Source organism: Telmatherina bonti (genome assembly GCF_933228915.1).
Source record: "Telmatherina bonti genome assembly, chromosome: 8".
NCBI lineage: Eukaryota > Metazoa > Chordata > Actinopteri > Atheriniformes > Telmatherinidae > Telmatherina > Telmatherina bonti.
The window spans coordinates 24,553,354-24,697,532 of NC_136626.1; the positions used below are offsets into that span (position 1 = coordinate 24,553,354).

At 40.5% G+C, this 144,179-nt stretch overlaps 2 protein-coding genes across 3 annotated transcripts; one reads left to right on the plus strand and one right to left on the minus strand.

Moving 5' to 3' along the window:
• Window positions 1-41,956: 41,956 nt before the first annotated feature.
• On the plus strand, window positions 41,957-117,895 carry tle2b (TLE family member 2, transcriptional corepressor b). Of its 2 annotated transcripts, none has more exons than XM_079244652.1 (21): window positions 41,957-42,337; window positions 42,422-42,684; window positions 54,294-54,391; window positions 55,701-55,764; window positions 75,924-75,968; window positions 95,043-95,105; window positions 96,490-96,564; window positions 98,768-98,948; window positions 100,306-100,322; window positions 101,747-101,887; window positions 105,321-105,374; window positions 108,266-108,433; window positions 108,573-108,732; window positions 109,818-109,987; window positions 110,380-110,456; window positions 111,636-111,885; window positions 112,139-112,386; window positions 112,762-112,909; window positions 114,198-114,348; window positions 114,455-114,531; window positions 117,407-117,895. In XM_079244652.1, exons 2-21 carry the CDS (start codon window positions 42,661-42,663, stop codon window positions 117,512-117,514), a joined length of 2,319 nt encoding a protein of 772 aa, XP_079100778.1. In that variant the 5' UTR covers window positions 41,957-42,337; window positions 42,422-42,660; the 3' UTR covers window positions 117,515-117,895. The 2 variants fall into 2 exon arrangements, with proteins under 2 accessions (XP_079100778.1, XP_079100779.1); XM_079244653.1 differs by having other exon boundaries at window positions 98,771-98,948.
• Window positions 117,896-123,054: 5,159 nt separating this feature from the next.
• Window positions 123,055-132,785, minus strand: tle2a (TLE family member 2, transcriptional corepressor a). The gene is made up of 14 exons (XM_079245547.1): window positions 132,714-132,785; window positions 132,051-132,258; window positions 130,837-131,003; window positions 130,315-130,359; window positions 128,778-128,939; window positions 128,357-128,483; window positions 127,376-127,575; window positions 126,938-127,014; window positions 126,101-126,350; window positions 125,731-125,978; window positions 124,030-124,177; window positions 123,779-123,929; window positions 123,548-123,624; window positions 123,055-123,392 (listed from the first exon to the last, which is right to left on the minus strand). The coding sequence occupies exons 1-14, from the start codon at window positions 132,768-132,770 to the stop codon at window positions 123,285-123,287; spliced, it is 2,025 nt and encodes a 674-aa protein (XP_079101673.1). The 5' UTR covers window positions 132,771-132,785; the 3' UTR covers window positions 123,055-123,284.
• Between the last annotated feature and the right edge of the window lie 11,394 nt (window positions 132,786-144,179).

A 144,179-nucleotide genomic window follows, 5' to 3' on the forward strand; every position in this document is an offset into this window, starting at 1 on the left:
AGCACACACTGCTCTGCACTGAACTGCATACACATCTCCGCTCACCTCCTGTTTGGGCTTTTTTTAACCTTTCATCTGGACCAGCTTCTGTTTATTGTTTTTGGTCACGATCCTTCTAAGTTTTTCAGGCAATCTACGTATGGAGTCTTGTGCCTGTTCTTCCTTTCTTCACTCTTAGGAACAGTGTTTTTCTCCGCTCACCTTCTAAAAGCCAAGCTCAGAAACAGAAACAAATAAAAAAGCAAGCAGAGGTAAAAAAAGTTTTTTGTCCAGTTTTCACGGACATCACAGCAGTTTCAACCTTTCATTCAGTATTTTCATGGCAGAATATACTAAATCTTTAACTTAAAAATAAATGCTTGTGTTTTTGTTTTACTTTTGTAAACCAATCATTTCAGTTATTCTCCCATTTTTGCAGTCTACTGGTTCCACTGGCAGCCAGACGGACCCATAGCATGATGCTAATGATATGCATCATTATTAAGAGTTCATACACATCACACTGCTACTGCTAAAATGAAGTCTAATTTTTAAAAAAAAGTAATGTCTACACTTATCTGTAAATAAATTGTGGTGATATTGAGTTCAACTGGATGAGTAACTACTTTATATACAGAGTGTGCAGCCTCTCTATGTGATTACATGTCAGAATCCTGGCTTTGCTGCATGTCAACCTTTTTTCTGTCTACTTATTGTACACTAAAGGCCACTAGAGCCAAGCTGGTCTTTGAAAATAATCATAATGATTCTCCCAACTGAGCTGCAGGTGCCAACAGATGAACCCGTTCATTTGAATGAGCTGAGATGGTGTTCGTGTTTTAGCCCCTGGATGGAGGCAAATAAATGATCTGAGGACTTGTATTTAAACATCTTAGTAAAATTAAAACAACCAACACCCTTTATAACAGATCAGCACATTAAGTGCTGAATTCATTCAGCAGATGAGAGCTGATTAGTTCATTTTATTCTGTGATCTGTGATGTTGTTAGAGCTAGTCCAGAGATGGACCAGATCTACCAACATTACCATTGCTGAGCTGACTGATATAAAATGCATTTTGTCTGCAAAAAACTGAAGTCTGAGTTTGCAGGTTTCTGTCATAAGGGAGCTGCTCTGAAGTGTTCTGGGAAACAGCTTAGAGAGCTCTGCATACAAATGAATAACCCATCTTGGATCTGTTTGGCCATCTCTTTAGGATTCAGCATCAAACTCCAAGTGATGTAAATGAGTTTTTCACCTTTAAAAAAGAGAAATAAAATAAAACCCCAAAAACATCCAGATACATACAGATTGATTGACCTGAGGGTGCCTGTAGTTCACAGCAGATCCACCAGGAGGAAGTGTTGATTTACGTTTCCTGTGGCCTGAAAGCAGCTGGTAATTACTGAGGGATGTGTGCCTCAGAGTTTGTGTGTCACACTGGACATGGAGCTTCCTGTTCTTTAAACTGCATTGATGAGGGTTTATCTATTCTGCTCTGCAAGTACTCAGAACTGATGTCACATCTCAGTGACACCAGACCATGACCTTTTCAGAACCTGCAAATAATCCCCATTTACTGGCTCAGCCTTCAGCTTTGAGTCTTAACTCAGTTTGTAGTACACACACACACACACACACACAGAGAAGCAGGTCAGTTTACATCTACCAGATTTTCGCTTGTGTGACAGACATCATTTCTCGCTTTTTGTCGTTATTTCCTTCTCTGTATTTTCTGCTCTCTCTGTTTGCTTCTCCACTGAGCCCATGTCGCCAGATGAGTATGTCTGTGTGTGTGCCTAAGTGCACAATTGCATGTGTGTTTTGAGAGATAGAGAAGACAGAGGAAGGCTTGTGAGCCCTGTGAGTTCCTGTGGTTGCAGCCCTTCCTCCTCTCTTCCTCCCTTCCTCTCTGTTTCTTTCTCCCTACAGACAGCACTGGATCTGACACTTAAATAAATATGAAAGTGCCCTATTTTTTTCCCCTCTTTCTGTCTGAGGATTCACACTCTCTTCACAAGCAGCAGCAGTGAAGAGGAGCTTTCTCTCCTCTGCTGGTTTGCTACAGAGCACATTGGGGTCTGATACTGAAAAAGAGCCACAGTCATGTACACAAAAGCAAATAGGATTTAATCCTAATGATTCCCCGCTGTAGTTTATTCCTCTGTGCCGTTTTTGTAGACAGCCAGAGAAAACACATTAGTGTTCTGACTTTGATCAGCTTGTTTGCGCGGTTAGATGTATGATGTTAGTCAAAATGCTAAAATATCGGGAGTGAATCTTTACAGTCCAAACGATTTGCTTCAGTTCTGTTTTGATCTTTTGGGGTCACGATTGGAGGTCTGATCTCAGAAGATTTCACACCCCTTTTTGTTTATAATGAATGTTGAGTTAACTTGAGGGCAAAATGTGGAAGTTTGTGGCTATTTTTTTCATATAAAATGATTTTTTTAGGTACAGATATCATTTAATTTAAACTGACATGATGGATTTACCTTTTTCATTTTGACCTTTCCTAAATTCCCAGGATTTTGCCGTTAACTGACCAGCAGTAAGACTTTTGACTTATTTCTGTTGGATAACAGATCGCTGACAGCACAATGCTGCATTTAAACAGAATATGTCAATTTTACTCGCCATGTTGCATGTTAGGACAGGACTCCTGTCCTAACATGTCACAGGAGTGTCTCTTTTAAGGAGTCCTCACCCCTGTTTAAGACTTTCGTTGCCGTTTATGTCTTCTATTGTTTAGTTAAAATAATAAAACGAACAACAGTAGTGAAATCTTTTAGGGAAGAGATGAAAAAGGTGACAGACCTTTGTGGGGCAAGATATACTCATTAACAAGTCAGTCTTAAAGATCAAGCATCCTTTTTCTCATTTATTAAAGTACATTTAGAAAGCTTTTTAATTAACTGCATTGATTAATATAGACCCTATTAACAGTGCAATTGTTTTTTTTGGAACAGATCAGTTTAATATTTGGGAATAATGATGATTTTATGATTTTCAGAAGTGGATCCCTCGGGCCATAATGCTATTCAGAAGTTATAATTCAGAGTATGTCTTACAGACAAAAACTTGGAGCAAGCAAAAAACAAAACAAAAGAAAAACAACAATATAGTGAGTGTCATCAGTTTCAGATTTTTACAGGAAAATTGTGCTTCTCATTTTAATTTTTAATTTATGAATTAATTTATTCGTTCATTATCCTAACTGCTTAATCCAATGAAGGGTCGCAGGGAAGCTGGAGCCTATCCCAGCAGTCTTTGGGCGAAAGGCAGGGTACACCCTGGACAGCTCGCCAGTCCATCACAGGGCCACACAACACCTCATGCTCACTCCTATGGGCAATTTAGAGTAACCAATTAAACTAACATGCATGTCTTTGGATGGTGGGAGGAATTCGGAGTACCTGGAGAGAACCCACGCATACACGGAGAGAACATGCAAACTCCATATAGAAAGGCCATCGTCCAAGCCTTGCCCCAGCCGAGGATTGAACCACCACCATGCTTCTTGCTGTGAGGCCACAGTGCCAGCCACTATGCCACTGTGCAGCCCCTGAACTGATTCATGATGTCAGAAAATAAAAATAAGGAAAATTCTGCACAGATTTATTTGTACAACTCTAATTCACAACAAAGAAATCTCAAGGCACTTCTGAAATCCAGTTAAATCCAATTAAATCAAATTGATCAGCTAATCCATATTAGTCCAGTTTATAATAACTGTGTTTACACAGGCCAATTCATTGACAACACAAAAGGCTAGGTGTGCTACTATAAGAGCTGCAGGGGGGGATATCCCTCTCTGCCCTATTTCCTCTTCATGTATATCTCTATTAAACTTGTATTTCTATTTTCCTTTTTTTTTTTTCTTTTTTTTTTTATTTAGCAGACATATCTGGGTTACTGACCCCTCCTTTCTGCTCAAGCCCCATTGATCAAGGCAGATGGCTGTCCTACCTGAGTCAGGTCCTGGTGGAAGTTTTTCCTCCAAACTGTACAATGGGAAGTGAGTTATTTGCTTGCATGTGGACCAGTAACACCAGTAAACAACCTTGCAGAGGAATATGTAAATGAAATGCTCAACACAACTCAGTCACAAAGCTTCACTAAACTGCCATCTTCATACAGATATTTACTGAACCGAAAGTCAGAACCTGCAAGAAATTCCACTCCCACATGACTTATGCTCTTATTGTTGCAAAAAGCACCCCCTTTTCATTATGGCTGTGTACATAGTGAAGTAAACACTCCTCAGGCTCTTTTCTTGCCACATACCTCACACCATTCAACAGACAACTAAACTACATACACCTTTCCTGCTGCGGCTCCTGTAGTGTTTAAAGAAGTTGATAATACTGCTTATTGCTACATGCTGTGCTCCAGTTGGTGGCATAAATGATAGTCAGAACTTCGCCTGCTTGAAGATGGTAGTGGGTCATTACTGTTCATATAGAGGAACAGCTTTTGCTTTTTCCATGTAGTGCTCAGCTCCAGGTCTTTGCTTTTCTGAACAACAAAGCAAGCAATCATGGATCTCAGGGGGGTGGCAGAGGCCTTGAGCTGAGGGATCTATGTCTGGGAACAATAGCTATGATTTGATTGTGTTCACAAAATTTATTTCATTGTTCTCTTTCTTTTCTTTTCCCTCTGGGTTTACAGAAAAGTCTCTAGATTATTTCCTCACAAAGGCTTCCACATCTTGTAATTTGGCCCAAATGTTCAAAGTTTTTAGCAAGACGTCTTTTACGTTGGCGGCCCACGCTTTGACCTTGGCCGCATGGTTCTTCACCTGTTCCATCCTGGTCTTGGTACCAACCCAGGTCTGGTTAAATTCTTCCTTCAAAATCTTCAGTTTTTTTTTTTCCTTGTTCTGCTTAATTGTTTTTCAGAAACAGCTTGATCACTTTTTCATATCCTTGTCTTGCTTTAATAAGAACACGGAACTTGCTAATGCTAATGCTAACACCATGCTGTCTGGATCTTCAGTCACAACTTTCAATTTTTTTCTGAATAATTTCTTTCAGTTTTGTATTCTGCTGTATAAAACGTGGTTTATGTGGTAAACTTTGTGAGTAGAGGGGAAACTAACAGATCTTACTGGAAACTTAATGTTTGCAGCCAAGTGTGTTTTGTGTGTAGTTCTAATGGGAATGCACAAGGCCTGCACTGGGATATATATATATATATATATATATATATATATATATATATATATATATATATATATATATATATATATATATATATATATATATATATATATGTGTGTGTGTGTGTGTGTGTGTGTGTATGATGATGAGTCTCAGCAAAAAGACAGAGGGAGAGAGACTGAGAGCAAGAAGCGTCTTGATTAATCATGATTGACTCATTCAGAACCCACTCACCCCCCCCCCCTCGCTCCAGCTCTCCTTTATGGCTTGATTACGGAGAGACAGTGTATCTCTCATTACATCCCCTCCTCCAGCTCTCACTCCTTTTTTTAATTTTTTCCTCTCAATCTCTCCATTCGACACCCCCTCATCCGATCCACCTCCACCCTCCTGCACCAGTTTATTCACCCATCCCCCAGAAAGGAGGCTGTCAATCTCCATCAATCATGTCTCCATCCATCCATCCATCGGCCTCTTTATCTTCTTTTATCTCTCTTTCTCACTCACTCCTTTCTACATTTTTCTTTCTTTAAGACAGCGTCCTCTATTTATGCTCATCTCTTTTTCTTCACTGCGTACAGAGTGATCTGTCACTCCTTGTGTGCATGTGTGTGCGTGTGTGTGTGTGTGTGTGTGTGTGTGTGTGTGTGTGTGTGTGTGTGTGTGTGTGTGTGTGTGTGTGTGTGTGTACACGCGCGTGTGCATGAGTCAACCTGGAGCTACCTCTATCAGCTGGAGCTATAGGAGCAGTCAGTGTTGAGTGTTGACACAGCTCACCCGAGATGCACCTTGGGAAACTGTCTGCCCCCCCCCCCCCCCCCCCCCCCCCACACACACACACACACACACACACACACACACACACACTTGCTTCTCAGTGTGTGCTAGTTGATGATTGCAGGGTAGACTTGTGGACGTGGTGTGAGATAATGAGTTTGCATTTGCATGTGTGGATATTTGTGTTTAGTCTGTCTGAACTATTGTGTGTGCATGCAGATGTGTGTAGATGCGTGCACGTGTGTGTAGTCGGCGATTTCCCCCAGCAGAGAGATAAATGAAAGACTATTCAAACTTTAATGAGCTCAAATGAGACACAAACAACCTTTCTGTTCCTTCTTCCCCCTCTGTCCTCTCCTCACTGACCTCTCAAAGCTCCATCCTACTCCTTCCCTCATCATTTCTCTGATATTTTTATCATTTTTCTAAAATTCCTCCTAACCTTCGTCTCTCATTTCCCATTCTCTTCATCACTTCATCGTCCCTCCCCATTTCTCTCGCTCCTCTTTTTGTCTTTCTCTGCTATCCCCGTCTTCACGTTTGACTCATAACTGCTCATGCCTTATCTCTATTACTCACTATCTATCTCTGTCTCTCCTCTTCCTCTGCCTGGCGGCGGCTTTCTTCAGCCAGCCCTTCATCGCCTTTCTTTTCTCTTTTGAACATGGTTTTTGAAGATCCTGGGTGATGAAATTGTCAAAACTCTTTTTATTTTATTTTTTTTACTTACAGTTCCTGAACCTTTTAGCAGAAAAATACAAAGACAGAAACTGAAATGTGAGTTAAATGAGGTGACTAAAGCCGCTCTTCATTTGCACTTTATAGGTCTGGATCTGAGGTCAGTAATAACTCAGCCAGTTCAGGGTTTTGTAAAAAAGAAATAAAGGACAAACTTTTGCTTGTATTTTTTAGTTACGATTTAGACAAACAATGGAAACGTTACTTCGTAGTGCAAGGTCAGACCCAGAAGTAAACTATAAACATATATGTTTATTTACTTTTGCTTTCACTGTAATTTTATTCTTCAAACACTCAAATCAAACACATCTGGAATTTAAAAGTGCTTCCTTGCTGCAAGTACACTTTAGTTATGATGTTCTGAGCATTTATTTCTAAGCAACATCTGGGTTTTCATGCAGCTGTTTTTAACGGTGTTGACTTTCTGTAAACCATTGGATGTTGTTGCCTCGAGTACATAGCGAGATAATTAGTTAAAAAGAATTGCAACTTTTAACAAAATTTAAAACTAATTAATAACTTTCTAAAACATTGAACGTTTTCAGAGGCAACGTTTTATGCAGTTTTGGGAGCGACATGGCAGCACATGAAATATCCTGGTTACTGTTTTTGCATTTAGTAGTCTTTGGATATGTGATGGCTGCACTGACAGCTACAAAGTTGGTAACAGTTTCAGTTGGACGTTTTACACAAAACATTATTGACACAATTTTTGTTTACCAAGATTAGATTGTTGTTGTTGTTGTTTTTTGGCAGTGAGTTGTTTGTTTTACATAGTTTTTAGTTTAGTTACTGGTAAATCACTGTCTAATTGGGTTTTGTTTCTTTTATTGTTAGATAATAACTACATTGTCAGTAGTCACACTATTGTCATAAGTGATAATACACATTTAACATGAATGCTACAATATAATCTAAATACTTTTTTGCTGCAATGTCTTCAGGCCGATTGTTGTAGCAGGGTCCATCATAAGTCAGCATGCAACATGCAGCTTTGTGGTTGGCACAGAACTGACAGAGGCAACTGGGTCCTTCTCTTTGTTGAAATTTTGAACAACTATATTTTGCTGTGACAATGTTCTTTTATTTGTTTGAATTGTTGACACTAAGGTTGGACACTCACCTTCAAGGTCTCTTTCATGTATTTTAGGTTTTCTATGCAGCTGAGTTGTAGATGTGTGTGAAGCACCGACGGTCTCCTTTCTACATTTACTGCAGCATTAAAACAAAAACAAAAAAACTCACTGGTGCTTATTTTAACTAGGCTGATTTCTGGAGCTACAAAACTACAGGAATTAAACTAGTTTAGCAAAATCTCAGTTTAATCTTAATCTTACTTTACAAAGGTTCTGTGTTGCCATTAACAACCACTAATCCTCTTTTGGGCTACTCAGTTAGTGTGACTACCAAGGACCCGTTTTGGGACCTCTTATTTTCCTAATACTGTTCATGCTTCCGCTGGGTCACATGACTAAAAAATGTGATGTGTTATATTGTGTTTCTCTGCTGACAACATGGAGCTGTCCATCACAGCTTCTGGAAGCCGTGTTCTCTTCATGACTGCGTTGCTGCTCAGACGGCAGAACGTTTTCATCAGCTGAACATTTTAGTCATGCAGTCGCAGCAGGTTGCTGGTTGAATCCTACTTAGTATCTGGTTTGACAACAATTTAAATTCTAAACAACATTTTCAATTAATTGCGTTATTAACCATTTCATTACTCCTTGTCCTTGTCCCTGCAGTGGACTGGCAGCCCGTCCAGGGTGCACCCTGCCTCTCACCTACTAAATGCTGGGATAAGGCCCAACTTCCCTGCAACCCTGAAGTAGACTGAGTGGTATATAAATTGATAGAATGAATGAATATGTATTATTCTTATTTCTTTTCATGATACTGCTTTTCCTGATTATTTTAGGCTCCCTCAGCCGCTGCAATGCCACTGAGTTTTTATTACAGTAAAGAGAAACAGATAAAATGAACTTACTTTTCTTTTCATTTCCACCTTTCCATTGAAGCTTTCTTGCGTGCAGCCCTTCCTCCTCAGCAGAATCTGTCCCCATTGGTAACGCTGTCCAGATTGGACCCCCCACCCCCCCTCCCGAGTGGTTAGTGGACTGTTACTCAGCTTCCTCTGAAACTTCCTGCTTGTCACTTTCGATCCTGTTGACGTTAAACCTAAAACACACACACACACACACTCACTTTAGAATAGTTTAGGACCATTTTTTGGTTGCCTCTTGTCAAGAAATGCATTATCCCAACTTTTAGTGTTTTCATGCCTTTCACACCAACCTGTAATGTATTAAAATACACATAGATGGACACAAACACACACACAGAAAAGCCCTTTAACACATGCTGGGAGTCATACTTGTTTATGTATTGTGGTATGAATTACAAGAACACACACACACATACACACAAGCACACACATACACACAAGCACACACATACACACATACACACATTACTGGCACAGTAGTGGTGTAGACTCCCTATTGCTGAAAGCTGAAATCCATTTAGCGAGTGCCTTCTCTGTCCTCTCCCCCATTCACAGCCCACCACAGTGCTCCTCCTCCTCATCTTCATCTACTCGTGGCTAGAGGAGAAACCCATCTTCTTTTACTTTTCCTGTTTTCTGACTTCTTTTTTTCACCCCATTCTTCTGTATATCTATTTGTTTTTCCTCACAAATTCAATAGAACTAGCACTCAGCATACAGGCTAAAAGCTCACACACTGCATGCATAGAAATGAATTCATTATGCTTTTCTAGCTGAAATTTTTACGACCAAAGACAGTTCTTTGTGGATTTTTATTTTTATTATTATTTAACTTTTCTTTATTTTTTCCCTTTCACAGCAAAAATTGTTAAAACAGTGGATTACATTGTAAGTCTGGTCTGATATTAAATATTTACTGCAAACAAACAGTTTTACAATAAACTAAACGCACATACAGGAAATCACTCTGTAAAATTAGAGTTTCTGTTCAAATATAAATTTTGTTGGAATTTATAAACGATTTAACGTTAGGGGCCAAGATAGAAAGTGGTATTTCCGCGGGTCACAGCAGGAATTCAGTGTGCTCATATATTTTAGCCAGACATCAGTATTGTTGCTGGGGCAGAGGTGCGAAGTTGGTTTCAGTCTGCAGCTTCTACTCTAGATGTGACTAAGGGCACCTTCACACTGCCGCTGTTTGCCGTTGTTTGGTCCGCTTTAAGCAGACCATCCTCTGTTTTGTTGGATAGTACAATTTGTTTGGTGCAGAGTAAACACCAACCATACTGATGCAGACCAAAGAAATGGACTCTGGTCCACTTAAAAGCCAGAACTCTCGGGTCACTTGCAAATGGACTACAGTGGACCAAACAGGCAGCGTTGTAAGCTTATGGCAATAAAGAATTGAAAAGAAGAAGAAAGTGATGCAGTTATGTTTGGTTAGAAGGAAAAACAAATTCAACAGTGTGTGTTCTGAAAAATCATATATGTTCTGCTCACCACCGCCAGAGTCATGCATGGGCCCAATTTTACCAATCTGCTCTCACCCCAACCCCTTAGGATGATTTCCAAACCCACCTCTCCTTGCAGATTTCTCTACGGTTATATAACCCGCGTCCCATCCCATATATTAACACATGAAGCCATGGTAAATACACCCCGTCCCTCCCTTCATTCCTTTCCTTTATTCATTCTTATATTCAATGCGATTGTTGTTTTTACATAGTTTTAATTTACAACCCCCCAAAAAAAATGATAAAGACAAAAACACAACAAATTTACTTAAAGGTTTATTTGAACAGAACTTTTCTTTTCATCTATTTTAACTTGCATAAGATGGCACTGAACCACTAAATTACCCTCCGATAGTCTGTCATTTTGCCACTAGAGGGCTTTATTCATTTGACAGGATGAATGCAACACAAACAAGCTATAATCCACTACTGTCTGCGCTGGACGCTGGGATGGCAAGAAAATTCCACTTAATAAGGACAAAGTTCATTAATATTCTCACCGGCTCCACTGTAAAGGTGACTCTAGCACCTGATAAGTAAAACTTTTATCATGTCCATTAAAAAAAAAAAAAAAGATATATCCTCCTGTGACCAACCTTCTTAAATAAATACCCACCCACACGCTTTAAACTTGAATCAATGTCATTTGTACCTGAAAAGCATAGTTTTTGCAGGATAACCCATCAGGTACCTGCAGGACTCTGTCCAGACCAGAATCATGTGGCTCAACTGGTTAAACTTTACTTGCAATGAATGAGCTGGTGGAAGTGGAAAATTTCTTCTTTCAGTCCTGGCCAATCAAAAAGCCAAGTTTTCTTCTTCTTCCTGCTTCTTGAGAGAGGATGCAAAAAAAAAAGTCCTGTTGATATCCAGTTGCTTGCTTGTAAAGCAGAACACAGCTGTCACATGATGCTCCGGTTGATGTTGTATAATGTATAATGTATAACATATGTCATTTTACATTGAGCTTGCACAATGTGTTGAATTATTCTATAAATTAAACTGCCTTCTTATCATTAAAACCTCCACAAATTTATCTGATTTAATAGGAGCACCATTAGCTCATATATAAATAGAATAATACATTTTCTCTGCAGATGCTTGTTGCCTTGTTAGGGAACACCTCCAGATCCTGTTGCAGCTAAGACCCAAGGTACTGGTAGGATTTCCAGCAGTAATTAGCTTTTTAATTTATTCTTTTTGATGGATTTTCTCAGATTCAGTCAAAAATCAAGTTGAAGAACTTGAGCTAAATTTGTTCTCTGAGTATGTGGAAACAATAGACTGCAAACGTGGACCAATCTGCCAACATCCAGCCGGGGTTTTTCCTTTTGGAGAAAGAAAAACTGGGAAACCACAAAAGGCGTAGAAATGGGCTAACATTCTCTCTGACAGGTCCACAGATTGCATTGAGGTGTTGCTGGCGTGTATGACGTGCGTTGACAGTTCATGGGTTCATGGCCAGCCTGTCCCGTCTATCACTCCAGCCTCACAACGGGGCCTCACCTGTCCCATGTGCCCCACTCCGTCTGGTCGGCTCTGTTGTTTCTAGAAAGCACTTTCATCCTGATCCTCATCACTAATTCATCCGCTTACAACCTTCATCCATCAGCGCTAGATCAAGAATGAAAACACCTCCGGCTAACTCAGCACAACAGTGGTTTGGCTTCCTCCTCGCATCATGAAATCTGCTCAGATTCCTTTCTGGACTTTTTTTTTTTTTTCCCCTCCTCAACATATTCTTTGTTCCTCTGCATCTTCAACTTTCTGTATTTTCTGCCTTTTTAATTCTCTGTTTATAGTCTTCTTTTACCTTTTTTTTCTGTCCCTTTCTCTCTTTTTCTCATTTCTAAGTGCATTTATCCAAGCTGCTCTGTAAAAGCGAGCATCACAGTGAGTGCCGGTGACAAGATAATGGCCTCCTCGTAGTTCGTCTCCTAAACACAGTAATGCTAATGTTAGATCCTCTCAGCTGCTTTGTGTGCTTCACAAATATATTCCCGCTAACATGTACTTCAGAATTCTAATTTTGTTGGTTGTCTTTTTTTTCCTTTGTTGTTCATATTAAAAATTTATATGAGTCTTCTGCGGAGCTGCTGCCCAGAGATCAAGGCTGCAAACAGTCTGAACTGCTGCTCATGCAGTGGAAGATATTTAGACTTTTTCCACATCAGGAGAATTTAATTTAATGTTTGCTGAAAGAGTTTCTTTTTCTCCAGCTGCGGTCCGTAGCTGCCATGAAGAGTCCTTTGCATCAGAAATAACATGGATTTCAGGCTGAAAAGTCTTTGTTGAGGAGCTGGGATGCTGCTTCCTCACTGATACATCTGTTTTCATATGACATCTGTGAAACTGCTAACCAGTGGTAGTTTGCCATCCCACATCCCAACAATTAGAAGCCCACACATTTTTTATCCAAACTGGCCAAGAGGATGCATAGAGACGAGGTCTGTTCAGTCAAAACGTTGGCTCAAACTAATGGATCTCATCAGCTGTTCCAGGGATACAATTTACAATCATAGGCAATTATTTTCTATATTTCTAACATCGGCAGTTTCCAGGAAAAACTCTTGAATCCATCGTACATGGATAATAACTTATGATCTGTGATCATGGTTGTTTTTTCTGTTGTCTTCCATGCTGTCTTATCCACACAAAACCCTCGTCCTTGTTCATTCCTGCTGGTTGTGCGCTGTGTGTTTCTGGTTTAAGTTTTCTGTTAGCATTTGCCAAAAATGTTGTTTTCGCTTTGTATTTTTAAGTTTTTGGACTTCATGTCAGCGTTGGAAACTACCTCATAATGATGAGAGTAGAATGCAATGGATGATTTTTGTATTTAATTAAATTTTGCACTAATCTGTGTACATAAATGAGACGTCCAAATTGTAAATTTGCATGTTGCATTTTCAAACAATTTAAAAGAACATGGAAATGTGTTGGTATGTGTGCACTGCGGCTGCAAGGCAAGTTTATTTATATAGGACAATTCAACAACAGTGTGATTCAAAGTGCTTTCCAGAGACAATAAAACACTAGAAAATAAGATGCATAATTTGAAATTAAAACATGATCGCAAGGAAAAAGAAATAACGTTAAATAAAGAAACGTGACCAGCTGGCCAATCAGAAGGCTGCAGTGTTGGAAGCCACTGCAGGGTGTCATCGTACCAAAACATAGGTATCACTTAGTATCATCTATCTATGATAGGATGGCCTTTTCTGAACCACAGGAGAGATAAGGACAAGTTGCTGCTTATTACAAAGACATTAAGTTAGTTACCTGCTATCATTTCACAACAGCCAGTGTGATGCCAAGAGATCAGAATCCTTCCAGAAGGTCGTGGGGTGCAGTAAGAGCTGGACAAATAGGTGAATTCTCCTCACACGTAAAATCTAAAGAGGTGGCTTCGTTAAAAGATTAGCAGCCATTGCCTCAAAATAATGAAGTTTTTGTTAACTTAAGTGCAGTACAATCAGATGAAATGATTTGACCCAGTAAAACTTAATGAACTTTATAAATCTTAGTATGCTGGCAGAGCATGAGGTTGTGGAAGAAACATGATGTGATTAATTTCACTTAAATAAGAACTGCACAAAACTTTGGTTTCATTTTCAACACATGATGATTCTGAGTTCCACTGACACAGAAATTCATAAACTCAACAGAGTTGTTGTTTTGTCGCAGGTACTGTGGGTGTGTTTTTTCTAATGTTACACACAACGTCACAGCACAGCATATGCACACACAGGGATGCCAAGTAACTTGAAAGTACTCACATGATACCACAAGCCATCCACTTTCATCATCAGATAACTTTAACCAGTAATGTTCATTTGAAACATAGCTGGGAATTGTAAAACAGCAACAAGTAACAAGTAACTGAAAGACTAATAGTCCAATATGTCTGGTAAATAGGACTCAAGCCTTAGCCTGCCACAGAGCTCTTCTACCTATGAAATATGTCACGTTGGCGAGTCTGGGAAGGGAATATGGTGGACAACAGCATCCAGCTACTGAGCCATCTGTGACCGCCATCTTGCCCAGTCTCCTCTCCTTACAGCTGCTTAGCTGAAAGGACAAAACGCCTAAAGTCAGGGTACATCAGCAGCCTCCTCAGGTAATAAACTGTTCATTACCTCTTCCTGTGATGTTAAATTCTTCTGTCTCAAGCACCTGTAGGTACTGACCATCTCCATGTTGACCCCTCAGGTAAAAGAACTTAAAGGTGCTACTATTCAACCTACATGATGTCCCAGAGTTCTCCACCAGGCTCCTCTATTCATCCTCATTCCACCTTGTTTCCACTTGAAACCACAGGTGAAAAGGATGAAATAAACAGGTGTGAGCGCCGCTGACACTGACCACAGTCTCAGTGGAGCTGTCCTTCAGCAGCCCTTCATACTGTGGTCACCAGGCGAGATAATCCATGATCAAGGTCACCAGATGGTACCCTCATCTCTGTCAGCTTAACTTTCAGTGGGAGGAGCTGGATGGACTTGAAGGCAATGGAAATATTTAGAAAAGAACATGATGACACAGAGAGAAAGCCCTTCCCAGTAACTAGATAATGGCATTGCTTACAGCCAACGTCTCGCAGTAAAGAGCAGCACCGGCTTGAGTAATAAAGCCAGTGTGTAAATAAAGCTTAAAGTGGAAGAAAGAATCCCTCTTTTCCATGCACGGCAACTGGCTGGACATGCATCTTATGGCCTGTGTTTGTGCACGTGTGCTTCAGAAACGACACATAAACATACCCAGAGATACTCTCTAAGGATGGTAACTTCTGACCTAAACCCCCCCCAGTTTCTCATTATCCGTCTCATTCAGGGTTTAGTTCATTGTTTTAAAACAGATCGGGTTTGCTCTTCTGATTTTAAGATAAATAAAAAAAAACTACCTGAAAAACATCCTCTGCAAGCTCCTCTTCTCTTTCAAACCATTCCTCCCCTGCATGCTTCCACTTGCATTTGACTCATTCCGTAAACAACACTGGTTTATTTTTTGAAAACCTCGTCTCTTCTACATGTAGCCCAAGAGTCAACTTCCCAACTTGCTTTTGAGCAATATTTGTTCCACAGCTGGATTCTCCGGAATCTGCATTATTACAAATGACAGGTTTTCTCCTCTGTACTTCTGGCTTTATATAACAACAGATACACAGGAGGAAGCAATGCTAAAAATGTACAAACATAATGCAACACCTATTTTTAAATGCAGGAAAAATTCATTTTAAACATGTCATTCTTCATTTTCCTTTTTAGCCTTTAATGACAGCTTCTTCATGGGAGGCAGGATCTAAAAGGTAATATGGGTGTCGCGGTGGCATGCCTGTGCAGCTGGATATCTCTGCTTACCTGTGCAGTATAATTTTATGGCTTGCATGCATGTTGCTGTTAAAATAAATGGTTTCTCTGCAGTGAATCTTATGCTGAATTACTTTGTTGTCAGCAGTAAATTTTGCACGCACGGAAAAAGATGGAAAGCTACATTTTCTTTAAATGCTTAAATCGGGCTCTTGCTCTAAGTCACTGTCTCCCCACCTACTTTTCTGCTCCTCTGCTTGTCTCTTCCTTTCTTTTCTTACCTCATGGGATTCATATCTCTTGGAAATGATTGCATTCCTTTATCCTCCTTGATTTTCACACTTTTACTTGAGTCCTTCCTCTTCCACTTTGCTTCCCTCAGCTGCTGCCTCTTGCCAGCATGTTTTCTGCTTGTCTTCAGCACTGCAGCCTCTTTCTCTCTCTTTATATATATATATATGGACTTTTTCTTTCCCTCCTACTCGTTCCTTGCAGACGACCATATGCAGCTCTGTAAATGGCAGGGTGCTGTGTGGTTGCAATGTGGTCTGACTGCGGTCTGTTTGCACTGCCGCTGTGGTTCATTCTGCTGGCCAGCCTGCTGCTTAACCCAGTCTGGACCCTACTGACTGCCTGGCATGTCGGCCGGATGGTTGACTGACTGCTGTGCAGTTCGGGTGGTAGAACAACTTCTGCCTGTTTGCCACTTGAGTTAACCACCCAGGAACGTCCGTCTTCAGAAAACATGCCAATAATAAAGCTGAGAATGGTTTGCATGATGACACTTTATGCGTTTGCTCATCTAACTGGGTTATGACAGGCGGTGTTGTGCTTTTTTAAAAACAGAATCTACGTGGAGTGAAACAGAAAGGCAGGTGTCACTCATCTGGAGGAGTTCACCTTCTCTTCAACCTGACCCTGGATGCTGAGAGGCTTAAACAAGCGGGTGTGAGATGTCTCTCCACAAAGCCTAGCTCCTTTGGTCCTTGTGACATTGGGCCTCACTCACCAAACATTCTTACAAGCCAACCTTTTGCAAAGATTGTGAGATTCGCGAAAGCCTTTTAAATTTTTGAGTGCCGATGTGTTTAAACAAAGTCAGCGTTTGTGCTGACCTCTGTTGGTCACTGCAGATTAGAATATTATCGTTTCAGTCAGGGGAAAATGTAACTATTTTTCATTCATTTCATTGCTTTGAGAACAAGTCGCCGTCAGGACAGGATTTGTTTCTGTTTTTTGGTTTTCCAAGCACCATTGGTGCAACAGTCTCTACGTATTTGCTCAGTAAAACATCCTCATCAAATCTGTTCCTTCAACTGCAAAAATCTCACTCACTATAAATCACCTGCAACTCCCAGATTTGCCAACCAAATGTAGTCTTTAAATAAACTAATTTACTACAACAGTGACTTCTTATAATAACAATTTGCTTTCTTTTAATGCCCGAAACCTCCTGGTTAATAACACTGGACTAAGCTTCAGACCCAGTTGGAGGTTTTATTTCAACAGATTCATCCTGTCACTCTTATGGTGACCCCCATTTTAAGGATACTGAATGTGTTTTGACTGAGAGGTGTTTTCTTTGCAAACTGTTGCAAACACACTTTCCCACTGGATTTAATGGGAATGTGTGTCCAAAGTTTTCCCTGGTGCAGTATGTAAAGAGAGATGAAAATGTACTGTATGATGCACCACTTTCCTCTTTAGCCTTGACACCATATGAATGTGCATCTTATTCATGGGACCAGACTGCAGACTTATTGTCCATGTTCAGGAGGAATTAGCTGCCTGTTTGTTCATAAAACTGCTTTTATTTATTCATTTTTTAGTACAAATTTTAGAAGATATTGGATAATGAGGCACATTGAGTTTAAATGAGTCTCCAGTAAGTGGTTTCACAAGATTTTTTACTGCCTGCTGGTGTCTGGGTTAAAGCAGTGGTATCCACCAGGTAAGCCACCAGGACGGTCATCTGCATGCATAAACAGCTTCATCGCTTCATCCTTGCATCAGACGCTAATGGTATAAACCTAGATGTACATGCACATAATTATTCTGGCCAAAAGTCTAAATAAACTTAATATGAATGTTGTAACAAATTCAGGCTTTCTGCCTCAAAGCATCAAAAGTTTAAAAAGGTCATTATAAGTTCAGAAAATACCTGACAGCAGTGACTTCATACAAACCTACAGCTATTAAATCTTCATAGCGTTGAGCTGCTGATCAGTCAAAAGAAAAGGGGGGATGAAAAAGAAAAAAAAAGAGAAAAATACATTTAATCGTTGTAAACTGAGTGAGAGTTGTTAGGTGCAGTCGTGAGTGAATGTATACTTAGATGTGTTTCCTTCTCCGTGAAGACGCAAGACAGAGACGGTGAGGCAGACAGAGAGGAAGAGGACGCAGGAGGAGGGCTGCTGCCAGAGGCTGAATGTTGGAACATCGAGCTTGCTGTGTTGATTTGATTAAATTCAGTTCTGTTCTATTTGCAGTAGGCCTAGTTACTAAGCTATATTTGTACAGTGCTGTCTGTGGAGTTTTAACAACACCGACACAGATCTGTGGAAAGCAGGAGGCCTGGGATTAAGCTGGAAAATGCACTTTTAAAAAGGATTCAACAACTTTTTGGAAAGATTAGCCCCGTTTGTCGTTTGTGTTGTTTATTTATTGGCACTAATGCTAAATAAATCCATGTGTTCTCTGTTTAGCCCTGCATTCAGTACAAATACTTTGACACAGACTGCTCAAAGAAAAAACGAGAATGTCATCACAAAAAATAAATACATAAATAAAAAAAAAACCTCATGTTTTTATTTTTTAAAAAAGAGAAACTTACAGCACTGGCACTCGTTTTTGTTTAAAATCAGATCTGCGTTTGTAAAACCAAGCAGATATGATAGTAGACAAATGTTACAGTAAGATGAAGACCTTTATTATTATTATTATTATTATTATCATTATTATCATCATTATTATCATTATTATTATTATTATTATTATTATTATTATTTTGAATGATTATTATTTTATTTTTCTTTTTATGGCAATGTTCCAAGAGGTTTCTCTCTATATTTTGGTTGTAAACCAGTCATTTTTTGTACTTATTGTTGCCTTTCTCTCATCTCTAACCATTCTCCACTAACCTCTGATGTGAACAAGGCATTTATGTCAACATCTGTAAACATAAGAGATGGGTGTGTGTGAAAATCCCAGTAGATCATTAGTTTCTGAAATACTGGCACCAATAACCACATGATGTCTGAAGTAACTTAAATCCTCTTTCTTCCCAATTTTGCTTTTTCAGGAAGTCCTTCTGACCATGTCTGCATGCCTAAAGCATTGAGTTGCTTCCATGTGATTGGCTGATCAGATATTGGTGTAAACAAGTTGAATGAATGAACCTTATAAAGAGACTGATATTGACATATTCTACTTACCAGTCAGTAAAAGTTCCAGAAGGACAAACAATGAATTTATAACTCTGCTATGTCTTCCACACATGAAAACTAAAAGTTTTTGTTGTGATTCTCCTGGAGAAAGTTCTCCTCTAAACAAGCATGTTTGGTTATCCCCTTCTTGTCCTCTCTATTATTTCTGAACTGGTGTTAGGCTTTTGGTTTTAGGCTTACGAGCTGTCATCACTCTCCGTCAGCGTGGTGAAGGCTGTTGGCCGTTTAATTTAGAAGATGTGGTTAAGAAACATTAAGAGTTCCTTGAAGGGATTTTAGCTTGTTTAATAAAAGATCTGAAGCAATTTTGTGATCTGTAAAGATTAACATGAAGAGACTAACCAGTTGTTTCCACCACAGGGCGTAACTTACAACCGATCCATGATACATTACACAAGACATTACCAGGATAAAAGTATTTCCTGATGAAGATCTCTCTCCTCTTTCGCTTCTTGGATGCCTGCAGTGTCTCCCCCCACTTTTTTTTTTTTTTTTTTCCCTTAGAAACAAAATTTAGAAATACCTGATGCCTTTTTTTGAAAGACTTTTCAAATATTCCTATAAACGCTAATTGTTACTGAGTGGAAACCCAAACATAGACAGACACACATCACGTTTAATTATCAGCTGGTACATTTGAAAACCAAAATATCCTCTTTTGCTCTCAGAAGTAAAGTCTGCTGGTAAAGACTGATGGGTTCTCCAACTGGACCACACGTGTGACGCAGGCTATTGTAAATAACAACTCCCTGGGCTAAAGAACCATTTCCAAACAAGACTGTCCTTAATTTGGACATCATGAATTACATGCATCTAAGGAACCTTGTGCAGCAATCCAACAGCTGTCCATCAGACACATCTAGAGTCCAAGTAAACATCTGTCTTCCTACACTGACTGGTTGTTCAAAGCATAAAATAAATGCACAAGTAAGTAGGTGCACCAGAACATAATTAGTGCATGCAGTTTTTCCGTAGTCATATCCTGGTTTTTTGGTTTGGAAGTCTGAAATTGTGTGGAAATACTACTTTACCTTATAAGGAAACTAATGTAAGTTTAGTTTTATCCTTGTTGAGGGGATCTTTGCATCATTCTATGTTTCTGACTCTAATCTGGTCCTATATAGGAAAGTCTGTTTCAAACATCACTGCTGTCATACTTATACAGACAACAGCAAACATGGCGACGTTGGAAGAGATTGTGATAATGTACGGCCATCTAATGCATCCTGTACTGCAGAACTATGCTGTCTTGCACTAGTGCCAAATTTATGTCCTGGGCAGCAGCTGGATGTCATCTTTGTGCTGTGTTTAAATGCTAGTTGTTTGCTCAGATACTGGGGAGAGTAGGGTCAGAGCTGGTTCTTCAGTGCTGGAGTATAGGAGGTCTCATAGAAGTAGTTTCACTCATAAACTGTCTCTAAATAAAAGCATCCTGTACATACATTCATCATCCTAACTGCTTAGTGCGATGAAGCTGGAGCCTGTCTCAGCAGTGTTTGGGCGAAATGTAGGGTACACCCTGGACAGCTCGCCAGTCCATCGCAGGGCCACACAGAGACAAACAACCACTCACACACACTCCGATGGGAAATGTAGAGTAACAAATCAACCTAACATGCACGTCTTTGGATGATGGGAAGAAGCCAGAGTACCCAGAGAGAACCCATGCATACACAGGGAGAACATGCAAACTCCACACAGAAAGGCCCAAACTTTGTCCCGGCTGAGGTTCAAACCTCCGACCTTCTTGCTGTGAGGCCACAGTGCTAACCACTATTCCACCGTTCAGTCTGTTTACATACAGTTACACAAAATTAGAAAATTAGAGAGAAAATAGAGTTTTCAACTTGTGGAACGTTCTTTGGACCTTCCTTTTAGTTTTGAGCTTGTTTCAAGCGTCTTTACGTTCACCGTCTCTGAAACCGTTTTGTTCCCATGACATTCAGTTGAGTTTCGCTTCCAGCTGTTCTCTCACACCTGGTTTCAATTTGCAGATTGTTTCAGTCAAAGCATCTGACCCATTTTAGCCACCAAACTGGGAGCTGCTGCTGCTGACACTCTTTCAAACTTTCTGAAATTGTCACTTCTGAGCAGGAAGGCTTTGAGGAAAAACTATCTATTACCCCAATTTCCAAGCTCTCCAGAGAGAACTGGAGGGCAGTTTGGTGCAACCAGAAAGAGGCTCTGCTTACCAGTCGTCAGGCAAAATGGAGAGCATGAAGAAGCACCTGGGACCAGCTGGTAATGGTGAATTAGCAGCTAATATGCAAAAAGCTGTCATTTAACAAACACAAACAGAAGCAGCAAAAGTGCAGCATCACTGTTGGTTGTTATTTGTTTGTATGGCTGCCGGTAAAATCTCTGTAGTCTTAATGGGACCAAACCAAATTTGTTCCTGAGAACAAATCAAATTCTAGGTGCACTGAGAGATCTGAAACATGCAACTTTCTAAGACACTGGAGCTGATGGGGGGGTGGAGTGAAGCCTGTTTTATTAAGCTCGGCGAAGGATTCAAAGTTTCTCCAAATGTGTCTTTGAATTGATGGATGGATGGAGTCAGTGTGTCCACGGTGAGTGTACAGCACTCTGAGTCGATGTCTGTTGACAGCTTGGGAACAGTCAGCCAGCCAGCTCCAGTCCCAGGACACACACTCACACACAGGACACACCAACACACACCAACACACACAAGTGCAGACAGGCTTGATGCTCGCTCAATGTCACTTTGACATTTTCTCTCCCGGGAACGCTGCTGTCACTGAGGATGACGTGTCATAAAATGGAGTCAAATTTCTCAGAGGGTTACTCTGTAGTGTACGTTTACAGTGGTGGAATAACACCAGGCGTTTTTTTTTTTCGTTTTTTTTTTTTTTTTTTCATTTATGGTGCTAATAATAATTTCAAGCCTGATTTGCTTTGTGTTTTTTTTTCTTTTTCCGTGGAATTTATGCCTCCGTAAAGACTTGTTAATAGTTTCCCCTTTCAAACAGATGGATGTGGAACAAAGTGCACCACAGCTTTTTATTAGGATGTTCCATTTCCCCAGCCAGAAACTCATCCGGCCAGACCCACAGCTTCACTTTGTCACATTGAAAAGCGCCCATTAACAGGGAACTTTAGTGTCTGCATAAACTCAAAACATCTCTCTTTTGAGAAGTAAGCCTCATTGTAAATGCAGACGCACAAGCCTGTACAACGGTCTTAATGAGAATTTAATTTATTTTTCCCCATGCAAACCCAAGACCCAAACATCCCTTAATGTCTCAAAACAAAACATTTATAAGATAGATAGAAATGAGCTCACAAACACACATTTATACGATCCCAGGGTTGTCCCAGCTTCCTGCCAGATGGTGCCATTTGGCCAAACAAGGTTGCTCTACCCCCGCTGAAACTGTCTATCCCAGCAAGTTATGTAAAAGGTCACTCAAATTATGTTTATGATGAGGATTTTCTCCCAATCAGTAATATCTACCAGTGTTTCTGAGCCTCCATTTAATTACAGAGCTTAACTGATTTCCTTTTCTTCTAACCTCTCAAAGCTTTTAGAAAATTTGAAAACCAAACAAATGCTTATGTTTCCATAAATGTCGTCTCTGTATAATCCAAAGAACTCATCCTCTCAACCTCCTGTGGAAAACTGAAAGAAAAAAAAAACCCCAGAAAACAGAAAATTCAGCTAGACAAGCCTGAGGGCTGAATGCAAGACTCATTGTTTCCTCTCAGTTCGCTGACCTCCTTTGACTCCTCCACTTCACCCTTCTTCCCTGCCTCCATGCATCCTTTTCTCCCCTCTCACCTCAGACAACCCAATTATTCTATCTCTCTTCATGTTCTTGTTCATTCATATCTGTCAGCTCCTCATCATACCATTTCCTCATTCGGCTGCACCCTGTTACGGTTGCCGCGGTGAGTGCAAGTGTTGGCCTTGAGATGAGTGTGAGATGGTGAGATGGGAGTTGGATGGTGCATTAGGTTGGTGGGTACGGGGTGGGAGGGGTGGTGAGGGTCTCATAGGAAACTAGGTTAATGTTTGGGGAGGGAAGTTGCAAGCTTGATGGCTGGCTTGACTCTGCTGGTTAACGTTACGGACTTTACCTTGCTGGCAGGTTGAACTGTGTGTGAAGGCATAAAAGTGTGCGTGTTTTGGGTCTCAGTTCAGGATAGGGTTAATACTGTGGAGTGGGGTGGAAATCCCTTGTGGAACGCTTTTAGAGTCTGAACTTAATTGGCGTGACATGGCCCAGGCAGTGTGCCAAGTTCTGTTTGAGTGTGTGTGTGTAATCTGCTCATGTGTTCATGTTTTATTATGTATGCACATTTGCCTGCAGTGACACAGATAGAGTTTAAGTTTCTATCATAGTGTGTGCATACAACTGTGTACCCATTTCTAAAAATATAATCCAATAATTTGAGTGGAATTAATCTGTGGACATATAAGTGTGTCTCAGCTTGTGCAGATATGCATCACATGATGTATGAAAGCTCTAAGCTGCAGAGTAGGAAACAATTTCCAGGATCTTTATCTCAGTTCTTCTGCAGATGGATGTTGATAGTGTGAATAACTGAAGCTGGATTGAGACTTTAAAGGAGACATGTGATGCTGTTTTTAAGCAGATAGTTAGCTGATGCTTTGGTCCGAAGCCAGCACAGCCTTTTTTTTTTGTTTGTTTTCTTCCATTATTTTGCCCCTCCATACAAATAGATCATTTGAGTGGAGAGAAACGACCATCGCATTGAGATTCCTCCATCATACAACAGCTGCATGAACTCTGGACTTCCTTGTCACTCAGTTTCACTGTTCTTTGTTGACATGACTTGTTTGATGACACAGTGATATCTATCATGTGCATTTTGCAGTGTGTTTCATCCTGAAGCTGAGAAATCGCACTGGGATGCAACGTGACATCGCGGTAGAGTTTTGCTTCATGGTGTAATAAAGTACTGGCTGTTCCAACGCAAAAAGATTAAAAAAGAGAAAGAGACAAAACAAGAGTCACCGTGGAGAAACAGGTTAGGTAGGATGCAAAATGGAAGCCGACTTAACAACCGATTGGGGGCGCTTGACGGGGGAAATGGCAAAAGTTCTGTAGTGTGTCTTTAAGAACTGCTGCACTACTGATGGTGCATTCACTGACCAATCATAAGTGTTGATGGTGGCTTATTAGCTCATTTTATGACCTTTTAAATTTATGTTAGATGCAAAGCAGAAAAGGACAAGTAAAGGGAATTCATTCATTCATTCATTCATTCATTCATTCATTCATTCATTCATTCATTCAATCAATCATTCATTCTCTAAACAGTTTAGTCCAGTTACAGCTTGTGGGGAAGCTGGAGCCTACCCCAGCAATCAGTGTGTGAGAGGCAGGGTGAAATGGAGTTCTAACTTCCTGTTTCTGAGGTACAGTGAATGCAGCACTATCTACAATCTGAACTGTACCCTGAACGTCACATTTTGGCTTTTAAGTCGAAGCAGGGTTGGGTTTCTTTTTAAGGTTTTTAATGAGAAGTGATTTCAGGCATCCAGATAAAACCTCCCATGTACAAAAAGGGATTTCACCTTATTAAATGCTTCTTTTAACCCTGCAGGAGAGAATAGTGTATGGAAGTCAATTATAACATATGATGTGTGTGACTGAATCTTTTAGAAGGACACTGAAACCGCTGTTGCATCAATGATTATGAAAAGCAGCCGTCTTAGTCTGACAAGGGAATCAGAGAGAGGGAGACTGATATGATTACAGTAGGCCTTTTTATTCGAGACAAACAATCAACAACTGCTCCAGCCTCTATTTGACAAAAAAAAAAAAAAAAAAAAAAATATCATCATCAACAGGCCTTTTAGCTTCATTACAGAAATAACACATTCTTGAAAGGCCCCCATTTAGAGAGCTGCAGAAAAACTTCCAACAATTAATATGAAAAAAACCCTCAGTATAATCTGTGCACCATGATTAATAAGTCAGGTGCAGAGAAAAGATCCGAAGGACACAACACTGAATTGGTTTGCATGAGACATCATTGAGCTGTTTTAAACTGCTCTTTGTAAACACAAAACAGCAGTGGCTGACCAAAAATAATGGAAATAAAGTAGAAAATGGGTTCACAATGAAGGCTCTGGCTCATTGTCAACTCTCTGTGGGTTTGTCATGCCGGTCGCTGCCAGTTTCCATTACCTAGTGCACAGTCCGAACCAGCTCCACTTGGGCTTGGAGTGCACTGTTTGCTCAAATGGTCTTGGCACGCTAATGTCTAGAACACCTCACTCTACAAACACTGCCGAGGGAGCGGCCATGGAGTTAGGTTTGTTACGGGGATTTAGGATGGCTCTCTTCATTCATGCAGCTCACTGTGTTTCTCTGTCCTACGTGCACATAAACATCACGAGACGGTAAAAACAACAGATGTGATTAGAGACAATAAAATGGAGAGAAACTGCAGCCGTAACACAAGCTAGGCCTTCTCTTCCTGTGGAACTTCCATGTTCATTAGCTGTTTTCTTTGTTATTGTCCTCAGTCCAGACTGAGGAACTGAAGACTGAGGAGGACGTGGCAATCTGAAAGTCTTATCTTTGCTTTATGTGGATGGTTTTAACATTCAGGCAGCATGGCAGGTACACCTTCAGCACTAACGCAAACGCTTCAGGACCAACAAAAACAAATATTTTAATTAGTAACTGCATATCTGAAGCATAATTTCCTTGTTTTACTTCTTCATCCTGACTGACAAGCATCTCCAAGTTTTGTTGAAGTTATAAAACAGGATTAGCATCGTGGGACCAGGATAGTGAGATTCTGTGTATAATGACAAAATCCAGCCAAACATTTATACGCATTTATCCCAGTGCAGCATTGCCTGAGGTCCACAACTATGATAACTAATGAAAGCCGGTAAAGTACACTTTTCTACACGTTAGCAGGTCTTACTCTCCAAGTTCAACTGAGAAATGCAGAAATTCAGGTATCCGATAAAGAAGAGCCAACCTCACTTTACTTTCTTGGTTATGACTCATGCACCGTAACATTCCTAAAAATGTGATTTGGATATGATAGCTTTCTGAAGGAGCTACCTGATGTTTCTGGACAAAGGGAAAGCTGGGTGTTGCTATGACACCCTGATCAGAACAACGGGTCTGGAGAACACTTGATTAAGCAAATACAAGACAAAATCTTTCTAAGCACCAAACATAGTCAAGTTTAGCTTGATAATTTAGGCCAGGCAGGTTTATCTGGATTCAAAGGGTTTTACATAAAAACACTAAAGCAAGATGCGGAGAGCGTTAAAAACAAAGATAAAAATGACAGTGTGAGGAATTAACAGGTAAATTGATAAGAGGCGGCAAATAAGAAAGTTTTTAATCTTAATTTGAAACGGCTGAGAGTTTCAGCAGATCTGCAGTTTTCTGGGAGTTGGTTCCACGAGGGAGGAGAATAAAAACTGAACACTGCCTCTCCATGTTTGGGTTTTGCTCTGGGAACAGAAACTAGACCTGTTCCTGATGACCTAAGAGATCCAACTGGTTCATAACAAACCAGAAGATCCTGAACGTATTGTGGTCGGAAACCGTTCAGTACTTTATAAACTAACAGCAGCATTTTGAAGTCAGTTCTCTGACAGACAGGAAGTCACTGTAAAGATCTGAGGACTGGAGCTATGTGATCCACTGTCTTGGTCTCAGTGAGGACTCGAGCAGCAGCGTTTTGGACAAACAGCAGCCGTCTGATGGACTTTTAGGGGGACCTGTAAGGACAGCATTACAGTTGTCTTCTCTGCTGAAGACAAATGCATGAACAAGCGTTTCTAAATCCTGTTGAGACATCAGTCCTTTCATCCTTGATATGACTTCACAAATGTCTTCATGTTACAGCTAAAATCCAGGTCTGAGTCCGTCACTACAGATTTCTGGCTTTGTCATGAATTACCTCCACCAAGGAGGTCATGTTTTACCGTGGCGTTTATCTGTTTTAGTGTCCAAGATAACTCAAAAGGTTATGGACAGATTTTCATAAAAGTTTCAGGAGTTGGAAAGGTGAAAAGGAAGAACTGATTTAATTCTTATGATTATCCGAATCACCGTTTGGTTTCAGGAATTCTTTAAAGGATTCTTTAACACTGTGAGGTAGGGCCATTGGCCATTGGCGCAGGTTTGCGCTCTCCGAGTGCTTTTCTAGTTTTTAATGTAAATAATTTTTATTTTTTCTTCTTTGGCTCTGAAGACTATTATTTCAGTTTTGTCTTCATTTAACGGAAGGAAGTTCTGGCACATTCAGTCCTTAATTTGATCAATGCATCTGATCAGAGTTTGGATCAGATGATAGTCTCCAGGTGAGATGGTTATGTAAAACCATCAGCATAACTATGTTAACACGTTTTGTTGTTGTTTTTTTTTAAATTTGAGGAAGTGGGAGCATGTAGATGTTGACCAGCAGTTAGGATAAAATAAGATTGTGAAAAATGTTCATTATATCCACAAGCACCAGCTCTATCAGAACTGACATATCATTTTTAAATTCTGCAAATAAATATGTAATAGAAAATAAGTCACCTGCTAAATAATGCTTAACAATGCATAACAATGCAGCTGCCTGAGTGCCATGAACCTGTAAAAGTAGAATTAAAACTTAAAAATGTGCAATTTTTCAGGGGAATTTACAGAATTCACATAATATTCATGTACAAAACACATCGCGCAACATTCTAAGAAAGTTTAAGTAACAAAAATATCTTCTATTTCTATGTTTGAATCGGGGTTTAGCATTTTCATACACACTGCACGGAGGATGAACAATCCTAGTGTGTGTTTTGTGTGTGCGTGTGTATGTGTGTGTGTGTGTGTGTGTGTGTGTGTGTGTGTGTGTGTGTGTGTGTGTGTGTGTGTGTGTGTAGGTTGGTGGGGAAAGGGGCGGGGAAATGGGGGGTGTTTGTGGAGTGCATGCATCCTCTGTAATGCCAGTTGAACAACAAGATATCCCTCAGGAACCTCCAAACATGGCATCATGAATTTTTCAACACTGACATCCGCCATCTGCACCTTGGCCAGTACACACACACACACACACACACACACACAGACACACATGCACACACACACACACAGACACACATGCACACACACACACACACACACATACACAAACACACAGACACACATGCACACACACACACACACACACACACACACATACACAAACACACAGACACACATGCACACACACACACACACACACACATACACAAACACACAGACACACATGCACACACACACACACACACACACACACACACACACATACACAAACACACAGACACACATGCACACACACACACACACACACACACACACACACATACACAAACACACAGACACACATGCACACACACACACACACACACACACACACACACATACACAAACACACAGACACACATGCACACACACACACACACACACACACACATACACAAACACACAGACACACATGCACACACACACACACACACACACACACACACATACACAAACACACAGACACACATGCACACAACAGACATACACAAGCAAACAAAATCTAGCATTCCCCACACATGCATGTATGCACTCTCTCAGTCCATCTCACCTCTCTGTGTGCTTTTGAACACTCGTGCATCCGGTCAGGAGAACCCCTGCCAGTATATTTTGCACTTACATAATGCAGTCTGCTGTCAAAACATTTAAGAACAAGACAAGAAAAAAATAAATAATATGACAGTCAGAAAAGAAGATATTCCTCTTTAAATAGTGTTACCGATAAGCAACAAACACTTTTTTCAGTCGGGGGAGGCACGATAAATTTGTGAAAAAGCAGACAGAAACATCAAGGGAATGCAGATGCAACATGCAGAGATGAAAGTGGAAATACAGCAGCTGCTATGCTTCACTGTGCTGCTGCAGCTGGATAAATGACCAGCTATCACATTTTCCACACACACATTCACTCCTGAGTGCATAAACACACCAAATGTGCTTTTAATATATACTGTAAATGTACAGTCATAGCCCATAGTGAAAGTAATGGAATCTCATTTGGCTGCAACCTGCAATGCCACAATACATGATTAGATGGGTCATTTTACTGCCATCATAAACTCTGGTTCATATTCATCTTTTTAATCATTTACAGTGTGCCTCAAATCTGCCTAAAGGGTTAAAAATGCAGCTGTTTGGAAGTGGAAATGTTCCTGTGAGTCCCTATGTCTTCTGTCCCTCCTGCTTGATGTAAGTGCAACACTCTACATGGAACTGTCATGAATCTTGTAAGAAAGACAATGAACAAATTATCTATGAGGTCATTTTGATTAAATACTTGTTTTGCAATGGTGGATGCCGGTGCTGCATTCTTCTGGTTGACCGGTGTGCTGACAGGAGGAGTCACATCCTGCAGCTGTTGTTAAACTGATTGATACGTTTCTCCAGTCAAGGAACAGGAAAACTTCTCAAATGTCTTAGTCTTTTTTTTTTTTTCAACACAGAGCTGAGAATGATGAGAAAACAATCATTTTAGGTTGTTCAGTTATTTCTTTGTCTATAAAAACCATATATTTCACAGTGCAACTGAGCTGTCTTTAGGTCGCAGCACCTCCCTGTCTTGGTAGCTATGAGCTTTTACACTTTTTTTTGCATTTATAAAACTTAATGTTTAACTGTTACTCTTCATGCATTTTGGCTATATATTTTTCAGAGTCTGCAGTCTTAAATACTGCTTCTTTAGAATGCAACATCTGCAGCCCATTACCAGCAATACACTCATTAATTCCCATCAATGTGTCAGATTTAGCTGAATGAAGTTACAGCAGGATGTGTCAGATCTGACGTTATCATCTTTGACACGTTGCACCAAGAAATGCGATCTTCAAACACACTTTCTAATATTGTCTGCTTAATTATATGGGTAGATATTAAACACTTTATGAAAGACTAGGTTAAAAATGGAAAGTTTACTAGATGTGAATCTTACACATCTATTCAACATGTATATATTACGGAAGGTGCAATGAGACGTATCGTGCCGTCTTTAAAACCGACCAATCATTTCACCCACTGAGCTACCTAAATGTTGCCTTTAATGGAAGCTTGTGATAATAATAAACAACACGTTCTTATATATTTCACAGCAAGGGGTTGTGGAATAACACATAATGCCTCCTACAGATATACAGTAAACAGCAGATGAGTAAACAAGTTTTTAATTTTGGAACAATAGCCCTGAGCAGTGCTGGTATTCGATGCGTGGAAATTAAATTACGTATATGTTAAATAACAATCATTTCCAACTGAATCATTAAAGATCAAATATTATTATTTAGACTCCTGGTTGATACCAGTTAAATCACTGAAATGAGTTTTTTTTATGGAATATTACACTGTAGTTTACCAGCCTGATCCCACTGCCCTTTCACTCTCGTTTCTTTCTTTCTTTCACTTTTTTTTTTTAACGTCAGTTTCATCTCCAAATTTTAAATAATAAAAATAACAAGTCAAAAGCACCGTCTCCTCTGTCAGAACTAAACAACTGCAGGACTGCATATTCTTTCTAAGGCAAAGAAACAACACCACGTGGCACCACAACATCAACAAAATATGAATTTATGTAATTTGCTGAAAGTGCATGTAAGACATTGTCTGCTACAGTCCTCTGACCACATGACAAAACCTCCTTACCAGCATGGCGGAGAGATGGTGTATATGTCTGCTGCTGTATGCATTCAGGGGAGATACAAGCAAAGAGAGGGAGTGATGATGACGGTGATGATGATGAAAGAGGAGGAGGACGTATATTTGCTGCAATCTGCCTCAGTCCCAATTAGTCACAGAATTGGCTTGTGCCAGGCAGACTGATCCCAGCACAGTCTACAGCCTGCAGGGACTGAACACATACATGCTTGTAAATTATGCACACACATACTCCATCAGTGTGTACATAGACACACTAATGAATGTAATTGGTCTAAGAAAAGGAAGATTTTAGACACACAACACATGCAGACTGTATGCAAGAACCTATGTGTTCATCAGGTCACATCAGGATCCGGTCCTTCTGTGAAAAAAAATCTTCATGAACTTTGAGAAGCTTTTGAAAAAGAAATCCTAGCATGGATAAATGAAGATACAGATTATGTTATGACCCCATACATACATCTCCACACATAAAATCCCACTGTATGTACAAAAACAAAATGCACTCTATCAGGTTTACACTGATAAAAGATCTTTCCCACATCAAACCTTATTACATCAGCTACAGAAACATTGCACATGCATAGTTCAGATGCGCTTTCACACACCGTACGTAGACGGTTGAAATGATTGACTGAGACATATGGAGAAAGTTTGCAGCCTGCAGCAGGTTGTGCCAGATAAACAGATGCTGACTTCATCATACTCTTTTGGACATTGGCCTCATTTCCTGCTGATCTGATCTTTAGGTGTTGTGCTTCATTAAACGCAACAGTTTTTCTTTTATTGCGCTTTGTGCTCATTTAAACTGCTGAAGACACAGCACAGGACCTGTAAATCCCCCCTGGTGCCCAAATGACTCTAAATCCTGTGTGCAGGTCATGCATCTCATTAATAGTTGGACTTTTCTTGTTGCAAACTTACAAAACTTTGTTTTAAAGCACTTCTAAAACCAATAAGACTATATGCAATGCTTTCATTTAAGATCCAATATGCGTGAATACAGAGGAAACATAATAATATGTTGCTGTCTTAACACCCACCCACCCACACACACACACACACACACACGCATACATATTTAAGTGACACAATTCTTTCTTGCAGCCAGGAGCAGGAAATAAGCTGGATGAAGCTAATTATGGCACAGAGTGTTACTGCACACAGCCCGCCAGGAAGTCAAACCGATCTTGCAAAAACATATACAATCACGCCCAGACACGTCAATGCACGCACAAGCAGACACACACAAAAAAGCAAAGGCACACAGGCAGCCACGCACATGTATCCACACGCAGTATAACCAAATGTTTGCACTACAAGGTCAGGAGACCACATGTGTTTGCAGGCACTCGGGGACCTTTAACACACCACAGGTACATACACTTGGCAGTTTTATTCTCCCCGCATGTGTGTCTGTTAGTCTGTATGCATGCGACCACATTCCTCTGTGTGTGTGCCAGAGTGTGAATAGGCGTCTATTTATCCAGCGTCAACCAGACTGGATTTTATCCAGACTCCCACATCAGAGGCGTAGGGTTTCTCCCTATGCCGGTTCTTATCACCGCATGGATTTGTCAGTCCAGATCTGCAGATCATCGTATTGACTGACACTGTTGTGTGTGTGTGTGTGTGTGTGTGTGTGTGTGAGAGAGAGAGAAGGTCAATTGATGATGGACAGCTGCCGAAATCTTTCAAAACATATCTTATTGCAAAACAAAGAAAAAAGCATCACACGAGAAAATCTTCAGCGAACTTCAGGTCCACTTCATGTGGTCCCACGATGTGGGATAAATCTGCAGCAGGATGCAGAAAGAGGCCTGTTTCTTCTTTAGCTTCTAACTGTGCAGGTAATGCAGCCACACATGGTTAAAGCATAAAGTAATTCATTCTTGGGTCAAAAGTTCTACCAACCCTGTCACAGCTGAAGAAAGTCAGTGGGTGAGGTGCTCTGAGGAAAAGCAGGTGTTGCCTGCAGAGTATTTCTACACTGAACAGTAAAGAGCTCACTGCTCTAAAGCAAACTTGTTTCCTACATGAAGTGGTTTACAGTCAGGACAACACATGAATATGACAGCATTGTCTTTGATGGGGGATTCAATTCAGTTTAGGTGCTTATGGACATTATGAACACAAAGACAATCTAACAACTTTAAGAACACACACCTGATCACAATCTCTCTCTCTCTCTTTCATATGAACTCATACACACAAACACACAACCTGCAGGACCACAGAGGTCGCCACCACTGGAAACTCCCCAGATCAGGGCAGGCCGACATCTACGTACCAACCACCAGGACAAGGGCAATCACTGCAGCAGCTACCCTGCAGACTGAGCAGGAAAAGTCCCCGACACGAAAGACCCTTATGAGGAAAACACAAAAGTTAAAGATGTTCGATAAGAAGACCTAAAGAAAGCAACAGGTAAAAATATAGGCAATGCAAGTTTATATATATATCTAGGTATATATATATATATATATATATATATATATATATATATATATATATATATATATATATATATATATATATATATATATATATATATATATATATATTATTAGTAAATAATATAAATAAAGGAGAGCACTGTGGCCTCAGAGCAAGAAGATCCCTGGTTTGATGCTTGGGGGAGACGCAAACAGTGGCCTTTCTGTGTGGAGTTCGCATGTTCTCCCCATATAAGTGTGGGTTCAATCCAAGTACTCCGGCCTCCTCCCACAGTCCAAAGATATACATGTTAGGTTAATTGGTTACTCTAAAATTGCCCATGGGAGTGAGTGTGGGGTGAATGGTTGTCTGTCTCACTGTGTGGCCCTGCGATGGACTGGCAACCTGTCCAGGGTGTACCCAGCCTCTCGCCCAATGACTGCTGGGATAGGCTCCAGGTTCCCTGCGATGCTTAATCAGACTAAGCGGTTCGGAAACTGAATAAATGAATAACTAAAGGACTTAAAAAACAAATTTAGTTGGATAAAACCAAACAACTAACTAACCCTACACAATTATGTGGTACTTAATTTCAGCAAAGAAATAATAAGAAATAAATCTATAAAACTATGGTAACATAAATGTGATCAAATAAGATAGACTAAAACAAAATCAAATGAAAATTCAGCTATAAGCTAACCTAAAATGTTTATTCTAACTTCTTTTATAAAAACATGAATGGTCTCTGCAGTTGTCAGGTTTTCTGCAGCTGAAGGCTGTAGTGATGCGACGAAGCCTCATCACAAGTTTCTGTTATGACGCTGAGAACAACTATAACCAGGATATCAGAGGACGCCAGGGTCCATGTGGGTTCATAATGTAAGAAAAGTACTGATGAATAAGAAGGCCAACACCACTAATACATTTATAAACAACTAAAAGAACCTTAAAATCAGTGCTGAAACTCACGGTGAGCCATTGCAGTGAATTTAAACCTTGTGTAATGTGTTCCTGCCCTCTAGTTCCCGTCAACGCACATGCAACTCAGTTCTGGGGAAATTGTAGGTTTAAAGTACTTTTTTTGGGAAAGACCAGAGAGCAGGGCTTTACAGTAAACAAATCTACTGGACTCTTGTGATGTTTTTAAGACCATAAAATCTTGTTTTGGAGACCTTTCTCATGTATAGGATAAAATCCAACACAGAGTTGAAAAAGATACCCAGATTTCTCACACAATGATGAGATTTAAAGTGAGATCATATCTCTCTTGTCTTCTGGACCAGTAATTAAAACTTAAATATTCTCCTGGTTAAGCTGTAGGAAAGTTAACTGGCTTCAGGTTATCAGAATAGACAAAGATATAAAGGTGTGTATTATCATCATAGCTGTGAAAATCAATGCTGTGCCTCCTCATGACGTCCCCAAGTGGCAGCATGTGCAGATCAAATGGGCCTAAAAACGATCCTTATGGAACCTCACACTGGATTTTATGGATTTTTTTTATCCATACTTACAAAAAATGGTCAATTACTCCTATAGGAGTAAAACCAGTTAATAACAGCACCCAAGAGAACACCTGTGTAATAAAATCTGATGGTCTAATGTTTAAAGGCGGCACTAAGATCCAGTAGCACCACAAAGTTTCTAGGAATGTTCTAAAACCAGAGTGATGTTTTTCTAAAAGGTGGGTGGTGAAAGCTTGTGGGTGGAGTTGGCTACGCCAGTAACAAGAACACCAGGCTGGCAGGATGTGTGGCACCTGTTGACATGGACATACCTGACCATGGAAGATCCCATGATGAGCATATCTCCATGCAGACCAGTGTCAGTCGCTGAGGTGAGGTACTCCAGGTCGACAGAAAAGGTGGTGCAGCAGCGGCCGCAGGGGGAAAACAGAGCGGCCCCTGCAGGAGCACACTCTCAGTATTAAACCACTCACCATGTCTCTCAGGAGCTGTCAACGCTTTGCTAAGGATGACCTCTGGGATGAGCGGCAGGGTTCTCGGTAGAAGCAGTGCTTGACCAAGTGTTTGGCACTGAGACCTCATTCTAGATGAGGGTCACAGCAAGGTGGGGAAGTGGTCAACCCTTCTTTGGTTGCAGATGCTGTCAGAACCTCAAAATGGTTGGCGAAAACGAGCACAGCACAGTCCAAGACCCTCTTGGTCGTCTGACCAAAGCAGGCGCTTCGATGTTGAGCTCAAGAGGGACCAAGGTGAGGAGTCTGAAGCGCAAGACATCATATGGAGTAGAACCATTATTGAGGCGATGCACATGGACTGTTAATGGGCCTAGTCCTGCAGACTTGTCAGCATCTTGTTCTTGGAGCTCTGTTTATTGCAGAGCTTATCTTTGAGGTTGGTTGTTTGCTTGTGTTGGAAACTCCAGATCAGCATCAACGCACACTTAGGTAGCCATTTCAGGTCCATCTAGGATTCAAACCATGTCAACTTTTCTATGTGTTAGGATCGCGATGAAAATAGCACAGGCTTAAAAGTTATCATAAGAAAGACTTAAATACTGGTAATACAGCTAATAGGTAAAAACTGTTTAGTTCTGTCAGAGCCGCTCGCCGGAATGAATGAAAACGCCACACCTGCATACCAGAAATACATATACTCTCTCCATAAGGCTTTACTGCAGCCGCTCACACATAAAGACAAGACAGTGAATGAAATGAGAGTCAGCAGCTTTTATTGCTTGTGGGCAGTTTTAGAATGTTTGAGAATTTACCAACATTTACAAATAAAGAGTAAAAGTCAAAGTAAAATAATTAAACAAATCAACCCAACAAGCACGAACAAACTGCAGTATTTCAGGGCAGAGGCAGACTGTGAGGGTTGTGTATGTCACAACTTCTCATACTCCTAGACATCATGATGTTTTCTGCTCTTTAGTGTTATTTTTATTTTTAGATGTGAAGGCTCCTCATTTACTTGTTTCACTTGTTTGTTTTACTGCTGTTTGAAACAATAAATCACTGGATTGTACTGGTCTCACTCACATTTAAAGTATTTACCCCGTGTGTGTATGTGTGTGTGAGTATGTGTTGTGTAACAGTATCCTGTGTGTGTGTGTGTGTGTGTGTGTGTGTGTGTGTGTGTGTGTGTGTGTGTATGTGTGGATGTATAGTAGAAATAGCGGTACTGAAATTAATGGCAGAATTTACTGAGTATTTATGTAGCGTGACTGACAGCGTGCGTTCTTGTGTGAGTGTGTGTGTGTGTGTGTGTGTGCGCGCGCGCACGCTGAATAATTGGAACTTCAATGCCCACAATCCCCATAGACATCCTCCGCTCCCCTCCGCCCCTCCTCGCCTACACCCATTTAACAAAACAGGTCGGCTAGCCATTGGCTCAGCCATTCCAATGACAACAGGACCCAACGTGGGTTCTCGAGAAGACAATTGGCTAGAACGGACCAGCACTTCCTCCAATCAGAGCGACCGAAGAGCCCTCAGTCAAAAGGAGATTTTAAGGTGGAACTGAGGAGTTCCTGATATCTTTCTTTACAGTGTAAATTGAGACGTGTTAGCATGAAACTTGAGTTACTCTCACCTTTAGGGCATGTTGTTGATATAACAGAAAAAAACTACAAGGCACGCGCAGTTACCCAACTGACAGGTGACCCGGGTAGAATGTAATTTTCTTCCTGGTTAGAAAAAGTTATGGTAAAGTTCATGTCAGACGTCGCAACTTTCTTTAGCTCTTGGCCTTTTGATAGCTTTGCTGTAAAATAAGACATTTTAGCTCCTTATATAATTATAGCCTGATGCGTGAGTGAGTGATATGTACACAACTGAAAATGCGGTGAGTGCTTTCATTTACATACATACATACATATGAGATTTCCGGATCAGACATGTTTTTTTGTTTTTTTTTAAAAACATCTATCTATCTATCTATCTATCTATCTATCTATCTATCTATCTATCTATCTATCTATCTATCTATCTATCTATCCAGATAGATAGATAATTGATCGATAAATAGATAGATTTAGAAATATAACATATATATGAAATCTCCAGACCTCCAGTGAACTTGTCCTTTTGTAATAAAGTGTTTTTAGTTGTGATGGGTTAATTTTTTTTAAAAAATAAAGTGTGTTTTGCTGTATTTTATTTCCCAGCTGATTCTGCTCCTCTGTTTTTCGGATGTCGATCAGTCTGACTGTCCTCGGTGGATCCTCTCAGGCTGTATCCTTGCTGTCCCTCACCCACAAGGTCAGTCAGTACACACTGCTTTCTCTTTAAATTATAGAGATAAACTAGAACTGAAAAAAGTAATCATTCACTTAAAGTATGTAGGATGAAAGTAATCGACTGATTTAAAGCCTCTGACCTGACAAATCGTGTCAGCATTATAAGCATTATAAGTGCTTCGGTAAATTTAACTGAGCTTTGAATCTGTGTCACCTAAGGACTGTGTTGATGTCTGCGCTTGTCTCTATGTTTGTGTGTTGCATTCTTGCCCATCTGTCTCTCTGAAACTCAGTGTAAGGAGTCAGGGGAATAATTACCTGCATAATCCATTCTAGGCAATTAGATAATGCTGATTAGTACAATGGGAAACATGGGGAATGGTGTTGTAGGTGGTTTTAGGGTATTATTGTATGAATGAGTGTGTGTGAAGGGAGAATGAGGAAATAAAAATGAAAGTTTGCAAAGAATTCTGGTGTATTAAAAAAAAAAAAGAAAGAAAGAAATGGAACAAATTCATCTTCTGTGAAGTATAAATTTGCTCACTAAGTTTTATGGCAACCTGCCAGGTGGTCGGTAGTGTTTCCTTTTAGTTATCACTGTTTCCTTACACCCTCACGTCCCCCAGTTTGAAAGCCGGACAGCTTGTTGCCTTTCTTCACGAGGTTTACTCTGCTGACTTGTTAGTGTCTAACCTCAAGCCCTGCACGAACCAAAAAAGGATACTTGGTTTGAGTGTGAGTTATTTGGATAGATGGATGTTTACACATGGGAATTTTAGTGAGAAGATGGTGCTGTATCGTGCATAATATTTGGGCTGCTGCTGTCTTCTGATTCCACACTTAATTTCTAAAGATGCTTATGTTAGTGTCTTGTGGGTTGTTTACCTTGCTTGTTTTTGTCTGTTGCACACTGGCTGTAAATCTTCCTCTGCACTCTTTACAGGTACAAAGTGGAACTTAAGTCATTGCTCTTTATGGTAATAACTCTAATCCTATTCAATCCAGTTTTATTTGTAAATCACCTTAAAATGACGAAGGTAAAACACAGCAAAGGTAAAAAAAAAAAAAAAAAAAATCATAATGAAAACATGAAAAAATTAAGAGGTAACAGTGACGGCCAGCATCTCTGACTTACAAGGGAATGTAAAAATAAGAAAACCTAAAAACAAGAGGAGAATCGGCCTTTCAGTGGTGACTGAAAATGCACAGTCCCCTCTGAGCTTCCTCTTGGTCACAGAGACAACTAACAATAATTAAATGGCTGATCTAAGAGGAAGTGAGGGGGTGTACAGCTGAAGTAGGTTGGACTGAAACTGTGGATTTTAAAATCAATTGTAAAACTAACTGGAAGCCAAAGGAGTGAAGCTAAAGTCAGGCTAATGTGCCTTTGTTCCTTGGTAGCAACTAAAAGCCTCGCAGCAACGTCCAAAACTAGCTGGAGTTGAACAACTAATGTCAATTGGAAATAACACGATGCTACAACGAATGAGACTATTTCCCACGAACCTGCCAAGGTAGCTGCTTATAGGTAGGGTAGGAGGGTGGGAGAAATTGCAACATACTGGGACCTTTCCTTCTTCTATAGCAAGCTCCTCCTACTCTTAGCTACATGTTCCAAGTGAGAAAGTGGCGTGTTGCATGCTTTTTCAATGACATAAACCAACAAGTGGATTCTTGTTTGATTCTTGACATCATGATCAGGACAGAGCCGGTTGGGCTCAGAGCGACGAGCTGGTTGCTGGTTGAAGCTAGTTTGAAAATGAAATTGATGAATGATGATGGCAGCTAAAGGGGTTTTCTTTAACTCAGTAGTTACTCAACTCAGCCGTATTTAGCTAGTTCTGTTTGTGCGATACAAATATTGACCGTACACTGCTAATTCCTGTCCAGTCTGAGATTATAGTCGGAGTGTCCAGCAGTCAGTGAATGCAGAACAGAAAGGACCAACAAGGTAGTTAGTCAAAGAGCAAAGTGATAAATCTGATAAACAAAACTAAATTTACTGCTTTAAACACACCAGCTACATGCAAACATATTCACATCAATGCACACTCTGTGAGATTTATATGAAGCTCCTCATCCTCCTTACTGAACTGGAATCAGTATTCATCCATTTTCAAGTAATTATGGTCAAAAACATGAGGTGTTAAATGTTTGTTTTTTGTTTTTTTTTACTTTTATAGCACTATTTGGAGTAAGGAGTGCCGAGATAATTAAAATATATGGATTGGAATATGATTTTACCGCCTTCTTTATTAACATAAATTGAATATCACTGCAAAATTACATGCATTAATCAACTCAGTTCTCCACCCATCTGACCCACTTCAATTTTAGATAGTTTAAATATGTTTCTAATATCAAAACTGTTTTACACAAATCTTTTTTTTTTTTTTTTAACTAAAATGACATGCAGAAAAACAACACTTACACTGTTGTCTCGGCTTAGCATGTTAAACATATAAGCAAACCTGACTGTGACTTTCAGGGAAGATTAACATAAAAAGAATCTGGCTTTCCCAATAGGATATGTAGTGTTCGGTATAATAGGATGTCTGTGTCCTTAATTGAGGCTTTGGAGTTGCCCTCTGGCTAACCCAGTACTTATCAAATGCAGTTTCTATCTTAGTGGAAATCCTCCATGGATGCCAGGACTGCTTGTGTCTGATTCTACCGTGTCAGATTAATGGCTGTTTGATCAAGTTCAAAGGTAGGGCTATCCTGGATAAACTCATTATAAACGACTCCAAAAGACGTCTGGGCCAGCCCGGTGTACTGTACTAGGAACGTCTTTAAATAACAGATCTTCATAGGTCTAGGTCCATTCTTGTTACTCCTGTAAATAACATTTGCTCTTGAGCCAGCACTTAAAAGTAGACAGGCCAGCATTTATATCCTGCTGCGACGGAGATATTTCTGGGGTGTTACAGTGGTAATCCTCCAGATACTCCACTTGCTGATTTTGATTACATTCTTGGCGGTAAGTGTATGTTCTTCTTGAGCACTTCCTGCCACTTTAACAAACAGCCCTTTACAATGCATGGCTCCAAATGTTATTTATATGATCTTTTTTGTCTCTAATAATCAATCTAAGAAGGGTTATAACGGCAGCTCAAAATGATTTTGCGTCATTCTTCAGTGAGAAAAAGGATTCAAAAGTAGAAATACTCAATACAGTTCCAAGTTTTCCCATGGACATCCCAGCATGTTCGCACCAAGGTTAGACCATGCAATGTTTACAGGAACTTCAAAACAAAATCTTAGACTGCAAGTCCTCAATTTGCATGCCAAATGTTGAAGTTTGTTACGGCCAGGGCCAGATTAAAAGTGCACAGGCCCCTGGGCCCAGAGTGTGCAGGGGCCCCCTCCCCCACAGCAACATTGTGAAATTGTGAATGATACACTGTGAAAGGACATTTCTAACATCTCTCAGCCAGTAGTACCAATAGCAACACACCAAGTGGGCGTGGGCCCCTGGGCCTGTACCCACAATGCCCAATGGATAATCTATCCTTGGTTACGGGGTATGTCTGGAAGGGTTGCAGAAGAGAAGAACATCAGAACAAACTTCAGGTTTCTGGAACAAAGTCTTTTGGACAGATGGGACCAAAATGTTAATATGTAACCATAAAAATACAGAAACAGAACTAAAGGAAAGGAAACTCTGTTGCAATGTCAAGCACAGAGGTGGAGTGGTGAAAATCCAGAAAGGAGGCACTTTACAGCCACAACGTACTGGCCACATTCTGGTGGCTTGAATGCGAAGAATATAAATCTTGAAACTTCAAATCATTCAGATGATTATTTGCAGTATAAATATGTAGAGAATCCTTGAAACAAGCCATAATCTCCAACTGAATGTATTAATAAAAGCAAAAACTCTCAGTTAAAAGGAGGAAATGAGCTGAATCAACTTTGCTCGGTCTTTTTGAGGTGTGGACAAGAGCTGCTGAATTTTCCAGATCGGGTTTTGGTTTTGGTTTACTTTGCTTTCATGAACTTTGGGTTCATTTGAGAAGAGCTGGGAGTGGATGTATGTGCTCTGACATGATGTATTACACTTCCCAAACATCCGGATGCCTCTCAGACTGTCTCTGCTGGTGGTTTGAGGACTCAGAAGAGTCGTTTTGCAACCCAGAACCATTTCAACCTGGATTTGTATCCAGTCAAGCTTCATTGAATCATTATTAAGACATCTAAGATGTATTTTAAAGCAAGCCGTAAACTGGCTGATAAACTTATCACTCGGAGTGACTAATATGTGTGTGTGCAGCTAGTTGCTTGTGGATTTGTGGTGACTTTTGTGTGTCTCCACATAGCTGTCATGAATTTGCTTATGAGCGTCTGGGTGTTTGTGTGTTTGCATCTCGATTCATATCAGCTTGAGCCTGAGCCTTTGTGCATGACTGATTGCTTTGTGTGTCTGACCACAATTGAAAATGGATCCATCTCTTGCCTTTCTCTCTCCCTCTGTGTGTGAGTGGCTGTCTATCTACTCAGTTCCACCTTAAGAGGAGCTTTAGCAGCCTGTCGTGTTTGTGTTGAAGCCAACAGGCACAATATATTACAGTCTAGGGCTTGCTGCTGAAAAGCCCGCTGGATCCTCCACTGACCTGCTGTTCTTTCCTGCTTTCCTCTTGCGTTTTTTTTTTTTTCCACATTTAGATTAAAAACAAAGCTCCCACTCTCTCCTCTCCCCTCCCTCCATCCTTCTTCTTCCTCTCCTTCTTTTTTCCTGCTGCAGCAGTCAAGGCTTCAGTGTGTCAGAGGAGGAAAAAGCAGAGAAGAGGACTATTTGGTTGAGCTGAGTGAGTGTTTATGTTTGTATGTTTCGCCATTGGACCGCCGGGTGAAGGGGCGCGAGGGAAAGAGGGGAGAAGAGTAGGAAGAGGAGGAGGAGGAGAAGAAGTAGAAGAGGGGAGTGTGCCTGGATGAAATTCTCTGTCATGTCACTGTGTGTGGACCTCTACTGATCAAGCTGGGGGAAAAGGAGGACAGATACTCTGAGGAACGACGAGGAGAAACTGGGACTTGGGTTTCAGTTGGGAGAGACGAAGGAGGTAAAGTGTGGTGCTCCGTTGTATCATGACATTGCTGGATAAACAAGTCGACATCCTGAGTGTTCCTCGGTTGTGTGTCAACAGGAATTTGTGTTAAAAGACAAACACGGAGAAAAGCGGAGAGAAGAGTGAAAACTGCTGTGCTCAACCCACCTAAGCAGCTGGGACTGGACTTACAGAGTGTGAGAGATTCTGCGTGTGCGCGTGGGTTTGTGTGTGCAGGAGTGTGTGTGGCAGTGTAACCAGTGGAGGGCAGAGGAGTGGAGGGCCAGGGGACTAACCTGGCCATCAAACGGACTGGAAGCCTCTCCTCTCCTGGGATCATGTACCCTCAGGGCAGGCATCCGGTAAGTTCCTCGTCTCTCACGCTTTCTCTGTCTCCTCATTGTTGCTTCTCACTGTACTTCAACTCCAGTGTGTGTCCTGCTTCTTTTTCTCTCATTCTTTTTGTTGCTTCTGTACTTGTGTCCTTTTAGATCCCCATTTCTGAAACGTCTCTTTCTGCTTCACCATGTCTCAGTTTGTTCCAGCCTGTCTCACCTGTCCCTCTCTCGTTTAGTTAAATGAACTATGCTGTAATATGAGTAGGGAGACATGATAGGAGGGGACTCGGGTGTTTGGGCTAAGAGACTCTCTGTTATGTACATGTACACACACACACACGCACGCGCACACACACACATCTCCTTCAGTCAGTTGCAGCCAGGTGCCATTGAGATGTTGTTGAAGATTGGCTGTGTAGGTGGCATATAACTGAATCCGCTCTTCTCAGCCAGCATGTGTGCATATAAGCACGTGTGTATTATTGTTTAGTAGGCTACTTGTTAGTGTGCCTGGCGGTATGTGTGTGAACAGATCTGACTGCATTAATGTGTGTGTACATGTGAAGAGTCGATGTGGCCGTTAGCTATCCATTTACTCATTTCTGTTGCTGAGCAAAAACTCACACACACACACACACACACACACACACACACACACACACACACACACACACACACCGTTTAATTGATGGCTGAGTTCTACTTAATTCATTTCCATTACCACTAAGGAAGGCCATGAGTGCACAAGTACTTCCCCTTTAATACCTCTTTAAAGTCCCTTACCTCCTTCAGTTTCACCCTCCATCAGCAGTGAGAATTTGCAGTTAATTTACATGGCAGGGTAAAATAAAGGTTACACAGACTAAAGAGCACAGAGGGATGAATAACAGCTAAGGCCGAGTCTAGCTCGTGCCACTCACTTCACAAGGTCCATGATCTGGTTGTTATGATCAGATTTGGTTGTCAGTCTCTTTGTATTTGCTACAAATGGGTCAGTGGCCACTTTGCCTCCCAGTCAGCCATCTAAACCAGCCAGCTCAACACTCACCAGTCAGCCAGCAAGCCAGCCAGCCAGCTATCACATAGAATTATGAATGACATTTTCACAAGAGGAAGGCATGAGGAATCAATTATATGAACAGAGAGAATGCTAATAAGCCACTGGAAAAGATGCAGGGGAACAGGGAGAGGTGGAAAACAAAGGGAGAGAGTATGAGATGTAAGAACCTGTAAAGAAATAAAAGACTTGGAGAAAAATTCCTTAAAAACGCTGCTGCTGGTGGTGGTGGTGGAAGGAGGAATGGAAATGAATGAGAGATGTGAATGAAGTGTAGAGTGAGAACATTCCTCTGTTCTCTCCTTTAGAGGCGTATCAGAGAGCTTCCTGCTGCGATGCTCTGCTTTTGCGATAAAGTTCAGTGCCAGATTGAGCCAACTCCAACAGATCGATATCCCCTATCTCGCTCTTTCTGTCTCTCTTCTGTTTTTCTTCCCTCTCCCTTTTCCTCTGCAGCCGTCCTCTGCCAGCGGAACTTTATTTCTGGTGTTGCTATGAAATGTGATCTGCAGAGAGGTGTGAAGGTGGAGAGAACGCGTGTGTGTGCCTGCATGTGTGTTTGCTTTTCCCTACTTCAGAGTGCATGTGGTTACACACTGGGTAAATGTTGGAATATGTCGTTGCTGCAATAGGATTTTTTTTTTGTCTTTCTGTACCACTTCATTGCTCGGATCGTTTAAAATGTATATATGTAGGAAGGTTTGCCTCACAGCCGTCCGCTGGCGCCGCATGCTAACAAACTCTGTACCTTTTCTGGGTGGTTACCAAGTTGAACTTGCTCTAACCTGCTAAAAAAAGGAGCCACAATTTGCTCTCAAGGATGCAGCGAAGTGAAAATAAAACCTGGTGCTGGACATGAGTGTGTGCAATCCTGCAAGTTGTATCAACACACCCAATTCAAATGAAGAAATTACTGAGCAGAGCTGGATATTCTGCTGCATCCATCTAATTTGAACTAGGCGTGTTTGAGCAGGGAAACAGCTAAAACAAGACTGCGGCACTTTGGGACAGAACTTGCCTACCTCTGGCCTGGCAGAGTTGCTTCAGGACACCTTGCATGGAGCGTGTGTCAGAGTCCCCGTACTCTGGATGTAAACAGTACCTGACACCCTAGAAATTAGTTAAAATGATCAAGTTGTGTTTCTACACTAACATTTGGTGACTTTTTGTCCTAGAGACTTTTCCCCCGGTAGATAAAATGTTGGTTGACATTGTTTTTGGTAGATCAGTCAGCTGTTATGCTAAAAGAAAAAGTCAGGGTTTCTGCTCTGTGGTTTGGTGGTTCTGAGTTACAGAACAGTGAAGTTATTTACGTTTTGATAAGTAACATGAACTTACATCTGTTGCTGTAGTTTAGTCTGAGAAATGATTTTCATTTGTTGCCAAAGTCTGTAGGAACCATGTATGTTTAGTCAGTACGTATAGTCCTGTACAACCTTGTATGGGATGGTCCTACATGGTGCCTTGACCACCGAGCCGTCCTTCCTTCCCTTCTGTGTTCCTTTCTAGGTGACAACCATGTCTTTAGTATGAATGGCTAAAAAGTTCACCTAAAGCTAGAATTGCCTTATTTTGTGTTATTATTATGATGACATTTATCAGAGAACCGGGACTTTGTTCTTCTCGCTCTGTGGTGGGAAAGGGTTAAAGCTAAGGGCTGATTTGCCAGGCGAGTGGAGCTGTAATTGGTTCCACTGGATTTTTTTGTGGCGAGCCTTATCAGAACTGTGTGTGCATGTGAATTTGCAAGGGTTGTGTGTGGTGTGTTTGTCTTTAATGTGTGTGTGTTCCTGTCCCCTTACTGCTTTGTGAGTGGATACATATTTGTATTTACAATGTGTGTCGACTTAAATAGGTGTGAATGTGTGTTTTTCAGTGTGTGCTTCTTCATTGTGAGGTTCAGTTCGGCTTTGTTTGTGCAGTTTGTTTGCATTTTGAAGTGCCTGTGTGTAACTGTATTATTCCCTTGTGTGTGTGCTTGTGTAAAACCTTATTGGAAAAGTTGATTATAAAAAGTCGTGCCATTATTAACTAATGTTTATCAGTCAGCGTTCTCCAAACACAAGAAAACTAAAACAAATCCGCACGGCTCTTTGAGGTTTTAATGCTACTTGGCAGGTCACTTATTTTAAACATCAAAGAGGACTTAAATCTCATTTTCTGTGGATTCAGTTCAACTTTGTCTTGTCATGTAATCCCACACATGATGGTGAAATCAGGACTGTTTTGGGGCCGTGCCATCTGTTTGAGGACTCTCTAACGCATCACATTATCATTGCAAGGTGGATAAGAATGGAAACATGTGAGATCCCAAAACTTTTGCTTTATTTCTGTATTCTTGTGTCTCCGTTAAAGAGTTTGGGTGTGCGCTTGCAGCTGATTAGATATGTGTCGGTGTGTAGCGGAAAGAGGGTAAGGTTGGTTTGTGTGTATGTGTGTTCACTGTTTTCTGACAATAATAATAATAAATTCTGATGTACCAGTTAGATCTTAACTTTTGCTGTGAGTGTACAAGTTCTTTACTGGCGGCTACATCCCAGTTACAGGTGTGTGAGTGTGAGTGTGTGTGTGTGTGTGTGTGGATGGATTCTAAGTCAGACTTCAAGTACATGCAAAAAAAAAAGCATGGGTTTTAGATTTCAACATTATCTATCTATCCATCTATCCATCTATCTATCTGCTTTAAAAACAAGCACAGCAGGCTTCTGTTCTTTTATCTGCACATTCATGTAAAGCTGTAAAAGGTTTTGCGGTGTGTGTGTGTGTGATGTACGTTGTTGCTCGGTACTTTCTTATGTATACCACAAGTTTTTGTCCAGTCCGAGAGGTCGTAGTCGCTGTTGTCAGCAGGATGCAGATGAAGACAGGGATTATTTTGCAGAACACAAAATAATCTGCTGCACAGAAAATAAAGCGACTAAAGAATTGAAAGAGAGAAATTTGGACCTCGACCATCGGCGTAGTTGCAGAAGGTGTTGGTACTCCACAGCTGCAGCTGTCATTGAATTAAAAACTTCCCCGTTGACAGCTTACCTAACCTGCTGTAGGGTTTATTATCACATTGTCCTTGTCCGTCACTCAGTCACTTACTGCTTTTGTAATGTAAGCAATGACAATAAAACGCCTTAGCTGAATAAAAGTAAAAGCGATAAGGAGGAAAAAAAAGGTGAGTAAATATCAAAGTAGCAAGCATGTCAGTCTGTGTGAGGGTAAAACTAATTTAACTGCTGGAAAACGGTTGCAAATGAAATATGTAATTATCTTTGAGTGTGCAAGGGGAGAGGTTCTCTCTCCTTTGACCATGATAAGGGTAACAATTCTAAATATGTGGTCACAGAAATCCTTGAATAAAATATGGTTTTTATGTGTGTACCTTGAAGACATTTTTTTATATAAGGTGTTACTTTGTTGTTACAGTGACAGCACTTTACTAATGACTTGACTATATTTATAATGGCTGGCTGATGCATTTATAGTTCTTTTTCAGACATGTAGATCTGTAGTGCTCGCTTTCACACTCATTAGACTTGTCTGTTTTTTGCATACCGCTGTGTCAAGCAGTTTGTTTTTCCCCGGCATTTGTGGCTATAATGAAAGCCATGAATGGTAAACAGCACAACAGATCACTGTCACCTCCCACAGATGACTTTCTCCTATCCTTTCCATTGCCCTTGTCTTGTTTACATTCAATTTCACCAAGCATTTCAAAGGCTGCATTTAAAAAAAACAAAACCAAAAAGCAAAAAAAGCCAAGTAAAAACAATAAAGCAATAAAACAACGCACACACAGAAGGAGCAAAAGTCATACAAGCAACCCAGAACTCCTGATCAGACACCAGCAGCCACCAGATTAACTCTGCTCTCTGATTAAAAGCAGGCCATTTTCTATCCTCAAATCCTGCCTTTCGTGTTCTTTTCTTTGCCATTAAAAGAAATGATCAGAGCCAAGCTTGGACGGAGTCCAGGCACTCATGTGGCTGCCAATCTTTCCCTGATTTGTAATCCACCGCTGGCTTAGTGGCTAACTGGGGAGCTGCAGTGTTAACTGGCTAGCTCTGTGACTGACTGACTGCTGACTGGTAAACTGGTAAACTGGCAGGCTTATTAAACAACTGTGATTTTTGGTTCATATGGTTGTTGACTATTTTACAGTCTGAATGATTGGTTGGGAAAAAACAAGCAAGTGGGGAAGATGTTTGCTGGTTTTCCGCACAATGAACCCACCATCAACTGGAAATGAGATAACATTATTTGGAAACTGACAAGGTGGCTTTCTCTTCGTTATCAAGACCCTTTCACCGGTTTGTGGAAATACAGGAAAAGCTGTACGGAGGCGTTATGAAATGACGGCTGATATCTAAGATGCATTTCCCTCAACCTTTATTCAGTCTACCACAGTCTGAACCAATGGAGTGTTGCTCGTGCTTATTGCTGCACACTTCAGCAGACTCGAACACACATGGGGCACTGACACTCTTCTTCCACACTTGGCATTTCTCATCTATTCATGTGCCTTTTTTCCCTAAATATTTCACCAGCCACTTATTATTTAATGCGCTGAATCTGAATGTGTCTCTGCTTGTCTCGGAGAAATGCAGGAAGAACAAAGGGAGTAAGAAGGAGTAAAGTGTGAAAGAAGAGAAAAAGGAGGTGGAGCCGTAATAGTTGGGGCACTAGATAGAGAAAATGTTTGGGTGTTTTGTTCGAATTAATGCATTCATGCATAGACATGCCTGCTTATACCGTGTGAATGGTCAAAAGTGTGCCAGGAGCTAAACAGATAGACGGAGAACACAAACAACTCATGTCTTTCCCAATAACTCCCAGATGTGCATCTGTCTCACAGTTGCTGCCTCTCTCGTGCAACAACTGCCAGTGGTGGAAAAACAGGCTGCAGCTTGAACAGAAAGCTTCTATGTGACAGTCAGACTGACACAGAGACAGATACAAGTGGACTGACCTTCAGAAAGAAGGCGACAAAAGCACAGAGTGTGACTACAAATAAGTGTGGCAATGAGCTAGAATACAACGCTGAAATAAGGTAAATGACTTCATTTGTGAGCGTTTTGATAAAGGTTTGTTGTCTTTAAGATGATTTAAACAATAACTTAATCATTAAAACAGTGGGTATTTAAGCACAGCAACACTAATTTGTTGAATCTGGGCAACATGTTATAATGGGATGTAATTTCACATGTTTCAATAGGTATATAATACTCCCTTTATGGATTTAAAGGCACACTGTAAAAATAAATAACTATATAGTAATTGTTAGATATATTACGGATAGAAGGCATGGAAAGTAGAGCACAAAAGCTTCACATAAGCTTTTTCTCAAAAAAGTAGTGCAGGAGTCGCCAAGCTTTTGTCTGTCGTGATTTATGTGTCTTGCAGTTGGGTTCACACTTTTCTTCTGATCATCAATCATGAGTAAATTTTCCTTTTGTGGTGGCTAAATCAGAGGAGGACAACTTTACTTTGCAACATCCATATATTTTTTTTTCTTCGTGCCACTGACCGTAGCGATCATTGTGTCAAAACTGTTTCGTTTTGTCACGTGTGCTCACATGTCATCATGTCACATATATGGCTAGTTAACGAAGTCTTGTTATTAGAGCCATAAGTGGTCAGTCACACGGACAAACAGACACACACACCCAAATGTAGGTGATCGTTAAGGCAACTAAGCCTCACCTCTGACCTGGTATACGATACATTAGAGGCTTCAACCACCTCTCCTCCCCCCATAGATAATCTTTCCTAATTCTCTGCTTGCTCATTCAAAATGTGATGTAGAGTGAAGCTTTCTGTATTTGCGTGTTCATGCACAACTGAGCCTTCTTTACTCCCTTTCTCCCCTCTACTCCTCTTGGTGGACTCTGACAACCAGACCCCCATGCTGGATGATAGGCTCCTCACATGTATGTAAAAACATATGAAAATGCAGGAAGCTGTAGGATTTATTTTCTGCCCTTTGTGCCGTGCTTACTGCACCCCTAACAGTCTGGACTGCCATCTGCCACAATACAGGAGCTATGAAACACACAAAAACTCCAACAACAAATGTTTGTTGTGGTGTACATATGGCATGACTTGCTAATGCCTCCATCTTTGTAAACACTGCAGAACTGCACATATATAGCCAATGTAGCTTCAAGCACAGTTTTGCACTTGTTGGTTTAAGTGTCCTTGAGAAGACTTATTTTTTATTTTTTTAATTTTTTTAATTACTTTAAAGTATGAACTAATTTGATCCTTGCATCCTTAAATGTTTTTACTCTATCCTGACAGACAAAGCTGAGCACAAGCAGGAAATATTTTTTCCGTCTGCCTGAGGTCCTTTTTACTTGTCTTTTTGTGTTTTTCATTTCCTTTTAAGAAGCTTTATCTCTCCAGGGTCTATGAAACTCATTTAGAAAGGTGTGGCTGGCAAATCAAAAGTGAGGCATTTTTGGAGTTTTTGTCCAAGAGATGAAAGAAATTAAAATCTCATTCATTAATGGACAGCAAAGGGTGTAATGTTGACACCAATGGTTGGAACTTACAGATCTCTTGTGCACTACGTTTCTGGCATTTTGCTTTCTATAATATAATGGTAGGTGAAACACTGATCCTGATCTGTGACTATGGGCTTTGTTATGTGACTTAGTGCTGCTGATGTAACCTGCCAGCAGCACTTTGAGTGCAGTGTGCTCATGTGTGGATTGCAGCAGATGGTGGGAGCGTATTACCACAGGCCAATGGACAGTGCACGAGGTAGAGCGACCAGGCTGTGTTGACTACAGCAAAGGCAGTCTTTGTCTCTCTTTTGCACTCTCCATCTCCATCCCCTCATCCTCATCCCTTCCCCTCTGTGTCAGACGGATGAATGGCTGGCTATCTCTCTCAGTCAGTGGCCACCCCACTCTTTCATCATCTGTCTCTCTGCTCATGCTTTCATTCCTCTGTAAGAATGTCAGACTAGTCTATCACTCCCTTCATCCATCCCTCCATCTGTCAGATGGATATTCATCTCTCCTCTGAGTTTTTTCTTCCTGCCAGTCCATCCTTCCATCCATCCATTCCTCCCAACCCTCCCTCTTTGGGTTTGTGTGTTCTGTATGTGCTGGTGTGTACTTAAAGTGTTGATGTGCATGCGCAGTAGCATGTGTTTGCTTGTTGATGTGTTTTTCAATGTGCTTATGGCCGTGTTTGTGTGTGTCTATGTGTGCCAGATCGCTATCTATTGCCCCCCACCCCCCACCCCCCCCCACCCCGCCCACACACATACACACACCTTCCCTACTGTTTATGTGTGTCTGTGTGTGTGTGTTTTTGTGTGTGTGTGTGGGTTGTGTAAATCAAGGTCAGTGGGGATCTGCTGGCAGACACCCCCTCCACCTCTCCCACAAACACTCACACAGACACACACATCCTCAGGGTTTGTGTGTATTGTGTCCATCCAGCCATCGAGATGTCCCCACTATGCCTGCCTCAGCTCAGTTTAGCTCGGGCTCAGCTCGGCTCTGCAGATTAATTACTGGGGAACCCACCGCTTCTCTGACCTCCGCCGTCGGACTAATTGAAATCTAATTGAATTGTGCTTGTCTAGACTAATGAAACCCCGCCACTGAAACCGGCAATCTTTTAGCCTTAGCTATGCACGGATTGCCACCTAGCTGCGATGTAGCGAAGAGTTTGGATCGATGGATGCGCCCATAGATAAGTGCAGGTGAAGAAAAAGTTAACCATGAACACATGACATGAATATAACAGCAGCAACCTTAAACACAGTTCACTTTTTAATAAGTTTTCTCAAAGTTATGGATGACTGTATATTTGGGTGGGGTAGGGTGGGGCGAGGGTAATGACACAGTGGTTCACATGCTGCAGGACTCTGGGTTCTGTCCATAGACTGTATATAAAGAGATGGACGACAAAGAGGTAGAACTGAGAGGGGGGCTGTTGGTGTCATGGTGGATGATTGACATCGAGCGAACTCCATGCTGCCTGTACCGAAGAGCTAACAGAGCTAATCCAGAGATAGCAGGAGCTAACCAGCTAACGGTGGTAAGCGGGCTAAAGCTAAGTCACGTTGTTACCCAGCTAAAAACCGTGGTTGTTCTACATTCTTCTGACTTGAAGCGAGAGATTGGTACCTGTCAATCAAAAGGACACGTCCCTAAATATGCCAAACTTCGAGATTAAATTACTTTAAAACGGGCGAGTTAGAAAAAAAATTCACTCCCCCCACAGTTGTCATGAAGGTGAACCTGACCTATAAACCGAAAATGGATTTTTGAACCAGGCTGCAAACATGCTTATATCTACTGTGAAGTTGGTCTTTTTAACATGGGAGTCTATGGGGATTCGCTCTTTTTTGGAGCCAGCCCCTAGCAGATGAAGGGGGAACGGCAGTTTTATGCACTTCCGCATAGGCATCACTTTTTTACCGCTGAAGCCTCCGTCCATCTTTCATATACGGTCTATGGTTCTGTCTCTTTCTTAGGGTGCATTAATGTCAGTATAATCCGCTAGACTCGGTCCAACTGGGGATTTGGCTCAGTTGTAGGGGGATGTATCCATGCGGACTGAGATTGTGTTCACCCTGCACTATAGTCAAACGAGCCAAACCATTAGAATAATTTATCCCCATTCTCACCAAAGGTGGCGCTGCACTAGTATGTAGCATAAGAGAAGACAAAACCTACATGAAGAAGAAAAATATTTTTCCTCTACTTAGCTACACAATCGCTGCTTTGGGTTTTTTTATTTTGTCTTATACAAGTATACTGCAGAAATATACTGCAACAATGAGCACAGTATGAACAACAGACAAGGCAGAGGACCCTTAACGCCATCACTACCCACAATGCAATACTATGTCAAATGCAGGAAGTGACTTTTTTTTTTTTTTTTGTAGCCCACTTCCTGTATTTGGTCCGCATAATACGGACCGAAACCTGTTTGTCGGCCGATGAAGTCCGCTTCTTTGATCCGAATCAGAATTCTTTTGACGCATTCACATTTCCCCAAACAAAGCGGACTTTCTGAGCAAACAGACAAGGATTCAAATCAAAAAGGCTGATGTGAAAGTGGCCTTATGCTCATGGCTTCATTGGATACTCAGAGATTTGCAAGGTGGAAACTGATTTGTTTGCATCGTCATGTGGTCATCAGTCAGCCTTTTTAGCTCCTGCTTAACTTAGTCCTCTTCCCACTTGTAAATAAAACTCACCTCGTGGGGAAGAATTCAACTGGCTTACAACCTAACTGCCAGTGATGGTAACATAACACCCTCTTTGGGCATACAAAATTTTACCTTACTGTGCTGAATTCTGTACTGTAAGAGTGATTACAGATCCAAAATAAGTTTTAAAACCACATATAACCCATTATAGCATCCCCAGTGTCAGTGCTGCAGCTTGCAACAGTCCTCTGTGCCAATCTGGCCAGCGATTTGCAGCTCACGTGGTCCAAACCAAAAAAATAAACCAAAATAATATATTAATCATATGATAGTTTCAGTGTTTACCATAAAATGTAGTTTCCACAGCAGTCTGTAGTAGCCCAAAGTATCATCCCATACTGTTGCAGTGGTTGGCAGGTTTGTCCATAGCAAAAGTCATTGAAATGTATATCTAACCTGGCTATCTGACTGGTTAATAAAAAAGAAACAAACAAAAAAACCTCACAATGCTAACATAGGAGTAAACTGGCTATATGAGATGATGCAAACTTATAGAGAAACCTGGTGGGTGGATTTTCTGAGTCCCATGGGGTGGAGAAAAAAAGGTAACCAGTTTAAATTGAGAGAAAAATGAGACAAATGCAAAGGGAAAAAAAGGTTTTCTACATAAAGATATCCTCTGAGAACTGACAACCTCTGTGTGTACTCCAGCCCCATCCCTAAAGAAAACAACCACAGCATCAAAAACATCAACAGTGCCCTTGTTTCTCCAACTTCATGGAGACTATGGAGGAGGCGGGCTGCTGTCGAAAGCGCTTTAGACAGACATGGAGGGCTGGCGGTGGTGGTGGACCCCCTGGGAGTTGCTTGTTTTGTTGGGCCTTTCTTTAGCTTTTAGCAGGTGAGAGACGGTGCCGTGATTCCCTATAAGTTATTCATTTGATGTTTCCTCCCTTCTCAGCTCTTTGTAGCCTAGAATACATTAGCAACCTGGCAGAGTGGAGAGGATGCTAATGTGGAAGAGAGGGAGAGGAGAATAGAGGAGAGGAAAAAAAGGGTGGAAGCAGTGGAGAGAAGGAGGCAGAGTCATTAGAGGAGGAGGAGAACAGAGAGGCAGAGGACAAGGCTTTATAATGTGTGGGAAGGGGAAGTGACCTTCCCTCTCACTTTCATCTTGGCTCACCCCCCCCCCACCTCCCTTCCCTTGCCTTTTTCCCTGACACACAAATACACAAGCACACACAATGACAACTGTGCTTACACATTCATGTGGTAGATGCTGGTTTCCATGCACCTGTGGGCACACAGCAATGGGACAGTTCCTGCTGTTCCTTCTTGATCAGGCACACACAGGCTCACCTCAGTCATATTTTCATCCATCCATTCTTTGTCTCTTGCACGGTGCAGGTCCCCTTGCAGCCTGGCCAGTCTTTCAAGTTCACAGTCCTGGAAACTCTGGACCGAATCAAGGAGGAATTCCAGTTCCTCCAGGCTCAATATCACAGGTAAAAGTCACACATATAAACACACATAAACATGCATAGATATAAACAAATCCTATTTTTTGCGAAAGTAAAAGTTTACCTAATAAATGTCAGTGTTTTTTTTGTCTTTTTGGGGTGCAAATGTTACCCGAACATCTTTTTTCACCATGAAAGAAAACCATTATAATTTAACTTCATGGAAGTAAATGATTTCCTGAATTTTGTATGTTGATGATTTTCTTTTTTTGGCAAACATGTTATCAAATTACAGATTTCCGCTGTGCTGCTGTGAAATTGTTGACAGTGCCTTTTCAGACCTGTCCAGCTGTCCAGTCAGCACAGACTTGGTCCTTTGAGAAAGCCTTTTTAAATTCTGGTTATACAAAAAAATATACGGAATATGTTAATGGCACTAGCTGTTTTAGCTGACCTTTACAGGATATATTTCTTTGTTGTATTATGGGTATACGCAGAAAACAGAAAAATCTGTGAATGACGGCGGCTTCTCTCAGTAGCTGCCTGCATGTGATTAATAAGAGTTCACTGATAATCATGTTAGCATGTAGCCTGCAGAAGGGATTCTGGCTTCCTCGCTGGTTAAAACATCCAGCATCTTGCTCACACCTCAGTGAGTAAGTTAACAGCTCGCTGTGGTACGGCATCACTCCTGTTTATCCAAACTGATTGGATTGGTGAATCTCAGTGCATGAGACACACATACAAATATAAAGAGTGTGACGCTGCGGTTTTTTATGACAGAAATCTGCCTGACATTTCTGAATGTTTGCTATAAACTCTGAAACTCTAAAAAAAAAACAAAAAAAAAACTATTTAAACAGTCATGAACAGATTCATATTAATGCAACAAAGACCCAGCAGACACACTCACACACACAGGCACAGCAACACACCCACACCCACTTGAATAAGAGAGCAATTTGTGAAGCTTCATCTGCATAATTTTTACTTTATTTAATCCATTACTAACTTATGCAGCAAATTTGAAACACTTTTGAAAGTAAACCTGGTAATTCTTTTGATTCTGAAATGCATAAGCCTCACACACACACTCACACACACATGCATGCATACACACGTGTACAGGATGCATGATGAATTGCAGTGCAGAAAAACACATGCACTACTGGTTATTTCTCCCATAAAGAGAAGCGTTTCTGAGTGTCCCTCTAAACCATGTGCACAGAACTCATTTTGGTAGCTTTACACAAGCTTCTACTACAGGGGAGCAGTACAATATCCGACTGACGTGTACTACTTAATTTTTTCATGAATGCAAATTGTATTTTTATTTGTTTTTACCTTTATGCAGCCTGAAACTGGAATGTGAGAAACTGGCCAGTGAGAAGACAGAGATGCAGAGACACTACATCATGGTAAGTCTAAGCACCTTTCACAGTGCTGCACTCTGTTAGGTTGTCTGACAACAGTCTGATGATTCCTCTAGAAGAATTACAGTTCAGGCCTTTTTCTTTTTTCTTGCTGGATTGTTGTTTAATATTTATATTAGTGGAAGTTATCTGTGTCAAACAGAGATGTATTTTGCTTCGTCTCTTTTGTGAGGTTGTTGGGGAAATTACATCTCGCTTGTCGTAGATTAGAAAGCAATAAAACTGGAGTAAATCTCCTGAGCTCGCAAAAAGTTGACACATTAAAATCCTATTGAAATGATGACACGCGTTTGGTTAATATCCAGTAATTATTTACTCTAAAAAAACATCTTGTATGCAGATGGAAGGCTCTTAAATATGAATGATAATAGCAGAAAGTTACAAATTCCCTCTCTGGAGTTGTGGATGGCTTTGTAATTGTTTTTGGAGTTTTTCTTGCACGCTGTTTATCTTGCTCTCTTAATTTCTCTCTCTATAACATTCATTTCCTATTCTTCACAATATATGTGACATATATGTATTCTATATATTTTTTAGTATGTTACTTTGGTGCTTATTTTTTAAAAAAAAGAAAAAGTCCTTTTCGTGCGCTAACAGCCTGAGCTCCCTGTGTCAGTGCGTCTGTGTGACTAAAGGCTCACATGTATTGTAAGCCTTCGTCTGTGGTACAAAACCAACACAGAGCCAACCAGAATACGATATGCACCATCTGCTAAGCTGCTCGCATTTCATGAACCTGGGAGAGCAGGCGGGATCAGGGCTGTAAGCTAGAAAGACACATAGATGGACAGACAGAAAGAGGGAGAAGCAGACAGGCAGATAGACAAACAGAGAGAATGAGAGAAAAGCAAGCAGACAGGTGAGCTGGCAGTGAGACGAATCAAAGCACGCAGACAAGCAGGAAATCAACATATAACACACACACACACACACACACATCATATTAATTCATTCTTATGCACTGGGCATTCTGTGCATATAAGGGCCGTGACCGTGTCTAAAGGATCAAACCTGGAGAGAAAATTTTGTGTTCATGTTTAACTGCAATGAACTGATGACATAATGAAAACACTGGACGTGCTGCTGTTTTCAGTCTTGTGACCAACAGCAAGTCAAACACCTTTTTTTCCCTCTTAGTTAAATATGAAAAGATTTGTTTCTAAGATTTGTACTTTCATCCTGCTTTGCTTCTGTACCCTCAGGGTCAACTCACTTCATGTGATGCGGCTCTGCAACTGGCATTACTCAGTCACTCTGCTGACTTTAGTATTCTTTTCTCACAGGCAAATACTTGAGTCATATAGGTTTTTTTTTTTTTTTTTTTTTTTTTAAAAACCATTTAAATATAGAAATTTAACACGCCACGAGCCTTAAGTTTTCACTTGTGATCAAAGCAGTGACTGATTAGTGGAAGAGACACAAGTTGGCTGGAAAGCCATTACTTATTCAGTTATTTAAATCTACAACTGAGTCGCAACATAATTTCAGCATGTATTAAAATATACTTTGATGAACCTCCGCATTCGGAAGTTTTTGCATGTTCCTAAAACTTTAAATAAATGAAATACTACAAAGCAAACTTGAGGGTTTGTCGACCGACTTTTGCTTCTCATAACACTTCAAATGATATGAAACATATGCTGTTTTTTCCAGATGGAAAGGGTCATTTGAAGATGGAACTTCTCATATGTCCTCACAGTTAATCTGATTGAAGGAAGAAATAATGTCACAAAACACACAAATTAAAAAAAAAAAAAAGAAAACCACACTTTTAAAAACACCCACTTCCCTGACCTCTGGCACTCCCCATTTTGGCTGCGGTTTGACAGAATTACTGTGTGGAACAAGTAGCCCAAACAAACATCCACCTTTTCTGCTGCAGTGCTCCTCCATCCTTTCTTATCCAGCAGGAGAGGCAGATTGATGCACTTCTCCGTCTTTCCATCGATGGGGGCAATAGGTGGCATTTAATTGAACTTTGTGCATATTAAATGTCACAACCTTTGTTATCACTGCAGCGGTGGTAAACTAGAGATGTGGGAGAGATGGGGGAGTATCTTTGCTGTATGTTTAGGTTCAACACTGGGCTTTAACAGTTCCCTGTGGCATGAGGTCAGGGAACTGCAGATGCTGATGACACATCCATGTAGGTTAGCATGGCAGACATTTAGCACCTCCGGCTGTATTATTTGAACAAGGGCTCGCTGTGCTGTAGTAGATGGCTAACACGCTGCTCTGCTGCTTCATAGGCATGGCTCAGATATGAGAGGGAGGGAAAGAGGGACAGAAATTTAGAGAGAGGGGAGAGAAACAGAGGCTCAAAGGGAAAGATAGCTAGAGAGAGAGAAAAAAAGGCTCAGACAGTGTCAGAAAAAAAGAGGGAGCTGTTGAGGGAGGGATACAAAGGGAAGCAGAGATAAAGAGAATGAAAGAGGGGTGGGAGAGACTGATGGAGAGAGGAGAGATATGCAGAGGGAAAGGAGGAGAGCGGGGAAGAAAAAAAAGCAGAATAGGAATGAGAGAGAGGAAATGACAAAAGGATGCCAGGGGATGGAGCGAAGAGATGGAGGGAGGGGAAAAGATGCTATGAAGGGATGAAATAGAGAAAAAAATGAGTATGCAACACAGAGAGCAAGAGATAGTGATGTGTTTGTGTGGGGGGGGCGTGAAATGAAAGAGAGAGAGAGAGAGGCTGCACGCACAGACACGTAAATAATGTGAAGCAACAACGGACTCGCTGCGCCCACAGAGGAGATAACCCAGAAGGCTATATTTAGCTCGTTAGGCCTGTCATCCACACTGAGGCCTGTTTCCACACACTGGGGCTCTGCTCACCACACTGCACTGCTCCTGCCTTTACTGTTCATCAGCGTTAAGCTCTTATACTGTATATACAGCGTAGAAAAGTAGGAAGGTGGTTACAGAGTTATGTGCTCCTGAAAAGCATTGATTATTTTAGTTTTTTTTTAGCTGCAAAGATAGCATACGGTCCGTCTTGGATTTGATGTTTGCATTACAGGAGTGTGTTAAAAACACACAGGAGGTCTGGGTGGGTCAGCAGAACAGTCTGTTTAATTGTTATTTTAGGGACACCTGTAGGTTTTGATCAGTAGCCTCTCTCTAATTGTGCATCTTGCAGAGTTCTTGCATTACAAATATAGTGTGGTGTTACTGTTAAGTAAAAAAACTGCTTCAGGGTTTGTCAGAATGAAAAATCTCCAACTATGCTATGTAATCAGGTACATTAGAAACTACAAAATAAATAAGTAGTATGATTAGGTCGTCACAGTGCTGCTTGGTTGCACATCATCCATGTAAACACAAGAAAAGATGCACAACAAAACATAACAAAAGATGCTCAGGGCTCGAGGAGGGCTGTAAAGTACCCAGTTTGTTGACCCAAACTTCTAAATCCTTTGAGGCTGCACCAGAACAAGTTTTTCATAGTGGCTGCATGATGTCACACAATGCCCCCACAGGCTTTCTCATTTACCATGATGACATTAACCTAAACGTTAACAGCAACATGGTTTTAATGTTGTGGTTGTTTGTGTGAAACTGAGACACAAGGAGAGTCTCTGTAAGACAGCTATGTTTGGAAATCTCACATAAAGGCTGTGTTTTTAAAGCAAACGACTAACAAAACTTCAGTACATATTTGGAAAATGTGACTTAAACTAATTTGTGTTTTTATTCAAAGATATTATTGTTCTTAAATGTGTTGAATTGGTTCATTCATTGCATAGCAAGATATCTGGGACACGTACGTTTTACACACCACATTTTGCACATTTGTGCTCAAGCTGGTGATTATAATTTAATGGAGATCAAATGGTTGAAAAAATACTAATGTCCTTCCAGTAATAGACTCAAAATGTAGCAACATTTTAATTAAAAGTGAGAATGTGGCACAAACACAACAACCAGGCGAGGGTCACATGAGAAATGCAGCGATATCATTTTCCTCAAAACTTCTCCAACAGACAGCAGATTTTTATTCACACACTAAAAACTTTTTCATGGTGTGTTAAGCTTCATTAAAGTCTCTTTCTATTTACATTTAATGCTTTATGTCTATATTTATTACCTTCATTTATTACCTTTACCTTCATTTTCAGAAGTGATTCAGATCGCGATCTGGATCCAGGAACTGTTTAAAGGATTCTTTATCATTGTGAGATGGGGCAATCTTTTCCGTATATATGCATATAACTCCAAAAAAAAAAAAATTAGTTAGGGCGCTTTGGAAAAGTTCCAAAAGGTTTTACAAGCTATCAAAGATCAATCTGGATACTTTGATCCAGAATGAGAATAATTATCGGATCTGCAAGAAAAACAATTGAAGATGTAAACATGCAACAAACACCACAATATGGCCAAGACACTGTGGATCCATGACCAGTGTATCTAGGAATCTAATAGTGTATCTATTTAAAATAAATGAAGGACTATATCATAGGGTGGAAATCTCAATATGGGTTGAAATCAGCTGCTTGGTGGAGGTCTGAGCTGAGTCTGAATGCTTTTTTTTTTAGTTGGTAATTGAGAAGTTGTCATTTATTTATCTATATAGGCTCTGTGTTGTTGCAGTTCGGCAGCATTTCCAGGGTTGGATGCAGTGAGTTTGTACATTTGGCAGACCAACTCTAACTATTTGGATGAAATAAACGTCTTATATTGGCAGCACCACTAGGCTGGCTCATGTCTTTGTATGTGAATAGAAACAATGACAATTTGCATTTTTACTGGTAGCAACAAACGCACAAACCTCAAGTTGCACACATAGATGAAGTGTCTGTGGGCGTCTCTCTCTTCTCTGGCTGTTGTATTTATAATTCATGGATCTCAGATTTCACTGCTCTCCTGGAATTCCACTGTGTATTTTTAAATAAGGTTGCATTGTAGCCCAGGCTAATGAGGGGAGTGTAGATGTGCTGGTCACATGGCTGCACCAAGTGGAGACAATACTCCTGCCTGGAGTGCTGTGTTCACCCCTGCTGGCCTGAGCTTTATTCTTACAGAAATAAGACAGTTAAACACAAAGTTCTGCACAAACAAAAAAGGGGAAGAATAAAAGTTGTATTAAGACATAAAACTCAGTCAAAATTGTAGTCTCTGCTTTCTGTTTTTCCTTCCACCTTGCGAGATGATGTGGAGTTTTTATTAGTTGTGTAAAATGTCTTCATCCTGGTCTTATGACTGAGACTGTGGACAAAAGAATTGCCATGCTGTGACTGATGCTATTAGTGATCATCAAACACAAAACTGAACCAGCACAGATAAAAAAAAAAAAACTGCAGAAAGCTACATACACACAGTCACAATGACAGGTTAAGGTGCTGTGATTAACAAAATCAGAAAAATGTAATATATAACTAACAACTGTGTTTCTATTGAAACATAATGCCTCAGCTAAATAAACTTGTGTTTTATTGTCTTTAGAATGAAACATTTATGTTGACTTGCTGTGGGTCCACAAACATAGGAGCTGCTATATTTGTGCTACCATTTTTCCATGACAGTGGGGATTAACTCCAACCCTCCCTCGACCAAATAAACAGAAACAGGTCTAAAAAAAAAAGTGCCCAAAATGCCCTCACCACGAGAACAAAATGAAGAAAAAAAAAACACAACCTGGACTTTTTTTTTAAGGTAAAAACTTTGTGCTGTTTCCCAAACACCATCATACACACTCAGCATTAAACATGTAGGGTTTATTTGTAGAAGCAAAAATAAGATAAATTGGATGTAAATAGTGTGTTATGCTGGTATTACTGTTTCCTTTGGGTGGATTACATGACATGTATTGGGGTTGCATCATTAAGTTTGTGGTCATTTGTAGGAAGATTGGGACAATGCATATGTTTATGGTGTCTGTCTGTGAGGCCCCTTCAGGAAGGATGAAGTGTGTGTGTGTGTGTGTGTGTGTGTGTGTGTGTGTGTGTGTGTGTGTGTGTGTGTGTGTGGATTAATGCAGGGCTCTCAGCCTCTTACTCCCCTCCCAGCTCATCTGTCTGATTCAGGCTGACACACTGTGTTCTCTTCAGTAATATTACAGTCACAGACTGCTTAGGGAAGGGGTGTGTGTGGGGGTGGGGGGTGGCTGGAGTGTAGAAACAGATGAACGACATATGAGATGGAGGGTGCAGAAGGGGAGCGAAACATACAGCAAAAATAAAAAGAGAGAAACTGAACGAATGCATTGGCAAAAGGATGCAGTGAAGAAAGACAAGAAACAGCAGTGATGAAAACGGTGCATTTTTCTACAGGAGTATGATGAAGCAAATGAGATGGAGGAGAAAGGAAAATGATGTAACATGGTAGGAATGACAAGGTCAGAATCTGAACAAGGATTGCTCCTTGCTAAGCTAAATGTTGCTCTGCCATCCGTTAGTGGGAGATGGCCAGGGGATTTAAGTGTGGCCAGATGTAGGGAAGGATTGAGTCTGTTTTAAGAGTCTTAAACTTGTCTGAACTGTCTGGTGGAGGAACAACAAAGTATTCATAAAGATTGACCAAATCTCCTGCAGAGAGCATGCTATGCGCGTATTTATAGATGCAAACCCTTAAAGTCTGAGTTCAGTTGTCCTGATCCTTTTCTAATGACAGCAGTTTTAAGAGAAACTGCAGATGCTGAACTTCTGCAGACTCTGTCACCGCCTGCTAACTTACAACATTCTAATATATTCTTTGTCATTGACCCTTTATTCTTTTTCCTTTTTGTTTAATACTTTTACACCATGCCACAATGTAGGGATTTATTTAGGAAAAGCAAAGTCTGAAATAATGAAGTAAGTATGTGTTAGAATTAATCCCTTTGAGTCAAAAGTTCAGGCTGCAAAAGTCTTTGAGTTCAGTTGCCTGAGGCATAACACACCCACAAAGTCAAACTGTGGACATTCTGGTCACTGCATGCACACATTCCTCTACCTCTACTGTATATCTCTACACTAAAGTGTATATATATGTATAATATATATATCTACATATGTATATATATATATATATATATATATATATAAATATATATATATATATATATATATATGTATATATATATATATATATATATATATATATGTATATATATATATATATATATATATATATATATGTATATATATATATATATATATATATATATATATATATGTATATATATATATATATATATATATATATATATATATGTGTATATATATATATATATATATGTATATATATATATATATGTGTATATATATATGTATATATATATATGTATATATATATGTATATATATATATATATGTATATATATATATGTATATATATATGTATATATATATATATATATATATATATATATATATATATGTATATATATATATATGTATATATATATATATGTATATATATATATATATATATATATATATATATATATATATATACATATATATATATATACATATATATATATATGTATATATATATATATATGTATATATATATATATATATATATATATATATATATATGATAGATAGAAATATCATGGGTGGGCAATTGAATTAAAAAAAATCAAATATCGGGATATTTCGCTTCACCTTTTGTCATTTTTATTGTTTTTATTGATCTTTTTAGTTCTCTTCTTGGGCATTTTAGCAGCAGAATGATGATCTGGCTACTGTGTTGTTTTTTGTAATGAAGAAAAAGTACTTGCAAAAAAATGTTGTTCTTTTGTTTTTAGCTTGCAAAAATAAGAAATATCAAAGAATCATGAGAATCGCAATTGAAATTGAATCGGCACCCAAAAAATTGGAATCGAATCAATATCACAACTTGTGATTTAGCACTTAGTACACAATTGCTTTAACATAACATGCAGGTAAATGGTAAAAATATATTAGCAAAGACGTTTTGCAGTAGTGTTTGTTGCCCTTTGTGTTTGTGCTAACAGCTAATATTCAACAACATACATATGTTAATGACTGTAAGTTGTTTGTAGGGTTTCCTCTTGGTGTCCACACACTCGCTGGAAGATTAGCTTTTTCTCTCAGTAGGCCTCCATAAAGCCTGCCATTCAGGGGAAAGAGGACTTTTAGGAAGGAAGTTACTAACCAACATGAGTCCCATCCCTGTTTAAGATTTATTTGTGGTTATGTCTGATTATCTTTTTTTTTTCTTCCTTTTTTAAGCCCTCTGGTTGAAAACAACAATAAGGAAAAATGTTTTCCTTGGCTTTGTTGCCTTCTGATTCTCTACAGGTTCTTTTCATTTCAGTTGTTAAAATAATCTGTAATGGCAGGAAATGGAAACGGCTAATAATGAACAAAAGGATAAGTCTTCCCTTATTTTCATCCAACAACTGATACAATGTGGTTGTGTCACAGTAACGCTGCAAATGTGCACATGTGCAATTTACATTGTATGATTAGCTCTGCTTTTAGCACAAGCATGGTAACCTGCACTTTACCTCTGTAATCTTTTCCACGTATGGGTTACCTTACCAGGTAAACAAAGATGTCCTGGCTTCCCCATTGCTGTTTCTCTTCAATAGACCAGCACATATCATACAGAGGATGTTCATTGCGTTTACATGCAGCAACACAACATCATAGATTCAACCTAACATATCCATGCTGTGCCTTTCAGGTATAAGTTTAGAACAAAATGTTTTCCAAAAAAAAAAAATCAAGAAGAAACTATCAACAATAATCCCGTTCATATACATTGTTAGTTATTTTCATATTCACCTTGGATGTTTTAACATTACCTGTAAAGACCATGCTGCTGGGTTGTTGCTAGATTGGATCAGTTTGAGAGACACTAATATTTGTTGATTTGTTATTTCACTGCCAGGCAGCTGATGCTGCTCTGGGCATTTGGAAATGTTGTGCAGCAGCCAAATGTATCAGTTCTGCGCTGAAGCTGCACTTCAACCAAACGCATCGAATACTAAATACTCTGAGACTATTTTCAAGTCAAGAAGCTTAAAGATGATTTCAGCTCTGGGTCTTTTACATTGAGGTCAGGGGATAGGTAGATTAGGCAAATGAAGGCAGCTGAGGAGAGGCAGTAATAGCTCTTGTTGCTGTTCGGGGGCTTCAGTTGAACAGACACAGGGTGGTGATGTGGAGAAGTAAGACTCATAGTCTGTTGATGTTTATTTGCTCCTTTAGATGATTTCTTCTGTGAAAAACAAGAAACACAAGATTTATGTTTTATTTCTTTACTGCATTGTTTTTACTAGAACCGCTTCCTTTCCTCAATAATTTTTGACACCACCACCACAGTTCGCAGTGCCTCTTTCCAGCTGATTGAAGTGGGCAGCGAGGTTCGAATGATGTGTTTACAAATGTAACATCTGTTCCTGCTGCACAACTTAAAGGATCTTTTAACAGCTTTTCGTGAGCTGGGGTGAAAATTTAATGTGAGACGACTGGAAGAAAAAAGGCAGAATTAAAATGCTGGCAATACTTCAGACCAATCAGAGAAGTCCAGCAGCAGCCTGAAGGCTCTTTGTGTACATTATTATCGTAGCACCTCCCTTCCACCGTATGGAAAAAGTTAAGTGACACCATCAAACAGCATACTTCGTCCAACTAACAACCCAAGTATAGAAACAACAAGGTTTTAAGTGCTTTTACCTTGTTTTCAGAAAGAACAGTTCTGATTAAAGATTTAATAGTAGATGTTGTGCCGGCCAGTTTTTGGTCACAAGGGGTTTAATGTCATAACCAGTCAGAGCGTGGCTCTCCCTTTTGCTTTATAACGTGTCAACGATTCACTGCAGATTCGTTGTGTAGCCGATTCAGTCACAAAATGAACATATAAAGTCTGAATTGAGCAAACACATCTATTTAAAAACAGGATTGTACAGTAAGTGTCTGAGAGTGTGTGGGTGGGTGGGCAGATGAAAGAGACAACTTCACCCGAGAGACATCGATGAACAATGCTTTTGTTAAGACCTAAACACACACCCATACCCACCCACATGCTGGTGTAAACACGTACCTGTAAACTGCACACACACACACAATCTGTACGAATATAAAACATGCTGTAAATCCTCACATACACATGAATGCCCCATTTAGATAAATCACCTTGGATTAGACCCACTTCCTCAAGCTTATTTTAAAGTCTGCCAGCATTATTTACAGAATGCATAGAGGAGAGAGAGAAAGACCAGTCTGGCACCATCGTCTTATACTCTCTCAACACCAGGGGGGTGGAGGCAGGGAGGGGGGAACGACAGAGCAAATCCTCCCAAAAGTGGATGAATGGAAAGGAGGAGGGAAGCAAGAGTGAGAGAAAGAGGGAGAGAGAGAGAGAGAGAGAACAGCTTGTTGAAAGAGATGCTGGAATGCTCTTTGTCTGTTTAACGCCGATGATGACGGTGCAGTGTGCACGTTATTAGTGGCAGACAGACGTTTGAGGTGAAGGATGCTCAGGACAGTGGAACGTTGCAGAACAATCAGACACACAGGAATTATACTGCATGCTCATCTATCTAAAGTAACCCATCAGCTGATCTGACGTAAGAAGGCAAAAAGTGAAAAGAAATAAATAATTGAAAAAAATGGAGCTGATAACGACGTTGAGCGAGATACAAGTTCACAATGTGTATCAAAAACAATTTAAAGCTTCAGAGATTATATTCCTTTCAGATTCTTGCGAATAGAATTGCATGCAGTAAACATATCAAACTAAATGAACAAAAAAGACAAAAGTATTTCTGGCTTTGCAATCATTTTTTTCACGTGACACAAAATATATATCTGGTTATAAAAATGAGCTGCTGAAGCCTAAAGACAGTGATAAATCTAAGTGGGATTTAAATAAGAGCTAAATTTACTCCAGTGAATTCAGTTTGTGAAGTTTTACTAATAAACTTCTGACAAAGTTTAAAATGTCTGACTTTTAAATCCTTTCTAGACCTTTAATATCATTTAGATGAGCTGCTAGTTTTCATGCTCGCTCAATAAAAATTCTGTTTGTCTTCATGTTTCCTGCTCTAACAGTTAACAGCTTTTTGCACAGCTAGATGGAAAAGACTGTAAAAAGGTGGCAGAATTGTTTATTGAACGAGTCTATGCAAGTAAAAGTGATGACTTTAGTGATTTATGATACATAACAAGGAACATAAATAACATGTTGACAAAACATTTCCTTCTAGAACAACAAGATTACATCATAATAACATTACTTGTTATTAGATTATTATTACCAAACTCTCCATCATGTAGACATCATCACTTTTTTGCTTGAGGTTTGACCAGTGCTTTCTCAACATTGTCATCTAGTTTTTTTTTTTGTTTTTTTAAAAAATTTATTTATTTAATTTTTTTTATTTATTAAATTATTATTTTATTATATAAAAAAAATAAATAAACCCCCCATCCCCCCCCCCCCAAAAAAAAACACAAAAACAAAAAGAAAAACATTGTCATCTAGTTGCAGTATCTTTTTCAATTTTACTTGCCAGAGAATTAGCACCATCACCACTTGTCCCAGTCGCCCCTTGAGAGATGGGAATGATAATGGGTGAAAGCAAACGTACACTTTAAAAGTCTTACGCTCTTAGGTAGCTCGGAAGTGACATTTGACAACAGTTTCATATTAGTACTATTTCATTAAGCTGCTCCAACCATTTGTCTATAATAATTAGAGTTTTAGTGACATTTTCACTGCATCATGCTTCGCTTAGTGCCATGCAGTGGACTGATACCATGAATTTCCAGGCACAGGAAAGTTTATCTTATTATCAAATTGAATGATGCCCTCCACATAGGGATATATAGTTTTCCTTTTTTTTTTTTTTTTTTTTTTTTATTAAATGGCACATGAATTTACACATATTTATACACACTGAGCATTAGTATGTTCTGTTCTTCCATTGTGTAGACAGCAGAAACAAGAGGATAAGTGACAAGTGTCATAATTAACTTAGTGAACAAGTATTAACAAATATAAGTATTATGCTCACACTGCCTAACGTAATGGAATTTTTTGTGAAAAATCATTAAAATCCGGCACTTACTTTGTGTTCTCCAAGATCACGTGAAAAACAAAAATACATACATGTAAAATAAGAGTACAGAAGAGCACACACACACACACACACACACATGCGTGTTCTCTTCCTTTGCTTTCTGGCAAGATGTTGACATCAGTCACTTGGCTTAATGCTCCTCTGCCAGACACACACTCTCTCTCACACACACACACACACACACACACACACACACACACACACACACATACACTAAGCCATCACCAGTACTTTGCTGTTTGCAGCACACACGCATGCAAAACTCCCATAAACCATAGATCTTTCCCAGAATGCTGAATGAGATTGTAGTGACACAACAGAGGCAGAATAGCAGGCACCTGGGGTATAATGGGAGGTTGGGTGAGCAGGAGAAGATGAACCTGTTAAAAATGACTACAGAGCTGTAATTTCAGCTGTGCACAGCAAACTGATATTAGTCATGGCACGCAGGTGTTAAAGTAGCTTTATGCAGTGAACTATGTAGTGCACCTGTTACTACCAGACTTGGGCAATTGCAATGTGACCTACTATAATTTTCTCTGTTTAGGTCAGTAGACTATTCAAACATGTTTGTAATGCTGTAAACCTCTATACTGTACTATGTTGGAATAAAAGCCTATTTTGAAAGTGCTTATAGGTTTTAGCTGTACGTAATTCATCTGAGCAGACTCACACAGTGTGTTGTTGTTGAAGTGCCATACAGATGGCACAAATAGTACAATAGTCACTTCACTGCTGTCTGGCAAACTCCCACAGGACAACTGCTACTACATCACACTCACTCAGTCTGTTCCTTCTGTATCCCCAGAGGAAACCATCACTGGACCAATTGCTTGTACACTTCCGAGTTTAGAGATGGGGCAAGCTACTGCTCAAAGTTTTAGGTCATTTTGAAACTGTGGCTCAGGGTCTATTTATGTTTTTCTTTTTGTTTTTTTTCTTTTCTAAGTCATTAAGTGGAGTTAAAATCTTGCAGCTTTTTAATTTGGGAACTTTAATTATTTTTCTTCTTTAAACGGACCGACTCACTTTCAAATGAGTTTAAGTGGAAGCTCAAAGGCCTGATGTGCTACTCAACATGACATGGTCTGTAATCTCCAGAGGTTTATCTATATATTGTGCAGAATGTTTAAAAATAAGCCAAAAAATTTGGTGTTTATGTTGCATGTTTATGTCGTAGCATCTGTCAAGGTTCAAAAGTGGAATGTGATTATTTTAACATTACTGCATGAGAAGTAGAAGTATTTTCTTGTGGATTTAACGATATTAAATAATTGTTTATTTAAGCTTTTAAAATATGTTATATCTGGAAATCCCTTTGAAGAAAGGAGCTGTAAGCCCTTAAAACATCATTTCTGTTTTACATTCGTCACATTGCCTTGGGGATTTGGCCTCTTTTGCATTTGTAAACTGACCGTCATGTCCAACATTGGGTGCACCATTACGCTTAATGGGATAGCAAGTCTGCATACTGGGAACGGTGACCACAATGCCCAAACGGAGTGCCAGCGCCCCCATCTCTTATTTATTTATTCTTTAGCTATATTTATGTGCATCCTTTACATTAGAATGATTTTTTTAGCCACTAAATGCGCTAGAGGACAGTCCAGAGTTTAGAGTTCACCTCTGAGTTCTGATGTCAGTTTCTGACCACAGTAAACATGGTGAGAGCGGATGAGACAACGATAATGGACATTCTCAGAAAGAGGTAAAATGACGCAGGGCAGTAGATGGCAGTGATCTGTGTGGCCATACATTGTGGCTTCTTCTTCTTTGTTTATTTTGCGAGTTGCACATCAGCTATGGTGCCACAGTTTCCGTTGGTACTGCTCTTATTTTGTGTCGTCCTTCAAGGTACTCATCCGCAAAGGTTCCGAAAATGGACCAAATTATGCACATAAATTAGCAGTAGGAGGACAAAATGCCCCCGATCCATCTTAAGCATAGAGCATGAATGGGAATACTAAACGAGGACAGAGTTAAAGTACGATCCTACATATTTTCCTTTCTGAAAAAGCAGCAGAAACACAAATGAACAAATGAGAAAGCACTAAAGAAAAATACCACGTAGTCTAAGACTGACAGAATTTCAGTGCCATTGACTGTAGTTTCCTTTTTTCTTCTTAAACCTTTGGAGGTACAAAGCTGAAGGAAACTGAAAGCAATGACATGAATGGACTTTTTATTTAACAGGGTCCTAACTGGACACCTTTCTGTTTAATTTCATAATGCAGATTTACTTCACCGTGGCCTTCTAGCTCTGCCTCTGGCTTCGCAGAGCGGCTGTCATCATATTTTCATCAAATATCTTTTCATAATGTTGTGCTACTTACTTAGAAAAGTTAGAATGCAACCGGCACATCTCTTTTTTGAAAACTTTTGAAGTGAAACTATTGATATTAAGGAGTGTGAGCGCTACTCCAAAAGCTACAGCTGGAGGTTCTCGAAGGAGTTTATTTATTTGTGGAGGAATGCTTTCATCATTTGGATCATCATTGCAACAGGAAGTTGCTGACCTATTTTTTGTCTTGTTTGTGCTGCTTTTTCTTTTTTTTTTTTTTTTTTTTTTTATTGCTGGACAACCACAAGTCCTGAAGGGAAAAATTTCCAGCAAAATGTGAAGTACTTAGGAAGGTGTTACTTTTATGAAACACTGTTTATATGATGGCAGAATTCATGGTACAGAATGACTCAGGATGATCCTGGTGTTGCTTGCATCTTTCAGCTGATGTTAATTTGTGATGAGGTTGCAGGTCCATATCTGTACTGATGTTCCTCTGCAGCACGTTTGTGGATCATTGCTGTACAGTGACATGATTCCAGTGGTCATCACCCTTTAGCTGCTCCTCTGCTTTGTCTTTGTGCAGTTATATCAGTATCCTGAAAATCTCCCTGAATTATCAAAGATTTTCTCACATTTTAAGTATATAAAATGTCTCAATAACTTGATATATAGTTTGTAAAGAGGTACCAAACATATACTTTCTACTGTACCACTTCAGTTTACTCCTGCGTGCAACATCCTTGCTTAGGACAGCTGCAAAAGTGAGTTATTTCACTCAGGGTTGTGTTCAAATACTGTGGCCTTTTTTTTTTTTTTTGCTGTACTCAGCTGTACTGAGGGGAAAAGTAAGCCACCACACGAGGAGGGGGCTGTAGGGGGTGGATGCAGAGTAATGATTGAGAGATGGAGAGGCTGATGGTGGAGACGGGGGGAGAATAAATAAGAAAAGACGTACAGGAACTGAGCTAAGGAGACGAGGAGGGCCAGGGAGAGGTGTAATGATGGAGAGGTGAGGAGAGAGGCTGATGAGAGATGGAGAGAGAGAAAAAGGGAGAACAAAAGAGATGTCACTTGTCTTTCATGTTGAGAGGGCAGGAAAGGCTAAGGTAGAAGCACAAAGGGCTCCTCAAGTCTATTTACTCTTGTGTGCTTTAATGTGTGTTTTCAGTTGCATGTCTGTGTGTGTGATGCAAATGTGCATTTGTATCACATGACAGAAATTCATAGATTGGATTTAGTTTTGTGTCCCCCCCCCCCTTCTTTCTTTTTTCTTTTTTTCCACTGTGTCCATGAGAGAATTGAAAAGAAAAGAGAACTAAATTCACTGCAGAGGTGAGCTCAATGAGGGGAAAGAAAAGAGAAAACACAGATAGAGCAATCGACAAGGACATGAGAGAAGTGAAGGAGCCAGGTAGAAAATGGCAGTGGAGTGAGAGAGGAGCATTAAACAGAGAGAACATAAAGGGGAACATGATTCATAGAAATGGCTAAAAGGGTAAAGCAAGAATGAGGAAGTGAAGTGCAAAAAAAAAAAAAAAAAAAAAAGATGTTGCAGATGGGTAAAAACAAGAGGGTGATAAAGAGATGGTGGGAATGGCAACATGAGAGAAAGCAAAAGAAATGCAAAAATGAGGATAATTGGCAAGAAAGACAAATTGTTGAAGGTAGAGTGAGAGAAATGCACATGAGGAAGACGGAGGCGAAGAATAGACGACACACCTTTTCCATAAGTAACATCTGCTCACAGCCAGACACAAAGTGAGCAGGGTTAAAGTTTGGTTTTATGGTTTAAAGGAACCAGAGTTTATATTCCAGGCACACTTCTCATCCAGCATCCCCTTGTTTCTAACTCATAATGTTACATTATATCTGTTATATATGCTTTATAACTGTTGTCTAGAACATTTTAAGTTACAGTTAAACACTGAAAAAGGACGCATTCATTTTTAATTAAAGCGTATTTATATCAATATTATAATTAGAATAAGATTTATAATTATAAAATATTATAATTAGAATAAAATTTATAATTATAAAATGTTATAATTAGAATATTGCAGCTGAACTTGGGCTTAAATGTACTCATGTGAGCAACAATAAATGAACTGAACATTTTTAATTCTCCTCCTGAGATGTTGACTGTGTTTTGGGTCATTGACCATCTGGACCATCTAATGTCCTTTGCTGCATTCAATAAAAACATTTTCTAAAAAACACTTCTAATATCATTCAACACCTTCGCTTTGTGTCATCATCAGTACACTCTCTGCCACTGGAGACCATGAGTGCTCCTGTTTCACAGATAATTTATCCCTAACATCATGACACTTTTATATCCCAGCAGAAACAATATATGGAGACATCAAACTATTCTAGTTGCTTTGAGAAGTTGCAGTTTCTCAGAAACAGCCTCACAATGTAAAGTACAAACTTTCTGCCTGGATGTTGAATGCAGAAATAGTGAAAGACAAACTTGCACCCGTCCAAGAACCGACCTTTGTGTGACTGGCTCTATTACTTGATCACCTAGCAAAGGACAGGGGTTCAATCCCAAGAAAGATCATTTACTTTTGGCTCGCTGAAAAAGCAAAAGATCTGGACTAGACCAATGCTGTGCTAGTCCCATAACCTTTGTCTATGTCCAAATATTTCTTAGAAAAGTCACGACAAATAGTCGTGTCTTGTTTAAGGGAGTTTTTATACATGCAGCTCATCAGAATCAACATTATTCTTCACAACTAAAAGTAAAACTAAAACTGTATGGTATAGTTTCCTCTGCATTGCACATCGGGAATTGCTGATAGATTCATAGATATGTAATTTTTTTTTCAAATGCCATTTTTCTACGGTAAAACTCATTACCAAGAATTCCAAACACATTGGCTAAATTAAAAATGTAAAAAACACACACAGGAGGGAAACTGGCATTGCTGAAACAGTAAAATATATCAGTATGTCACAGCCTTGGGGGGAAAAGCAGAAACAATGCATGGAAATGTATTTGCTTCCTTAAATTCTGCCTCAGTTTGATTTGACTTGCATTGGATTTATTTGGCTTGTTTTACCTTAACATAAATATCACATTTTACATATAATATGGTCGTCCAAGAACTTTTTTTTTTAACCTGTGAGCATACCCCGCAGAATACGATCTAACTATTTAATGCTTAAATGTGCTCATGACAGTAAAGTGAAGTTGAATTTAAAGGTACATACATAAATAAAAGAATTACTGAGAAGTGAGTAAAATGAGGCGGGAAAGGAGTGGGAAGGGTGGGCTGGGGGGCAGCCGCCTGACAGCTACTGAAAGATAGAGATTGAAATGTGAGGGAAGGACTGAATGAGGCAGGGAATAAATGGAGAGAAGAAAATGCTGGAGTGAAAATGAGCAGTAGAATACAGAGAGGGAGGGAGAGCCATGTCTCATTCTCATCAGTCAGAGCATTGCCACACTGTGGCAGAGGATGCCTTTGTCACCATGACAAATCCTTGCTGTCTGTATGTTGCTCGCCTGCCACAACATTACAGATGCATGCATAGAAACCCAGAGAGCAGCAGGTATTTAGAATGTGTGGTCTGGCAGTGGCGGCAACATGCAGCATTTAACAAGCAGGCACATGCTTTATTATGCATGTGTCTGATACACAATACACAGGTGACACTCTGGTAGCACAGCATGTGTAAATGGATGTGTGGTTTTACTGTCCTCCTTTTAACATATCTTTTTAATATGTGATCCGGATTAAAACAACAATTTCTGATTGTTTCTATTCTAATTAGTCTGTTATTTTTTATCAATATATGATATGCTGTGAGAAATGCAGTCAAAACTACCATCACAGTAGTTATCGTATCCATATAGGCTGTTTTTACTTGACCAAATGTAACTGTTGATTTCTCAGATTAGGTTTGACTTCAACTCATTTAGTTATTTTTGGATAGTGAAAAGGAAGCTGGCATCAAGCTTTGTTTTATTTGGATGCAGTACTGTATTCTTACTAACTTTACTTTTTGTTGTGCAAACCTTGAATTTGAATATCAGGATATTATTTCTACACTCAAACAGAAGGATCAGCTTTTAAAATCACAGCTCAGCCTATTTATATCCCTCATAACCACGTGTTAACCATTTCTGTCCCCTGCATGGTAGTTTCATAAGTTTTATAATTTAAAAACTAGATTTATGATTCATATTGTGACTCACAAGTTTACACAAGTTTCTACAGTTTTAGTTGAGTAAATCTGATAACCAAAAAACAACAAACAGTTAGAAACAGTGTCTTGGTCCATCTTTATCTTTCTTTCTCCAGATTTTTAAGTCGACACTAGATGTGACTTATTGACTTTAAGCAAACAAAACAAATTTATCCTGTAAAAACAATGAAAACGGTTAACTGGTGTAATGGTAGAGAATCCCCACCAGATTATGTTTCTGTCCCATGATGTAACTCTGCTTATTTCACCTTCACATTCTCCATTGGACCAGCTTCACTACTAAATATGACCTTTGTTTATATCCCGAAGGAAAAACAAATGTTTTTGAAAACCAGTAAAAGTTAGGTTTGGGAGGTTTTATTCTGTGTTATGTATTCATTTTACAGTTTGTTTTGATGAGAATTTGATGATTCAGCCACTCACATGGATATCAACATCTGGTCACATCTGGTTTTTTTCTCTTGTTTGGTGAGCTTTTGCTGTCAATTGGACTCCATGACAGTTTCGCTCAAAGCTTCAGACTTTTCTGTGACGTTTGTGGGCAGCTGCCTGTGGATATTTTGGGTTGGTGATTGTCTACCTTAATGCTTTTATCTCATCAGTTATATGAGCTTTGAAGCATAATGTAATTAATTGAAAGCTGAATAAAAAGCAAGGTTTTGTGCTTTTCTGCGCTGACAAAAAGGAAATTGTTCCTCCTTTTTGCTTCTATGCAAATTTGATTTCCCAATTTGCTGTTTTTTCTGTTTTGTTGATCTGATTGGTTGCTCTTTTCATAACAAATGAGAACACCATCCTCTAATATTCTGAATAGCCAATCCATCTGGCTTATATTTTTACCAACAAAGACCTTGTGAGTGGAATGTGGCCGACAACAGCATTAGGGCGAGATAACACCCTTGTTTTGTAATTTTCTTCTTGAAAATAATTGGCGAGAAAGACAAATGTGGTGACAGCACAAGCCCTCAGATGTGGTTTGGCCTGCATTCCAGTCACATTGTGTTTCGTGCAAATTTCCATCTTACATTACGTTACAAGGCTTTTGCTGAAAAGATCCTGGTATAGACTTCCTAATAATAGTGCAGGTGAGAACATTTTTTTGTAATCTTATAAGTATTATAGACAGAGAAACTGAGACATGGAAGATGATGTTACAGAAAGCATTCAGTCTCATTATTCTGATACCAGGCATCCAGTAGGCGTTTGCTGGCACACCTAAATCCACACCAACAGTGGGGAAAAGCAGGCAGCATGCAGAAAACATGCACACAGAAAGCCACGCTCATCTGACAGCCGTGCATAGATGAAAACAGTAAAAATAGTAAAGCCCCCTGACACTTTCGCCAACAATGCCAAGAGAGGAATGCCACATGAACTTCCTCCCAAGACATAAATACCTCATTATACTGTCTTGTGCTCCACACACACAAACACACTTTCTCTGACTTTCCCATCTTTTTTCTTTCTTCCATTAGAACACAGTAACGGCAACACATGCGGCTGCGCCGCAACAGATGTTCATTGTGAAATATTGTGTAAAACTGAATGTTAATGTGCGTCGTGAATAAAATGCCAACAATTGTTTTTTTTTCTTTGTCTTCACAGTACTATGAAATGTCCTACGGTCTCAACATTGAGATGCACAAGCAGGTAAGAAAAGGCTTTATTCAGTGTGTCCTGATGGTTCAGTTTTTGGTGGGTTTCTTTCTCTGTGTGTAGATGCTGCTGCCAGTAAGCAGAAGGCTGCAGCCGCTGCATGAATGGTATTTTGTGTTGTGTTTGCAATTACGGATAAACAATTTTGAAAAATTATTGAATACATTTTTTTCAGTAAACATTGCAATTGAAATTTTACAAGCAATTATCTATAAGTTCTTAATTTTTCTGTAGTTTTAAATAAAAGAATTAATAAATCATTCTATATATTCACTGACACAATTAAACTGTGAAACACAGACTGTTCATTCCTGCAAAACAAGCTCGTATTGGAGTTTGAAAAAAGTTTTGCATGAATAGACATGAATGACACATTTTACTTTCCTTTCCCTTTACTTCATCTTATTTAGCCACATTTTAAATTAAAGCCTTTTAATGCTGTATTGAGAATGTGAAAATGACATAGTAATGCTTAAATAAGCATCACTTAAACAAAAACTGCAGTTTGGTCATTGATGCATTGTCCACCTCATGTGGACATGAGAAGATCCCTGTAGACAATGTGACCATGTCCAGTAAAAGACCACCACAGAAGTCATTTTAAAAAGGTTATAAAATCAGACTTTTCAGAGACGATAGCAATATCAACTCAATCTGTTGGTTTCCTTTTATAGGCTATTATGAATTGGCTTTTATTATGTTTTTTTTTCCTGTCTGTAAAGTGTCTAGAGATGGCATTGCCGTGATTTGACGCTATTTAAATAAAGTTGAATTGAATTGAATTGAATTGATGCCAGTTTTTTTTTTTTTTTTATGATGTTGGTGGGTTTAAAACTCATTCTGATTTTAGCAGTAAGAAATGAATATTACACATGTTGGAAGCAGTTATTCCTCAACAATCTATCTGTCTCTGTCTGCTCAAAGAAAATGAAGGAATTAAAAAGAGCAGAGCAAAACCATAATAATTGGGAAAGTATATGTTTTACATAACTGGTAATGACAGATTGAAGTTAACTGACAGGGGTTAGTTATTATCTACTGGTTGTGGACTTTAGATCTGAAAAGACCCACTGGTTCCCCTACAGTCATGTTGTAAGCAGGACAGAAGGTCATTGTGAATTGTGTAACATTTCCACTTGTCCTTGCTGAGATCCTGTATTCTTGAAAGAAGACATTTTTCTGATGATCAGTATGGAGCTGGTGGCTGCTTGTCAGTCTCATTGTAATTTACTGTCTGGAGGATGGTGTGTGTGAGAGGAAGACAGCTGAACTGCACGCAGACAGACAGGCACAGGTTTGGATAAATGCTGAGGTAGACTGACTAAAATGCAGATATGAAACCTGTAGCAGTTGATAGACCTCCATGAAGAGGGACATAATCATTATCCTGCTGAGGCATTTCCTTTCCTGTCTCTCTCTCCTTTCCTATATCTATCTATCTATCTGTCTATCTGTCTGTCTGTCTGTCTGTCATGCTAACTGGTTCGCCGTTGTTGAGTCAGACACTGTCACAGAGGACATGGACAGGGTTTGTTTTTCACTTTTTACAATGAGCTCTTGGCATAGACCTTCAGAGAGCAGCTCATTGTTTGTAACAGTCTCTGAAATGCCTTCAAATGAAGGCGTCTGCACTCTGCACTTTAGCCTCGTAATCAATGTGTCATTTAACTATCAAGGTAATTATAGCGGGGAGACATCAAACAGTGGGTTTCTGTCCAAACATGGAGTGCAGAGTACAGAGAGCCTCAGATTCCTTTGCTGGCCCACGTTACCCAGTGATTGAAGTTGGAGAAGAGAAAAGATTAGTGATCCTTTTTTATTATGATTATTATTATTATTATTATTATTATCATTATTATCATTAATTATCCAGGTGAGGAAAAAAGCAAGGCATTACATTATGAGACAACACTGTGACATGCTTTATTAGAGAAATAGAAAAACAAAGGTATGCAATGCATTACGCCTGTAATTTCTCCACTTTGGCTCATCTCTTGTGTGTTTTTGACTTTAAAAAAAAAAAAGCCGGTTGCATTACAAAATCCCACGTTTTAAGGTGGCGAGAGCATACTGTCCATTTTACTTTAGTAGATCTTTACAGACATCAAACATGCATTACACAAAACAAGGCCTGAATCTTTATGTCACTTTGTTGGAATTATGTCATTTTGAAGCCCTGATCACTTTTAAAACATTATATAACATGTTCACGAGGTGCCTTTATGCCACCTTATATCTTAGGTGTCCAAGCTGTTTCAATTAAAATTCATAATTCTGCAACCTGGATTGATTTTGAAGTTGTAATTGACTTTTGTGCTTATAGAGAGTAGTCCAGACTTCAGATTGAGCTTTAAACTCACTGTATGAACTGCTGTCGGAGGGAACTTTGTGTTAGAATTCCTGCTTTGGCATTCAACAAAATGTTAGAGCAGTCCTTTAATCACAAAAATGAGAAAATGTGACTCCGCAGGAAGGGAGCAGATAAAGAGACACAGAGGGAGAGGAGGGAGATGGCTGGCAGCAAAGCCAGGCTGTGCTGGACTGTCAGCTCTTGTCGCCAAAAAGAAGAAAAGGACTGGGTGCTGGCTTCACCTCTGAGAGATGGAGAGAGTGGGAGGAGGAGGAAGAGCGGATGATAACAGAAAGAAGGAGGCCAAGTGGGGGTGAGTGGGGAAGAACAGGAAGAGTAGAAGGAGAGGAAGGAAAGATGGTGAGGATGACAGGAGGAGACCAAAGAGCTCTATGAAGGCAAATGTGAGTTTAAAATAAAGAGAGTGGGGGGGGGGGGAAGGAAGGAAAAGACGAAGGAGCAGACTGATGTGAGGAACTGTGATGAGCCAGGAGGAGGGACATGAGCGATGTTTAGAGAAAAAAACAAAAAAATGTTCAAAGAAAAAGGACAGTAAGTTTGATAAAGATGAGGCAAACATTTAAAAATCTGAAGACAGAAAGAGAAACAGAAGATTAAATCAAATGAAAAGAAATCAAGGAGTGTGTGATGGATATAATGCGAGGAAAGATGGGAAGCTACAAAACAAAAGAGGAACAACATGAAAGCTACACTGAAAGAGGTTGTAGAGGTGAAGATGTCGCAAATGGAGAGGGTCAGTTTAATGAAAAGAAGACTTTTATAACGGTGCAAGAAAAAGAGAAAGTGCAGCACAGAAACAGACCTAACGGAGAGAGAGATGGAGAAACTGAAAGAAGATGGGGATGAGAAGGAAAATGGGGTAAAGATTAATTGAATGGATGAAAGAAGACAGGGTAAACAGGAAGGATAGAGCCTTAGAAGAGACAAAGACCTCATAGAGGAGATAAGGGGAGGGAGGGGAGGGGGTGGGGGGGGTCTAGCAATGAAAATGTGAGCCAAGAAAAGAAAAGCAGTGGATGCAAAAGGAAAGATGAGGAGAAAGCAGAAAGAAGGGAGACACTTAGACAGAGAGAGACATCAAGGAGGGAGGGGAGCTTTGAGAGAAATAATGAATCATGAATAGATTTAACAGTATCTGCTCTTATTTCCTCTCCTCCTCCCCCGTCTGCCCCCTCCAGCTTCCTCCTAACATCCTGTCGAGATCACCGTATAGCCTCTCTCCCCTCTCTCCCTTTCTCCACTACGTACTCTGTCATTATCAGTGGCAGGGCCCTCTCATGTCCCAGCATTAATTGAGCGGTAACAGTCATCTCTTGCCTTCCTTTGAGCCGCTTTTGATTATTTTTTTCCCCCCTCCCCATCTCTTTCTCCTTCCCTCTTTTCCTCTTTAAATTTCCTTCTCTCTCTTTATCTTCAGCCTGACTTCTGTCTTTCACTTTTCCCCCCACTCCTCACACCTCTCTGTCTCTGATGATTATATCTGAACGGCAGAAGAGAGATACCATCTCCTCCCTTCTTTTCTGAGCTGGATGGATTCAGCGATCGGCATGCACACATCACATTATCTGACTTGCTTCGCTTCCGTTATCGTATTGTATATTCATATACTGTGGATCCCGCTGGAGTAGCGTTGGGAGCTATAAGAAGCTCACACTACTCTCTGTGGTTGTTCTGTATTCATTGATATAACACTTGAGGAGCTGAGCAGTTCTCCCCAGTGATGTACAGTACATAAACACAACATGTGCATTCACTGACTTTGTAAATCAGCCTCATACTGCGGGCAGCCCACGCCTTGGCACAGGAGACATTACAGATGTGATGATGTGTTGTGAGGTCTGTTGTGATTAGATTGAAGCTTTTTTTTCCCCCTGTTGAGTTAATTAACACAGCTGGGTGATGGCAGGAGATGAGGAGGAGTGTAATCTTTTTCAGGTCTGTGTCCAGCAGGAGCCATCCAAAACCTTCTGACTGTGAAAATCTCAAGCTAAGGAAGGCAGGAACACCAGTTGTAGTGATCACCACTTTTTTGCTTTATGGTTCCCAAACCTCATCTTTAGTGTTTATGATTACAATTTTCTAAAAAGAAATAATTATTAGACAGAGATGCTTCCTTTTGCAGCTCAGCTCCAGTTACCCTCAAGCTTTATGTTTACCAGTAAAACAGCTCTTTATTTTCCATCCATCCATCCTTCCCTCCCTCCATCCATCCATCCATTCATTTTCTTAACAGCTTGTTCCAGTTAAGGGTTGCTGGGAAGTTGGAGCCTAATCCCAGAAATCCTTGGGCGAGAGGCAGCATACACTCTGTCCAGAGTCGCCAGTCCATCACAGGCTCTTTATTTTACGTTTTAAAATTGGTGCTCTTGTTATTGCTGGTTGAAGATTTTGAAAACACTTATTTCATGTTTCTAGTGTCTTCACATAGCAACAAATACAGTTACTTGTAAAGTGTATTTGTAAACAAACTTTTAGGTTGCAGGCTGTGCAAATGGTTGAGCAGGTACTTCATGCATGGGAGCTGACACGGGTCATCACATTAAGGTTTGAATCCCACCCTGTGGCCCTTTTTTTTTTTTACATCTTCTCCCCTCTCTCTCATTGTCCACTTTCCTGTTATCTTTCCGTTGTAAAGGAAGACAACAAAATCATAACCAAGTGAAAAGTTTACAGAAGAGAAAAGGCTTTTTCATTTAAATGTTTTTAATCATCTGTGAGGAAACGGGAAAAAAAACCTTGTTCATACTGTAGTTATGGTTCAAATAAAAAATGCATGAACGGTTTAAAAGAAAATAACCGCAAACAACATCATATCAAAATGATCCAAAAAGGAACTTTTATTTCAGCTCACGCGTAGTTACTCTTCTGTTTCCGACCAGCTGCTAAGGTTGGACGATTTGCCTTTTTACACCAGGTTTTAATATTTTTTATGATAATTTCTAAAGTGTTCGGGACTTCAAATTATTTAAGACATAAAAAAAATGTGGTCAGTGTTTAAAGATGCAAGTTGTTGCCTTCGGTTTTGTTTGCAGCTGTCAAAAAGGGTGCACTCATTTTGATTAAGCTAGCATCATGCTATTGCTATATATTTTGGAACAAGGTGTGCACAGCAGACGTTACTGCAAGCCGGAGCAATCTTTAACTGTAATGGTTAAACAGCATGGAACATTAGAAATGGCTTTTCCTAAATACCAGTACAGTAAACCTAAATTAGAAATAACAAACTGTGTATGGCAAGAGTTTAGCGACATGTGATACATAATCCTGTACCTGTAGCCTTCAAATGAGTTGAACATCCCTGCGTATGTCTCGGTCAGTGTGGGCAGTGCAGGCACGTAACCTAATATTCTCCATAGTTTCTGAGTTAAATTACAATCTTAGCTTTAGACTCCATTGTTTCTTTGTATCAGTGTCCTGCTTGAAGACTCCTGGTGTAACACAGAGGGCATAAGCTTGTGTTGCCTTCGCATCTCATTAGATCCAGTCCCCCAGAATTTCATTGGAAATAAAAGAACATCCTACATGAAAATCTGACAACTTTGTTTTGTTTATTTGTAAATATTACTCCTATCATGTGTGTTTAATTTTCCATCTGGCCTGTTTAAAAAGGAATCTTTCATGTAAAAAGAGGTCTTTTCTTAACCCTGTGTGATTTGACTGTTTAACGTGTGCATTTAGTTTTAAATAATGAAGGTAGTTTGACTGGGAATTAAACTACAAGAACCTAAGGGCCTCTTGAATTGAAAGCCTTGTTACAGGTGAACTTTATGATATTAACATGAATTGACCAAACAAAAAAATTGACGCTGACTGAGAATGTACAAACAAGCTTGTTGGTTATGATCATAGAAATACAGGAACACAATAATCCAATATACAAGTTACTATTAAAGAAACAAGCACAACAACTGTATGTTCTCTTTTATCAATTTCCCTTTTAGAAATCTTGATTTTTTTTTTTCTGGAAAACATACACACCGTGTAAATGCCCTAGTGATGAAATTCCTTAAGAGTCAGATAGGTTTTTTTTTAGTATCCTCTATAATCATTTAGCAGGCAAACAGGCAGAAAGGTGGCTGGGTGCTGAGAGGGAGCATCCCATTAGTGAACGGTGTCAGTGTGTCCTTGAGCTGGATGGTAGACCCCCTAGCTTGTTACTAATTTTAAGCCATTTAGGATAATAACAGCGTGAGATAAAAGCCTGAGAAGTAGCAGCTGGGAGTTGGCAGAGTCAAACATAAACCTCAGTGTACTACTGAGTTTATCACATCAGACACCAGTATGATGCGGTGATGGTTTGCACATTGAAATGGAAACCTGAGGCTACTTTTTACTAAAATGACATTCCGAACCTGCAAACAGGATGCAGAGCGTGCATGCAGACACACTTTTACTTAGCGTGTATATATTGTATTAAAATGTTAGATAAAGAGACGGTGTGGTTCACAGGCCAGTCAGGATATTATAGCAGGCTGTGTTTGACAGTCAGGATGCTCTGCAGCCAGACTGTTTCCCCTGTGGACTCCTGAGGACAGACGAAGCAGCTGGCTATCCTTCCTTCCTGTTCCCTCCTTTCATTTCACCACCACACATATAAAGCTGAGGATATGGGGTGTGAGACTCCATGTCTGGGTGTGTGTGTGTTTTGTTTGACTAAAGAATAGTGACCATCTCTGCACTATAAATAAAGAAAAAGATAGATAAACAAGACCGAGAAAATTAATCAAACTGGGAGTGAGGAAGATTAGGAGACAAGACGAGGAGAGGAGGAAGATCACATGAGGGATTGTTTATCTGCTCGTGTTGTGTTGTTTGTTTTTCAAGTGCGTGTGTGCGAGCGCTTATTTGCTGCCTAATTAGCCTGAGGTGTCCAGCCTTGGTATGCAGGCGCTTGCACACATGTGCAGTGTGTATGCATCGGCATGTTTGGCTGAAGTTGTGACCTGAATCCTGGATTCTTTGGGGAGAGATGCCTTCATTTTTAATTCACCACTTTGCTTCATAATAGGATTGGGCTTCTCTCTCTCTTTTTCTGCATCTTCTTTTCTCTCCCTCAGTCTCACTCTTTCCATATCCCTTACCTACTTTTTGCTCTTCCGTTCCACCACACAGTCCGTTCATAATCCTATGGTTTTGGTTTAGATTTTTTTTTTTAACTAGATTTATTTAAAAGGGTGGATTAAGAGCACACTGCATATGTGGGTCAACTGGAACTGGCTTTTGAGAGGTCAGAGTACTTTAGATGTGTGTGCTTGTGTGCACTGTGTTTGCACTCTCTCTGATCAGTGGTGTATGCAGTCTCTCTTTGCACATGTAGCATCTGTGCTCAGTTTGTGTGTGCAGCTTTGATGTCTCTTCCCCCTCTTCTCTCACTCCCTCTCTTCAAACCACGCGTGCGTATGCTGTTGTACACAACAGAACTCAGTTGTGAATAATGGAGCATGGAGACAGAAAGCGCTGGATAGTGTGTGATATAATCTTTTGTAATGATCGAAAATAAGTCGAGAGAAAGAAAAGCGGTGACAAAAAAGAGAAAAAGATGAGATGAGAAAGAAAAATGAGTGATTAAATTCCCAGGGAGCTGGCATTTCAGAATAATAGCTTTTAACTCTGGCAAAGGAGCTTTAAGTGACATCACAGACTGTATTGGCTTGTCTGTATGTGTGTGTGAGACATGCATGCATGTGGAAGTTGCTGCACATAGTGTCATGTTGAGTGACTAGCGCTCGTACTGGAACAAATTGGTTGCCAGTATTGTGAACAAACACTTGCACAGCCTGTGGCTTTTTTTTTTTTTTTTTTTACTTGGACAAGTTATTTAAGGTATGTCTCCTACAAATCCCAGGCTGCAGAGTGGAAAGTGACTTTCATAGAGCACACACACACACACACACACTGCCATGCACAAATATGATTATCTCTGCTCAAAATGTCTGTCACTGTATGTGACGATGAAGTAATCCCTAAAAATGCACCTTTGATCAACATTTAAGCAAAACAAAGTGAATTCTTCAGTGAAAATGGTCAGACATCTGGAATACTTCCAGAAATCTGTGTGAATTTTCCTACAATTGAAATGATGCTGCTGTCTTGAACTTGCAGAGAGATGCTTGGCATTTCTTTAGGTTTTGCGATGGCCGGTGTAGAGCTCAAAATCCTTGTGGATATTTTTAATTTTCCCTTTACATTAAATTATAATATGTGAAATAATGAATTTGACTCCAACAACCAGGTACAATCTGTGTAAGTGGAAGGCTCTGTTCTATCCACTGTACCATCCAAGGGTGTTTCTCAGAGTCCAACATTTCTCAAAGTTTACATTAAAGATGTGGTTCATATTGCGGGTAATTCTCCTATTCATCTGAATGTGGACAAGGTCATTTTGTACACCTCCAGTCTATGCCTGAATACTGTCCTGTCTTCCATATCTGACATGATAGTCCCCTCCCATTTCATGTGAATATCAGTAACTTGCTTTCCAAAGTTTAATCTAGAATTGCTTTCTTGTATTTTAATAGTAATATTTTATCCACTTTACCGGCCCAGAATACATCTGGGAAATGTTCAGAGAATATAAACCGAGCAGGGGTCAAATGGTCCAGACCAGAGTCCAGACCAGAGTCCAGACCAGAGTCCAGACCAGAGTCCAGACCAGAGTCCAGACCAGAGTCCAGACCAGAGTCCAGACCAAACATGGAGAAGCAGCATTTAGCTGTTATGCTGCAAACAAGTGGAACAAACTTCCAGTAAAGATTAAACTCTCACCAAACGAACACACTTTTAAATCCAGGTTACAAACTTTTCTTTTTTCGTGCCCCTTTGCATGAAATGTGCACATCAACCTGGAACACCTGGAATGCTTTTGATGTTTTTATGTAAAGTATTTAAAATTGTTTATACATGAAATGTGCTACACAAATAAACTTGCCTTGCCTTACAAAAACATTTACTGGTTAAAAAGTCAATCCCTCCCAGTTTTGATTTTGGTGACATTATCTGTAGAACTGCTTGTACGAGTCTTCTCCAGAAACTAGTTGTCATCTACCATGCTGCCATCCGCTTTGTTACTAGCGCTCCATTTAACACCAATCACCACAATCTGTATTTTCTTGTCAACTAGCCATCATTTTATCCTCGCAGACCGATCCATTGGCATCACTTGATTTATTTTGCTGCTTCTAATCACTGGAACCAGTTACAACAGAACAAAAAGATTGTTCAAAAAGAATGCAAGTGATCACTGGTCGTGGTTTAATTGCTTCTTAGATTTTTTTCAAAAAAATCACCATTTTATTGCACTTTAAATAATATTTTTACCTTTATGAAACTGTGCATATTATATATAAACTCGTGGCTTTGCTATATGTGCATTTTACCAGGTCTTTATTGTGAATATTATTGTAAACTGGTCCTTTCCTGGTTGAAAAAAAGAAAAGAAAAAAAAACATATGAAGAAATAATAGTTATGAATTAGACGTCTATCAGCTTTGTATCACTATAGCCTGCTCATAGTCATCTTTATGAATGAAAAGCCAAGTCTTGCAAATTCCAAAGCTTTAAGAATAAGCCTGACTCTTCAACCTTGCCTGAACAACTACAGCTTCAGGCTCCAGTGCACAGGAACAATTTGCTTTCTGCAGATGTTTTAATGTTCAAAGCGTTTTTAAAACGCTGTTTTCTCATCTGTAATGTAATGAACAAATAGCAAGAAGAACACAAAACAAAGGCTGTGAAGAGCTGCTTGTTGTAATGCTGGAACATAAATAATAAAAATAAGTATTGGGAAAATTCAAAATATTGTGGAGGACTGTTCCCCTGTTTATGACCTGAGAAGATTCATAAACACAAAGAAAAAGTTCAGCAGGTTGAAAAATGAGCATCTGAATTAGCCTTAAGAAGCCTATTTGTATTTTCTATTTTAAAGACATCCACTTAAGAAACATGTACTCTGCAACCTCATGTATTTGCTGTGAATTTGAAACATACTGACCTCCTCTCTTTATACAGGCGCTCATTGAGACATCACACCGTTTTACCAGGAAGCTGGCTGGATCAAGTTATATTTATCTCTAACTAATTCAGACAGCTGCATTCTCACACACAGTTCCTCGATGTAATTTTCTGATAAGCTTGTACTGTGTGTCAGTGGAGAAACGTTTACATACAGGACCACCTGTTGAACCCCCTCAGCAGGTTTTCCTGCAGCAAGCAGGAAACTGGTTAGAAACAGGACATTTTACTTCAGCTTTGGGATTTTTTTTTTTTATTCTGTATATTGGCCATTTTTATTTATTTTAAACATGCATTGACCTCAGTCTGTTCCTGCTTACTCTAAGAGATAGCGCCTTTCAGTTAAAGGAAGATATAAATACACTGGGGGCCAGAAATGTGACATTTAAGCTCCTATTATACCAATTCAAGTTCTGCCTGTGGCAATAAAGTTGACATTAGTAACAATGTTGACCGGCACACTAGTGCATGTATGCATCAGCCACCCTCAGGCACAAATGACAAGATGCATAACAACAACATTGATTAATTTAAGTGTGCCCAAGTGCGTGATCTGTGACTGCTTTTTTTTTGTGCAAGCATACAGTGTAGCCAGCTTTGCTACTCTGGCTACTTTGTATCTGCTTGCCTTGCGGATGACATGAGTTTGAGGCAGTATGCAGTCTGTCAGTGCAAGCTGGTGAGCTGGCTCAGTGTGAATATGACTAATGGCTTTGTGTGTAATATAGTCAGAGAGAGGGAGAGATGCAAGTCTGGATATGTAAGCAAGTGTTACTGCAACTACGAGTCACAGATTTAATGTAATTTAGCATCATTCGTGCATGTGTGTGTGTGTGTTTTATGTTGCAGAGATAGTTATTGACAATGTATCTATGTCCTTGAGTTCATTTTTGTGTGGACTTCTATGTCTGAGTGTGTGTTTGTGAGAATGTAGAAGTGAGCTGTCTGTCTGTATTTTTCATTCTGAATGTTTCTGCTGCCTGGTCCGCTGCCTATCTTGTATTGGTTCTGCACTGAAGGTTGGAACGGTGTCTTTGTGTGTTTGTGTTGGAGGAAGTGTGCCTGTGCTTGTTGGTTTCATGCTGGGAGGCTGCTTGATCTGTGTGTGTGTGTCTGTTCTGTTAGGGTTGGTTTTCTGTGTGCCCTTCTTACGGAGTGTGCACACGACTGTTTGTGATGGCTTCAGTGTGCACACTTGTGAGTGTGTTTTCCACATGTGCATGATTCTGAGTGTGTATATGTGTGACTTTTGAGTGTTCTTGTATGTGTGTGCTTTACTGCTCCTTTTTCCTCCCTCTCTTTCTCTCTCTCTGTCTGGTTTCCCTTCCTCTCCTTCCAGAATAGAGGGGCCATCAATCAGAGGCAAGGGGGATGCAGGAAGGGAGGAGGAGTAGTAGGAGGAGGTGTGGAGGACAGAAACTGGCTCAGCGCCAGAGAAGAGGAGTTGGCACACTGCCCAGAGGAGAGACAGAGGGAGCTGAGAGAGAGAAAAAACAAGAGAGAGCAAGATAGGGACTCTGAGAAGCAGGGCAGAGAGATGCAGCAAGAAGGAGGAAAAAAAACTGAGCGAGAATGAGAAAGAGGGCAGAGAGAGAGAGCAGAAGAGCAAGGCCAAGTGCACAGAGGGAAAACAGAGCTAGAGGACATGGAGGAAGAAAGACAAAGATACTGCATGGTAGAGGAAAATGAGCCAACAGAACAGAAAAACAGGAGGGTTGATGGCAGCTTGATGGTTATTCCCAATGAAAAGCTCTATGTCTGCAACTTCAATCAAATGATGATTAGTACGTCAATGGATACAAATATTTACTTGAGACTGTTCACACAGGAGAGAGCAGTCTAATTTAACAGCACTAAGTACAGAGGCTGTGGGGCATTGATAGATGTAGTGTTGTCCAAAATTACTCTGTAATACTGCTTTTATGGGTGAAAGCCCTAAAATTTGATCTACTTTTTTTAGTTTTCAACTCATGAGGAAAATATTTTTTGATTTAGTACTATTTTTTACTTCTATTCTATTCTGTTATATTATATTACATCACGTTACATCACGTTACGTTACGTTACATCACGTTACATCACGTTACGTTACGTTATATTATATTATTGCTGCAATCAGATAAATTGCCTCCTCTTGACCATTAGTAAGAATGCAGTTGAATGTGCTCTAACATTGGCTTTGATTTTCAGATGTGGAAGTTTTTTCTTTTAAACACATATGGGAACAGCAACAGAGCTCCACAACTATAAATTATAATGTGAAATTATGATCGTTTATTCTAAAACACATTAATAAAAAAATGAATTAGCTAAATAAGCTGGTTGATTTGAGCATTTTTTCTGCCCTCTGACTTTTGATGATAGAGCTGAGCTGTATGCTGTTTGGAATAATTTAGTTTTGTCAGCAGCAAGGACTGAAATAGAGGTAGTTTCTGTTGTCAGCAACCTCTTTTTACGTTCTCTCATACTCCTGAACCATTCCGAAAGTGCTTTTCCCAAAGTGCAAGGCAATACGTTGGTGGGAATTCACAGTCATCTGGGTCATGGCAATCTTAAGAGCTTGATTAATAATGATATTCAAGCTCTTAGATTTGCCATGAACTGACTGACTGAGAATCTGCAACAACACACTGAGAAAAAATATTACAGCATGAAAGCATAAATATTCACAAATATGAAGCTGGAACTAGCAACAAACAAAGAACCTATTTGAAAATTAGTGCTTATATTTTGTCTTTGTATGTTTTGTTTTCGTCACTCGTATCGTACAGCACATCCTGTATGTGGAATGCTTTCTCTTTGAGGTCGTTTATTGCAGATACACTTCATTTGGAGATTAAACGTTTTCCTCAACCATTGCTCATTTTTAATGCCAACCTACATCCAAGGATCCAAACCAGCAACCAGTCCAGCAACAAGGAGGTGCTGGGAACATGGACAAAATAAGAGCTAAGAGAGATGGCAGGGATTTTTGTTGAGAGCAATTAGTGTGAGTAGAGGGGTATCGCTGACACACAAACACACATATTCACATGCACACACATGAAGCTGGCTCACTTGGCTATAGTGGGACTCAGAGGCTGGCACAGCTGGCAGTGCCAGAGCACACTGGGCTCCATCTTCCTCCTTCTGTGCCAATCTCAGCCCACGCTCATCACATTCAAATTCACCAAGCTTTATTGGCAGGATGAACACGGTCACTGTTGCTCGCCGTCATGCTCAGAGGCCAAACACAATGCTGCACTTTCACAGGGATGCGGGTTGCCTTTGTTGCTGTTGAAGTTCCCTTTAAAGTCAGAAGTGAAAAGTATACACTTGAGATGCCTTTCTTGTCTTCATTAGAAAGAAAGCCTTAAATCACATTTAACCTTTTGCAAGCCTGCAGGTATGCTACAGTTTCACACAGCAGCATGTCCCGTCATTCTGAGCAAACAGCTGCAGGGCGTCTTCTCCTCCAATATCGCCCCATTCCGATAAAACAAGCCTTGTCTTTGTCCAATCAATCAGGCTCCGTATTTTCACAGGATCATTAGTTTGAACAGATTCCAAATGGAGAGACTGGAATGGCTATTTTTTTTTTTTCTTTTTTAACCCACCTGTCTCAACTGTCTGCGCTTCAGGTAGTTATTTTCCACATTTTGCAGTCTGCTTTTTGACAGCCTTCAAAGAACAGGCAGGAGCATGTTGGGCTTTAGCTGTGGGTCAAACATGTGGGTGTAGAGAGAGGCAGTGAGAGAACAGTGAATTGTAAAGTAAGAATAAGAATGAGTTGATGTTTTTTTTTTTTTCTGGTTGAACACTGAGATTTACATGTCTTAGTAAAGCTGATGATGAAGGTGTAAACTCTAATGCTGCCTCTTCCTCTTTACTGAGTAGCAGGAGGAAGAGTTCATTGCTATAACATCTCCAAACTTTGTTTTGTATGTTTGAATCATAGCTTTATTTTCTTGCATGATGCTACCGGATTGCAAAAAGAATATATAAACAGCAACCTGAAACCAGAAAATAAACATGTTTTGCTGTTTTGAAACCACCATCTGTGGCAGCTCTTTTTACTTCCCTGTAATTCAAATACAACCCCCTGTCTTTTACCTCAATACTCTGTTACACCCTGTTTTCATGTGCATCTTGCTGTTTAAAGGAACACACACATACTTACACAGAAACACCCCACCCCCCAAAAACAGCCTCATCCAAGCACTCACAAGCACTGGGACACTCTCCGATGGACACGTTACTTATTACCGCCAGACAGCATCAACTTTTGGAGATTTTCAAGGAGTTAGCCAAACTGCAGCAAGTTGTAGTGGCTAGTAAAATAGCTAATTAACATTTAGTTCAGAATTCTTTTTGAGATTGTGGAAAATGAATAAAACAGTGTTTCCCACAGAGGGGCTTCAATCAGAGGCAGCTAACTGGCAGGAGGTGGACCCCAGATTAAATGATGGCGCTGCCATTTTTAAAAAAAAAAGTATTATTTAACACTTTAATCATTGCCGTAGGAAAGCCCTTATGGATTTTTGACAATATTTTTTCATTCATTTCCATTCATCTGGGTTAACAGGAGGGCTGATGGTATGAAGAATTATCTATAGCAGTTAAGGAGTTAACACTGATGTGAATAAACTTGTTTGAACGAACTACTATGAACTGTCTGTAACAGAAAATGTTTTAAGATAAAGTGACAGAAATGTAACTGGTAATGAGACAAATGCAACTCAAGTTAAATGAGACGAAAGAGGAAATACTGGGTGAACAGATCATTGTTTGTGTTGCCAGTTAAGCTCATTTATTCAGCTTTTGACCTTTGTCTTTTTTCATAGATCTACGTCTTTTTACTTTTTCTATTTATGAAAGAAGGAATGAATGAGTCATCCTATCTTTTAAACAGCATTTGTGATTTGTTTTTTTTTTTGTTGTTTTTTTTACCTGGACGTTTGTAACATTATTTTCATTCCTGCCTTGCAGTTTGTGATACACCTTATCAGACTAGACTGAGCTTCAAACCGGGAACGTGCGTGTTGTGAGACGACAGTCCCTACAGAATAAGCATGAGATTGTTAATCGTTCCAGAAGGTACTTGTATAATTCCTGTAGGTAAATGACATCATGAAACATTTGCTATCATGATACTGTACATCATCTGTTGCACACCTCTGGTTGCATCTTGAAACAAAAATGGGTGGATCATCATCCTGTCAGCATCTCATGTGATGACAAGTCATGCAGACACCCTCTTTTGTGTGTCTGCGAGTGTTACTTAGTGTCTGGAATAGACCGCCCTGGTCCTGGAGTTGCCCTCCTTTTAACTATGCGGTTTTTTTTTTATTTGGGGAATTTTCTCTTCTAAATTTGAAAGCTAATATTTTTTATCACCATGTTTTATGGTGATTCTCTCTCTCTCTCTCTCTGCATCTCTGGCTTTCTCTCTCTCTCAGTTTCTCCTTTTCTCTCAGTGACTGTATGTTTCAGTGCCAGCTGGCAGCATATCTGCCCTCAGGAGTTTATTGACGAGTTCCCTCTCTTGCTTTGTATCTACCCATCCGTTCCTCCCTCCATCCGGCCAGTCTTTGCCAGTACTCCCTGGTGTCTGTGCTTTGGCCGGCTGTGGAACGAGACTGTGATGTGTTGTTTCTGACACCTGGTGCAGCCCAGGCTGCCCTGCCACAGCACAGAATATATTTTTGAGATGTTTTTATGCCTTTATTAGACAGGAGCAGTGGGGAGAGACAGGGAATATGGGGAAAGAGAGCAGGAAAATGACATGAAGTAAAAGTACAACACCTTGATGCACTGTATATACAGTTTAGATTCATTTCCAGTGACTGACTCAAACCATAGCTCAAACCTTTTAGTGTTCGCACCAGTTACTTTCTTTACCAGGCTGCAAGAAGGTTAGAATTGTCCAAGTGGTCCTAACCAAATCTCTTGTCTCTTGTGTTTTACTTTGCTTTTTCATGCTTTGCAGCTTCTATCTATCTATCCAGCAAAGTTTAATAGTATGTCTGTTGGTTTAAGGGAAGAGCAATAAGGGAAGCGGCTACCTCGACCAGCCGTGGGTCAGGCCATTTCTGTCAGATTGTCTTTGCTTCATACACGTGATCCAGCATCAGTCCTGTCAGACTGGTTTTTTCTGGCCACAACCGAACCAGGTCATCCGGAGTGATCTGTAGACTGAGCACAACCTGTTATTTGGTCGGAGGCAATCTGCTGTAATTACAGAGAAATAACTAGAGGAGGACAGTTTATTCAGATTAGATGAAGTGTGTTGAGCCATCTCTTATTTCTCAACATTTTTGCTTCCAAGCAGCCAGCCTTTTTTTTGTTCTTATCTTTTAAAGTGCAGTTGAGCAACAGTTCTCCAGAAGGTCTCTCAAATATTTTCATTGGACATGGGCTGCATTTCACTCATTTTCAGTCCAATTTTGTACCTGACCGTTTTCAATTTTCACAGGAATGTTTTTTTTTTTTTTCTTAAACAACTTAACATTGACCTCTGACCTGTGAATATTTCAAAGATGAAAAAGTACCATACTCATAAGATAAACCATTGTTGCACCGACACCTAACAGACAACTTAGCAAAGACACAATTTTAAATGTAACCTTAAAGTTTTTTATCAAGAACATACTGTTTCAAAAACATTTTTGTTTCCATATTTACCTGTGCCGAGAAACAAAAATAAGAATACATTATAAAAAGTGAAATAAAAGACAGTTTGACAGGAATGAAATAATATTTTTCCACCAACCAGGTGATTTCCACAATGAAGGTATGCAGTGTGTCCTTAAAAATTTAAAGAAACTCAACAAGTGAAGGTCAAAAGTATCTACAGCAGATGAACAATATCATAACACGATGTCTTTAAGAAACAGGGGAATAAAAGTGCCACAGAATCCTGACAAAGCACCTAAGAGATGTATCTACTGTTCACCAAAGCTGCTCTCTATGGAAGGAATTCATAAGGATGGGAAACAGAGAGAGGAGGTTTGCCGTAGCAACAGATCCTGTGGAGCAATAAATACTCCCTCTAGTCCGGACCTCAACATTGTTGAAGCAGTGAACAAAACAAGAGGCAGAAAATTTCCAAAGAAGAGCTTTGAAATGTTCTTTGAGTGTTTTATGTGTATGTTAAAGATGCCTGACCATTGTTATTTTCTGTTGGCATCATCATGTGATAACAGTGGCATTGCATGCTTACCTTGCCACCTTGCTTTATTTCCAGTTGCAATCTAGTAAAAAGAACTGAAGCAGGCACAGTGTAGTCAAGCAGATACCACTTGAACACAGGAAAATGATTGCTAAAGTACAAGCTTCACAGTGGCAGCAGCTGCAGTTATCTATTCCCAATTGTGGAAAAAAGGGGGGGAAAAAAACCACACATGCCATTCTATCAGGTTCCTCTTTCTTACTCTCACTTCCTTCTTGCGGTCATAATGAAAACACACAATACACAGAGGGAGCTAAGACACAGTCACCTACCCACACATGCATACATCAACATGTAAGAAGAGACAAGGATGTGTCCATGAATGTAACTGAGCTGACAGGTTGGCTGAATATGTGTGTGTGCCCGTGTGTGTGTGTGTGTGTTTTAGTGCTTATGTGGGATGGTGTGTGTGCAGCCCTGTCAATCATCGCTCTGCCCTCTGTTGCCTTCTTTACTGGCTTTTTCTCCTCCTCTCCAACATCCTCAAGTGGCAGGGACATGTGTTAGTGAGGATGGAGTGATGCAGGAGAGAGGAAAAACAGAAATAAAAATCCCTCCATGTCAGTGGTAAAGTGTGACAGCAAAGCATCAAGAAGAGAAAAAAACTGCTGTGAGCGACCGATGATGCGGAGGAAGAGAAAGGGCAGCTGAGAAAGAGGAGGGAGGATAAATTATAATGGAGAGAAAGAAAATGATATAGAAAAGTAGAGATGAGGGAAAAAAAGACGGACAAAGCAAGCAATGATGGGAGGGGAAGAGAGAGAGATGGGGAGAGGGATGGGAGGAAGAGGATGAATAGGGTAATAATGGCTCTGTGTGAGAGCTGTTGTACAAAAAGAACGGCTGAGTGAAGAAAAGAACAAAATGACGCTGAGGACACTCAGACAGATAGAATTAGACACAACATAGGTTTAGTGTGTGTGGGTGTGTGGGTGTGTGTGATACAAAGCTGGAGTGTGCGCCCTTGTTTTTCTGGGTTTTGCGTGTTTGCATGATGTGTGCAGGCAGCTTTATTCATAGGATGGGTATGTTTGCTGCGTGTGTGAACGGATGGTTGGAGGTTAAAAACAACAAACTCAGGCATCATTTTCCAACTGAGAAGAAAGCACTTTTACAGATTTTTTTTTTTTTAATTGTAGGAAACGGGTGTGGGTTTGAGGGGGTAAAGTGAGAGACAGAGAAGTACCGACATGGGTAAGAGTGTGCGAGGCAGAACAAAATGAGAGTGTGAAGGTGCTAAAAGATCTGATGATGACTGGTGCGCTCACACTGCCTCCATTCCTCCACCTCCTTCTGGATTTTTTTCCCCTCTCAGTCTCATAGAGTTGTCACTGATAGTAGTCGAATGCAACAAAAAGCTTAATGTGCTGTAAAGGTGTAGCACATGCTCCGCGTTCATTGTGTAGTTATCACCTTCCAATATGCAGCATGATTATATATCCACTTCCCTCTCCTTCTGTCTCTCTTTCCATCACAGGCGGAGATTGTCAAGCGTCTCAGTGCCATCTGTGCTCAGATCATCCCTTTCCTCTCTCAGGAGGTAAGTGTCACTGCTGCCAGACACACTTATGGGCACACAAAATATGCGCAGACATAAAGGAGGACGTGCACGATCAAACCTCAAGCCTATTGATGACAAAATGTGGGCGTATCATTTAGCAGCGCAAGTTAAAAGGTGTAGATGTTAAACCGTGGCTCTAATTTGCAGCCTAAAGGTGTTTAATTGATGCAAGTCATATACAAATTAAAACCGTCTGAGCATGCTTATTGACAAAAGCACAGCTCATTAACTTTGTCTTGTCAATTATTACAGCAGGAAATTAATCCCTTTTCAGTTTGCGGCCAAAAGAGAGAAAAAAAAGAAAAAAACAAACACACACAAATCTTAACATAAGAACATGACAAGTGGTTATTTTTCAGTACATAAATAAGTTAAAACAGATCTCAGAGACTTTTCTGAATTGAAACCACCTCCATGTCCGGCCTGTGGTCAGTTCATCTCAGTGTTTCATGATGCAAATATGTTGTCACCGCCTACCTCCTTCATACGTCTGTGGATTCTGAGAGAAAGCACGAGAAGTAGTAACTCCAGAGTGAGCTAGATTAGATTTGGTAATTAAGGCACTTTTATTATTTACATCAAATAAAACAATAATTTAAAAGTACTCTGGACCCTTCTTGCCGTTCTGCATGTGTGCTTTCCTTTCATTGGCCTCTATAGAATTTATGTATTTCATTGTATATCTCTTCATTAAAACCTCAAATAAAAATAACAAAAGCTGAATAATCAGAATTGTTGCTTTGTCTTCGAGCAAAATTCATTAAAAGGAGGTAAATCCTCGAGTTAGCTTCATTCCTCTGAGTGAGTAATTTTAGTCGACACGGGTGTGCAGCAGTTTGATTTGTGAGTGTGTAGATACCCTGTAGACGCCTCTGTTTATCTCCATGTGTGAGTGTGCACTGATGAGAGTGTTACCCGGAGACAGTAAGGTCACAGCTCTGTCAGTTTGATCAATATTGACACTGTGTGTCTCCGCGTTTGTGTTCGAGAGCTGTAGAACACATGTATGCTTGTGTTTGCATGACTGATTACCTGGGGATTTTTATGTAAACAGAGCTGAGATTTTTAGTCCGGGTGGCACTGAGTATATGTGTGGGAGTGTATGTGTGTCTGGAGTGTGTGTTTTTGTCTTACGTGGGAGTGTAGTTGCTTAATCCAGACATTTAAATATACCAAGTGTACCTCAAATGACTCTCTCCCATATGTGTGTTTACACCTCCTCGCTTAGATTACAGCCCTGGTAATAGCACCGTCTAACTTGTGTGTCTCATCTATGTGGGGGTTTGAATGTGTGTGTGAAAATAAATCGTGTGAATGTAATGCTGCTTTACATTAAAATACATTGTGATTTGTGTTTGCATAGCACCAGCAACAGGTGGTCCAAGCGGTGGAGAGGGCCAAGCAGGTCACCATGGCTGAACTCAATGCCATCATCGGGGTGAGTCACCTCCATTCTTCAGCATAAACACACCTACACACACTTGTCCACTCAGGATGTTTAAATTAGATGACTAATAAATTCTTAAACCCTGCTCAGTGTGTTTACAGTTTAACGTACCGACTCCAGGCATGTAGTATGAGGCTGAAATTGATCCACATCAGGCTGAGCCTCAATTCAGAGCTTACACTGTTATTAAAGTTGCTTGCTTTTAACCTGGTTAGATCACCATGGTAGCTAGACACAAACATGCACGTTGCACTTTGGACGATGTACATGCAAAGGTGTTGCAAAGGGGAGAAAGGATGTTGCCACGGGAACCTGTGCAGTCACTGTGCAGGAAGTTGAATTGTAATGTCCACTATGCGTCAGCGTGCTCAGGTCTAGTTTCCTTATTTTCTGAGTCTGTTTCACACTGTTGATATTGTATTTAATAGATGTCCATTTAGAAAGTTGGAAGAAACTTTGGTCTTATAACTGGAAAAAAAGTCATTTCAGTCTGATTTTGCCAAAACCAAATGACAGCTTCAAATCTAAATGGGCTTCTTGGTATATTTTTTCACTAATTTTATATTAAAATTTTAAGTGTTTTAATCTACAACGGTGCAGGACTGACTATTTTTAAGTGGTAAAATAAATACATGTACTGTTCGTTCAGAATAAATAGCTTTTTTATGCATTTCTCTTATAATTATGTAGTCGCTTTTCTTCATCACAAGTGTTTGTAGTAAATATTGGTTGCTCTTTACTAAATAGTCTTCTTTTTTCTTTGCACACAGCCAGTGCAGTGAAAGCTGTTGTACTTCCAAAATTCCCACTCTTGAACAGAAATGTGGAAAACATATGAACAGTTTAGGGATATTTCAATACTAAAAAACAACATACCTTTGATCACATGAACAAAACTCTGTTTTAGAAGGAAGAAAAATTCATTTCTGATAAACCAGTAAGTTAAAATGACATTAAATCTCACCATTACATTTATCTTATTTATCTATGCACATTGGGAAACACTAATACATTTTATTTTCCACTTTAATGCAGACTACCAGACACACTATACCACAACATGATTGTGCAACAAAACATACAGTCAACAGTTTTTTTAGCTAATATAACACACCTGCCCTTACTTTTAACTGTCCAAAACATAGCAACGTCAGCAACACACACATGCTGTTGTATATACAGTACATAGATAGCAGTGTGTTAACATAGAGATGCTCTGAGTACGGTGGGAGATGGGGGCTTTCCACTGCTTGTCAGAGCTCTGATCACATTAATGTTTCCTTAAAGCTCTTTGTTCTCCTCAGAACTACAAACACTGTTGTCTCCAAGGTGTGTGATCTTGTGCATGCATGTGTGTCTAATATGCAAGCGTTAGAAAACAACACACGGAACACATCATAATGCTTCCTTCAGGAAAACAGCTTCTATTTTTTTTTTTAATTTGTAGTTGCTCCTTTGCTCTCCACTTTCTCTCTCCACATCATTTTTCTTAATGTTTTCATTTTTCTTCCCATATAATCTTTGATCTTCCCCTCCATCTTACTTTGGCCGTGTCCCCATTTCTCCTCTTCCATTGTTTTTCTGTCTTGCCTTTTATTCTTTGCGCTGCACACTTTCCTTCCTTTTATCCCACACTCATTTACTCTCTCCCTATTGTCCTCTGATCATCATTCATTGCCTCCTCAATTTTTTTTCAGTTTCTCCTCACCGTTTGCTCTCCCACTCAAACCCTTTCCTCCCTCTATTATCCTCACTGTGTTTTGCTGTTTCCACCTCTTCCCTCTCCTGGCTTACCTTTATAATAAAACTCGTTGCTTTAGTATCTTCTCTAAATCTTTCATTCACTTATTGGCTCCCATCCTCACTGCCCTCACTTTCCTCGGTTTCCTTCCCTTCTTCCCTCTTCCTTGTTTCCCATCCTTGGTGTCCCATTCACCTCTTAATCCTCTAATCCCATTCACATCCTATCTACCAGTATCTTAATTCCCTCTCACATGTGGATTTTGTTTCATTCACCTTTTCCCTCTTTGAAGTATTTCTCATCCCAACCCCCTTTCCCCACTAAAACTCATTTGCTATTTCTCACTTTTAACTTCTTATTTTTGTTTGTCTCTTTATCCTGTGTCTTCTAATCACATATTCCCTTTTCTACACAACCCTTCCTCCCCATTCCCTTCTTTCCCTGTGGCCACAGCAGCAGCAGCTCCAGCACCTGTCTCACCATGCCCCTGGCATCCCCCTGACTCCACACCCATCAGGCCTGTCCCTGGGTGCAGGAGGTTCAGGGCTTTTGGCGCTAACTGGAGCCCTGGGGGTGTCAGCACACCTGGCATCCAAAGATGAACGCAACCACCTTGACCCTGAACATCTTAGAGGTAAAGAACGTCAGACTTTTGACCTTTGGTTTTGTCATTAAAAAAAAAAAAAAAATTAGATTTAAATTCTGGATGTGAAATGAAAGAAAGACTCATCTCTTCTGTTGATCAAGGTAAAACATAAAACTATTTCTGGAACATTTGTAGCAAAGCCAGAACATACTGTAGGTGGACTAAAATACTTTTACAAACTTATACAAAATGCAACTATCTGCACAAGTTTCCTGAAGGTTTGGAGGTTTTATGTAAAGAAAAGGCCATGCCAACTCGCATTTCTCACTTAAAAAACCATCCTCAGTCCTAACTCCTGCCGCCCACACACTTGTTGAGAACGTTTAGAAGTGATTTAAAATAAAACACCACAAAGTAGACCCCTCGCTGTTGAGCTTAAAGCAGGAATGGCACATCATCAATACTGCAAAGAGTTTCTACAACCAGGAATATATGTTAAAAGAAACAATGCAGCATTATGGCAAACATGATCCCACCATCTCTTATTGTTAAAAAGAAATGCTGATTATTTAAAGGATCTAAATATTTGGAAAATTGCATTTTGTGTCCAGCTTTGTTAAAAATGGGTTGTGTGTGTTTCTGCATTTATGTTTTTTTTGTGTCTGTCTAGGTTGCATTTATTTCATGTACAGAGCATTACGAGGCCTCATGAAGCAATAGATCATTTTTTTCATTGCAGAGCAGATAAAATACAAAGCAATCAGTTAAACCTTGGCAGGTTATTTGGTACGGAAATTCACCCTTTGCACCAAATTTGAACTTCCCTGTTTAGATTTGTGTTAAAATATGAGCAGATTTATTCATGTCAGTTCGGTAAATGCAGAAGAAATGCTTTCTCTGAATGAACTTTCATTCACCCCCTGACAGAATATCTTATCCTTTTTTTTTTTTTTTTTTTTTTGCTGAGTTTTAAGCACAGAGACTTTCTCCCGAATAAACTGAGCTAGAAAGAGAACAAAGGAGAAATCAGTGTGAACAGAAAGAGTGAAGGATAGAGAGATCAATATATTCTTCTTGCCATGCTAAGCTGATGTATGTGTGCAGCTGTCTATGTTTCTGTTCTTACAAATGAGACGAGGAATGAGGGGAAAGATAGTGAAAGATGCAGCAGGGGAAGAGAGTGAGCTTTGTGTGGTTGGGAAACAGAAAGAGAATGGAGAGGGGACGGGAATCAGGGACAATAGCAGGTCTGTATCTTTATTAGAGGGGAGCAGTCATAGTTCAGCCTAACCTTGGCTGACACACAGCTTTTGTTGTTATTATTACTACTGGGACTGACGTCAAACTTTCTCTCTTTTTTTCTTTATACTGTTCTCTTGCCTTCCCTTCCTCCATCATGACCCAGAGGGAGCACCCAGCAGGGTGAGTAGCCGTGCATGTGTGCACACTGATATAAGCATTTTCTACACCCACGATTCATTGTGTGTGCTTGTGCGACAGTGATAAACCGCAGAGAATTGAGTGGCCTCTAAAAAAAAATAAAAAGGCATCATATAGCTGGAAGTCAGCCAGGGATGCCGCAGCTCAACATCAGCACAATAGCAGCTCATCACCATCAACCTTGATATTCTCAAGGTTTGCTCTGTCACACTAATGTTGGAGCTCGCCGTAGCTCACTGGAGGCGTCCAAACTGGGTGAATGGATGATCAAGCAACTGTTTGTTTGTCAGCCGCTACAAATGTTCTGGTAATCTGGAAGATTAACAGAACAAGTGAAAGGATTGCGTCTTACTTAATGGGAAACTCTCAGCATCTCGACAGCTTTTGTATCAACATTCACTCCTAACATCAAATATTAACATAAATTCCTGAATGTCTTCTGGTGAAATAACAACCAAGTTTTTCCTCACACACCTCTGACAGAAATCCATTTCATCTGATGTTTCTCGAACACAGCTTGGTCTGCTGCACCATTAGTTGGCATTAAATACACAGTTGCACAAACTGCCGTTGCGGCAGTAAATAGAAATCACTGCGGCAGAAAACCAAAATGCTCTTCTCTGTGAATGACTTAGTGAGCTTGCCAACTGTGGTATGTAGCGTTATGTTTGGTGCTGTCATGTCAAAGCGTAGAAAATGCACTCTGACATCTAAAGTGTGCTTTCATAGTCTGTATATGTGCAGTATCCATGACACTTTCCTAATGAAAACTCCATCTGTGCATCAGTGAGTGCAGAAACGCAGGAAACAAATAACAACATAGTTGATCCTGTAGTTGTCTTTTGGATGACGTTTGGTCATCACAATGTCCAGGTTGATCTTTTTTTTTCTTTTACACATGGACTGCATTAGAAAATAAGTCAGAAGGGAGAAAAAGATGAAAACAAATTCTACTTGGTTGTATTGAGGTTCATTGGGTTTTTCCACCAAGCCCACAATATTCTTATCCTCTCCACATGGGGACAGAGTGGCCCATACTGCCCTTAGCCCAATGCAAAAACCACACAATGCTTTGATTAGACTTCTTTAACGCTGAGGACTAGGACAGGCTGCATTGTAAATATGCCTGCACAGCTTTATTACCCAATAATGAGAGTCATATTTTACACGAGGACTGGTGTGTCGAGGGCACAGCACTAATTAGCTTTATAGGCTGTCCTGCGCACTACTGTGGCAGCGGTTTAACCTATGCTTAAGTCTGCTGTTATTGCTCTGTGTGTCCCCAGTGTTCAACCACACCGGTTACCTGTACAGCTGAGTGGGATTATGTTGCATGTTTATGATAAAGTGATAGATCAGTTCGTTGCGTGTTGATGCTTTTTGTTTGTGTTTCTGTCTTTCTTCAGAGTAAGTCAGTGTCATCAACAGACAGCCAGCCCAATGAGGAGCGTCAGGGCCCATCAGGAGGATACTCGTCCTCGCAGGGAGGAGCTGAGGCCAAGAGGAGGCGCTGTGATGACAAAGAGCCCCTCCCACCACATTCCTATGTATGCATTTTATTTTTTCTTGTCATGGATTGTTTAAGTTAAATAGTAAATACTGCATTTATGTCTGCACCACCAACAAGTTAGCTTTTTGATGATTAATCTTTCCCAAAGATCCACTTGGACACTGAGGGGGAACAGGGGATTGAGCTACTGACTAAGCTGCCCTATACTACGGCTTAAATAATGCCAATAGAGCATCAATAATTTAGCATTAACCTGGAGGCTAATTGAGAGTACCGATATACTCAGCAGCCATTTTATTAGGCACATTCATTCAGTTGCTTATTAAAACAAATAGTTCATCAGTCAACCACCTCGCAGGAACCAAATGCCTTTCGGCATGCAGATATGCTCAAGTCTATTTGCTGAAGTTCAAACTGAGCATCAGAATGGGCAAGAAAAAGGATTTAAGTGTGTTTGATTGTGGCATGGTTGTTGGTACCAGACAGGCTGGTCTGAGTGTTTCAGAAACTGCAGATGGTTTTCACACACAACCATCTCCAGTCTTTACTGAGAATCGTCTGAAAAGGGAGAAAATATCCAGAGAGCAGCAGAAGTCTGGATGGACATGCTTTTTTTAACGTCAAAGGTAAGAGGAGACTGGGAAGACTGGTTGGAGATGATAGAATGGCAACAAAACCAGAAAGAACCACTAATTACAAGCAAGGTTTGCAGAATACCATCTCTGAACCGACAACATGTCCAGCCATGATGTAGGTGCAGAAGATCACACCAAGTGTCACTCCTGTTAGGTAAGAACAGGAAACTGGGCTGAACTAGCACAGACTCTCCAAAACTGGACAATACAAGATCGGATCAACATTACTGGTGTGATGAGTTTTGATTTCTGCTCCCACATTCAGATGGTAGGGTCAGAATCTGGCATCACCAAGATGAAAACATGGATCCATCCTCCCCTGTTTAACACTAGAACTGCCCAGAAGGGTCATTTTTACCACCCCCTACTGCAACAGCGCAAATAACTCAAAGATGCTTTGAAGTTGTTTGATTCCATTTATTATGTTAATAGTTATAATTGAGACTTTTAAAAAAAACAAAAAAAAAAAACTAGCTAAACAGTAAAAAACATATATTAAATAACAAAATAACATATTTCAATATTCTGATTAATTTTAAAGTAAGATAAATAAACGCTGCTCTTCAACTTTTTTTTCATTCACTCGCATACAAACACGATGTGTGATGTGGCGATGTGCGATCAGCTCCTCTTACTCACTAGATGAGTCGTTATCAGGTAAAAGAGACGGATCATCACTTTCTCCAGCTACTGATTCCTCCACCGTCTCATCAGAATCCTCCACCGTCATCCAGAGCAGGTTCTCCATCACTCAGTTCTTGAAATAATAACCAAGCTTCTTTGGCATTCATATATCTCTTGTATTTATCCATTTCTCAAATTCAGCGATCATAAAACCCTCTTACTCAATCTTTGACAGCTGTCAAACTCACGTGCGGATTTTATTTTAACAGAGATAAAAGTGTTTGAAGAGCCAAGGAGGTAAAAATGACCCGCTTGGCGGTTCTAGTGTTAAACACTTCAGGCTGCTGCCAATGGTGTAATGGTGTTAATATGGTGCTGAGGATATTTTCTTGGCACACTTTGGGCCCCGACTCAGCATCGCTTCAACTTCCTGTTTGAGTCATGTCACAGAACTTGTTCATCCCTCTACGACCACATTTTACTTGTTTTCTGATGGCGACTTCCTGCAGGATAATGTGACATCTTACAAAGCTCAGATAATCACGAACTGCTTTCTTGAACACTATATTACGATGATCTTCACAGTCCCCAGACCTCATGGCGAGTTGGGGTTATTTGTTTGGCAGGTGATCAGCTGAGCAGTTAATCAGCAAACGTCCGGAGGAGACTCCGTGAAGTTCACCAAGCACACTCACAAGAACAACAGTTTTATTGGTCAGCATAATATGTAGGATTCTTCTTACCACACACACACACAAAAAGTCTCGACAGGACTGTTTCACAACAATCTGAGTGCAAACTGTGAAAGGGGAAGGACTGTGATTGGATGTTGACGTTTGTAACAGTTTAACAGTGAATCAGCAGAGACTGTTTCGATCCACATCCTTATGCACTGAATAGAGTTTAATAAAAATGTAAACATATAACAAGTCGTTAAAATTAAATGCTGTTTGCATTTTCTGAATTTTGACAAATTTTCTTAAAGAGAGGAGTGTAAACGTTCACACTCCTAACACATCATGAAGGCCTTTGCTAAGTGTGTGTTTGGTTCTGTATGTGTGACATTGTCTATGACACTATAGGCCACACAGTGGGTTGAGAGCCCATCTCCAATTAGAGTGGTGTTTGGTTTGGATGGGTCCGGTGGGAAAGAGCAAGCAGCCAGAGGGGATGTAATGCCAGAGGAGAGACAGCCAAGGCAGATAGCTGTAATGAATTAGATGGCTGTGTGTTTGCAGTCTGGAGGATTGATTGACACAAGGAGTCTGTCTGTGCAAGGCGGCCTCCAGCAAAATCAGTTTGGCATCAACAACAGCAGCCCAAATCTTCCCCATTAGGCCAGAGCGGGAACAAGCAGCGATAGTTTCCGCTCTCTGAATGTCTTTCCTCACTTTCTGTCTGGCGGGCTGTATTTCACTTCCCATTTCCCGTCTGCTCCCTGCTCCTCTATACCACCCTTTGTCTCTTTATCACTGATTCATTTTTCTGCTTTCTCCCTCTCTACCCCTCCCCATCTCCTATCCCTGTTTTCTTTTTGTCCTTATTCTGCTTTAGATTTTGTTTTCTTAAAATCTGGGATATCTGTATGCACTTGTCGAACGTCTTCCTGCCTCTCTGTCCGACTCTTTTTTTTTTCTCACTGGTTGTTTTTTACTTTTCGTTCCAGGAATAGGCTGAAGGCATTGTCCTGTTTTGGTTCTGCATAATTGGGTACTGATGTCAATCGACACTGATGTCAATAGGAATATCAGGCCATGATCGCATCAAAGCGCTGTTGCCATGGTGACTAAGTGCCATCGTTTTCACCCCAACAAAAAAAAAAAAAAAAAATGAAAGAGGAAGAGAGATAGAGAGATGGCTGGGTAAAAAAAGCAGAAAAAAAATATGTCATGGATGGAGAAAGACCAACAGAGTTAGTGTCTGTGATCGTGAGAGATGAAATAGCATTTGTACTGGGGGAGATGTGTGGTGAGGATATATGGTGCTCAGTATCTCTGTGTTTAATGTTGCACACAGACAGATAGTGAGAGGAAGCTTAGGGCAGCCAACATTATTGGTATATTGATCTGTGTGTGTACTTGCGCAGCTGTGCGCATCTTTGTTATAAAAGTTCTGCATTTACAGGTATAATGTGCTGCATGTCTGTGGTGGACTGGGAAGAAAGAATACTATTGACATGTAATTCATATTCATGTCCTTTCTGCTTCTCAGGACAGTGATGGAGACAAGAGTGAAGACAATCTTGTGGTGGATGTCTCCAATGAGGTGAGTTGGCAAACTGAATAATCTTTAATCGGTACGATGACCTACATCTGCTACATTTTCTCTTTTCAGTTTTAACTTTCACTCCCATCAAGTGTCTCTTTAGCTGCAAAAGACAGCTGTCTCCAGTGAGACCTGCCTGACACTGATTGTTCAGACAGGCATTCAGTGAATATAATGGAACATGTATAAGCTTAATATGTGGATATTTTTTCTGTCAGTGTTGGTGGAGACTAAAAACAGAACTGAATGCAGGGAGACTTACCTCTTTCAGTGCATATCTGAGCACTCAAGTCAAAAAAAAAACAAAACCAATCCTCAGCTTTAATTCACAGACAAAAATGAGTCATAGCTGCAAAAATGTCTAAGACAGGGCTGGGTCTTGTTCTCCTCAGCGCTGCGTCTGTTTTTACTCCCAAAATATGAATGCGAAGTATGAGCTCATGCAACCGCTGAATCTTTTGTGGCAAACGTAATTATCTCCAATACACACACATAAACACACACACGCACACACATATAAAGTTGTGACTTCATGGTGCAACATTACTTGTTTCTTTTCTTCATCGGTGCACTTACGTAGGATTATGCTCACAGGGAAGGTGCAAGTCATAAAGTCCAGTTTGCTGCTTTGCTTTTAGGGACTGAAGAATGATTCTTTGCTTAACCTAAAAAGGATGTTAAAACTCCAAAGGCTTATAAATCAATCTCAAATTCATTTTGCTGTGAATATTTGCACCGCCCTGTCCAGCGTGTACCCCACCCCTCGCCCTGTGACTGCCGTCCAGCTTCCCTGTGACCCTTTACTGGACTAAGCAGGGATGGATGGATAGTTGCTACATGTAGATTTAAATATGTAAGTTTAAGGAAACAAGCTGAAGAAGATAGATTAGTCCATCAGCACTGATCACACTGGTATGTCTTAGCATGCATTTTATCATGGACTGAGCTGCTTTGTGTGGGCCCATTGCCTAAACTATATTCGTTTGTAGTCTTTTTAAAAAAAAAAAAAAAAAAAAGTGTTTGTGGCTGCACCTCCAGTTTCTTCTAATTTTATTTTTTTTATATTAAATATATGGTATGGTATAAAAGTATCAAAGTCACTCAAGCCAAACTTCACCCTCACCGCTGTAGCCGTCCCCGTGCATCTCAGCTACAGACAACATCTCGGACTTTTCTTTTTTACAAAATCCTAAGTGACAAGCAGCTTTTTTCCGACAGGACCTCTCTTCCTCTGTGCAGCAGTCCACACATGAATAAAGCATGGAATCCGACATTGGGACTATCTATAGATGTTCTTGGCTCACTCTGACACCAGACACACTATCCTCCGCACAACCCTGTGTACCTCAGTTTTAATGCTTAAATTTTATACAATTGTTGTATGTGAACCAGATCATATTCTAATATTCCAGATTTGTAGTTGTGTGTCAGTAACCGCCTGAGGAATAAGTATAAATACTTATCTAACACTCTGAAAAGCTTAAATAGCCTTTTTTTAGACATTGGAAAGTTGTTGCTGCCTCAAAAAATACATCTACATCCCATCATGTCAGACAAAGTTAAGCAAAAAATAAATTGAAGACTTGGCAGCTTTTCAGGAAGGAGATAGTGTCAGATAAGCAAACCAGCTAATTATTTCAAAGCGCAAATGTTGAATTCTCTCCATTTTGTTTTGCTTGCTCTCAAGCTCCTTATCTGCGTGTGTGTATCTGCGGAACGACTCAGCAGGTACACATCTCGTTCAGCTTTATGCGCCACTTTCCTTGTAAATAAGAAGAACTCTTGTGGAAGCTAATTATCAGCTGCCACTTTTTGTGCCTCTTTTCTTGTGAACCATGCTCACGCACACACATGCCCACACACTGACACTGCACACGCATTCACAAATACTTCACCCATTTTCTCTCATCTGTCCTCTCTTCAAACTCCGGTCCTTCCCTCGCTCCACTGTTTCCTTTACTTTCACTCCTTCCTTTCTACAGCTCTTGCCACTCCACCACCTCCTCCTCCTCCTCTCATTAGATAACTGCAGTCTGCTTCATTTAATATATGCAAAGCCGTTTATGCCCCTGGAATATTTTAGTTCTTTAAATACTTCACGCTGTGTACCAAAATATGTTTCATCTAAGCTCTCTGTATTGTGATATGGCACACAAAAGCAGAACTGGTCTCTTGTGTGATTTGGAAACTGGTACAAAAGCAGAGGGGAGGAAAGAAATCAACAAATGTGGGTAATGGAAGAAAAAAGGAGGAACGGTGCATGTGTGTGTTGTAGAGAACATAAACCATGCATTGCAAACCTAAGCGAACACACACCGTGCAAATGTTTCTCTGTGTGCTTGTAGGTGATCCTATGAGTGTGTGCCTGTGTGTGTGAGTGTGTGTATGCATGCAAATGTATGTGCTGATGACTGTGACCCAGAGGGAAGTGCTTACTCCAGCATTCTGTTCTGGGGGAGGCAGCACTGGCCCAACAGTGGCTGCAGTGATGAAAGCATCTGTAAGAGCAACATTATCTCCAGGTCCACATGCTGCAGCACCAGCAACGGTGACAGTCTCCACTGTTTCATGTAATGTTCCCTGAGCTCTCAGCCCCTTCACAAATCACAATGCAGAGTTTGGCAGGAGAGCTTATGTTGGATTCAATATGCAAGAATCAGGAGAAAAGGAAGAGCTGCCATATGTGCTGCTGCACTGATGCAGCTGAATGTGTTGCCTTAATTAATTATTTTGCTAAAGAAATGCATGAAAATTTGCTGGGACATGAAGTCATTACTGAATAGAAAGACTGCGACAAAATCATCACGTGAGCTGAGACTCAAAGGAAAGAACTGAGAAGTGATTTAGTCTCCAGGCAGAAGACTAAAGGATTTTTCTTTCGTGTCCTTCAGGAGCCGAACTCTCCAGCTGGGAGTCCTCCTCATTCACCGCATGGAAACGGACTGGACCGGGCCCCCACCCTGAGGAAAGAGCTGCCGGGCTCATCCAACACAGGAGAGGCTCCTTCCACGCCGAACCCCCGCAGCCCCACCCCAGGAAAAGCAAAGGACTCTGCACAGGTAAGACAGGTTGGTGATTATATCGGGACCACGGTTACTGAACAGTTGCACCAGAATCAAGACAACTGGTCATTCTGGATTCAGTGGAAACATAAACGGGTTTTATTTGTTATATATTTCTTGTTTGATGTCTCCACAGATGGATAAGTCCCAGTCTCCATTGTCCAAATCTGGCACCCCATCTCCGTCCCATCGGGAGGCTCTTACCCCAGGAGCATCAGGGGCCCCGGGAGCTCCGGGTCCCAGCACTTCCTGCCTTCGCCTGGTCAGCAAAGCAGCAACCAGTGCAGACCCTCTTGGTGAGACCCTTCACTGACTTCTGTCTTAGTACAAGTTGTTAAAACATTTAGCTTCCACTCTCTTGTAGTTGATCCATTTTTTCAGCTGATGTTTCTGTTTGTAAGGCTCCGCAGTTCAGGAAGAGGCTGGTTGGATCATTATTTTATCACTTAGCTGCGTGACTTTGTAACACTAGCTCCCTGAAATTCAGCTGTTCTACCTCTGGCTTTCACACCATCTGTCCATTTATCTTCATTTCCTTATTTCTTAATGTTGCATAATAATTCAGCTGTAATTTACTCTTTTGTTCCAAAATGTTCTTGATCTGATAAAAAAAAACATGACAAATCAGAACCTCTTGAGTTAGTTAGTTAGTTAGTTAGTTAGTTAGTTAGTTTAAAAGGGACAACGCACATTTGTTGTGTATATTTTAGTTCAAATTTAGAATAGTAATGTGCCCGAGGAAGCAGATTAGCTAATTTTCATATATTGTCCCTTGGTAGATCAACATAATATTAAGCACAAACTTGTAATATAATATAATATAATATAATATAATATAATATAATATAATATAATATAATATAATATATTTATGGTAAAATGTATAATTACCTCCTTATTGATGCAAGTTTGATTATTTTTAATCTATTTCTTCAGTTTGATTTTAAAAATTGGATAGCTGGTGGCTTTTTCTTGATTTTTTTTATCTTCTTGGGATAAGTATCACTGTAGTTTGTGACCCTTATTGAGAAGACTATTTGCCCAAATTTGCTGCATCTGTTCAGTAAACACTGTCTCCTCTGGTGGTTGCCCTTGTTGACCTACATCTGCTTTCTTTCTGACTTCCAAACTCATAGAGGGGAGATGTAAGCTCATGTAATATCATAAACATAAGAAAAGAATCTAAAAGCAATGAAAAGATTGGTTCCAGCTGTGAAACCTGTTGTATTTGACAGCTCCCTGCTCTGAAACGGAGATTAATGAAAGAGGATGTTTTCCGTTCCTCTTTCATCCCTCTGTGACTGTGTTTGAGTACTGCATACTGTTTCTCCTCTTTTATCCCATCCTTCAATCGCTCCTTCCTCTTTCCCTTCCTCCCCAGCTCTCCGCAGTCCCATGTCTGTGCCCCCTGGTTCATACCCGGCTCATTTTGGCGTGGTGTCCCACGCAGGACTGAACGGGGAGCTGGCCAGCCCAGGAGGATTCGGAGGAGCTCTAACTCTCTCTCCACAGATCAGCGCAGCAGCCAGCGCCTACTCCCGCAGCCCCATGGTGAGCAAAGGCCGAATTATTCCTCTCTGTCAAGAATTGATTTATAGTTCAGATCCAACCCTCCAACTGTCGTGGCACTGCTGAAATACTTGATGAATCGACTCTGCATTGTCAGTATCGGTGCTGCGCATTCATTATACACTCAAACTTGTCATGTTTACATTCTCTAATTCCCTGTCAAAGAGACTGATGGTTGCAGAGAAGACTTACAGGTGGTATCTCATGAAAAGAAGCTTCGCCTTTTCTTCAGCATGCTGCATGTTGTCTGCAGACTGAACCATCTGCAGAATCATGTCTGCAAACAGGAAGACACAAACACAGTTGTTGGCTGGTGCATTTTTCTGAATGTCCTTGTCAAGAAATCCATCGTCTCTCTCTCTCTTTTCTATCAGGTGGCTTATGACTCTCGGTCTCACCTGAGGGCCACTGGACTGTCCTCGTCTCTCCCTGGATCCTCTGGTGGCAAGCCGTAAGCTAATGCTCCATTTGTTCACTTGGATATGACATTTCCTCCAGCAGGCATCATGAACATATTCATTATGGGATAAAATGTCATTAAAACAACATTTTGACTCGTGCTTCTTTTAGTTTTTATTACTCAAAGCTTGTCAGACATGATATTATTTAACCTATTAAGACAAGATTAAATGTGTGTGTTTATCCCTGTGAGACTTGCAGTCATTTTTGCTTTTTCCTTTTAAACTCTGATGCAACATACTTGTAATTACCTGGCGCCGCTGCTTTCAAGGCACATGGCTGATGTTATTCTATTTTATTTTTCAGTGAATATTTGAGCAAAGGTCACATTGCATGGAAAAGGGCAAATATTAAAACTCAAGTTGTACCAATTCTATGTGTGTTCCTTCTGTAGAGGCGGAGAAATGAAGGCTTTTGTGACAGTTACGTGGGAAAACATTTCATTTTCTTACTGTTGATTAAAAACTAGAAGCAGTGTTAAAAAGCAGAGCTGGATAGCCTAATGTGAGGTTAAGAAACTACACATAATTGCACATACTTTAAATATCTAAGACCATAATAATTGAAAATCCAAATATGTTTGGATGTTAGGAAGAAAAAAAAAAAAGAGTAGTGTGGCTGCTTTTCTTTGTGCTTTTAGACCACCAGAGCTTTTCAGTGTTGCACATAACCCCTCTGCGACACCTGACAGCTCTCCGTATTGGATACTTGCCTCGACACATTTGCACTTTTTTTCTTGTGTTTGCCGACCTAAGAATTGTGCCGTTTCTGTGATTTGTTGCAGAGCAGCAATTCATTCTTGCACTGCTAATTTGAAATCATAAAACAACCCTGGCTTCCAGCCGCTACAGTATTGATCAGCCATTAGCAATGCCACACTGACTCTGCCCTGTAATACAATCAGCCATTATGCATTCTCACCCACAGCTTCCTTGAGCTCAGTAATTGCCTGAATTTGAGCAAATATAACCAGAGTTTCAAGGCCATTATATTGTCATCACATTTCACAACTTTCACACTGACACATGCAGGGTTGCTGAATTGTTTGGTTTTGGTTTTTGTAAGCTCTCTGTTTTGATTTAGTTTTATATGTCAACGTCCTTCATGGTCTGTTTTTTATTTGGGAGAATCAGTTCATTTCTTTACTGTTTCTGCGGCCTTTCCACCTCAGTGCCTACTCGTTCCACGTGAGTGCAGACGGCCAGATGCAGCCGGTGCCGTTTCCTCCTGACGCCCTGCTTGGTCCGGGAATCCCACATCACGCCCGCCAGATCCACACGCTGAACCACGGAGAGGTGGTCTGTGCTGTCACCATCAGCACCTCGACACGCCACGTCTACACCGGAGGAAAGGGATGCGTCAAAGTGTGGGACATCAGCCAACCAGGAAGCAAGAGCCCCATGGCCCAGCTGGACTGTCTGGTGAGCAATCAGAGAGTGGAAAACACACACGCATACACCAAAAACACACCAAAGAACTGAAAACGGGGATGGGATCGCTGACTAATGTCCATGTGTGACTATACGTTATGTTCTATTTACCGTACCATTCTTCTTGTTTCACGTTGATTTCCTGAAGATCCAACTGTCTCCAGAACGCCACTGCATTTTTTCCTTTCCCTGATCCAGTTACGACATGGAGGATCTAACTGGTTCCTTCTTTTTGTCCAATCAGAATAGAGATAACTACATCCGCTCCTGTAAAATCCTCCCTGATGGACGAACCCTGATTGTTGGCGGGGAGGCCAGCACGCTGTCCATCTGGGATTTGGCCACGCCCACTCCACGCATCAAAGCAGAGCTGACATCGTCCGCTCCCGCCTGCTACGCTCTGGCCATCTCCCCTGACAACAAGGTGTGCTTCTCCTGCTGCAGCGACGGCAACATCGTGGTCTGGGACCTTCACAACCAGACGCTGGTCAGGTAGGAGAAGGAAAACAAAAGAAAGTTTGGGTAAAGTTGTTATGCGAGATGGAGAGGATGGTTGGAAAAGAGAAGACAGCCAGGGGAAAAACTGGAGAAAATGTGGATGGGAAAATAAGAAAGCGGTTAAACTTTGCCACAGGTGATGGAGACAGAATAAAACAGCCAGGAAGGTATGAGGGAAAGAAGGGGGGGGGGGGGGGGGGGGGATCTTGTGTGGGTGAAGTGAAGCGACTTGCTGCTGCAGGGAATAAAGGATTAAAATATATTCATTTTGACACCTTCAGCAGAAAAGAAGCAAAGACCTCCACACATGAGTCTGCCAGTATGTGTGCTTTTTGTCACAGCGTGTGTGTGTGTGTCCCCCGCCAACAGGCAGTTCCAGGGCCACACAGACGGGGCGAGCTGCATCGACATCTCCAACGACGGCACCAAGCTCTGGACAGGAGGGCTTGACAACACGGTCCGCTGCTGGGACCTCCGAGAGGGACGCCAGCTGCAGCAGCATGACTTCACCTCACAGGTACTAAAACAAAGCAGCACACATCCTGAACGCCGACGAAGGAACCACCATCGTCTGTGCACTGCAGGATCGTATTATTCAGCAGCAGCAGCTTTCTGCAGACACCTGCAGCACATAGTCATGTTCAGTAGCATGCAGATTTGGGCACCACTTGTCAAAATGTTTATTATTATTGATATTACTAATATGATTAATAACATTTCTCAAGCTCCAAAAGCGAATAACATTGGAGATTAACTATAAAGGCCGAATTACACCTAAAATGATTGCAAATGTGTATTTAGACCTTGACAGATGATGGCATACAAGACAATCCAAACATCTTGCTGGACTAGAAGCATTTTATACAAAGAAATGTGAAAATCTGCCACACAAGGACAGGAAAACACTTAGCTGCCTGTTCAAAATGAAATTACGTGAAAGCATGTTGTTAGTCATGTGAACTCACTTTCAGAACTTTCAGTTTAGTGAAATATGCCGCTGTCGTCTTTAACAGACATTGTTTATAGCTTGTAGGGACACAAGCACACGTAACACATTTCCAGTAAATAAGCAGCGGCTCAGGTGGTGCTTCATATCTACAACAGATCTCATCTCAGCAGCAATATACACATATCTATAAGCAGCAAGTAGAAATGCACACAGTGCATCCTCGCGCCTTGCAGAAATTACAGCATGAAAAATGCATCCACAAAACAACATGATTTCATCTCCCAGGTTTACACACATAAAAGTCTCTTGTTCACTCTTCACTGTCACAACAGGGCCGTGGAGTTGACCACTGTTGTCAAATGAGTTTCGATCCACCATGTAATGACTTTCTCTATCGTTTTCTGTTTCTATACATCCGCCACCTCCACTCTTTTGCAATTCTTTCTCTCTCTCTCTCCCCCTGTGTCTTTTTTCAAATTAATTCACTTTACATTTATCTTCTTTACATCTTTCCATCTGTTATTTTTCTCATGTTAACTTTCCACCCTCTTTCCTTGTCTCTGTTTTCACTTAATGCCTTTATACCACCTCTCTTTTGGCCTACAATTCCTCTCCTGCACTAAATTCATTCATCTGTTCTCCCTGGCTTCATCCATTGTTTTCATTCATCCATTAACCATATCTGACTCCCTCCTTTATTCTCTATCCTCTCACTTCTTTCATCCCACGCCTGTTTTCATTTTTTAATAATTGTTATGTCATCGTCTTCTTGTCCTCCACATCTTTTTTTTTTTTTTTTAAATTCCCCTTTCCTTGACTGCCTCACACCTTTTCATCCTCCATCTCCCCTCTCCAGATCTTCTCTCTGGGCTACTGTCCGACAGGCGAGTGGCTGGCTGTGGGGATGGAGAGCAGCAACGTGGAAGTCCTGCATGTCTCCAAACCTGACAAGTACCAGCTGCACCTCCACGAGAGCTGCGTCCTCTCCCTCAAGTTCGCCTACTGTGGTATGCAAACACAAAGGCACATACTTCTACACCCTGCAAGAACCCATCGGTCCACTGCTGTCAAATGAATTTTGCGCTGTGTGTGTGTGTGTGTGTATTATTTCAGGGAAGTGGTTCGTGAGCACAGGAAAAGACAATCTGTTGAACGCATGGAGGACACCGTATGGAGCGAGTATTTTCCAGGTGAGGGTTGATGGCGCTGCTCTAAGCATCTTCATGCTCTTTACATTTTGTATGCATGATCATATCTGTGTGCATGTTTTCACTTCAAAGTCATTTAGTTTTCAGTGTGGAAAAGGTCCAGTTGCTTTTCCTGAAATTCTAGCTCTGCCCACCCACACACACACACACACATACACACACAAGAACCAAAACAACCAATGTCACAATTCCACCTTATTCTGTTGCTCATAGCGGGGAAATGTTGAATGGTACATATGCAATATTTTTAGCTGAGCCAGCATGAAACAAGAGGAGGACGGTGAAGGTGCGTTTAAAAGGTGTATTTTGTGAGTGTGTGTTGAGCAGTGTGGCTGTCATATTTGTAGAAGCTACAGCGGGCAGCAGAGTTGGCAGCTCCTGTGTCTCCCTGTGGACCGAAAGGGGAATGCTGGCTATCTGGCTTTGTTATCCAAATGCCAAACGTTGCTCCTGCCAAACAGCTCCCTCCTGTCACACTGTTATACAGATCTGCTCTCTCCTCCTCATTCTTCCCGCTTTATCGCTGTCCTTTCCTGTTTCCGTCTCCTTGATTTTCTTTAAAGCCTCTTTCCTCTTGTTCGCATTTCTCTTCTCTTTTCTTATATATCTCTTTTTATTGTTGTCCTTTCCTCCTCTGCGCTCTCATTTTTATCGTTTCTTCCTCATCTGTCTGAACCTTTCTCTTCCTTTCTTCTCTGACCTTGTCTTTTGTTTATTACTGTCCTCTTCTTTCTTTCTTCATCTTCTTTATATTTTAGCTAATTTTCCTTTTTTTTTTTTTTAAAACCTCTGAAACACGTTTCTGCTTTGCTGGCATGATATTACTCCTTTTAGTCAAATATTTTCATGAAGGGAAAATTACAACACAATGAAGAGCGCAATCTTATCAACAGAGATCCATTGTATAACTATACAATGGACTGTTCTCATGAGTTTGCAGATAAATAAATCTTGCTGTCAAGACTGTTTTTGTGCTGATCTTTAAAACCAAGGGAAGTTTATTTTCTATTGAATGACAAAACTGTGCAAGAAATTGTATCAGTTTCCTTTTAAGATGGATTAACATGGTGAAATGATGATGCCCGGATGGTTACTGGCATCTTGTGGAATAAAGGTTTTTTAAAATATGATGATGATACATGAACTGATCAAATAATTCAAAGTACAGATGCTGATTTATGTTGATATTTATGTAAACATTGTTGAAAATGTAACTTTGCATTTCAGTGTGCTGCGTGTAGCTGCAAATTGCAGTAGGTTTGATCATACGGTAGTATGTTTATAATGCACTTTTTTCTTAGACAATTTACTCAAGCTTCTAGTATCAAGAGATTTTTTCACACTAGTTCAGAGACTTTTCTGCTCAAATTGTTTCTCTTGGACGGGAAAGTTTTTTACCAATGAGACACACTCATTAAGCTTGCTGTTGTTAGCTAACAAAACAAACGGCTAGCTACAGGCTAGCTATTGTTAGCAGTCTGAACTTCTAACAGGGACACAAAAAGAATACACTGTGCTGTATGTTCAACGTGACATCGCTGCAGGAATGTGTTTAGATGCTGCTTCAAGACTGTATCGGAGCATTAAGACAATGAATTTGGCAGAAAGCTAAAATGAGGTTCTGCAGCACATGTTACGGTAAAGGAAACAATATGCACACAGAACATCAAACTATCAGCACTGAGTTTTTGTACATCTTATCTTCAATAATGTGGATCTAGATGGCTGGTTCTGTGCTGGAGAACGATCTGGAGCCACTGGGGCTGATTTTGCAGAGAGGAATGCTGCAAAAACCTCTGAATGTGTTCAGTGAGAGGCTTCTTCAAGTGTGCTTAAAGACAAAAGAAACAGGAAGCCTTTTCTTCCCATAGCTATAATCTTCTGAACAGATGTGATTGCATTATTTATGATTCCTTAAAAATGAGGGGAAAAAAACTTTTGCAATTTCTCTTCTGTTTATTGAATGCAAAAATACTCCTGCAGGATTAGATGTGGATATTTAATCGGACAACAATAATTCTTATCATTTTAGCTCACGTTAGTTTTGCTTTTTTTATGGTATAGTCTCAGTGCTTTTCAGCTTAGATATTTGTCGTGTGACATTGCTTTAACTGAAGAGTTAGTACACTTTTCTCAAAAAGTTTTTCCATCTGCTTCGCTTTTCTGTTTTTCAAACTCATCCTTTAACCTGCCATTGCACCACCTCCCCGCTGAACTCCCCTCTTCCTCCTCCCTTCCTGCTATCTTGGTTTACTTTGAGGGATCCAGTGTGAAATGGCCTCTCACCGGTGCCTTGATGATTGACAGAGCTGCTGTGCCTGTAGCAGTGGAGGGAGGAGAGGAAGAATCGACATGAGGAGAGCACTGAGTGAAGACGATGAGGAGGAAGAGAGTCAGGGGCGAAAGGAAAGAAGCTAAATGATGATGGAGCAGTAGGGGAAGCGAAGGAGGAGGTGCAGTAGAAAAAAAACTTCAGAGCATATTAAAGCCAGCTGCCCTGGTCAGGCTTTCAGACACAGGAGGAGGAAAACGGAGCAAAATGAAAAAGGCAGGATCATAGATTTTTACACGTTCATGCAAGCCATCGGACTTGTTCTACCGGGGATGGCAGAACCTGCCCTAATGAGGCAGCGTCATGCAGAGAGACAGAGAGAAGAGCTGAGCGTCTTAACGGCGAAGCAGACAAATGAGTCAGCATCCGGGAGATGTGCCATTGTCGGTTTGGAAATAATTGCCGACTGTTTTGAAATGCAAATATGTCTTGTGTGATTGAGTACTAACTGATGAGTCACATCTTTTCTAACATCTTCCTCTCTTTGTGTTTGTTTCTCTCCATCTCTCACCATCCGTCTCCCAGTCCAAGGAGTCTTCATCTGTGCTGAGCTGCGACGTCTCCCCAGACGACAAGTACATCGTGACGGGCTCTGGGGACAAGAAGGCCACCGTGTACGAGGTGGTGTACTGAGAGCAAGGAAGGGATGGGAAAAGACACAATGGAGATTTTTTTTTTTTTTTTTTTTTTTTTTTTTTTTTTTTAATTTTAATTTGGCAGTTAGTCGGTACGGGCAACAAGTTGCCCTGCCAACTAATACTGAACCTCATTACATCAGCAACAGCAGCACCTATGTCTCAGTCCTCTTCTGTCCTTCTGACCTTTGGCTCTAAAACTTAACCCCTGCCCCCTGTTTTGTTGTGATATAAGCTACTGTAGAAGCTCCTAAACGTCCCCCACCATCTCTTCCTCCCCCTTTCAGCTCAAGGAATGAGGCATGATAGCAGAGAGGCAGAATAAAAACAGCAAGATAAGAAGGACAAAGAAAGCGGCGGAGCGGAAAGATAAAGTTGTGAGGAAGAAGAGAAGAAAGATGAGTAAAGAAAGGGAGAGTGCGGACAGAAGAGAAATGAACGGGGGAGGAGGGGGTAGGGTAATTAGGGCTGTTTCCTGATTAAGAGCTCAGTGGAAGGGGGGGGTCCCCAGAGGAGGTGAGGAGCAGCACTGTGGGAGCACCAGCCAGGAGCACTGATACCACACAATCGATTCATTAGCCAGACAGTGGAGGCCTTAATGAGGCTGACGCCACAGCTCCGTCTCCCCAGCGAGAGGTGTCGGGAGCTGGGGGACGATGACGCTCCGAGATGAGAGGCCGTTCAGATTTCCACAAACACCGACACGAAACCTGCGCAGATACACAAATACATGAGCCGCACGTCACCAGGCGGGAATACACACTGCTACACCCCCCCTGAGGTGGATGTGCGAAGGGAGAAAAACACACAACACACCAAGCACCCAATTAAACATTCACCGCAGCGCTCTTCTCCTTGCTGCTTAATATCTATTTTATTTTGGGTCTGACAAAGGCAGTGTCTAATGAGCAGCGGAGTCGATGGGATTCTCCCAGGGCCCAGAGACACAAACAGAGAACATCCGCCGAGCTGTTCCCTCTAATTCCTCTGGATTGTTCTCCTGACACCAGGCGCTGCTCTCATTCTCATTAAATGGCACTGTCAGCTAGATGAAGTAGCAGCGCGCCAACCTCACTGCAAGGCAGACATGAGGGCAAATTAGCACCACACCATTACACTATCAGCAGCAGCTAACTAAGCAGCAACTAATCCGATTTCTTTCAGATTTTTATGCAACTAGTTGCTGTTTTCATTTACAGTCTAGATGAGATGACACGTTTTTATCAGTTTTTCTGCCTGCTGCCTCAAAGAGTTCAGCTAAATTTTATTTAATGAACTATTTTTAATTGAGATGCTAAGATTTTACCACTTTTGAAACATACTACGCTTTCTTGTCTATTTTTTAATTAAAGCTGCGTCATTCTAATGTCTGTAAGTCACATGTGGAGATTTAGCCAAGCCTACAGACTGACAGCAAGGGGGAAGACTAGCCTTATGCTATCTGAATGTAGCAGTGTCTATAAAGCACCTGAAAAAGTGTGTAAATAAAACTATGAGTGTTTCTGTTGTCCAGCTACAGATGAAATTGCATATAGTTGCTCAGCCTGATCAATAATTTGCCACATAATGCAGTGTACTTTTCAGATGTACAATGGTGATGGTGCTTTAGAAGAGACACGGAGGCTAGCTGTTACCATGTTTTCCAGTACATGCACTATGCTAACCATCATCACTCTGCAGAAATGAGTTAACTAAAAAGGAAAAAAAGAGTCCAGCTAATTTCTTAACCCATTTTTTTCCCCCTTTAAATCCTTCTTGTATCATACTTCAAGCCAGTGGGTAATTTAAGGTCTTTGCACCTGTAGAGCACGTGTCACCACTGTTTAGACTGAACAGAAACATTTCAAGGTTTTTCCTTTGTTACTGGTTAATTTCAGTTTTGTTTTTTTTAGTGACTAGTGGGTGCTCGTGTCATGTAATGATATGTTTATGTGGGACACATGGAGACAGAAAATCAAGGGAACACAAGTGGGGGAAATCATTTTTTAAATCTTTCTTTTGTTATTCCGTGTAACTTTTTATCCTTGGTGGTGGTGGTGGTGTCAGGCAGAGGACAAACAGCATCAGCAATCCAGTGTATAGAAAAAAAAAAAAAGTATTGGAGAAAACCTCCTTTGTTCACTGTTTGTTGTTTATATTTTATCCCCCTTTCTGAAAAAAAAAAGTGAGTGTAAGTGTACTTTAGTCTGTTTTCAGTGTGGTAATAAATTCTCATTTCTGAGTCTGTGTACAGCAGGATGTGGCGCTATAGATTTAGCCATTGAAGAGGTTCCACTTCTACTGCATGTTTGTTGCACTAAAGCTCCGCTGCTGACAGAATGAGAACTGGGGAAGGGGAATGATCTCTAAGCCACTGTTTTACAAAAGAATTCATTTCACATTGCAGTGTGATTTTTACTTTAACTGTACAAAACTTTAGCAAGATTAGTGTGTTTTTCCGCTGCAATGCTAATAAAGATAAATATTATGAGGGACTTCTGCAATGGCTGATTTATGGGAGGGGGGGGGATTCAGAGATGACTTGTACAGTTTCATGCCTTTACCTGCCTCTTTCCCTTTTTGCCTGACAGACACAGGCAGCCTGAAATGATACTCACACACTACTCAAAGTGATGCTGTATAATGGCTATGCATTTGGTGGTGTAGATAACATCTCTCTCCCCTGCCTGTGGTATCTGTTCCAACAGCGTGAAAACCTTTTTGCTTTCTTTTACAAACATCTTCAGTTTCTTTTGAAAAGCCAAGGAACTTTTTTTTTCTTTTAATGCACTGTGTTTTCCCCTCTGATGCGTTTCCCTTGTGCTGTACAAGAAATACTATGTGCGAAAAATAAACCAAACTTGTGTTCATTCTTTGTGTGACATTTAATGTGTCATTATGCTGTACCTTGTTAAATATATTAGTTACTTGTTGGTGTGAGTTCAAGATTTCCTTTTCTTTTCGTTTTATCTCTGATTTCTACCGGCTGAGTTTTAGTGTCTATAAAATGTTTCTCTTTATTCAATAGTTAATAGTTTACATCCTGAACTGTGGGCGGTGACCAAAGTAGCCAAGTATCCAAGTATTTATAGTTTCTCAGTATTTTTGGAAAGTAAGAGAGTTTGTACAGAAAACATGAAATTATCAGATGTGTTAATGATTTTTTTCTCTTTTGAATTCAGAAAATGTTTCTCATCTTTGTTTGGATTTACAGTCGCTCAAAACCCCAGAAATAAATACAGCTGGAATTTAATTTTGATGTGCAATGATAAAACTATTCCAACCCAGTAATGCTGGATACAGTGACACTTTTGATTGTTGCAAACATTTAGCATCTTTGCTTTGAATTTTGTTAGCATAAATGCTCACTAATGTCTAATTTCAGCCACTGTCGTTCTTCTGCACCTTTATGGTGACGGCAGCGCAATTTACAAACTGAAATTTTTTTTTTTTTTTTTTTTTTAAACTGTGGTTGAGAGATTTTTTTCACAGAACATAATGATCTGTTGATCCTGAAATTTTACTTGTAAACTGATTCCATCCAAAAAAAAAAAAAGCAATGGTGCCAAAGTTTTTTAGGAATAACCCTAATAGTACAGTTAGAAAAAAAAAAATAAAACATTAAAGTGGCCAGACTTGATTCCTGGAGTGTGACCAGCTTTAGAGGCATCTGAATAATTTGCACAAACATCAAAATAAAACAGAGCTCATTTACACACATTTCCATATTTGGAGAATTTGAAAAGCATGTAGATACACTGGGCTTAAATTTAAAATAAACACAAACATGCCAGATATCTTCAAAGACTGTGTGCTTTAATTGGCGGCTGAGATCCGGATTCATCGCATATTTTCAAACCTGCTCCATCAAAATGTGTTCTATGTGCAGATGAGACAATCCAGCTGTAAAACAAGCAGAATAAACCTACTGTGCTTTAATGAGGTGCTAAAAATGCCTTAATCCAGCAAGAATTTACCAATGATGGAACTAAAAGTACAAGCCAGATGAGCTATCTGTCAATAAAAAGCCTTACTTAGAACTTCAGTACACACATTAAGGCCTTGAAGTGAAATGAAACTAAATGCAGTGGTGTCCACAACTCTGCCAACAATCTGCTCCACAAGATAAATGTTCACTTGTCTCTCCTCACACACCTAAATCTTTGTCTCGGCTGAATATCATCACTGAAAAACTTCGTGTGTATTATCGCTATAATAATCCATCCCACAGCCTGCTGTACATCAACCTTGTTTCACCACAACAGACACTTCTGCATAAAAACTCTGCAAAGCTCCATTATTTACTAAGAGCGCAAGTCAAACTGGTGCTGTGAATCATAGCTTGTTCATACTGCGGGTTTGAATCCCAAGACACGTTCTCATGTCTGATGATGCAGCCGTTCAGTGCAGCACAGAAGCTCAGTGTTTCCTCAGAATGAGAGAAGTTGTCATCACAGGAGAGCAGAGGCAGCGTGTGCGTTACTCACCTTCCACATCCGTCATTTTTCTTCTAAATATGTCTAAGATGCTTTCCGACACCACGCTGTGCGAACACGCTCTTCCAAACATGCAACAGCTGCTTCCTTTTTTCTGTTTGAAGCATCCGAATGAAACCTGACAAGAGCCTGACTTGGGAAATAGGCAACGGTGTGCAACACTTGTGCTCCAGCTCCACCTGATTTTACACCGGTCCTTTGGGGATTTAAAAACAAAAAAACAAATTGTTGACCTCAGACAGTCGTATATTCTCCAAACAAATCAAAGCTAGAGATGACATGCTTCTTTGCCTTTAGAGAACTTTATTTACAGGTTCATATATAGTTGAAGGATCATGATGGTAGTTATGAAAATACCAGTCAGTCTATGTGTGTCCTCACAAACACAATAGAAAAACACATGAAATGTTGAGTCTAGAAAGATGGAGATGACATATCAGAGGAAATGTCTTGATACTGGAGAGTACTTGTTTTAATGGACTTTAGGTTTGAGATTGGTCTCCTCAAAAACATCTTTAAAATGTTCAGCTTAATTCTTAAAAAAAAAAAAAAAAAAAGGAAAGAAGACAAGACAATCAGAGTCTCAGGACACTTGAGAGGAAACCACATCCTGTTCCGTTATGTACGCACAAGGGATGATACAATCATGTTGCTGCTGAAACTGAAAAGAGAGAAGAAGCTGGAACCTCACAACAGACCATCCTGCCATCTGCAACCTGGAGGAGCAGCCTCATGCCGTGGACCAAGCTGCACTGGGCCCAAACTGGGCCGAGCCGACTAGGACTTCATACACACAGCACAAATTCAGGACAGTGTTTTTCCTTGAAAGCCCCGTGCATCTGTCACTTTCCTCTCCACTCAGGACGATCCAACTGTTTGCAAAAAAATCCAAAAGCTAAAAAAATAAGTTTTGCTTTTTTTTTTTTTTTTTCCCCCCTGTAATTTCTCGTTCACTACCGAAGTTGGACTTTGTTATAAAAAAAAAAATTTTAAAAAAAAAGGAAAATAAAAATAAAGAACCAAAAGAAAAAGTTCTTTGGAGGAATCCCACAACTGCGCAGCTATAGACTAACCAGCGTTCTCAGAGCATTCAAATCAAAGTTTATTTTTCCAGAGATGTGACTTTGTGCCCTCTTCTTTCTCATTTTGCACAAACGTGAACAAAACAACAAAGTACAAATTGAGTGTCTCCTGTTTTTCCATGCCACCGACGCTCTGTACAGTCATTGGTGCAGGAGGAAGCCTTGGCTCCACCCCTTCCATAATAGTTTACTGCGTCAAGCCAATCAGGGTTCAGTAGATGACTTCGTAGACTGTGGCCTTCTTGTCTCCGGAACCTGTGACGATGAACTGGTCGTCAGGGGAGATGTCACAGCTGAGAACTGACGAAGACTCCTTGGACTGAACAGAGAAAGAGAGAGGAAGTCATTTTAGCAAACCAACGCTTAGAATTTTTGTGTTTCTGCCATTATTTAATGCCATTATTATGCCATTATTTATTTAAATACACCTGGAATCTGTGTGTTCAAAATGCATAAACCGAGTCTTTGGGGTACCTGGAATATGCTGGATCCGTAAGGTGTCCGCCATGCATTCAGAAGGTTGTCTTTTCCTGTGCTCACGAACCATTTACCTACAGGAAAAACACACACAGACATCAGTGAGAAAAGCCTCAGGCATGAGGAGACATGGAAGCGTTCGTAACCAAGTGGTGAGATGAAAAGGAAGTTTCTGAATGAGGAGGACAGACTTCAGGCTGGCTATTCAGCATGGATGTGTTTGCATACCACAGTAGGCGAACTTGAGGGAGAGGACGCAGCTCTCGTGGAGGTGCAGCTGGTACTTGTCAGGTTTGGAGACATGCAGGACTTCCACGTTGCTGCTCTCCATCCCCACAGCCAGCCACTCGCCTGTCGGACAGTAGCCCAGAGAGAAGATCTGGAGAGGGGAAAGAGGTGAAGATAAGACCAACATAAACAAGCCACTGATCTCCGTCGGCTTTTATCTGAGCAGGTCACATTTGAGAATGGAAAAGAACCTGTGAGGTGAAGTCATGCTGCTGCAGCTGGCGTCCCTCTCGGAGGTCCCAGCAGCGGACCGTGTTGTCAAGCCCTCCTGTCCAGAGCTTGGTGCCGTCGTTGGAGATGTCGATGCAGCTCGCCCCGTCTGTGTGGCCCTGGAACTGCCTGCAGGATGGGGCCCACATTGATCTCACATCAGCATGTTTCCGATGTAGGAACGCTCCTCCAGAAGCGGGGAGGATTTATCAACTACACTTTTTGTTCTGTTCTTCTGATTTGGGTCACCAGAATCACAACTAATGGCAAGGAAAACTACAGGGGTAAGAAAGTTAACACACCGTTTATCTGGTACATTCTTCAGCCTTTTTTTCTTTACCATCATGAGCTGTGTGTGTGTGTGTGTGTGTGTGTGTGTGTGTGTGTGTGTAATACAGCACAATGCAACTGTACTCAGATGGGTTAAATGGATTCTTCACTAATTAGAACTCATCCTGTGGGCATCTATAATTGAAGCAAAGTTTCTGAACAGATAATGAATGATAACACAGTAGAACGACGTAATAAAAGAAGCTGTAATTGTTGACAAATATTGCTTCATATGCATATGCATTTAATATTTTCTGTTTTTGTAGCGATTAGATAAGCTAAATATGGACTCGAGGCGCTTCGAGGTGATTTTCATAACAAAAAGACCACTGACGCTTCTAATGTTTATAGTTTCCAGTAGTTTGCACTGTTTCACTAAAATGGAGAGTTATCATTTAATTTATTTTTTATTATAGAGACAATTTACAAACCAAAAAGCCACTTGATTTAAAAATGAGCTTAATATTAAGCAATCATTTGCAACATCTGTCAAACAGGCTAATTATGGGATTCTCTGACGGGCATGTGACAATGAATTAAAATAAAAAGACAAAATACCATGAGAGTACATCAGAATTAGATCAAGAAGGTGCAATATTTAATATCTTTACTGTTAAAGCATCCAGAAGGAAGCTGCCCACAAAGAATAAACTCAGACTGTCTACAAGTTACCAAAACTTTGCCTTTTTCCAGAGGTTTAATTCCAGGTATTTATTGCAGAAGCAAAGATGGATGTGAGCATGTAACAGAATAAATAGAGACGTAGAGAAAATGTTCAACAAATTCTCATGTTAAACAGCTAAGATGTTAATCCTCTGCTACTTGTACAGAGTTTGTGATGGTAATTGTATCAATAAAAGGCTGTTTAATATTTAGATTAAGGTAGGAAGCCTCCAGTAAATCTGATAGAATTTATCATAATACATTTGAAGACTTATATAGAGTATTTCTAGAAATGATTGATACATAGATTGATGAGGGGCTCAAGATAATTCCTTCCTGATTCCTTTAAATCTGAAAAGAAGCACTGAACATAGAGGTGCTTTGCTGTGCAGAGAGATGACATGCGAGCCAGATGTGCATATGAACAACATAAACAACACTGGTATTGCTTTTGACAGAAATATATGAAAATCTTCCCTTTTTGTTTGGTTATTAAACCAGTTTAGCCTTTTCTTTGCATCTACAGGTTGCAGATTTTCTCCTGTCTATCCTCATTTCCAACTCAATAACTCCTCCTTTTCACTGCCAATTTATAAGAAATTAATCTGTTCATGTCTCTGGTTTCCATCTGCTCTCCTGGTCTGACTGCAGAAAAACGGTTAAGTTGAGCCACTTGGCTCTGCCCTTACCTGACCAGCGTCTGGTTGTGAAGGTCCCAGACCACGATGTTGCCGTCGCTGCAGCAGGAGAAGCACACCTTGTTGTCAGGGGAGATGGCCAGAGCGTAACAGGCGGGAGCGGACGATGTCAGCTCTGCTTTGATGCGTGGAGTGGGCGTGGCCAAATCCCAGATAGACAGCGTGCTGGCCTCCCCGCCAACTATCAGGGTTCGTCCGTCTGAGAGCAGTTTGCAGGAGCGGATGTAGTTATCTCTATTCTGATTGGACACAGAATATACATTGTCGTGAGCATGCTGCAACAGTATCATGTGGAGAACAGATGCATCACCTCTTATGTCATGCATCATCATGATGTCACCCCTCTTCCCTCGGGTCTCACCAGACAGTCCAGCTGGGCCATGGGGCTCTTGCTTCCTGGTTGGCTGATGTCCCACACTTTGACGCATCCCTTTCCTCCGGTGTAGACGTGACGCGTCGAGGTGCTGATGGTGACAGCACAGACCACCTCTCCGTGGTTCAGCGTGTGGATCTGGCGGGCGTGACGTGGGATTCCTGGACCCAACAGCGCGTCGGGGGGAAACGGCACCGGCTGCATCTGACCGTCTGCGCTCACGTGGAACGAGTAGGCACTGAGGTGGACAGAGAAAATGTTTTAAAAAAGAAAACATCAGGAGACATTTTACTTGTACTTTGTCAGACTTTTCAATTAAAAAAAAATATTAAACACTTCAAAGCACTTTAAAAATATGACCATATTATCTATCTATGTATATATAAATATATATACATATCTATCCAACGTTCACATCAGAAATATTCTTGCGATAAGTGACTAAAATCTTACAATATAATTATTTCTTGACAAGTGAAACATGCGATGACATTTTGCATCCATTTCAGCTGCTCACCAACATTGTGTATAAAAATATTCCAAGTGAAGGAGAGTCAGGCACATTACAAGCAATCTCTTCATCAGAAACAGTTCTGATGTATGAATGCCGTCTTTCATTCAGAGACCTGCAGGTAAATTCCCCACAAGTGTAAATCCAGTCGTTTGTTTAACAACTATTTACTATACATCTTTTTACACATGTAACAGTGGGGTTTCCTTCTGCAGTTTCAGCAAAGCTGGACAATCAGAGCAGGCCTGGCTTGCCAGGAAGAGGGGGGTGAATGGGCGAAGATTTGAGAGATAAGAAACAAGAAGGAAACTCACGGTTTTCCTGAGGCAGACTGGAGGCTGGCAGGCAGCCCAGGGACCCTCATATGTGGGTGTGGAGACTCATAACCCACCTGGAAGAGATAAAGACACCTTAGCTTAACAAAAACTGGCTTAAGAAATTACCGACAAGATACATGGCTCACGGAGAGAAGTGATGAAAGGTGTTAACTGATTAAAACTGGTAATAGCAGGAGATGAAAAATCAGAATAAAATGAGATTTTATTGAAGCCAAAAAGAGTTTCCTAGAGCCAAGGTCATCGACTGCCATAGATTCTTAAAGACAAATGACAGTGCAGCTGCTCGCCCGTTAAAACACAGTTCTTTTCCATATATATCCCTCCTTTTGCCCTTTCTGACAGCTTTATATGCTGAGGTATTACATATGACAGCGACACTGCAAAGACAAATTATCTGCAGAGCGGCGAACTCACCACAGGGGACCGTCCATAACCTGCAGCGGCTGCAGCTGCAGCAGCTGCTGCTGCTCCGTTCATCTGAGGGGAGACCAGGTGGAGGCCGGCGCCATAGCCCGCTGCCCCGGGCAGGTCCCCATTCACCCCAGGAGGAGGCAGGCCGAAAGCTCCTGGAGGGTATGCTCCCTGCACTGCCAAGGGGTTTCTGAGTCCCAAAGCTGGGGGAGGTGGGAGGAAAGAAGATACAACATAGTGCAATTGTCCTGAATGATTTCAGTGAACAAATGACTGACTAAGACAAACAACACAGTGTGTCAATCATTATGAGTAATCCTGGCGTAGGCTGGAATAAGATACACAATCTATTAAGGTGACTCCTTCTACAAAGCCTTTGAGACATTTTTGAGTGACAAGCTGTGAACAAGCTGCAACAAAAGAACATCACAAACCGCAGCACTGGACCACTACTGACCCCTGCTGGTTACTGCACCTTCCTGCAGCAAGACAGCATGTGCCCCTACATCTGTGAGCTCATACGAAAACCCTTTATATCCTTCGTCTGCACATGTAGGTGGACTGTATGCATGCATGCATACATGATAGTGTGTGTGTAAAACTGGAGCAGGAGCTAACAGGTGATGTGTGGGGGAAAAAAGAGATACAGTGCAATAGATGGAAGCTCATTATGAAGCAGCTCATAGTCACAGTCCATCACCTCTCCTAATCTTTCCATTTAAATAGTGAGGCGAGCTGAATATTTTTGCCTACAGCTGCTTATTAAGTCCAGATGGTGGTGGTTGGTAGGGAGCTGGCAGGCATTCATACCAACTACAGCGGCCCAGTGTTGATAGAATTGCTTTGTATAAGAAGCTAAGATGAGCTGAAAATATGTTTTGCATCTCATCATTAACTGGTTTTCAGCCAAGTGGTCTGTTTTAGCCTTAATATGTATATGTCATATTCTTTCCAGACTGAAAGCAAGATTACAGTTGCACTTACCAAGGGGGTCCACACCAGGCTTGCCTGGGACAGGCCTGAACTGCGGGGGCCCACTTGGTCCTGGAGTGTTGGACTCCTGAGACATGGGAGTCCCTGGCTTTATCCCTGGAGTGGTAGACTTTTCTCTCTAAAGACAAGAGAAAAAGATGGAAATCATGCAATAGCAAAAGACCAAGCCAGCCAATCAGGAAAGAGAGCACTAGCACAATAAAAATTTGCGTGACGCGAATGGCCAAGGGCAGTAGACCTGAGAAGCACTGTGTGATGTCATCAGACTCAATGCGTGTTGGATGTTTAATATAAACACATAACTATAAAAACCAGCAGAACATAACATGTGCTGGAAATGGGAAACTGGTGTTCTCCACTGGAATGCCCCACGCTGCACATGTAAAATGTTTGTGTTTGTGTTTACATCTACCTGTGGGGGCTCCTTTCCCCGAGAGGGGGAGGCGGCACTGCTGGATGAAGCCAGAGAGGTGGGACTGGCCTGTGGAAGCCCCTCCTTGCGTGATGGGGGAATCTTGTCCAGACCATTTTCCCTGGATGAGTAAGACTGCACGCTGCGGGGGGAGGACGGATCCTAAACAGAAAAATGACAGGTTTATCTGCAATTCATCCTGCTCAACACAAACAGTCTTACAGTCATTTATCTTCTTTCATCTTCTGTAGAATCATGAATTTTTGGGGTATTTTATTATAACTGGGTTGTAGATGTTGCTCTACAAGCACAAGGAATTCCTCCACAAGTTTTTGCAGCTAATTGACATCCTGAGAACTTTACTGAAAAAAGATCCTGGATGATTATTTATGTACATTACGCTCTCAGAATGAAGCATGGACTTTCATGCACATGGTCTGGGAATGCTAACCTGTTGTCCATTTTTGGAAGAAGGTTGCAGCTGCACAACATATTCCAGCAAATCCTCAAGCACTTCTTTCAAATAACTTCTCTATGATAAAAGCATCACAAAGTGAAAAACAGATGCTACTTGCTGGTTTAACAGTTACAAAGTAACTGCAGTAAACTGGACAATGCCACACAAGCTTAATATCTTACAAAGGTATTTGACATTTCTTGATATAATTGTTTTGGAAATATCCATAACGCAAAACAACAGAACATCCTATTTTAATCATACAGTAGCAGATCTAAATAAATTTAAACTTAAAAGTTTAAGATTGATTTACGTTTTTTTGCAGCTGTCCTAGCTATTGTTATAATGGTGCATAATTATACTATATGAATAAAGAAGACAAAAGGGTATTGATCCTTTTGTCTTCTTTATTCATATAGTATAATTATGCACCATTATAACAATGTATCACAATATTATTATGATCTGTTTGTATTGTTCCAGTCAGAAATCCAGGCTGGGTGATCGTTCTGTTGACATTTCCAGTTATAATGGACAAGTGTGCGTAAACGTCGACGTAGTTAGGGTTGTGACATTGCTTTGCACCACTTGGTGAGCTTTTCCTGAAAGAAGTTCAGTCATTCCAACATTTTTCCACTAATTGTTCTTCTCGATAATGTCCTCTGGAGCTTTCTCCTAGTCGCTGAACTGATGATGCTGTGACTCATTTGAAATGGTGAACCATAACTCAAGCTTTCAGCAGGAAATTAGAAACTGGAAAGCTCCAAACCCAAACCTCTGAAACCTACATTCCTTCGTTTTTCCTTTTAATAACCTTAATTTGACACATTGTGTCTTGATAAGCTCGTCCATATCAACCACAGAATAAAATATGCAGGCAGCTTGAAGAGCAGCCGAGATGCCATACCTGTTTATGTCATGATTGTTTGTGCAGCCAAATGAGGGCAGGTAGAGGCAGAGGAGGCTGGCAGGGGATTATTGTTATTACTATTCATATGGTCCTGCTGGCTATGTTTACATGATATATGCTGATGAAAGCGGTCAAGTGAGGCAAACTGAGGCCAGTGGCCACATACTAACCTCATCCACCACCAAATTATCATCACTCTTATCCGCATCGCTGCCCTGTGAGAGAAAGAGGGAGGTGAGATGAGAAATTCCCGCTTTGTTATCTGATGAATTCAGACACTATATACATATACACAACTTGCACAAAGCCACACACACATCTATTTAATGAAACATACTTGGACCAGCTTTGCTGTGGCATTGTGTGGACCGCTAACAATACAAATGTAATATCACGCTCTTGTTTGTTGGCGCGCCTCAAATGCATAGATAATCCTGCACTTCACAAATAAATAACTATCCAGGATTGATATTTCTCACCAGAGATAAACTCTTAAAATGATTAATACATCTGGTCTTTTACAGAGAGGCAGCAGGAAGTAAATATTTTAGTTACTCTGCAAGAAAAAAAAAAAAGTCTGCTGGACTACTACAGCACAAACAGCACCAGCGTTATCTGAAGAGGACGGGCAGGGCTGGGTGGAACTCCTTCAGCGGCTCAAACATCTAAGAAGGTTATGAAAGCATCCTCACATAGTCTGTCATGAACTCCTTCTCATCAGCTTTCCTCTTCTTCCCGTTGCTGAGGTAGTCTGCTGGGCGACCCTTATCCCCGTTGGACAGAGAGCTCTGCAGAGTGGAGGGGCCAGAGGTAGATAAACGAGACCAAGGCATTGAGGCAAGGAGCAAAAAAGGTGTGTGTGTGTGGGGGGGGGGCGCAAAAGAAAGGATGAGATGAAGGTAGGAAGGACAGAGAAGTAGGGAGGGGAATAAAGGGCGGAGAGGGAGGAAGAGGGTGATAATGAGGTGAGAAAGACTGCATAAATCATGTCACCCTCATGAGCTGCAGAGATGGATGTGAAAGAATATCAGGCTGCATTGATTGGCCAGCTCGGATGGGGAGAAAGTTTCCTTAAAGGCGGAAGAGAAGCCTGTAGAGTGGTCAGAGCATGCTCTGCTACTTTCTAACTTCTAAGCGTAAGATCTGCAGACGCTGAAGATTACGAAACCTCGCTGTCCACAGCTCGCAGTTCGACACATGTAAATCAGGTATGAAAGATGTTTGTCTAGTTAGCTGGAACGAACATGCACAATGAGAAATGAGGAACAGATTTCATAATATCACATGTTGACATTTTTTCTACACTTCCTTGAAACCTTTTGGTGTTTATTTTGAATTTACTCATCGTTTTTGTGTCCCTACAACCCTAAAAACTGCTTTATTATTTGTGGAAAAAAAAAAGAAAAATTAATAAATTAATGAAGGATTAGAAAAACATAACTTGTTACAACCACAGCCTTTGTTGAGCCCACTTAAGTAAGACTGTAGTTGATGGACACCGGCGTGTGTGACTCGTACTCACCGGTCCTGCTTCCCGGTCTGTTCATCAGAGGTAAAAATGCCCAACGTGGAGAGGTAGCAAGCACCAGGATAACAAGGACACACACAAACACACAAATACAAGATTATTTGGCATCACTTAATATCACTCTGCAGCTGATGACTCAGTGTAAAAATATCCCTGAAGAGATTTATCACCGGCAGCACTCCTGTGCTCTGCCAAAATTCCAGAGCAAAACCAATCGTCGCAATCCACCGAGCCAAGCCTTAATGTTTACTCCTATTAGAAAGATGTTTTCATCTTCAAGCTCTTCTAGAAAAAACTCAAGAGTTTCAGACTTTGTGCTCTAAGAAAAAGAAAAAAAAAAAAAAAGTCAGTCATGCATCATTTAATGCGCCTGGGTACCTCTGTGGTGCTCTGCAGCAGCAGCCGCCGCCGCTTCGAGGTGCGCTCTCTCATCCTTGGCAGCCAACTGTGCCCCTAAAGCCCCGGACAGAGCCAGCAGGCTGGACCCTCCACCGAGTGCCAGGCCGGGGTGGGGCAGTCCTGATGGGTGTGGGCCCATTGGCAAACCCTGGGCATGCTGGGAGAGGTGCTGGGCCTGAAGCTGCTGCTGTATCAGAGAGGAACGCAGAGGAAAAAAAAAAAAGAGCGAGAGAGAGAAGGCAAAGAACAGAAATGGAGATCTGAGTGATTAACAACTACCAAAAGAAATGACTATTTGGAAGAGATCAAGAAGAAGAAAAGAGGAAGGAGAAGAAGGGAACTAATTGCTCGATGTGCGCGAGAGGAGGAATGCTAAGGTCAAAGGGACTTAACCTTAAATTAATATTCCAATTGAATATGGTTACATATATTCAAGTGTTTGGAAAATCCCATTATTTGTTTCGTGTTCAGGTGTCTGGTTGAGACACTGAAATCTTAACCAAATTTAAATGAAATAAATCTTCATCTGTCAGAAATATCAGCCAATCTGTCAGCATTTTTAGAGCTGCCATGTACTTTTGCCTCACATAAAGCAAAAGAAAAAGGAAGAAAAATAAAAATATGGGAGTATAGGGTACACACGCTATGAGGCAGAGGGGGGAGCCCACGTACCCCTATCGAAGCATTTAGCTCCCCCATGGTCACCTGTTTGGCGCGTTCCATTGCCTGGACCACCTGTTGCTGGTGCTGTGGAACAAACCGAGATGTCAGAAAGGCCACATGCAGTAAGAGGAAGTTTTGTTTCAACCATGAGGTGCAACCAGTTTAATATGTGATCATGAGGAGAATTCATATTTTGACCAAGAAAAAAAAACATGTTTGAAGCGGATTCGATGCCGCTGTCAGTGTGCTGTGAATGCATGCGACCATTTGGTGACTGAGGAAAAGGGATGTGCTCTGAAGTTCTGTCCATCTGCAGTTTTATGGGTAAGAAAGATACTGAGAAATACGTGCGAATGTGCATCCCTTCTGTGTGGGTTGCTCACAGAGAGGAGAAACAGAGGACTGGATGCAGTACAGAGTACAAGTGTGTATGTGTGTGTCCCACCTCCTGTGACAGGAAGGGGATGAGCTGAGCACAGATCACGTTCAGTCGCTTTGCAATCTCCGTCTGAAAGGGAAAAAAAAAACCAAAAAACTGTCACTTTGATGAATAAATAGACACAAAACAACCACACAGCCAAGACTGAGCATGAACACAAAGAAAACTCACACGCTCATGATAGTTACACACACACACACACACACACACACACACACACACACACACACACTGTGGATGTGGCCTGCTTCTCTCAGGGCCAGTGTGGTAAATATTTCAGCTGCTTACATCTGGTCCATGCAAATGGAAACCCTGCCAGAGAGTTTGGCTAAAATATTCATGGACAGCATCTGCTGTGGCCACAGCCAGCCCACACAGAGCGAGTGTGTGTGTGTGCCAAGTAGAAAGACACAATCGCCATCTTTCGAGTGTGTTTGTGTGTATGTTTTTGATGTGTCCTTGCATGTCTGTTTTGTCTGTGTCTGTTTGCATTTTTGCATGCTTGAGCATGTGTGTGTGTGTGTGTGTGTGTGTGTGTGTGTGTGTGTGTGTGTGTGTGTGTGTGTGTGTGGATAGGCAATTCCTGCTGGGGGTCAGGGAATCTTGCTGTGGGTACGTGTCTGCCTCGATCTGCTCCCCCTCCAACCCTCCCTCTGCACCATCTCGCCATCATATTCCCACCCCACACCATCTACACCTTTTTCCATACATTCATCCACCATTCTAACACACACACACACACACACACACACACACACACACACACACACACACACACACACACACACACACACACACACACACACACACACACACACACACACACACACACACACACACACACACACACGCACAAACGTGTTTGGTGGCAGGTCCAACGAGGCCGTCCCGGCCAGTAATGACATGCATGCAGAGATCATGACAACATCATTATGGCTGCAGGCTGTTTATCTTGTTGACAGCAAGACTCTAGAGCGTGCATATGTGTGTGTGTGTGTGTGTGTGTGTGTGTGTGTATGAGCCTAAATGTGTGAGAATGCACATGCACGCAAGAGTATGTTTGTATGTATACCCACACTCACCCTATCCCACCCCATCCTCTCTCTCTTAAGTGATTTATTGATGCCGGACTGAACTTCCACCCCTCCTTTTTTTGTTGCTCTTCCTCTCTCATTCCTCTCACTTGTGCACATCTCTCCCTCCCTGCACTTTCCATTTTTCAGCCAGCCAACATGCCCCCCCCCCCCCCGCCCCCCAAACCCCATGCCCTCCTTCCCCACAATCCATCACCCCCACCTCGAGGGAGACACAATGATTTCTTGTTAGAGAACTCCAACTACTAAATGGCATCTTCAGGAGAGAGAAAGAGAGAGAAGGAGAGAGCATGAGCAATCTAAAGGAGGAGAATAAAGAGGGAAGGGCAAAATGAGAGATTGGAAATGAAAAGAGGAGGTGGAGGAAGGAGAGGAGGAGGAAAAGGGCAGACTGGGTTGAGGAAATGACAGCCAATGAAGGAGGGATGTAGGAGGGAGAGGAGAAATGGAGAAAGAAGAAACAGAAGGAAAGCGGAGGAGGAATATCGAGACGGGGGGTTGGTGGTGGTGGGGAGTGGCAGCAGCCGCACGTCAAAAGCAAAGCGATTGAGATGGTGAAACGAACGAAGAGAGCGAGAGAAAGCGAGTAGACGGCAGTGACGTGATTTAAAGTGAAATTCAGCGCGGACTGCATGTCTGCAAAGAGACAGAGGTGGAGGGAGGGGGCATGGAAAATAAGAGATAGAGAGAAAGAGAAATCAATGGAAGGAGGAGAGACAAGAATGGGAAATAAGGAAATTTAAAAAAGAAAAGTATGAAAAAAAGACAGTGAGGCAGCAATAGAGGGGAAGGAGGGTAAAAAGGATGAGTAGGTGGAGAAGAAAGAAGGGAACGAGAAGATGGAGGGGGAACAGAATTTAATAGGAAAGGGGGAACGCCAGAGTTTGCTCATCTGTCGGAGGAGAAATCATCTCTGGAACCTCGACAGCATAACGTGCTCTGGAGGTCCATCAGAGGATTGACATGACAGCGACTTTCTAGAAAACAGTTACTTAGAGCAGACATGTCGAAGGGACAAAAGGAAGGCAGCAGGGAGGGATAAAAAAATCCAAGAAAATAATCACAAAGCTTTAATATAAACAGGCAAGAGAAAGAAGGAAAAGCTGAAGCTGACTCACCTGTTTGTGCATTTCGATGTTAAGGCCGTAGGACATTTCATAATACTGAAACAAAGGAGGGTATCAGTTAATATACATGATCGTGCACAAAGAAGAAATGAGACTCTTGAAACACAGCACCTCCTGTGCCGGAGGGATTCTATACATAAAACATTTCCGATGATGTGCAGTACGAATGAATGAAGCCGTCTTATCTGATGAAAGATGAAATACAGATGTCATAAAGCAAAATAAGCCATTTTTGTCTGGCTGTGCTCTCTATATTTTATTGTTATAACCTGTGGTGCTACAGTACCATACAGCGAAAAATAATAAACTTATGAAAAATGATAAGATATGCAATGTACTGGAGTTGATCAGCAACAATATACAAATTCATATCCATTCATCCATGTTTAAAATGTCCTTAAACTGATGAGCTCCATCTACTTTAGCCATGGCTCAATGGAAACCACAGATCAAACTGGGGTGCTAAATTTTGCAGCATTTTGCTTATCTGTTGACATTAATGGCATGTATAACCTTGCATAGGCAAACATCACAGCATCATGTCAGAGGGCCTTTTGGTTATAAGGGAGTAATTTGTCAAATCTTTAGTAAAGACAAAAAGTGGCCTTAATACCAATAGTGTAAATAATTAATAGCTCAATTATTTGCATTATAATGCATTTGCATTTATTTTTCTAAATTCCATGATTAAGACAACGCAACAAACACAGCAGGAAAGTGGGGATGGGTCATACGACCTGAAATCAGTATCAGGATTTATTGCATAAATTAGCTCGATTACAAATCGATTGGCAATTATTTTGGTATCATTTTATCTTTAACCTTCATAACTAACTGGACCTTTATGTTGCCAATGTCTTCATAAGCAGTGAAAAGAAGCACACAGTTTCACTACATCTGATCATTTAATAAATATTTTAAAATATATTCAAAAACTGAAATGAGCAAGATTACATCTATTCGTGGTTTCAGGTGACCCTTTCGATGAAGTTTCTGTTAACTTGAACGGGACTACATGAAAATCATGGGCGTTTGTTTTTTGTTTTTGTACTTTTATGTGATTGACTGAATTAATTCCACAAAATAAAGCAACAAAAATAAATCAAATCTTTTAATAACTCATCTCAATATTCCCAATTTTTTACAACACTAAAAGAAGGTATTGTCTATCTTTTATTTTTAAAGACCTTTTTTCCCCCAGAAGCATATGTAACCATCCAAACCCCTCAGAAACCTTGTCATACAGTTGCAGCCCCAGCACGTGCACTCTGAGCTGCCATATGTACCTAAAGGAACATCAACATTAAATTCACCTTGACTCTTCTGAAAGTCCGCTGCATTAAAATGACCCTGGGGCATGTTTGGGAAGCCAGAAACCCAAAACGGGGCGGGGAAATTGTCGCCGGGCAGAAGAAGGTGACAGACTACTGCAATAATCATGTCTAATGTGGACTATTTGACCCTGGCTTTTATCTGAAGGTACAAGGAGCTGCGAGAAACGCAAGTGGCGCTGAATGGCACCGAGAGACACAGACAGCTGAGGATCCCTCTCTTCTCTCGGAGATGGACAAAAAGAAGAACATTTTGAAGTCGGTGCCTTGAAAAGTGACAGGCTGACATTTGCTTTTCAGCGTGGCTGGTAGTGGAGAGAGGAGATTGGCAGTTGGGCAACCAGAACAGTCTGGCAGGATGGGAAAGGAGATGGCAGGGGTCCCCTCTCTTCAGACATTTTTCCTGGCAGTTAGCACACGCGTGTGTGACTTCAGGTGTGTGTGTGTGTGTGTGTTTATAGCACAAGTCTGCAACTGTGTAGGCGTGTGCATCCATGTGCTTTGCTGTGAGTGTGTTTTTCCAAACCATGTGCATGCACACGCTTCTGTCTGTGTACGTTTGCCTGGAAGCCTCCAGAAAAGATGCCTTTCCTGGCAGCTGGCAGCTCTGCTTTGCAGTTGCTTTGCCAAGTTGTGCCTGTTGCTAAGCAACATCCAAACTCCCCCAAATTATCAGTCAGCAAAGGAGTCCTGGCCTGTGCTTGATGCCAGCGCCCCCCTCCTCCCCCTCACAAGTCCAAGGTCTGTGCCAAGGCTGCCACACAGCTCTTTTTTTGGCCCAGCAGGTTGTGTGCAGACCTCAGTCCATCAGCTGTACTGGTTTATCACAGGTAAATCAAGACGGGACATGAGAAGATTTAAAAGACCAAAACATGTGGTTTTTCTCCCTGCTAGACATTAGAGAAACCACATTTAGGTTTTATTTTCTTGTCCAGAATTAATAAAAATAATTCTCTCTGTACTTCACAGTTGCAACCTGTTCTGCACTTAAATGTTGGACGGTGCTTCATGAGGTTCTTCATGAGCATACCTGTGCATGTTTGTGTGGTCCAAGTGTGTGATTGTGGTTGTGGGTGTTTGGCAGCCGTTAGCAAATAAAAGAGACTCAGGGAGACTTGTCGCTGCACTTGTTATGCGTGAATGTGGAGAAACACGGCGTGTGTGTCAGTGTGTCTCACCATAACGTAGTGTCTTTGGATCTCAGTCTTCTCTGTGGCCAGTTTCTCACACTCCAGTTTTAAACTGTCCCAGAATAGAAAGGAAAACAAATTATTTAGATGTATGTCTCACTGCGAATAAAAATACACAGTGCAATTAGCAACATAACAAATGACTCCTCTCTCTGACCACCCCTCCCTCTCTCTCTCTCTCATCCCTCCATCACTAGCTGGGGAGGAGGGAGTGGGGCGACGGCGATGCTGACAGTCCATTATCACCTTAGAGCAGAGCAGAAATAGACAAAGTCTCGCTTGGGGCCTGAAATCCAGCCAAGACTGCAGGGAAGCACATCCAAAGTGTCTCTTCTATTCTCTCTCTGGACAATATTTTAAAAACATCCATGGACCTTTCATTCCTTCTTGATTTTCAGCTTTCCCAATTACCAACAAGCCCTTCTGTCTTCTCAACTCTGTTGATCTTTCTTTTCACTCCACATTGAAGTATCACTCCAGTTGCAGCTTCTGCTTTAAGTTGTACATTTTCAGTCCAAAACACTCATTTAGTCGACTCTAATGTTCAAATGTGACCTGTAGCTGTTGCTGATATCTAACATGACTTCGTCTCCAGACCTCCCCTGTGTGTCCTACATTTCTGCCAGCCCTCTGATCACACCTCCTCACACCCAAACTGGTCTCCAGTCTCCTATAAAATGAGAAAACCACGGCGTCGGGATTTGCACAAACATAAACATCATTTCTAAATGGGTTCAGGTCCAAACACCCCACCTCCAACTCTTTGTGCTCTTGCAAGAGAGCTGGTATATTTTGAGCCTTCGGCAGTTTACGCTAACTTGTTTGTCGGAGCAGATAGATTGATTGGGGGGGAGGGGGATGATGTGAGGTGGGACATTGCAGGGTGGGTCGTTTGGTGAAGGAAAATTAGAATATGATTAATAACGCAACATTACCCCCAGCCGCAACAGGTAATGACGACCTCATCCGCTCCCTTTCTCCACCGCTGCGTGCACACACACACTCATAATTGACTCATTTATCATTGCCAGCCAGTTGAGCAGACGAGGGAGGAGAGGACCAAGACTGGAAAAGGATGGTGATCCTGGAAGGAGCATAGTGGGGATTAAACCCCACCCCCACCCTATAGGTTTTATTACAGTGGAATTGCCTCTCGGCAGAAGTTACTCACAGCTGGGCTGAGAACTAATGCAACTGTGTGTGTGTGTGTGTGCGTGTGTTTCCACACAACATAAATTCTGAGCTTTCAGATGACTTATCAACCAGCACAGAAATAATGAGTGATTGCACCGCATTGCTTTGCTGCTCATAAAATAACTATGACTAAAGATCATTTTCAGCAGCACTTGATTTATAAGGAATAAATCGTCCATTTGAAAAATTTCTAGAGGTAATTAAAAATATATACTAAGTGGAATATTCTTTTAGAAAAAGAAAAAAGTCAGCAGATCAGGAAGTTTTCATAAAATCTGAAAATACAGTGTCATATAATGTCCTTTCTGTTCTGTAAAACTGTGAAAATGACATTTTTAAGAAATAGTGCTAAAACAATTGAAGAATTAAATCATATATATCTTATTTAGCTTTTTTTTTTTTTTTTTTTTTTTACCCCCCTTTCAAAACTGGAAGTTTTGAATCTTTTACAACTTTACAAAAGACAATATAAAGAAAAAACTTATTCAGATCAGTATCTCTAAACTGATAAGGACACCACAAATACAGATGTGCTCTGAAAGACGGACAATAACACATCACTTCATATAAAACCTCTGTGGATGTTGACATTAACTCAAGTAAGAATGCAATAAAATAAACAATGACCACTGTATTGTAAGGATTAAAGCAATCCTGCCACTTTAACTAGAAACAAATTCACCACGTGAATAAATGAGTGATAGATAATCTCAGTATCTGGTTTCTGCTTTCTCATAACAGTGTTTCCACACAAAAATATTAGGGTAGCGCCACGCCTGCTTTTAACTTTTCCCTCCAGCGCAGGTTCATAATTTAACATCTCATAGTGAAAAATGTAAACAGAATGATGTCATTTGTTTTATTTACATGACTTCACAAGGTTTCTCAGATGTGCACACAGAAATCGCATTGGAAAATACGCTCTATAACTGGTTCAACTCTTCACTCTCAGAATGGATTTCATAAACAATGTGCACAACTACAACAGACTAAAATCTCCAGTCAGCACATCTACACACCTGTGGCTACAGGTTAGCTAACTGCTAAATCAACAGGCTGCTAGTAGATTACAGACAAAGATACAGCAGAAATATTTCCACCATTAAAGCTGGGGTAGATAACAAGGCTGTGACGATGTGCTTTTGGTCCGATTCGATTCCAATTTTTTAGGGCGCTGATTCGATTTAAATTGCAATTCTCACAATTCTTTGATATTGCTGATTTTTGTTGATTAAAAAACAAAAAGAAAAGCAAAAAACTTTTTTTGCTAGTCATTTTTCTTTCAAGTTGGAAAAAACAAACGAGTAGCCAGACCACCATTCTGCTGCTATAATGTCCTAGAAGACAAGTAAAAAGATCAATAAAAGCAATAAAAATGACAAGGTTTAATTATGGATTCGTTTTATTTGGAAAAAAAGAAAGAAAAAAAAAAAGGATTTTTTGACAAAAAAAAAATAAAAAAATCCCATTTTAAAATTGTGAAGCAAAAAGTCCCAATATACAATTTTTTGATTCGATTTTCCCACCCCGAGTAGGACATGTTGGGGAGCAAGAAAGATCTTAAAGTAGCACCCTGCCTTGGCTCCTCCCCCTCTGGTTTTACTCCTTGCACGATCCAAGGCTTTTTTCCTACCGCCGCCAAGAAGGTTATGTTTTCACCAGAATTTATCTGTAGACTCAAAAAGTTATGGACGGATTTTAATTAAATTTTTTGGGAGTTGTTGGAAATGTGAAAAGGAAGAACAGATTTAATCTTGGTTGTGATCCGGATCACCGCTTGGAGCAGGAATTTTTTTTAAAAGCAGTGGTTTGCGTCCTCCAAGTGCTTTTCTAGTTCGCAGCTTTTTCCACCAACGATTTCTCTTTGTCAGCTGTTTAACGGGAGGAGGCAAATAAACCAAGCCGTGTCAGGGAAATCCTTCCTGCATTTTCTCAGCCATGAAGAAGCTTCCAAAATATGAGAAAGGAACAACTTCAATTCGGCTCGAACATTTTGATTTATCAGAGTTTTTACAGATTTACAGTAAACTGAGGGGTTTAACCATATTACTTATTGATTATTACAAAATGTATAGACTAGTATCAGGACAAGGAACCCAGAGTAAAAAAAAAACTGAGGTAACTTAGCTTTGAGAGGAAAACAATGAGCGATGAACTCTGGCATCCAGAGAAGTTACTCAATTTATTTGACTACTGGATTCAATGATTTAAAAAAGGCCCAGTGTCACATGTTTTCAATGCTTTGGAAAACTGGGAACTGGCCCCTGACTGAATCTGGTTTTAAGTTACCATCTATACTGCTGGTCCTCTCATAACCACTTTACGTCACCAGGGCTCAGCACCATTACCAGTTCACAAACCAGTTTTTGAACCCGCTTGTATATTCAATAGACCAGCAAAGCAGGTAACAGGGATGCAGAATTAAGGCACCGAAGAAGCATTCAACCTTCGGGTCTTCTAAAGGTAAGCCCTGTAGCAGTCTACGTACAGGACAAAAGTCTGCAGATATCAACAAGATCTTGCTTCCACAATTACTTTCATGGAATAAGTTTTCTTCTGGTTAAACTGGTGTGAATGTGGGCAGGTTTTCTTGTCAGCAAAAAGGTTCTGGGATGCCAGAACCAGAACAATGTCTCAAACTACTGTCATAGACGGCACATGATGAGGGGCTACATCTGAATGCTGCATTTAGAAATAGTAACTTCTCAACACAAACATTTGAAAAATTAACATTGTGTCAACCAAAATTTCAAAGATCCTGATTTAACCAGTTTTAAGAAAAGAAATAATCCAGTTACTCCTTTAAATGCATTTTTGCATCAACATAATCATTAAAATAGCTATAAACAAGTTAAATCTGTAAAAAGACCAATCGTCTCATCGTTTCAGCTTGATATGCAACGATCGCCGACAGTTTGCAGTTGTTTTGCATTCAGGTAATTTTGAGGATTTTTAGTAGAAAAGAACAACTTTAGTATCCTTGAAAAATTATTTTCCACAGCCAAAATATCACGTACTCAAAACTACTTTCACTCATCTGATTTTGTTTCAGCAAATGAACAGTGGTGAGCCATGCTATTAAATCCCATTAAAGAGAGTCGGAGAAAAGAAAAATCAATGTCTATGCTCGTAAAATTAGTCCTCCGTTTTTGCCACAAACTACACAACAGCATTACACAGCTGCACAACTAATGGACAGACACACACACACCATGTGCAGATTGACACCTCTTGTGCTTACAAGAAAGACCTCAAGGTTGCACTCAGAAAGCAATAACCATTCCCTACAAAATGGACTTCAGGGAATGGAATTACTGTGAGAGTGTGTGTTGCCATAATGTGACTGTAGGAGCATAAAAGAGCTGGTGGGGGGAGGAAAATGAGAGAGAGCGAGAGTAGGGAGGAGAGGCGTGAGCAGGAAGTAGGTATTTCATGTTAAAATGATTGTCTGTAATAATTAGTCTTCGGCTCGGCACCATTTGCTGGGAGGGAGGGATAGAAGTTTCAGGTGACGGAGGAAAAGACAGCAACAAGGGGAAGAAACAAGATTGAGTGAGCAGGCATGAGAGAAGGAAGCAACGAGAAAAGAAGAGATACGACTGGTGTGTGTGTGCGTGCGTGCTATAGTGGGCTCAGTTCCTCCAATCTCTCACCGACGTTGACAGGAGATAAGATGATCAGCTGAATGCGCTACAAATCTGCAGCCTGCCAACGCTCAGACAGCTCTGTCAGCTTCTGAACGCACACAAATGCTCTTCACACAAGCACAAACACCACGTGCAACACAGAGTCATTAGAAGAAAGCATGCACAAACACTAAACCAGCATACACTGCACGTCTGCAAGCACACAAACTAAAAGCAAACAGCAACGCACAAACGCACACCCACAAATTCATTCAGACCTGCTAAATAAATAGAGAAGAACACCCACAAACTCTAATGAGCACCGAAAGACAGCAACATTTCTAATTCTGCCATTTCTGGTAGAAATGTGACAACCACCTCTTAAGTCGCCATGTTCGGAACAGGTCACTGGGTAGTAAAGATGTCAGTTCCAGCATTACAATACTTCTACTTTATTCCCCCACTAACACAGCATATTTTACATATTTCTATTCTATAAAAAAAACATTTATATGGTTATTTAATCTAACATTTTTAGTTTGATTAAGTTTTAGCTTGAGAGATGTATTAATTTGAAGTTCAAATGAATATTGATTGTGTTTCTGCACAAAAGAAATGCATCAATTTGAGCAGGATTGCAAAATCAATAGGGCTGTGATGATATGCTTTTGTCCCGATTTGATTCAGATTTTTTTGGGTGCCTGTTTGATTTAAATTGCGATTCTCACAATTCTCCAATATTGCTGATTTTTGTAGATTAAAAACAAAAAAAAAATATATAACTTTTTTTTTTTTGCTTGTCATTTTTATTCATTTCAATGATGGAAAAACAACACAGTAGCCAGATCATCATTCTGCTGCTATGATGCCCAAGAAGACAAGATCATTAAAAAACAAAAATGTTATAGTGAATTCATTTAATTTATTTGAAGGGGGAAAAAAAAAAATCGATTTTAAAATTGTGAAGAAAAAAAATCCCGATTTCCGATTTTTCGATTTTCCCAAAATTCAGAATGATGGTTTTGGCAATTCAACAAAAGAAAGTTATTGCTGAAAGGGTAAAAATATGAATTTCAATTGCACCATTTTGTAATAGAGCATTAAATACTGAAACACAACAAGGAAGGAAAAAAACAATTCATGCCATGAGAGAAATGGACAAAACAAATAAAGCTTTATATAGTTTTTTTCCCTCTATAGTTTGTAAATTAAACTACGGATATTTCTTGCTTTGAGCATGAATCCATTAATTAGAAATTTTAAATCATTCCAAAACATCATCTGATACCACAAATATGGCCTTTGACATCCGAGACATCTGGATAGATGCATGTGTTTGACCTAAGTACTGATCGTTGAAGTCAGCTTGGCTTCTGTGAAGTTCCGGATGCTCCACCAGCTGCGCTTAAATGAAGCACTTCTGAATACATTAAACATCCAATAA

Coding starts and splice junctions, on each gene's coding strand:
- tle2b (XM_079244652.1), top strand. CDS start 42,661: ATGTACCCTCAGGGCAGGCATCCG. Junction 110,457..111,635: donor GGATCCTCTGGTGGCAAGCC/GTAAGCTAATGC, acceptor TTTCCACCTCAG/TGCCTACTCGTTCCACGTGA. Junction 112,387..112,761: donor CACAACCAGACGCTGGTCAG/GTAGGAGAAGGA, acceptor CCCCGCCAACAG/GCAGTTCCAGGGCCACACAG.
- tle2a (XM_079245547.1), bottom strand. CDS start 132,770: ATGGGGGAGCTAAATGCTTCGATAGGGGTACGTGGGCTCCCCCCTCTG. Junction 127,015..127,375: donor GTTATGGACGGTCCCCTGTG/GTGAGTTCGCCG, acceptor TATCTCTTCCAG/GTGGGTTATGAGTCTCCACA. Junction 125,979..126,100: donor TGGCCCAGCTGGACTGTCTG/GTGAGACCCGAG, acceptor GTGTCCAATCAG/AATAGAGATAACTACATCCG.